Below are 144,179 nucleotides of genomic sequence, written 5' to 3' on the forward strand. Positions count from 1 at the left end.
TATAGAATATTTGGTGAGGATAATGCTGAAGATGAGATACAGAATGATAGTCAACATGTATTGGAAGAGGAGGAAATAGGTGTTGATGCCAATGATATTAATGAGATCTTAGAAGAAGGTTTAAATTATTTTATAATACATGTTAATCTAATCAATATTCTATAGGATCTTCAACTAACTCCACAATGTTACCCAGCCATCAGAGATGCTCCTGTCATAATTTAAATTTGATAGCAACAGTAGATGCTGAAGGAGCTTTAAATGATGAAGATTTTAAAACAGTGTCAAGATCGACATTTTATAAATGTCAAACTTTATGGAATAAGCAGAACAAATCACCTAAAAGTTCTGACATGTTTAAAAAAAAATTAGGGAGGTATTTATTAACCCCTAATCGTACAAGATGGAATTCTGTATACCAAGCAATAAAACTAATCGCTTATTTCTGGAGGAAAGAAGATTAGAGATTAATTATCTCTGTGATCTTGTTGAAATTGAATATATTAACGATGAAGAGCATACTTTTATAAAAGAGTATACAGAAGTAATTCTAATTAATAATTATTCATTTCCATATCAAATATTTATTTATATTGCTTATTTTTTTATATTTATAAATGTTGATTTTTATATATTATTTATTATACATTTACATTATAAGCAAAAAATTTTTTTTTTTATAAAAAGTAGCTTAAAAGTAGCTAATAGCGCGCTACTTTTTTTTGACAAATAGCTATAGCGGTAGCGCGCTACTTCTAAAAATAGCGTTTAACAACTCTGACCGTATGTTTTACCTTCATGAGACTCGAGCCAGATTATAGCTTCATGAACTATGTTTTGTCTGAAGTTTCTGATGGTGTGACCAAAGAGTTGGATGTGCCTTTTTTTGAGAGTAGTCTCGATCGGGACGTTTTTTGAGATTCGTCATAGGCTGGCATTTGAAATTATTCTTGGATAGAAAATACCGTTGAGCTGGCGCAGACAGCGGTTTACGAAAACCTGTATTTTCTTTATCTGGGATTTATTTATTTCCCAAGTGTCTCTACCGTAGAGGAGGACTGGAATGACTGTAGCGTTAAATATTCGGAGTCTCGTTTTGACTGAGATCTCTCTGGCTGTCCATAGTTTGTAATAAGCATAAAATAATAATTACGGGATATGTGATTATTAAACGCCAAAAGAAAAACCCATCAGATTGGGTATCGAAAATTTAAGGATGATGTAAATCCAAAAATAATTTTTAAGTTATTTAGTACTAATCTCCAAATAGCTTTGTTAACATATAAATAGGACTTAAAACTTTGCGCATTTAAATTATATTTCTCAATTAACCGATTTGCATTTTAAAATATATTTTAATATTATGCCATTGTATATTTTAACAAAATGGCGGATTTTTTTCGCATTTAAAAATATTTGCACCTAAGCGATATGATATTTAACGGTTTGACGGTGTTTTTAAGTTGATGTAATAGATTGACTATATATATCAAGAGATCAAGTCATTCTGTGCTCAATTTATATATTTTATACATAGGCGTAGACAGGGGGGGGGGAAGGGGAAATCCCCCCCTTCAGAAATTTAACACTTTTTGTGACTATCATTTTAAGCTAATAAAAAATATCCCCCTTAGTCCTCTTCCTTCCCTACTCCCTGACCCTCAAAAACGTATGCATATATCTTAAACAATAATTTGAAAGAAAAAATGTAAAAGTTGATATTTTTTTATAAAACTATTCATCATAATTTATACATTTTTGGAAAAAAGCATTTTTATATATAAAAAGTGAACCAAAAATGTTTTTTAAGAAATGGAATATAGCCAAAGATAAGTCTTAAGACAAAAATGAAATATATTATAATTATAATAATAGATCCATAAAATTACTAGATAATATAATATATCAAATATAATTTTTTATAAAGTGAGTAATTTTAATTTATTTATCCTAATAAAAGTAAAATATAATTATAAAACCATTAATAAAATTAAATCATAAATGAAATAAAATAATTAAAGCACAATACAAACAGTGGAATATTATATGTCGTAGATTTACAGTATATCTAATTTTATCAATTATCATATGACAATTTACAAATATAGCGAATTATATATTTTACAGAAAACTATAAAATATTGATAAGGACATCAGAAAATATCTTTTAAAAACATTGTGGGATGAATAATATAAAGATTAATTTTTAATATAATTTTTTATTTAAAATAAATAGATGGCGTTAATAATTGGATGCAAATTGTTGCTATATTTATTATTAAGAGCATTGATTAGTAAAATTTGTTAAAATATTAACTGTAATATATACCCTAACCAGAGTTGTTAAAAGATCGCAAAAGATCGACGATCCTGGATTCGATCGCAAATTTGTCAATTTTACGAGATTTATGATTCTGCCTTAAAGTGAGGATCGAGATCGAGATCATTTTGTTTAAAATTCGATCCCGATCTTTTTAAAAATTAATTTTTTACTTAAAAAGCAATAAATAAAATAAAAATTTTGAAAATTAAATTAAAATATTATTTTTAAAAAAAATATCTATCTTCATATTTTATCAACTTCCATTCCACCATTTATTTTATAGATATATTTATTCATTTCCTAAATTTTACGAGATTTAGAGCTCTTACAAGTTATTTAATATAAATTTATAATAATATATTAATATTTATTTTAATAGGTAAATGTAAATGTCCATTATAGATTTAGAAGATTCTATTGCTTCTACTATTGATGTAACAGCAGATATAAGTGAGAATGAGAATCTTTTACCATTTTTGAAATTACGTAAGTATTTTAATTTATGTATGGAGGAAAGCAACTCTTATAATATGATCAGCACCAAATGCCGTCTCTGTAAAAAGATAATATCATCTTCCAAAATATCATCCTCGAACTTAAAGAGACATTTACAAATAATTCTTTTAAAATTTTTTTATTTGATAATCTTAATGTCAACATGTTTAAATTTAATTTATTACATTCCTGAGTTGAGCAAGTCCTACAGAAATAGAATCTAGATACAGATTCTTTATAAAAAAATATTTTTTTATGCAATTATTTTATATTATCAGATATCTGCAAAATATATTAAAAAACTGCAAAGATCTGGCAAATTTAGTAAAATATTTTTAATAGGCCAGTTCTACTAAACCTCTGATATCTAGTAAAATATTAATGGGCCTATGAAGACATTAAAAATTTATTAGATTATTAGAATTTTAAGCTAATATTTTGATTAATATTTTTTGTAAATAAATTACAAATGTTAATTTCTTTGTATACTAAGTATTAAGTTTACATTTAATCAATATTTATGATATGACCCAAATATAAATAAATACCATACAGATGATGTGCCAGACTTGACTGTAAAATTTAAAAGGGTTAAGTTTTGCAGATACTTGATTTGATTTATATGAATAAAATGAACACTTATTTAATAAAAAATTAATTATCATTTCATAATATAGATTTCCTTCACTGTATGAAGACAGTAACATTTTGGCAGCCATGATTCACTCTAAATTTAAACTTAATTGGCCTTATATTAATCTGCCACAAAATATGATGGTAAAAGAAAGATGAGTTGCCCATTTGGAAAATATGCAGGAACAACCATATGCGGATATCTCAAATGAATGTATGGATGACATTGATGCTTTTTTTGGGAAAAATACTGTACAAAATGTTTGTTCCGTTGAAAAATTTTTCTGTTCAAATGATGATTCCATGAATATTTTTAATACTTATATTAATTTAAAAAAAATATTTATTGAATATAATACACCTTTGCCATCAAGCGCTCCTGTGGAGCGCTTGTTTAGTAAAGCTAAACATGTTCTAAATGAAAGACGCGGATGTTTAAATGATGATAATTTAGAAAAATTTTTATTATTAAAAGGTAATTTTAATTATAAATAAATATATTATATTTGTTAGATTTATTATTCAATTACAATAAATTTCTACCATATTTAATTTATTTTTATATTAGTTAATTTTACATCGGTTATATTATATTATTATTCAATTACAATAAATTTATAACATATATTAGTTAATTTTGCATCGGTCAGAAATTTCCTTCAGAAATTTAAATAGAAAAAAAGGTCGATCCTGGATTTCGATCCTCTTTTTTTGAAAAGATCGTGATTCGATCGTTTGAAAAAGATCGGTTAACAAGCCTGACCCTAACTGTCAAATATGTCTGTAAAAGGGGAATTTTACCTAGTATTTTGTAACCAATTCTATATAATAGAGGAATATCAACTTATGTTTACTTACTTTTTATAAATAAAATTTTTATATTTGTTTGGAATAAATTATTACCTTGCTTTTATAAATGTATATACCTATAATTTATTATATTTTATATAAACTAATAAAAATATATTTCATATTTGTTCCAGGTTTATTTTTATTATTAAAATTAACCTCCTATCTTGTAAAAATATTTAATGACTATATATAGACTAAGGTAACCCCGGAGAAGGCCTGCTCAAAATGGGGTCTCGCTCTGGGGGCGAAGCCCCCAGTAATTTTTTAATCCCCCCCCCCCCCTTAGGAAAATCCTGGCTACGCCTATGCTCTATATGAATATTATATAAAGAATCAAATGATGAATCTTATAAAAGATACCATACTTCTCACCAATTCTTCAAAACTATATTACTTATTTTTATTTTATTTGGTCCTATATAATTTTATTAATCAAACCTTTTATTTCATCAATTTTCTTTTTTTAGTCTTTTCAAATAATAGGATATATTAGTAATAAATATACAAAGATTGGCGATTATCATTTGAATTCATAAAGAGAGTCAGTAGTAAGACTATTTTGGGGTTTGTACTTCGACTAATTGTCTTTATTTATTATATAAATGCACATTGATAACATTTAATCGCCGTGTAAACCATAGATAATTTCAATTGCATTTAATGAATGAAGCACCAATCTAGTAGTGTATATATATCTATTTATATATCAATGGATATTTTACAATGAAATGAATGACAAATTTTTTTTTATCTATATTATATATATATATACGCCTAAGCAGATTACTATCTTGTAGAGCATAAATTTTTAATGCTTTAAATGAATATTTTTATCAATGTTAAAATTAAAACATATCAGCTTTTCTATCTTTTTATACTATTCCCCCAAAACCTATATATTTTTTGAAAGGTATAAAAGTTTTGATTCTTACTAATATTAGTAGCAGTAATATTAAAATGAAAGTCTTTAATATATAAGATTTTATATAATCTGAATTTTATTCCGTAATTTGATAAAATCTCTAGGATTATAAATTTCAATAATCAACAAGCGGTTTATTTTCTTTATCATCGACAATTGTTGCGTCTCTGAAAACAAAGTTTGTATCTAATATAACTGCAAAAAAAATAAAATTCCCTAATTCTATCAATTCTTTATTATTTTAATTTAAATTGTAAGTTGTATTTTTGAACTCAAATATCTTCTTTGTTTAGTTACAAGATTTTGGAGCATTGAATCATAATTGCTTATTAACTTTATTAAAGTGATACAATTCTAATTTCTTGTTTTTTATATAATAAACATTCATTGTGTGCTCGGCAAGCAAGATCACAGCATGATAATGTTAATATCCTAAAACCCTATATAGCAGAGTTGTTTGGAAATACGATTAAAATGCATCTATATATAATGCCTAAAAATGTGTTTAGTTAGATACATATAATTGACATTTTATCCAGATAAATTGTCCTAAAGATAAATTTAAGATATAATTAAGATCAAGTCTGAGCCGATCCACAATTTTTAATCGATCTGATTGGATATTTGCTGATATTTATTTTAAAAGGCACAGATACCGATTCGATACCTATATATACATTGGATTTTTGTCATTATTTTATATAATATAAGATAATTGAATAATAATCTGTATATAAATTATTTTAATTTGGTTAATCTTCTTTTATAATAGGTTATTCATATAATTTACTTCTTCTCTCGTCAAAATATGTAAGAAATACTTTTATAAGACACTTTTTTATATGAAAATTTCTTATGAGAAAGGAAAATTAGTTCAAAAATAAATAAAAAGTGTGGTAAATAAAATAAAAAATGTATATAAAAATAAAAATATTCGATATTTTTCTAAAAGTACAATATCGGTACAGCCCTAATTAAGATTTTTTATTATTATCTTGTAAAGTATTCATAATGCCAAAACTAAAAATTTATTCGCTGTGAATTGAGCTACCTTATCCATTTCCTCTTATGGGTTTTAAAAAATATGATATTTAAATATTAAATCTGTCAATTTTATTTTTTGCGATTAGTATCATTTGGAAACTTTGAAAGTTCATATTAATTGCTTGGAAATTAATTTTTTCTTTAAAATTTCTGGAATTTGAAGCTAGTCTATTCAAGTTTGAAAATTCCACTTCAGTGTTGATTATTTCTTCTTCGTCAGTATCACTAATATTGATCATCTAAAAATTTATAATATTTAAATTTATAAAGATTATTATTAATATCAAATTTACCATATTTTCGTCATCCATTGTGTAAAATAAAACATGTCAAAGAAATAAACTAGGGTAGATTTTTAATAAGTAAAATATAATGGTATTAAAATGTATTTATAAATAGATACAGATATAACTAAAATTTATCTAGATATAGACACTTTTATTATTTTTATTGCAAAATTAGTCCGGAGAAAGTGACACTCATTCTATGGTGTAATGGAATCACTGTAGCTATGTGTTGATTGTTATACGCCTTCCTTTAGCTCCAACTTTATGGTTAGGATAAAAATTTAAAAAAAACTAATAAATATTGAAATACACCTAATATCACATTAATTCTCTCGATATTTTTGGAATAAGCCCAGTCGCCTTATTTTAAGTGATCCTCAAGAAGTATTTACTTCTACCAAAAGATATTAATCGAGTTTGTAGGTCATAATGAGTATCACTTCATGTCATCAGCTAAGAGGTACACTTTACGTTTTTTAAATATTGTTATATTAATTTAGATAGTATCTAATATAGTGTTTAGTATGAATTTATTATATAATCTGAATATAAATTATTTTATAAATAGTATGCATGTAATTTCTTAAAATAAATATCATAAAAAATAGCGTACAAGAACCAAAATTGCACCCGTTTTCAAGGTCCTGTTATGCAGCTAAAAAAATATAATTTGTAAAATATCAAATTTTTGTAATTAAATTAATTTGATAATATATTATTTATTTTAAGCTCATCAAAAAATAGGATAGGTCTATAATTATGTAAATAATCACGTTTACGTGTTTATTAATAAAAATTGAAACATTTATAATATATGTAAAACATTTCTATTCTAATTATTACATTTAGATTATTAATTATAAACTAGCTCAAATCCTTAACATTAATGTAAAAGTTATAAATGATGACGGTAATAATTAAGAATATTTTATTTTTTCGCATATATCTAGTATATTTGTAGGATGATATAATTGTAAAGGATACTTTAACATTAGACGATGAAGAAATTTTGAAGGTAATTAAATTTAATGCTCTAATATTTGTATTTATATTAGATTACTAGATATATAACGACAATTAAAAAGGATTTATCAGATATTCCAGTAAATTGGGGTTTACTCCATCAAAAAATTAGTAATTAATCATTTCTTTCTTTAAATTTTATTTTCAAATTATCAATTATGAATATTTTTATAATCCTTGCTCGCAGTAAAAATGTTTTTTATGGTATTTTTTATTACGTTTTATACATTGTTTTCACCTATATTTCATATTATTTTTTGATAAAAATATTTTAAAATCCTTTTCGTGCTGTTTAAAATGCTGAAAAATAATACCCAATGACTTTCCTTCTGTTGGGTTAGTTGTTTTCCGATTCTGCTAAAATATGTATACACGTCGATAAATATTTTATTGGAATAAAAGTATAAACCAATTTTTATATTAATTATTTATAATAAACCTTAATCCATATTTCTCTAACCTTTTTATCTATCACTTTGCCTGAGCTACTATTTGACACTTCGAAGAAGTTAGCATCAGAGAAAATAGATTCCCGGGGATCGAAATAGCTAGTTATACTTCTTCAGCTTTACCTTTAACCCTTTGAGCTACAGCTATCCTTCAATAATAATAATTTTTTGTATATAATGATAATTTCCCGACGTGTTTCATTATATGGAAAACATTTAATAATTGTCATAGTCATACGGAGAGTTACTAGTCCATTTAATATTTTTCTTTCCATTATAGTAAACGCGAGGCCATGCGATTTAACAGCTGAACCATTTATAAAATTTTTATAAGAGATTATACTTTTTTATTAATATTTGTAATTCTTAGAATCATGATTTGTTAAAAATACAATTTATATAAATAAATCATATTGATCCAGTGGCGTATCCAGGATTTTCTTATAGGGGGGGGGGAAATTTTTTTTATTTAGCTATTCTATTAAATTATGAATAATTTAATAATAATTATATTTCTATTTTTAACTATTATTTACTAATTCGTGCTTATGGATAGGATATTACAAGCCTCTTTTTTATTATTTCAAGTTAGGTATATTATATTTAATAAAGTTTTTTTAAATGTAAAGGTTTATTTATATGTAAAGTTGAAATAAAGTGTAATGTCATTTTTTTTATAAAATTTGCTTTAAAAACTAGCCTCAGCTTAAATTCTTATACAATATAAGTAGAATATAATTTTTTTTATTGACAATACTAATAGTAGTTTAAAATATTGACTAGAAAATAATTAAATTAACAAGTTTTTTTTAACTTCTTATCAAATACAAGATTTTTAATTATTTCGTTTGTCTTTGGAACCAAATCTCTGTGTATATTTAACAGAGCTAACCCATTTAGCCGAGATTCAGTACTTCGTAAATATGTTTTCAACCTTCTCAAGTTGGAAAAAGTCCTTTCATTCGTACATGTTGTAATAGGCAAACATGCAAGAATATAAAACAACTTAGAAATATTAGGAAATTGAGCCAAGGTTTCTTTACACCGATTGAGCGCATCAATAGCATGCTCAGGTAAAATAGCTAAACGTATAAATATTTATACCACAATTCGAATTCACTGATTAAATTTATTTCAGTATCAATCTCATAGGAATAAAATTTTTCTAAATATTTAATTTTACCAATAGTGGCATTAGAAAATGAAGAAGGATCTTTGGGTAATAAAACTTGAAGATTGCCAAAGACTTGTTTTTTATCTAAAACCCGTACTTTTATTTGCTATAAAAAAGTATCTAAGAATGGGATGAAAATGGATATTTTAGAATATTCTTCAGTTGAGCCTTTTCATCTCAAAAATGGCCTAGGTGCTAGACGAGGTTTAATTAGTATTATATCATAAAATTTAGCCTTCGATTCAACGTCTAGATAAATATTATGAAAATATTTATCTACATTCATTCTTATTGATCTACCTGTTCATGTATATTTTCCGCCAAATCAATAACTTGAACCAAATCTAAATATGGTTTTTGTAAATTTCTACAAAGTAGTGAGCTAAAAATAATTTATTGATGCAACTAGCAGCAATGATAAACTCTGATTGATCAATTGAATTCAATAATGCTATCGCTGCTAACGACACATTACTTTTTTTCATGCTCAGCCTTATTTATAAATTATCGTTTGATTTCAATCTCTTTGACTAAATATTTTTACATTTTATTAATATTTTTGAATAATATGTTGGAAAATTGATATTCAAATATTTGTAAAATTTTGATTTGTGGGGGGGGGGGGTCTGGGGGGTGGGGGTAAAATTTTTATTAGCTTAAAATGATATTTATGAAAATAGTCAAATTTGCTATGGGGGGGGAAATTTCCCCCTTTCCCCCCCATTGGTTACACGCCTGTATTGATCTCACTAAAAAAATTATTAATTCTAGCTATTTACCATTAGATCGTGTCCAATTAAAATACAACAGCTTAAGAACTAATAATTATAACAATGTTTTAAAAACTCTTTTCTTATGAAGCATTATAATTTCTTTATAATACGATCATATATTTATATTTACTTAAAAGATTTTAAAAAGAGGTTTCAACATACGACGCAAGGCTATATGGTATTAAATATTTTGCAATAATAAATTTCTTGAATCAGTTATTTTTTTGATATTTATTGCTTCGCTAAATAAGGTAGAATTGTAATTTTATGAACCACAATATTAGTTTAAATTTGTACAAAATTATAGAGAATTTAAATCCCCTTTTTAAAAACTTAGCTGTCGACTTAATTATTTATAAATATAATTCAGAAAAATATTAAGTGTAACTTAAACTTGATATGACTTTTTTAAATTTATTTTTTGAATTTATACCATTAATTAATATATGAACAATTTAGTGGATAAAGATTGGAGTTTTTGTAGTGGTCGATACTGTCCTAATTAGTTATTTGATATGGGGTAAGTATTGTTGTATACATAAAATTCTAATAATTGATATTATATAATATTAATTTTTTAATATATTATACAGACATATTTTTTTAGATTTGAATAAAAGAATAAAAAGGTATCAAATTCGATTGTGATATGTAATATTTTAGAATATAAAATTTAAATTTAACCAATTAAATTTATTACAATTTTATTAAAAAAAACTAGCTGATAGATAGCCCGCCAATAATGAAGGGGAATCAGAATTTTCTCCCAAGGATAAATAATAAATTTTACCTTTATTTGACGATGGATGAATCAGAATTGTCAATTGAGAGGAATAGATTATCCGTATTGATTCTTCCAAGAATTTTATAAATTTTTAGAGAATAGGCCAAATATATATGGAATAAAAAAAAATATGATTTGTGATTTATGATAATTATCAATTCTTTTAACAAATTTTCCACATCCAGACACAATGGTTTTTGCCCTCTCACTTCGTATAAAATCTACATTCATCTCAAAGAATCATGTAAATGCTTTTAAAACCTTCCTAAATACTCTTTTTAAAAAAGACCTGCCATCATAGATTTAAATCAATTATAGGAGCAAACCTGATTGTCTCACAAACACTGTGGTGGTATCCACTCTATTGCAATGGGCTTTTTAGAAGATTATTAGCTAAAGTAATTCATTGGACAGGCAAGTTAAACAAAATTTTAAAATAAATGAGCATAGGTGCACTAAAACTTGTTAATTGCTAACCTCTAGTCAGGATGACATCTAAAACAGCAGATCATAATGGATTTTACCTCTGCCAAATAAGCCATTTATAAATGATATGCGTCTGCCACTTTTATTATCCCATGCATTTACCACCATAGGACTGCAAATGATAACATTTTCAGGCCCAATGGGTAGTTAATGCCCATCCCAAGTTTTGCGCCCAATTTCAATTTTTTTAAAGATTGTAAAAAAGATATATAATTGTATAAATTGCAAATATTCATTAGATTGTGGGAATATTTATTAGGGAAGGTACAAAGCACTACTTGTAACAATGTTCTCCAGAGTTCTGAGATTTTATTTATTTAAATAAAATTTGTTAAAAATTATACATTTGAACACCTGCACCTACCTTGTCATTTTTTGCAATAGCAATAGGAAGAAATATTGGCAAATTTATGAATAACAAAATCATTATTTTCATAATTCATATTTTGTAAAATAATTAAGAAGAAAATTCTAATTCCCTATCATATAAAAGCAAATATTTATGTATATAAAAAAATTCATGATAAAATAATGTATTGTTCAAAAATTTAAAGATTGTAAGTAAGATATATATAATTATATGATGCAAATATTTATTAGATTATGGGAGTATTTATAATGGAAGGTGTTAATATGGTGCCAAAAGGTTAACAAAAAGTAAAAGTAAGAAATTGCTATTGAGATTATTATATTTTTACATTAATCTAAAAAAAACTAACTCACTAAAACAAAAAATAAATATCAAAATATATTACAAAAATATTTTAAACAAAAGCAAGGTTACAAGCTAAAATAATCGTAAGTTTTCATCAACATATTAAGGTTATATTCAAATAATACCAATTAAAGTTATATAAAATATTAATGCAAATTTAAATATAAAAAATCAATTCCATTATTTAACAGAAGGCACAAAGCAATCCTTGTTCAATGTTCTCCAGAGTTTTGATATTCTATTTATCTAAATAAAATTAGTAAAAAATTATACTTTAAAAAAATGAATATTTCACCTATAAGAATTCAGTTAATGATAAATATTACCAAATCAAACGTGTATAAATTTTCTTAATACCAACCTATTTTTCTAAATACCGACCAAAATATATTAAAATGTAATAAGACCCTTATTATTTAGCATATATTAAAATGGAATCACGTGGTCGAGTCTGGTTCCTATATATCATCCTCCCGAGAATCACCAAGTTGGATTAAGAAAAAAATGATCTTTGCTGGGGATTAGAACCCAAAGCCATCGGATTTGTAGGAGACGCTCTTGCCGATTAAATTATCGACGCTTTTCAAATTTAACGATTTTTTAAATATATATTATAAATAAATTTTTCCAAATGAAAAATAAACAAAATACAAATTTGATAGGTACTCTTAAGGCAATACCTATCATTAACCTAAGAATTATATTTGTTATGGTAGCTTAAATAAATGAATGTTTGATATGGTAGGATATAATCATTAGACCGATTAAGCTATGGTAATTTTTATTGGAGGAATTTTTTAAAGAATACTATTGGCTATTACGTTGTGACACTGTGACTGTGACACGGCTTTTATATATATTATAGATGCCTTTATGAGGAAAAAAATTTGGGGATAAAATAAAATCTATAAATATTTTTCTTGTTAATTAATAGAATCTTTAAAAAAACATATACTATCATTTATTTTGAACGCAATATATTGGTAAAAATATAATTTTCTTTTCAAAATAATCATCTCAACTGACAGCTCAATTAAATTCACAATGAAAAATATCAATTATGACAATAATGATATTGAATAAATGATGTAATAATTTTGGCTGAAATTAATGAAATATAGTTTAAGTCGATAAATTACCATCTTTAATATTCAATATATTTTAAACTAAAAAAGAGAAAATGGATTTTATTTTTTATTATTTTAACCGATATTCTCCAATACCCAATATTATTTTCACAAATATTTGTATACTTTATTTGCTTTTCATGATAAATATTTTATCCTATTTTTGGCTTTATGACGATAGATTCGCTGAGGATGTATAATAACGTGTCTGGCACGCCATATAAATTTTGACATGCTTAAATTTTCTGTTTGTAAACCTGTATTTTCTATTTCGATAAGACTAAAGCTTTGTTTTCTGCTCCAAAAAAAAAACCACGTCACGCAAAAACTATTAATCAAGAACGCCTTCGTTTATTCCCGCTGATTAGTATTGCGAACAGTATGATGTTGATTTATTTGTGATTAATATAAGAAATAAAATTAAGTATTAATTCTAATTTCATATTGTTATTTCTTGATTAATTCTGATTCCCCAAAATAAATTTTGAATCCCCAAAAATGTTATATCTTAGAAAAGCCTAAGTGAAAAGGGCTGCCGACGCCACTGTATAAGAAATTATCTTTTATTAGACAAAATTCCATAAATTAAAATCTTTTTAGTTTTTTATTAAGCGATAAGTAGTGGAACTACGGGACGCAAAGAAATTCAATTCTATAATAGATAATTAAGATGAAATATACACAGTTCCTTAAAATTATATCAAAAATATTTTTTATGACGAAAATGTAAAAAATTTACGTTCTCTTTATTTAATATAGAGTTTTATATATAAGATTAGGCACCATATATAATATATCAAACATAAACTCTCCTCAAATATAATATAATATCATGATTTTTAAATTATAATACTTTTTTAGGATGAAATTTAAAATAATTTTATTCACTTGCAGTGATTTTGCAACGAAGACCAACCACTTATTTTCTGTCATCAAAAAAGCAGAAATCCTTAAAAGAACACGCTAATCTCACAAACATAGTTTTTATTCTAATAGTTACTAACACCTGAGTGATGTTTCAGCTAGGGGATCTCAATTGTATTTAAACCATGGGTAAAACAAGGAGACACATAATAAGTGACCCCAACTAAGAATTCTACCTTCGTCGATTTCTTTCGAAATCTACCAATTCAATTTCCTAAGCATTTACTTCTCTCTAAAGTGGCATATTCCTTTTTAATGTTTTTTTTATAAAACTAATCATTTTTTTTTCATATAATTTTTAATATATTCGTATCCGTTTTTTAAAAATTTATTATATATTGTATCTTATTTTTAAATAAAATAAAGTCGCTAAAAAAATAAAGTTCATATTATTAATATTTAGAATTTCAATAGATTATTATTTTCTACCAAGTTAGTGGTGAGAGCAGTAGCGTCATTTGTGAGAGGGGAGTGCTCGAGCCCCCTTAAATATTGGAAGAGTCCCTAAATTTATAGTAGAAAATATTTATAAATTTTTTAAAATATATTTTCTAAAAAAGGTTAATTTTGGAAATACTTCCTTAAAAAAATAAGTTAATTTCTAAAAAAAAATTGCCCCATGAGATTACAAAGGCTAGTAATACCATTGATTGATGAGTGTCTTTTGACACTCATTGTTATATTACCATCGCTCAAATTAAAATGATAATCTCTTAGAGAAGAAATAATACTCAGATCTAATAATTGATCTATATTATAAGGATTAATAAATATAAATTGCGTATTGATAAAAGAGTAATAAAATTAGATATCTTCTTAGGAATGCATTTCAGAATGCTAGGAAACGTGTAAGAAACACAAATTATTAGCCGGAGAGAGGAAAGCAGGAATGCAAAAATGCCTTTTTGAATTTATATTAAATTTTGTTTTAGAAATTAGTTAAAATGTAGAATAAATATGGTAAAATAGGTTTTCACCATCAAATTTAAATAAGGTGGAAAGGGGAACATTAAAAATTCTAAAATATAATGATAATATTAAGTTGATATTACATGGTAAAAGCAAAACAACTGTTAGAATTGATTAGGTTACTGTTAAAAAGACACAGTGGCAGGCCAAGATGAAAGCTAAAGTTTATTAATAAATTAAATTAACATTATGTTGAACATGCCTAAATTTTAAAGTTTATATAGTCATAAAATAATATAAAATTGAATATGAAATAAAATGAAATAAGTTAGTATAATTCGCGATATATTTTTTAAAAGGTTTATCTAGAAATCGTGATATATTTATAAAAGGTCATATGTAGAAATCGCTATATATTTTCTATAAGGTCATTCATAATTATTTTAATTTTATTTTAATTAGTATTTTAATTTAATTTAAATTTTATTTTATTTTAATTAATCATCTCTAACAGTTACTTATAAAATAAAAAATCTTAGAGAAACATAATTAATTTCACTGAAATTATTTTAAAAAAATTTTTTATTTTTGTAAATTTTAAAAAGAATAAGAACATTTTTTTCTTTTTCATTTATTTATTTATAAAAAAATTTATAGTAATCATCACATAATATTTATTTGAACCAATCATACTTCAAAAATGACAATTTAGAACACAAAAAATAAAATAATTAAAAATACAAAAAATTTAATAGCGAATATAACATTGTTAAAATAAATATTATAGCTCTATAAAATGATATGTATATCCAGTGTAGAAACGTCTATAAAAGCAAGGGTAGCATACCTCACCTTCAGATTTTATAATTTTGTCTAATAAAATAAATATAAACTTTATGTTACATTAAAAAAATTAATATTATTCATGCTCAGGGTTGCCATATCTCCCCCCATCAGCGGGAGACTCCCGCAATTTTTTAGTTTACACGCAGACATCTCTCTCCCGTAAAACTACCACAATTGGAAATCTCCTGCAAAAATTTACCACAATTTTTTTAATTTCTCCCCCAATTTAAAAAAAAAGAAGTAATTTAAAGTATTTTAACGTTTTTATTATATAAATTATAATTTTGAAAGACATTAATTGATTATTTTTATATTTTTAAAATAAATTTTAAATATTTATTCGAAAAACATGTCTAGTTTGTAAATTTCTTTCTATCCTGTTATTTTTATCCAATAATAAATCAACATCATTTCATTCATATAAGTCAGTACAGTAGAATATATCAACATGATTGCAATACAAAAATATTCTCAAAAATAATAAATAATACAGATGCAACTACATTTGCGGAAATCGTATACATCTATCATGTAGTTCAACATTCACAGAGTTATACCATCTCAATGTGGGTCGAATTTTTTTCTCATGATATTTAACGACTCCAGTATAAGTGCGAACCTTACTTGTGGCAGAACAAAAATGAGCAAGGCTTTCACAAGTGTTTTAGTACTTGAATCCTAGAGGTGGCATCCATATGCAATTCTAACAGATGCATCTAATAAGGGAAATATTAACATTTCCCTCGATCTTTCGCTATTTCAACAAGAATAAGAACATTTCAATAAAACTGTTAAAATTATTTCCTCGGATAGTGAAAAATCCAACGATGTAGCTAGCCACATAATGGTACATATAGCTGATTCAGGGTTATCAATGATTTGCATGTCAGCCATATACTACATAATTCTTGCAAGAAGGCAATGAATGTACTATCTGTGGATGTCGAAATAATTGTGATGAAATGTTTTAACGAATTTAGTTCATCAACTAAAAGAGTTAATGAATTAAAAGAGTTGATGAAGTGGTCTGACTTGGAATGGTGTGAGTTGTTGCGATATATACCTATCAGATGGTTGTCATTAATACCTGCCATCGATAGAATTGTAAAATTTTACAAACCCTTAAAAAAATTCTTTTTAAATAAAGATTTTAAAAGCTGTCCTAAAATTAAAAATTTTTTCGAGTATGAAATGGCAGAAGCATATTTGGGATTCATTTCACATGTAGGAAATCTACCTCATACAATTAATATTCAGTTGCAATCAGAATTTTCTTTATTAAAAAATATTCACAAAATCATGCTACGCTCTGTTCATCTCTACAGTTAAAATTGATAATAAATTTTATGGCGCAATTGCTAAAAATTAAAATTTTCAAATAATACTCTAATTAATACATTTTTAAATGAGGCAGATATTTTTATTAAGACAATTTTAGAATATTTACAATCAAAATTTGATTTTAATAACTCTATTTACAAATGAATAAATATTATTACCTTGGAACAGAAACCATCAATTGATGGTTTTTATAACTTAATAAATATATTAAAAATACCGAAAGACATTGATGCCTTGTTTGAGGAGATTGTAATTCTCTCTATTTTTTATGATTCACCAAAATACTTAAAGTAGTCTAAAAGCAGAGGAGAAATGGGAAGAATTTAATCGTAATAACGATAAATTCCCATACTTGGAAAAAATACGCGAGTATGTCTTATCCTTACCTCATTCTAATGCCTCACCCGAGCGCATTTTTTGCCTGATGAGGACTGCCTGGAAAAAGGAGAGAAATCGGATTGCTTTAACAACATTAGAGGCCCAGCTAATGGTTAAACAAATATATAATATGTCATGCCAGGAATTTTATAAATATATCAATAACGACGGTATTTAGTTCTATTTAAAGTTCAAATAAAATATAAAATAAGTTTTAGCAATGGCGCCATAAAATTTATTGTCAATTTTTAATTGTAAAGATGAACACATCTGCAGCATAAATTTGTGAATCTTTGTTTTAAGATTCTTCTGATTGCAACTACACATTAACAGCATGTAGTAGATTTCCTACATGTGAAATCATTCCTAAATATACCTCTGCCATTCATTATTGAAAAAATTTTCAAAATGTTAGGACAGCTTTAATATCCTTTATTTAAGAAATTTTTTTTAATGGTTTATAAAATTTAAAAATTCTATCGGTGACGGATATTAGGAACATATCGCAATCAACATTGTGCTGACTCAATTCTGTAAATACACTCTGTTTCTACCAAAATAAATTAATATATTTTAATAAATCAAGATGTTTTTATTTTGAAAATTAGTTACCGACTTTGTATTTATATAAACTAATTATAAAAAATAATAGGCGGATAATTAAGTCAATTCAAAATCCCTTTTTTTTAGCAATTTTTATATACCGCAATTTTCATATTTCTCCCGCATAATACCAAATTTCTCCCGTAATTTGAAAATTTTGACCTGGCAACCCTGTTCATGCTATGTTAAAAAAAATAATAATTTACTACGTTATTATTTCACTACTTTAAAAAATTGAATTTTATTTTTATTACTATGTTAATATAATCAATAATATTTTTACTACGTTAAAAAAATTAATAATATTTCTAAGTTAAAAAAATTAATATTATTTATATTAGGTTAAAAATTAATAATATTTTTCTATGTTAAAAAAAAATATTATTTTTACTACGTTAATAAAAATAAATATTATTTTTACTACGTTAATAAAAATAAATATTATTTTTACTACGTTAAAAAAAAAATATTATTAAAACTACGTTAAAAAAAATAAATATTATTTTATCTAAGTTAAAAAGAATTAATATACTTTTTAAATTAATATTATTTTTATTATGCTAAAAAAAAATTAATATTTTTGACGTGCATTGTCACTAGTCTCAGTATAGTTGCCAAAATATACAGTAATTTTAATATATTTGGAAAAACCTTAAAATATTTTTTAAAGGTTGCAATGCTCATAGCGTTTTTTGGTGGACTATCTATTAATATTTCACACCAATTAAATTCTAAAATTAAATAAAGGGTTAAATATGTAATTTTTATTACCAAGATTTATGGGAATTTTAAATTGAGTTCCCGTTAAGATTAGAACGATTTTTTCGTCTAGGTACAAGTCGAGGCTTGAAATTTCAATAATATCTTTCGCCTCAACAATCACATACATTTCTTGTATTATCTTTTAGTTTTCTAAGTTGTATAATAATATTGGCGAAGGCGATTCTCATAATCTTTAACAGTGTTAACATGAGAATGTTGATTATAAATGTGATGTCTTTTATACAGTGGGCGGTATTTTAATTTACAATTACAAACATTCCATCATTTATTATTTGACATCATATGTCATTATTTATTAAATGTAATCTGTTACGCAATATATGTCAATCATCTGATTTATGCCATCCAATATATTCGCAATTTCGTAAGAAAAATGAATAATCTTGTAAAAAAGAAATTTAACCGTAAAAAGCTTAAAAAGATGATAGATAAGAAGGATAATCGTAAGAATGTTATTCCTGCTATTAACCCATTTGATCGTCATTTTATTCGCAAAAAATCTAACGTTTCCAAGTCTAAACATGTGTCAACCATTCCAAAAGCTGAAGAGAAAGTATTTCATATTATATCTTAGAGCAATATATAAAGAATATTAAGAGAAAGAAAACACTTTTACAAGAATACAAAAAAAGAAACAACACTAATAAGTTGATAGATTATAGGATAGGAGAAAAAGTTGACATTTCACAAGATGAAAAAACTTTACAAAGGCTCATACGTGAAAAACAGGTTTAAAATATTTATAATATACATTTAACTTTATTATAGAAACAATCTAAAAAACGATTATACAATTTGAATGATGAAGAATTAACTCATACTGGTATTAAACTATCTGAAATGAAATCTTATAAAAATGTAACAGACCTGGACATGGAAAATGATGGAGATCACAACTGTATATTTATATATCAATCAATAAAAAATTATATAAATTTTAGCTAAAATTGTATCATCATTACATTTTGGAGGATTTGAAAATAGTAGTAAAGAACTTAATCATTTAAACAAAAGTAAACACAAAACATTTTTGGAAGAGATGATATCATTTAGCAAAAAAGAGAAAGTGAAAAACTGAATTTAATACTTACTTTATATTTAAATAGCATGAAAAGCAAAGAGAAAAGGAGAATATAGATACATTTAGGGAAAAATTAGACCAGACATGGAAAGAATTAAGGATGTTAATTAAATCTGACAGCAAAATAAATCATATTGATAGCACTAAAAATAACCAACTTGATACTAAAAAAAGTATTGGCAAAATTTCAAATGATTACTCATATGGTGTTGAATCATATGATCTTATATATCATGATTTGCAATTTCAATCATCAAATAACTCTGAAGTTATTCAAAGAGAAGTAATCTTTTATTATATTATATATTAAGTTTAATAAAAATTAACCTAAATATAATAAACACTTATGAAATATGTTTTACTTTGTCAAATTTGATGGTATGATTTTTTGAGCTGATATTTTTATATTTATAAGTAAAAATATCAGAGATGTGTAGTGTTGTTAAAACGCTGCAAGTCGCGACCCCGACCAAAAGTTTGGGTTGTTTTTTTTGACCTCGACCCGAGTTCAAGCCAAAAAAAACAACCTCGACCCAAAATATGTCGAGGTCGTTTTTTTTGACTCAGACTTGAAGTTTAAGTCGTTTTTTATGACTGAGACTTGAAGTTTGGTCGTTTTTTTCGACTAATATTTGAAGTTTATTTTTTAAGGCAAATATGCTAAAATATATTTTACAAACATGTTAAATTAAAATTTCATTGAAGATGTACCATAGGAAATTGACAATTGTCATAATCGTCATTTTTGAACTTTTTTAAATTTTTTTTAGACAAATGGGTAAAAATATATTTTGTAAACATGTTAAATTAAAATTTCATTGAAGATGTACCTTAGGAAAGTGACAATTGTCATAATCATCATTTTTGAACTTTTTTGAATTTTTTTTAGACCAATGGGTAAAAAAATATATTGTAAACATGTTAAATTAAAATTTCATTGAGGATGTACCATAGGAAAGTGACAATTGTCATAATCGTCATTTTTGAACTTTTTTCAATTTTTTTAAGGCAAAAATATATTTTATAAACATGTTAAACTTAAATTTCAGTGAAGATGTACCATAGGAAAGTGACAATTGTCATAATCGTTTATTTTGAACTTTTTTCAGTTTTTTTTAGACCAATGGGTAAAAAAATATATTGTAAACTTGTTAAATTAAAATTTCATTGAGGATGTACCATAGGAAAGTGACAATTGTCATAATCGTCATTTTTGAACTTTTTTCAATTTTTTTAAGGCAAATGGGTAAAAATATATTTTATAAACATGTTAAATTTAAATTTCAGTGAAGATGTACCAGGGTAATTCCATACCAAATCGATAACTTTTCGGCCCGACCTTTTTAATTTCGATAAAATTTTGTATGCTGATAGAATATCATTTGAAAGCATCGAATCCAAAATTTTAGCTTCCTAGTACTCATAGTTCCAGAGATATCAATAGTCAAAAGTGCCAAAAATGACCTTTTTTCGAAAAATACGATTTTTGAAATTGAGATAAGTTAAAAAATAATGATTTAAAAAATATAAGTTATATGTCATTTTGTAACTCTATTAAAGGCCTTTTATTAAATATTAAGGATTTTTTTGAAATAATATTGTTGCAGTTTTTATTTACGTTATAAATTTTAAACATAAAAATTCCTGTTGTTTCGCTTTCCAAATTTTTTTGAATTTAATATTTTCTAATTCTCTAACCTTATATCTATTCATAAAAAAAAATTTAAACTTGGGACAGCCATGGGTTTTTTAGTTATTACGATTTAAAAAATCAAAAAATAAATATTTTTTTCAAAAATAGATGGCGCTCCTTTATAAAATAATGTATTTTGTTATAATAATTATTTTTTTAAACTTTTTTTCACTTTTAAACATAAATAATAAGATTTTCCAGCATTACTATCAGGAAAAAATATTATATAGATCGTTTGATAGGCTTACTTATTATTAGAGATCTGCAAAGTTAGGCACGGCCCGGACGGGCTTTGGGCTTAATTCTATTTAAAATAAACGGGTTCGGGCCGGGCCTAATATTTTGAAAAAAAATTCGGGCCGGGCCTAATATTTTGAAAAAAAATTCGGGCCGGGTCGGGTCGGACCTTGGAAACTTCTTTAAATATATATAAATTTATCAATTTTATATTGAATTTTTTATGTAAAATATAAACATTTGATTTTATTTATTGAAACTAAACAACATATAACATATATCTTTTATTTTAAGTAATTATAATAATTAATTCCTGTATTTAAATAAATTCGGGCCGGGTCGGTAAATTTTTTTAAAAAAATTTTCGGGTTCGGGTCGAGCCGGCAAAACTTTTTTAAAAAGATTTAGGGCTGGGCTTGAAAAATTAGGCTCGATGCAGATCACTAATTATTATTATTGCTATATTGATAACTTGTAAAAATTAGTTTTTATAATAAATGATTAAATTACCTAAAAAGATAGTTAAGATTCCGATATCTCATACAAGAAAATATAATTGTTGAAAGATAAAAGCTAGTTTTCATGTACCTGCCCTAATATTAATTAATTTTTATTTTGCAAATATTTTGATATTAATTATTTTTCTTCTTAAAATTATTTATAATTTAAAAATATAAATGCATAAATCCTTTTAAAGAATCTAAACACTTTAATTATAAAAAGAACCTGCGCAAAGTCATGACGTGGATGACACAATATCCAAACATTGAGGCGGAACATTATATTTGTGATAAATGCCGTAAAAAGTTATCACAAAAAAATATCGAAAATATAAATTCTGATAGTGAATATGTAAATAACAGCATCAACATCAATAGATAAAATCAATATAACTTTAAATGAATAGGAATATCTCCTATTAAGATAAAAAAAAACTAACCGAAAAAAATTATCAAAAAAAAGGCAGCAAAAATAACAAAAGCGATTACAGATATAATAATTAACAATCCAGATTCGGATAAGAACGATAATAATGATATACTCAATAACATGAAATTACAATATCCCAATTTATCTAAAAATAAAAAATATCAATTGCTGACCATTCTGCCTCCTAATTTAAGCGCAAATAAAATAAAAACGACATTCAACGCTACATATCATATGGCTTATAATTCCAAAATCATTTTAGAAGAAAAGGGGATTCTTTCTACTCCAAATCGAAAGCCTGCAAAATATTTCAATCAAAAACAGTTGATATTGTTAAAAAAATTTTTTTGCAGTGATGAAGTTAGTAGGGTATTACCAGGAAAAAAAGATTGCTATCTATCATTGAAAAGGGGGAACGAGTGAACGCTCAAAAAAGGTTAGTTCTTAATAATTTGAAAGAATTATATAATCATTTTAAGGCGAGTAATTCAAACTTAATAATTGGATTTTCGAAATTTGCTAGCTTAAGACCAAAAAATTGTATATTAGCAGAGGCTAGCGGAACACATAGTGTATGCGTTTGTTACATACACCAGAATATTATAAACTTATGATTTTAGGCTGTGAATTAGCAACATTAACTAAAAATGGTGAGGATACATTAACAACTTATAGAGATGTTATAGGCGGAATGATTTGCAATCCCCCGTTACCCACCTGTTATTTTGGTGACTGCAACGAAATCAATATATCCACGTGAAGATCCTTTGATTGAGGATCTGATAATCTATGAGATTAGAGGATATGTAACATGTGCATATGAAAACGATTGGTGGTTAGGATTTGTACAAGAAGTGAACGTAATTAGAGATAAAGTAAAAATTAATTTTCTTCCCCCTAAAGGACCAGCAAATTCTTTTGTTTATCCAGCTGCACTAAATATCGTTTTCATACCAAAAAATAATATTTTAACAATAGTTAGCCCATCAACGGCTACTGGGCGTACATATAATTTATCGCAAAACGAAATTTTCATGGCGTCAAAAAACTAAATTTAATGAAAAACCGAAAATAGGTAATATCTTTCATGAATTTTAATTTATCTATTATATCTTTAAAATTTATAAAATAATTTTTCGAAAATTAAAATATTTTATAAAAAAAAATGATTATAACCGCAGCTAAATAATCTCATTTCATGATATTAATGCTGAAAAATCTTATTATTTATGTTTAAAAGTGAAAAAAAGTTTAAAAGAATAATTATTATAACAAAACACGTTATTTTACAAAGGAGCGCCATCTATTTTTGAAAAAAATATTTATTTTTTGATTTTTTAAATCGTAATAACTAAAAAACCCATGGCTGTCCCAAGTTTAAAAATTAGAAAATATTAAATTCAAAAAAATTTGGAAAGCGAAACACCTGGAATTTTTATGTTTAAAATTTATAACGTAAATAAAAACCGCAACAATATTATTTCAAAAAAATCCTTAATATTTAATAAAAGGCCTTAAATAGAGTTACAAAATGACATATAACATATATTTTTAAAATTATTATTTTTTAACTTATCTCAGTTTCAAAAAATCGTATTTTTCGAAAAAAGGTCATTTTTGGCACTTTTGACCATTGATATCTCTGGAACTATGAATACTAGGAAGCTAAAATTTTGGATTCGATGCTTTCAAATGATATTCTCTCAGCATACAAAATTTTATCGAAATTAAAAAGGTTGGGCCGAAAAGTTATCGATTTGGCATGGAATTACCCACCATAGGAAAATGTCAATTGTCATAATCGTTATTTTTGAACTTTTTTCAATTTTTTTTAAGGCAAATGGGTAAAAATATATTTTGTAAACATGTTAAATTAAAATTTCAGTGAAGATGTACCATAGAAAAGTGACAATTGTCATAATCATCATTTTTGAACTTTTTTCAATTTAATTGAAGCAGATAGATAAAAATATATTTTGTAAACTTGTTAAATTAAAATTTCAGTGAAGATGTACAATAGGAAAGTGACAATTGTCATAATCGTCATTTTTGAACTTTTTTCAATTTAATTGAAGCAGATAGATAAAAATATAGACTGTAAACATGTTAAATCAATTTTTCAGTGATGTCACTTTCCTATGGTACAAAATTTTAATTTAACATGTTTACAAAATATATTTTTACCCATTTGACTAAAATAAATTCAAAAAAGTTCAAAAATGACGATTATGACAATTGTCACTTTCCTAAGGTACATCTTCAAAGAAATTTTAATTTAACATGTTTATAAAATATATTTTTACCCATTTGCCTTAAAAAAATTCAAAAAAGTTCAAAAATGACGATTATGACAATTGTCACTTTCCTATGGTACATTCTTAATGAAATTTTAATTTAACATGTTTACAAAATATATTTTTACCCATTTGTCTAAAAAATATTCAAAAAAGTTCATAAATGACGATTATTACAATTGTCACTTTCCTAAGGTACATCTTCACTGAAATTTAAATTTAACATGTTTACAAAATATATTTTTACCCATTTGCCTTAAAAAAATTGAAAAAAGTTCAAAAATGACGATTATGACAATTGTCACTTTCTTAAGGTACATCTTCAATGAAATTTTAATTTAACATGTTTACAAAATATATTTTTACCCATTTGCCTTAAAAAAATTCAAAAATGACGATTATGACAATTGTCACTTTCCTATGGTACATCTTCAATGAAATTTTATTTTAACATGTTTGCTGCTATATTTGTCTAAAAAAAATTGAAAATTGTTCAAAAATGACGATTAAGACAAATGTCACTTTCCTATGGTACATCTTCACTGAAATTTTAATTTAACATGTTTGCAAAATATATTTTTATACATTGGCTTTAAAAAAATAAACTTCAAGTCTGAGTCGAAAAAAACAACCAAGCTTCAAGTCTGAGTCGAAAAAAACAACCAAGCTTCAAGTCTGAGTCGAAAAATAGAACCCATATTTTGGGTCGAAGTCGTTATTTTCGGCTTGGACTCGGGTCGAGGTCGAATTTTTGGAGTTAGTAACACATTTTATTTTTATACTTAATTAAAAAAATAAAGAAATCTTCGCTTTATAAATTAAATCCTTATATTTAAATTGAGCTAAATCCCTACTAATTCTTCATAAGATGTTTAATATTATTTTAGACAAGATCTCCCCGCATGTCTTTAATAATAATAATTAATTATTAAACATTCTGCCATATTGTTATTTTTTGGCGCATTCTGTTTATAAAAGTGTGCTATAATATCTTCAGAATCTGTTTTTAGTGGAGCTGGTTATATGATAGTTACCATCGCCGCCTCTGATAAATTTGAAATTTTGGCATTTCTAAAAAGAAATCTTCGATATATTAATATTAAATATTATTTAAAATATTTATTTCAAATTTCATAATATATTTGTTTATTACTTATTATGTATATAAATTAATGTTATTACTTATACTTATTAAATAAAAGTAATTTAATAATAAAAATATTTTATATACTTTCAGAATTGCAATTGAATATAAACTATAACTGATCATTATAATATATTTAAATAATATAAGTTATGGTATAGTTAGATTACAGATGTTATACTAATAAAAAGTATATTAAAAATTAAAATCATTGGTAACTTTACAGAATACAAAATTAGATATGATATCGAATCGGTAATCTACCGATATCAATTTAATATCGGGAATATTGGATCGGCCTCCAAAAAGTGGTATCGGTACACCCCTAGCAATTAGGTGCTGAAACTCACTAGAAATGATTACCTTTATATTTAACTCTTTAATTTAATGATTCGTTTTATAATTTTTATTATTAAAATTATATCTAATACGGTAGTGTTATGTTAAAAATTAACTATAATGCAAATTTTTTTGGTAAATTATGCACATGTACATGATTATAATAAAAATGTCTATTTAAAGGAATAATATATTTATAATTTCTTTAGGATAATTCTAAACCAGTTGATAGCAACATCAAAAAAACGGTGTCGAAAGATGAAAATAAAAATAGTTATAAGAAAACTCAAATACGAACTTATTCGGCGGATGCATTAACATATGACGAGTAATAACGATTATAAAACTTTATATTTAAATGTTTTAAATTGATGCCACAAATGTATAGCTCTAATTTAGGCGTGCTAAAAGGTATATTTTGTCCTTTTGCTCAACTAGAAAATATATGTTTTCAAATTAAATTTAGGCTTGCTGATTCCACTTTTGCACTTCCATAGTGATGTTACCAGTATTTGGATATAATTAGTTCCCTTATCTAAAATTTAGAACTTTTAATAATTTAGGTGACTTACCAAACCATTTAAAATAAATAAAGTCAGGTTTCAATGGCTCATAAATTAGACAAATTAAAATTATATAATGGAATGCCATTAAATAATTAAAAGGTCTAAAATAAAAATATTTCAATTTAATATGACAAAATAATCTTCATATTTATAATATACTATTTAAAAATTATTTTCAAGATGCCTAAACATTCAGCCGAAATTAACTAATCAATTTCCCATAAGTGATGGGCGTGAAGAACCATTTATTTTAGCCTATGACGAAAGTGGAAAGATGGTAAATGAAAACAAAATATTCGCCTCATATAAGTTCGAGAATGAAAATCAAAATATCGAGCCCTATCCTCAAAATGTAATAGATTTTGATTTTCTGTACCGTTTTGAAGGGAGTAGCCTGTTTGGTATTTATAACAAAAACGACCCATCTGATATTAAATTAAAATCTTTAAAGCTGAAAGTTTTAGAGAGCTTCGAGCATTTTTCACTTGTACTCAATAAAACCTTGTTTAATGATAGCAACCCAATTTTGGATTGCGAAGAAAGAAAAAACGAACTCTGTCATGCTTTTAAGAAATTTATTTTGAATGCTTCTACATTGGAATCACTTAGAGGGGAAGATAAGGCTGGCATGGTTATAGGCTTGCGAAATTGCATAATTTTTACCATTAGATATTTGGCCGATCTTATCATGGGAGCTATGCTTAATGTAGAGTTTAAATCAGATAATGAAGGTAAGGTAAAATAAATGTATTTCCAATATTTTTTAAATGATTATATTATTATCTCTTATACATTATGTCCTAATTAAACATATGTCCTAATTAAACATACATAGAAATGCCATTTGGATTAGAACGTTTGGCAAAGATTAACACTTAGAAAATATTATAATAAGAAAGACTATGGTAGAAAAGAATTATATTAATCACTTATAAATCATTTCCAAATAACATTTTTAATCGTTAATTATTTTATACAAGAATTTAGAAAATGTGTTAGACTTGTATCAGAAAAGTCCATAAGTTTAATATACAGAGAATTCTACCAAACTATATTTGCCGTTTACCCTAACCTTGTGAGAGAAATACTAGAGGAAATTTCGGAAAGTCTTTTTAAGACTTTCTCTGCTCAATATATAAATCGCAAATATGTCAAACGGCTATCTAAGGATATTAGGAAATATAATAGCGGCATTAGAGATGTTAACGAGGAAAATTTGAAGGACGATATTAAGGATGAGGAATCATTGATTAGATTATATTTACTTGGACCCTCAATATTCGCGGTTTAATTTAAATTATATAAATCCCCTATATTCGGAGTGCACTAGGTTAATGCTCTACTACTATACATAATTTTTATTTTAAATAACGCCTTTTTAATTTTAACACTATTATCATTTAATGGATATAAAATAAATATACACATACTATTTTTTATAAATTATTCCTAATCAAAATGTGAAAATGTTATAATTCATTGCAAAATTTCACCATCTTTTTTTTATATCTGAAAAAATGATTATTGCAAAAGCGCACTCTAATTTTAAAGCCACAATTGTTTACATTTATTTATAACTGATTAATTACAATTTAAAAAATATATTAAATGAATTATTTTAATTTAATATATAAAATTAGTGGCTATTATATAGATTGGTCACCAATAGTTCTCTCCTCTCACCAAAATCTAATCACCCACAAACTCTCAATTACATAATAACGAATCTTTTGGACATTTTACTTAAAATTACAAACACGCAGCTGTCCTTTTATGCCAATTCCGCAATCAAATATCCCAAACAAAACTACGTACAATATATTACGAATCTTTTAGGCTTATCTTTATGCAAAAGCCTTATGTATAATTTTAATCAAGTTGATATTCATAGTGGTATCACTGATAAGTCTGACAATTTCCATTGCCGGGCAATGTATTTTCCAGTGTTAAGCGAATACCTCTCTGGGTCTCAAAATTATTACATTCGTAGTTTACCTTTCTGTTTGGGCGCAAAAAATAACGATACAAAAATAAAGGACGACTATAATGATATATTGTTATTGGATATATTATATATGCCTTTATATGAAAAAACGTTCAAACTTAGTTTGTGTAATTACTTCAAAATTTTGCTTAAATTTGTGAGCTTGTACGATTATAAAGAAGTAGAATTATCAAATGCAATATCTACAACGAATTCTGGTCTGCTGAGCAGCTTCCCCGAAATTATAAAACCATTAATCGATACTTTGCAAAATAAGCTAGTGCCTTTACTTGATGAAGACTATGAAATCAAGGTTTTACAAACTGTTTTTTTAAATAAATTATTTAATAAGTAGTCATTCAGATTTTGCTCTATGAAATAGTGGCGGGTTTAAGATAAAAATAAGTTTTTATTTAAATTTTTAAAATTAACCATCACAAAAACATATATTATAGCAAACTACCGAAAAAATTATTGTAAAATCATCGGATATTTCTCAAAAAATATCGCATAAAAGATCTTCCCTTCTTTCCATTTCACCTGAACATCTGGTACAATACTTTAATCCTCTTCATAAAACCGATCCCATAAATAATAAATGTAAGCCCAAAGTTCCTAACTTATTAGAACCTCTTATAATACCCGCAAATAATAAATTTAATACTAAAAAGGGAGGTAAAATGAAAAATTTAGCCAAGGAGTTGATAATGAATGATGAGGCTCTTAAGAAACAAGGCTTGAATAACAACGAAAAAGATAAAATTCATCGCACGAGGGCGAAGCACTTGTTGGATCAAAGGCAAATGTTGAAACACGTCTACAAACGAGATATGAAAACGGCTAAAAAAGAACTTAGAAAGGACGCAACTTTCCTTTCTAATCAAAAATTGAACGAGCAGATAGAAAGGTTCATTTTATATTATTGGAAATTCTACATTTTAAATAAATAAATAATGAAAACATTATATTTAATGTATTTCTATAATAATTATTATTTCTTTAGGGATATGATAAGGAAAACAAAGGTCAAAAAATTGTATTCATTCTTAGCTAATCAAGAAGGAGAAGTTCGTGCTTTGAAAAGGAAAAAGAAATAAATATAAGCCATGGGATATACATAATTAACAATATTGTATAACCGTTTTATTAAATAAACGCAATTATAAAATACAACATCACAATCATTTGTATATACAAGGAATACAGATAAATTAAATCACAATTGTTTTATAGTATTAAAGCGTATTAATTTTGTTGTTGTTTAGAAGTTCTCTTATCTTTTAGCATTTCGTAATCGTGGATTAAGTTATCCTTATAGATTCTAATAGTATTTAATATAATCGATTAAATTAAATATATAATTAATAGAATATAAAATGCAAGCTCTTAATAATAAATATGAAAAAATCACAGGTCTTGCACGTCCCTCCAAATTTTAGGAATATCATAATAAAAAATATCAAACTGTAATCCTTAAGGATAGTGTCGTTAAACGTCTCGATTTTTAAAAACGGCTAACCGAATATTTTAGCCAAAAGTATAACGCAAACCTGGAAATTTTACTTGATAGATGGCAGAAAGGTTTGGACATCTAACGAATCTTGAGGCTTGCAGAACATTTTTTGGCTAAAATATTGGGTTAGTCCTTTTTATAAATCGAGTCTTTTAACATTACTTAAGGATAATTAATGGTTACGTCAATTACTGCCTAGAGTCATTAATACTAGGAGAGCCGTATTTTTTTCCATTTTCAGAATTTAAATTTATTAAGATATACTTATTTTATAACCTAAAAGATAATATTTTTAGTTATAATATTTAATAATTATAATCAGACATTTGTATAATGCTCGGTCATCTTTAATTTTTTCCTGTTCTTGTAAATTATATTATTGCCTGCCTTTTTATTTAGCCATTATTTTAAAATGAATTTTGCCTTTAATGGTCTCCAGTAAAGCTACATCTTATTTTTATACTTCAAGATCACGAATAGAATACCTGGATGAAAATATTGCTTTTTAAAATTTTAATTCATTTTTGAAAATATTCGAATGTTGGATGAATCAAATCGAATAATGTTTTTATTATTTGTACGAATATGAATTAAATAAAAATTGAATCTGAATATGATTTGTATTTTTATATCACACCCAAATCTATAAAAAATGAATAACAAATTAAGACTTATTATACAACAAGCACATTATGATTCCATTTTAAGAACAAGAATGCCATATTTTTTCAGGGAAATTCTACACAAGATACTAAATTTTTGGAGAGAAAAGAGGATCGAACTTTCAAAATTAACCAAAAGCATTCCTTGTGTTCCGGCAACTAGCACACTTTGAAAGGGTTTTCTCTACCGCTGGGTTGACTTCAGAGATCTTTATTTCTAGAAAATTTAAATAACATGATACCTATAATATAAAATTAAAAAATTGAATTTGAAATCTAAAAATTATATTTTATTTTTAGTTTAGCTTTTCTTAAAAAATTCAATTAGCCATTTACAAAATATATATTGTAAAAAATGTTGGCGTGCCGATTTAACCCGTCTATGAATGACTAAAAGGCGGCGATTAATTGTTTAAACTCATGCCGTCCCCCGATAGTTTCGCCAGAGCCCAGATCCTCACATAAGCATATGGGGTACAGTCTTAAAAAAAGCTAAGAAAGTAATATCCAAAAATTATTTCAAAAGGATTGAATTGAAACTATTAATCATTAACAACCTTAATTAAATACAAAGGTGACGCAACTCAATTTTAAAACGAGTATTAGGAATTTTTAGTGCTAGAATTTAATAGCTAATTCTACCCCGTTTTTATTTTATTTTATTTCTTTTTCATAATATCGATATTTAATAATTTTTTATTAATTATGCTAAAAAAATATTTATTTAAATTTTCAATTTAAAATATTCAAAGCGTTTAAATATATTCAAAGCGTTTAAATATATTCAAAGCGTTTAAATATATTCAAAGCGTTTAAATATATTCAAAATTTTATTATATAAACCAAAATATTAATAAAATGGGTTAAAAAATTATTTTGTCAGGCAGAGAGCAGAGGATTGAGATAAAATTAGATCTATATATATTCTTTGTGTAAATTCTTTAGGATCTTCAGTGATTGTTAACTTTTTACCTAAAGTTTTTAAAAATAGAATTGCATCTTCACCGAAGTTCTCTAATATGGTAATAATAAAGGGTATAAAGGTACATTCTAAAATTGCGAATATTTGTTATGTTTGGATGATTCGGCGGCCGCAATGGATGCGTATTGTGCGTTTGATTTATCAAATGCAACTTTACAGGTAAAATCTCATACCAATAATTGCCCTTTCAACCAAGGCGTAAGAGTGACATTGTCTTGTTATTTATTGTCAGAAGACATTTATATTTAAAGGGTTTTCCATTTAAAAAAGGGAACGGTCAGATCATAGAAAAAAAAATCCGATAAAAAAAGGAAAGTCCCACGAGGAAAGAATTCAACTAAAAATTTGTTTATTGAGACATTTCCTTTTTTGAGTGAGAAACTTAATAAAATTAAAATAATTTAATATCGATTTTAAAAAAATTAGAACTTAAAGGTTAAAAAATTTAGGTGGCCGAGCATAGAATGTCTATTTGAATTTTTTAAAAATATTTCTTTTAATTTATTATTATATTTTCTTCGCATGTTATTTTTATTTTGTTAACTGATACTAAATAATATTTTTTTAATGTCTGATTGTTTTATAATTTTAACCTAATAACAAAATATGTATTATATAAACATTTTAGTTAAAATTAATCACCTTTGAGTATCGCTTAATGAGATATTTTTGGTACTTAAACCCGATTCATTAGATTCAGAGAAATATTGTTGACATATTTTTACAGTTTCAGGATACGCATTTTTGACGTAAATTTTGAGGCAGACCTATACAATAGCAGTTTAATTTCAAATTATAATATAAAATAATATTATATAAAGATTTAAATACCAATAATTTATAATATAGTATCCTCTTCACCCCTAAGAATAATCAGGCGATGCTATATTTCTTGCATATAGCAGTTAGAATATGAATAAAAAACATAATTTTCAAAAATGAAAAATTGTATTTTCTATTTTATTTATATAAAACATGTTGTATAAAGGATACATATTATCATATTAATCATTTTTTATGAAAATAATAAAAACAATTTTACGATGATATTATACTAATATAAAATATAATCCTTTACACTTCTCATATCGGCATCTTGACCTCGAACGATTGGCTAGTATTGGTAAATGCAACGCCTCATAATCTGCGTTCTACACGAAAATTCACTGGAGGCAAACCTCCCTCTAAAACCCATATCTACCCCACTATAAAAAAATTGCTACTTTCGGCAGCGATATATATTAATTACGAGTTTTTAATTATAAGGATGAGGGGGTTGCGTACGAACCTTTAGTTTATTTGGCGGCATGAATTTACATTTAAAAAATATAACAAAAAATTATCAGAAATAAGTTTTTTTTAAATAAATTATTCAATGACTATTGTATTGCATGCAATATATTAGATTTTGGATGCTTAGCAATAAATGTATTATGTATAATAGGTCTATAATAAATTTTAACTAAAAATTTAATTTGTAACCGCCCAATAAATTTTGGAGTGAAGAGGGTATATAAAAAATAGAATATTTTATAAATTACCAAAGAGTTATCAGAATCATTGCAATTCACTGTCTTCTTTATTAATTTTTCAAGAGTTTCAGGGCTTAAAAAATGTATTAGTATTAATATAAATATTTTACAATATTCTAATAAAAGTTAATATGTGATTTTTTTTAAAATGAATAAAGATTTGACCCCCTAGTTTATTTTATATTCCATTGAAAAATATATACACAAATTATCTCTCTTAGCCATGACATCTCTAGATTTTTCAAACTAACGATGCAATTATTCTAGATGACAATATATATACGCCCGGAAATAATTTTATATAATACCAGACTTGTAAAATGTATTAAACTACCGATAAAATTTTACATGAGTAAGAAAAAGACATTTGATATAAAAAATTAAAACAGTTTGGAACCCTGACAAAATGGATTGTTTCCGGTTCTAAATATTTTTTTAAAAGGAGGTGCTAGTTATAGTTTTTATAATTTTGTAAAGTGGGGTATAGTTCTTAAATTTGACAAGGTTCTGATTAGATTCCAGCTTCTGGTTCCAAACTTTGAAAACGATCAAAAAAACTAAACATATATAAACTTTCTAAAATGAATCAAGCAACATTATAAATGTGTATATAAATTATTTCATTTTGGTTTGAACGAGTTCCTCGAAATTTTAAAATAAGTTTCATAGATCCAGATTTTAGTTCCAAACTCTGATTATAACCATTTTATTATTTGATATAGTTTAAATGTTTGTGAAAAATTTGCAAAGGATAGAATTTGTATTTGAGATATTTATAATATTTTCGATGTATATAGGGAAGAGGTCTGCAAATGACAAAATTTAAGGCCCCGTCTTTGTTAAGATTTAATTTTCGCCCGGCGCGTCCTAATTTGAACCCGGCCTAGGTTTCTTTAAAATACAGAAATATATCCTATGGAAAATATAACCAATAAACACAAAATATAGAAAAGTGAAATCGTATTTATGAATAAATGATCATAGTAGCAGGTCACTCAATCATTAAAATTATAAGCAAAATTGATAATATTATTAAAACAAAATTATGCTTTAGAATAATATTTTTTCAATTGTTTATTAAGCACGTTGGGCATCTTTACTTTTTGACCGCTTGGCCTGGCCCGTTTATTTTTTTGTCAGGCCTAGCCTAGATAAATTTTTTAGATGGGCCAGGTCGGGCACTGCAGATTTTACCAGAAACCAGTTTTAAATGACAACCATAATATTTTAATATTTAGATAACTATATATTTCTTTAATACCTGATTTCTTGAGTGAGTCGTGATTGACTAAATTTCTTCAACAATTTCCTGTTATTTCAAATATGATACATCAATGTATAGTATAATTTTTAAGAATTCCTACCAATAAATAATTTTTATATAAAAAACATTTTTCGATATAGTTGACTGAATTTTTGTAACACTGCCTGTCTTATATATATATTTATTCAATTATTTATCATTGAATAAAATGTTATAACTATTTATACTATATAATTAGTGTATCGTATATTAAAAAAATATATATAACATTCATAATACATAAAAAAAATATTTACCACAATTCCTTATCAAGATCAGTCTCGGCAAATATGATTAGCAAATCTTCTAGCATTCCATTATATCTAAATCATTCCATGTTTATAAAGTCAAACAATATTGCAATATTATGTTATGAATAATATATTAGTACTACAGCCCCACAACGTTAATGGAGCTATGAATTTAAAAAATTGAATGTTTAAAATCAAAAACAATAATTAGAAGACCATAAATCAAAGTTTATCAATGCGGGAAAATATTTTTAAAAGATTACTCTAGCAAATATATAAATAAGTTAAAAGATTCCAACCTTCCTTCTAATTTGGCGAGAACACGTTTTTCCTCGGCTAAAATATTATCAGAACCCTTAATAACATCAGATTTTAGATTCGCTTCGAGTCTAGCTACAATATCTAAAGCAACCTTACCAAAACTTTTGCATATCTTCACCAAAATAAAATTTTGAAATATTTGATACCTGTATATAATGAGGATGTGTAATAATTACTAGTGATCTGCATCGGGCCTAATTTTTGAAGCCTGGCCCGAATTTTTTTAAAAAAATTTTGCCAGCCCGACCCTAATTATTGTTTAAAATTTTTTGCCAGTGTAAGATTGTGAAATCACCCATTGTAGCTTCAATACCGTATTGATATTATTATTGTAGAATTCAATACCGTAGTGATATTTTGGTATTGTAGAATCAATATCGTATTGATTTTTAAGAGATGTTTTCATCGCTTCAAATATATTGGCGGTCATTAAAATTGTAAAATATTTATTCATCATATTTTTCATCGTTTTAAATATATTGGCGGCCATCAAAATTGTAAAATATTTATTAATATATATATATTTATTCATCCCTTCAAATATATTAGCGGCCATTAAAATTGTAAAATATTTATTATTATATATTTTTTCATCGCTTCAAAAATATTGGCGACCATTTTCGATTTGTAAAAAATTTATTTATAATAGATTTAATGGTTTTATTAAATATAGTGAAGGTCAACGGTCCGGTCCTATCGGTCTTAGACCGGGACCGGTCTTTTTTGAGGACCGTGAACCGGACCGGTCTTTTATTATTATTTAAATTTGCTTTACTATTCAATTAATATTATTTTTTTGTATATATTATTTTATGATATTTTTCTAGAGGAGTTATTTTAAATTTTGTTAATTTTTATTTTATAATATGAAAACAACCATAAGTTTGTCCAAGAAACATTTTACTTATAGTCCCAATAAAAAACATAGAGTATGTGTTCACTGCAGTACCAAATTTAATGTATCGTCAGCAACAAGTAACAAAATAATTGTTTATAATTTTTTAAGCAATAAATTAATCAAAATAAGCAGTATTATTATTAAAATATTTTGGTTATTTTTTTATATAGTTCTATTTTTTCTTAGGAAACTGTCTGAATAATTCATTGTCAATAATAACTTAACCTTATTCTTAATAAAATAATTAGGTACCATAAGCAGACATCTGATAAAACATAAAATATATACTTCTAATGATGAAAATGAAAATATCTCAAAAACACAATCTACTCTTAATTTTAATATGCTCTCCACAATCACAAAATCACTTTCTTCAATATCATTGGATAAATTTTATTGTTTATATAATACTCTTATATTTAATAAAATGATAAAACAAATTAAATTAGGTTATAAAAATATGTTTTTTAAACAAAAAAAAAGACCGGTCCTGGACAGGTTTTTATATTTAGGACCACGGTCTGGATCGATCTTTTTCTTAAAGACCGTGGTCCGGTCCGAGGGTATCGGTCCAGTCCAGACCAAAGACCGGACCGTGACCTTCACTATTTAAATGATTATAAAAATGGATTTTCTACTCTTTTATATAATTATTTCAGGGAATTTATTTATTTTACAATTCTCAATATCCTATATAATTTTTTTTGTTTACTCATTATTTGTAATAATTTTCTAAATTATATTTTAGATATTATTCGTAAAAATTGAGGTTAGGTCAATTATTATCAATACGGTATTGATTTTACAATACTACACTTTTGCAGATCTCTAATAACTACTACTATGCAATTTTTCATAATTATTTATTATATTTAGCTGTAACTTATATTTTATTAATTTTTTCGATCAATAAATATATAAAATAAATTCAGAGATGAAATTTTATAATCAACTAGAAATTAAAAAAAATTATATAACCTACATTTTTCTGAATTGATAGGAATGTCATTTAAAAAAAATAGATCAAACTAACTTCTCCTAGTTTTTCGTTTTGCAAATCATCGATCTGGTTAGGAGGAGTGTAAGTATCGTTTGGTTTATCAACAAGAACATGATCATCGAGTTTAGACTTCTTATTACTAGTTTTTTAAATATCGTATGTATATTATTGAGGCTATTATGTTTAATACTTCATCTCAAACAAAATCGTTGAAATTGTTAGCCCCCAAAAACTGAAGGACTATATAAAATGATCATTGATTTTTTAATTCTTAAAATAATCTTCTTTAAGACGATTACTTTTACGTAATGACAATAAATCTATAAGCATCGACATATTCATTATTCCTAAATGTCCTATACATATGAGCCCGTCTTAATTATCAGACTCTATCTTTTCAAACCATTCATGGCCTACATACAAAGCCAAGGAAACAATATTGTACTTCTCAATTCTCCTCGGTATTATTGATAATTTTAAGTCATCAAAAATTGATTCAATAATCTGCTTATATCCATTTACCAACGTTGAAGTTTCATTTCTTTTTAATTTACTAATTTATTACTCAAAAGTTAATAAATTGTTTTTTATTAAACCACTCACTTTTCAAGCCATTTTCTGATAATAGTAGTAAACATTTTGTAAATATTCGTGCTATTTTCGATAACTTTATCATCACCCAAAGGTCGTAAAATACCATAAAGTTGCGAATCGGTCCAGAGCCGAATAATGAAATGAGGTTCGTAATTATCAAACGATTTTGAAACGAGGGCGGGAATGGCAAGGATATCCTTGATAAAGATCGGATCTGCACAGTATTCCTTAATTATTATTTATACAAAATAAGAATGATTGAAGAAAATACAATCATAGCAAAATAATTAATAAGGATTAAATGGATAATAAAATATGATTTAAAAAATGATGGAAATACTGAACCAGACGGAGATGATAGAAAAAAGGAAAATTTAATGATAAATAAAAAAATCCCTGACGGATCTATCCAAGTATGAACCAACTCAGGGATTACTTTTTACAGATTCGTTGAGGTCAGACATTGATTTTAATTTCTTTTAATTGCAGTTAAACAAAGGTTTTCTTAGGCTTTAACAGAAAAAAATTTAAATCATATTCTTAATGCTTTTATAAATCTTTTTTATTCAGAGCTTAATTTTTCCACTTTTTCAAAAAATGGACATTTTCTAATCTAATACCTTTTTAACCTTTAAACTTACTTAAGGTATCTATATTTCTAAAATCGGATATCACAAATTAAAATGAGTTATAAATTTAAGTCTTAACTTCAACTAAAAAGTTATATGTATCAAAAAAAAATTAAGATCAAATTTAAATTTAAATCAATGTTCACAAGTTGAAACCTTCGTTAGAATTATTGGGTAACTTATAGTCTCATTCTAGATATTACATTAATAATACTAACCTAGGTAACATGTTTAAATCAAAAATCTCAGGAAGTAATATTATTTTACACTGGGAATAAGTTTATCGTAAATCGCAATGATATTTTCTAATGATTCGTTCTTGAAAAGGATTTTGAAATAATGAAAGCTTTTGGTTTTATAAATAAAAATATATCATTATTAAAATATAAATATTTTAAAAAATAGTTGATTCGAAATATCCACAAGAGGTTTAAAATGTTATAGTGCATAAAACTAACATTTGTCAAAACTTCCTGCGATTGTTTCAAAAATTTATTAGAAATCTACCGATCGACACCTTAAATTTTAGCGAATACCAGTGGCCGATGCTCAAAAATAATAAACATGGATTTTTAAAAAAATTCTAGCGAACAAACACTATGTTATAAATTCCTAATCCTTGAAAATTTTAAACTGATGAAAGGAGGTGCTGTTAATCTTTATTTCCTATGAAATTTCATAAATTAATTATAAAAAGATAAATAAATAATCACATCTTTATTTTTTTCAATAAATAATAAATATACAACAGTTATTTTTGATATCAGTATTGGGTATCAATAGTGCTGTAAAGTAACGTCGTTACTTTTTTTGAAGAAAAGGAACGCCATTTGTTACTTGCTTCAAAGAGTAACGCGTTTCTTTATATTTTTCTAAAAAATATAGAAAAAAAAATTCTATTATGTTTTTTAAATATTATAAATAATTTAAGCCGAGTTTTTAATTCAGATCAACGACCAAAATTTTTTATTTTTATTTTATTTATTGCTTTAAAATTTCTGAGTTAGGAGCAGAGTTGTTAAACGCTACTTTTAAAAGTAGCGCGCTACCGCTATCGCTATTTGTTAAAACAAGTAGCGCGCTACCGCTATCGCTATTTGCAAAAAAAGTAGCTTTAGCTACTTTTTATAAAAAAAATTTACAAACAAATTTTTTATTTTTTGCTTATAATGTTATTGTAAAGTAAATATATAAAAATCAACATTTATTATAAAAAAATTTATGTAATAAAAATAAATATATATTGTAATTTGTCGCATTTTAATAATTAAATCATTTCAATATTATCATCCCCAAGTCTAGAGCGACGATCAGAAAGTATAAGTTTTGCCTTATTAAATAATCTCTCGACACTAGTACTTGAGGGTAAGGGCGTATTTAAGCTTATATACATATTTTTAATATAAGATAGATTATAATAATTTTATTTGCAAGCGTATGTCTGGCATCCCATTATCATTTTGAGGGCTAATGCCACAGATCTTCTTTTATAAGTTCTAGGGTATAGCCAATGGCCTGTGATTCCCAAATAAGCTTAAAAATATTTAATCAGATCAATTTATAAATATAAATAAGTTTTTACCTTCTGTTATGCGTTTAACTATCTCCCGTGGTACATATATATGATAGATAACTCTACTATAAGAGCATCTTTCATCATTTTAAAGTTATCTGCTATTTTATTCATTAGTGTCTGGCGGCATAAAATTGTTGTACCAAGAGATAGAGTTTTAATCATCATGGTAAATGATGGATTATCAACTAAGGACATTGGCTGAATTGTATAAATTATAAAATCAACAATAACTTTTCAGCCAATTCTTAGAAATATTGTCATTTGCATTATTAATTAATTTGGTTTGAATTGAATTAGTCTTTTTGGATGTAGAGTTGCCTATACCAAAATTATTTAGATGTTTCTCCATTTCCTTAAAACTCATGAACAGTCTTTAAAATAAATATTATTAGAATGTAAAAATGACAATTTACCTTTAAATATTTCTTGAGGTTATAGCTACTGGATTGATTCGAGGAAATATTTTTTTTTACATTTTAAACAAATAAATTTGAAACCAGTTTTGGTTATATATTTATTTAAAAAAATTTTCAAATCTAGGGAATGGCAAATTTGTATTATAGCTATTAAGAACATTTTCTTCCCTGGTATCTTCCATTTCATTAATATCATTGTCTGAATCACTTTCAACGATTTGGATATCCATAGGCGATGACATTTTAAATTATTAACACGTGATTTAGGTTTATAATACAAATGAAAAATATAAATTGCTACTTTCAAAAAAAGTAGCGCGCTAAAAAATTACATAATTACAAAAAAAGTAGCCGCTATTAGCTATAGCTACCAAAAAATTTAGCGCGCTACTTTAACAACTCTGGTTAAGAGTTGGGTTTAATTGCTCAATTTCCAATAAATATATAAATAAAAACTAGACTCAAAATATTAATTTTTTAGCCAAGTTAGAGCACTGCCATTTTTGGTTTATTTTCGTAATTTTTGATATATGTGCATTATAGTTAAAATTTTTAACTAATAATTGTGCCTTCGAATTCTAAAAGCAACGCTTCGAGATACAGCAGCTCAAATCTAAAAAAACACATGAAGGTAAAAGGAATAAGATTAAATTCTGATAATGATAATAAAAAAAATTATAATGCGTGTCTGAAATAAAGATTCCTGTGAAGATGATCTAATAAGTTTTATTGAAAATAAAGACTTCTTTAAATATTTTTAATCTTTATTTATTAAATATAATGCAACTATCCCATTCTCAACGCCAGTTGAACGTGTGCTTAACACAGTTAAAGCTTGAGCTTAAGCCCCCTTGTTTATCTGATCAAAATTTTGATCAATTGTTGTTAAAAATAAATATAAAATTATTACAAAAAGAACTTATCATATAATATATTTTTTTATTTTTATTATATTGAGCTTATTATTAAAAAACGAATTTAAAACAAAGTCATATAAAAAATAATTATCGTTTATAAAAATATAGCGCATTTATATAAATTTTAAAAAAAATCAAGAGATCGGTTTACAGCATTTCTATATGGGACCATGAATAGCGATGCAATTACTTTGATGAATAGCAATCGTAAGGGTTTATTTGAAATAGAAGGCTTCATTATGATCGCCACTTATTTGGCTTAATTTTCTTCCTAATAATGTGATAAATTTAAGGAATTTCTCACCAAAAATACCAAAAGTTTTGATGAGCAGTGAGAAATTATGTAAGCGATGTGTGAATATTTGTTTATTTTCAAATTTTTGCCGAATTGACTTCTGTTGGATCGCGCCAAAACAGGAAAATCGATGCATGTGAAATTCCAAATTTTATTTTTATTATCTATGGGGAAATATATTAAAAAAATTTTAACATAATATACAGTATTTTTTAAGTAACGCGTTACTTTTATTTGAATAGCGAGTAAAGGCAACCGTTCTTTTTATCAAATATAACAAGTATATTTTTTAAAGTATTTACAATAGATATCAGTAATGCCGATACCGTTGTTAGTGTATGGATATCGAAGATTGTATCGGTTGTCTGATACCGATAGTATATATGTATTCTGACAAAATTTAACTAATAACATTTTCCGTTATTCGACTAAAGAATACTAATATTTTATTATAAGAGGTCTAATTCCACCAGATTATATAATACATATTACTTTTTCCATATCACAGAGGTTAATATATTTTATATGTATTTTTAAAATAAAAAATCGCACTATTTTAAAAATAATAATTATAGATTTTATCGTCATAAAAAGACAGTTATTTTAAATTTAATAGAAAATTGATGAATAATGATTAAACTCACAAAAATGATCGGTGATTTGAGTCGTTCCCTATCATTATTTTATTTTTGCCAAAATGATATAAATCCATAATTTGGTGAGCCAAATTTTTATCTTGAAGGTTGAAGCGACACTATGAGTTAAGAAAGTAAAATAAAATAATATTTTACAAATTATGAACAAATAAAAATCCATGAGATGTAGCTATAAAAATTTATAATGAAAAGGTATATGCTAAATCGAAACTAATAAATATGAAATAATAATATATAACTAAAATCCCTACTAGAATTAAAAAATTACGAATGTATATATAGTGACTAGTCATCATGAAATCCTAATAAATTATAGAAAGGTAACGTATGAACATAAATTAATTCAATTAAATAATTTAAAAACTTACTATACTCATGGCTGTCGTAAAAAAGTCAACTAAGTGGTGTTCGTTTTTATTTTTTATTTTAAAAAAGGATAAAATATTAGACATAATATAATGCTACAGAAAAACTAGATTAAAAACGTGCTTAAATTTAATTCTGACACGTCTAAAGCGCCTTATAATTTGAATGCGAAAGAACGAATTTTTCTACATCAACTTAAACATTATGTTAAGTCTAAAAATTACAATAAATATTCAGTGTTTCACTAGGTCGGCCTTAAATCCCAGTACTCCCAAATGATAAGAGCTTCCGATGCCAGTTTTATAAAGAATTTCAAAATGTTATATAAAATAAAAACATAAATATTTTTAAAAAACAGATTATAAAAAACTATCTTGAGGATGCCTGATTGAATATTCTCTGCCTTGCATGTTATCCACCACGTCATATATTATCGTGCTATAAGAACGCTCTATAACATTATATTAACATGTTTTAAAAATATTTTTTATCGAATAAAATATTGATCAATTCATCCTTAGATCTTTAAGAACGTTTATTGATTTTTGAATAGGGTCAAAACCGTTTAAAAAATACCTTAAGACCATTCTCTTAAAAATTGAGAAATTTTACTTTTCTTTGAGGAGATATATTTATTTTTATAAACTAGTAAAATCATATATTCAATAATTTTAACCTATTATTAATTTATAGCAATATTTTATCATTGTGAAAAATTTAAAACTCGAGCGAATTTTTAAATATTTTTCAAACAAATAATCTTCTTAATTTTATCTTCCTAAGCTGTAATTATAGGTATAGTTAGGATTTTGCAAAGAGGGAAAATCACTATTAGCTGGGGTTTTTCCATAGAAATTTTATTGGAGAGCTTTAATAATTATTGCAGATTATTATTAAAATGTCTTTTTTTTTCTGAACTTATTTTTATTTTAAATTTATATATCGTGACATATTGTATATTTTTTGACAAAAGGAAGGTGGAGTAAGTGGAAATTTTATTAGCTTACTATGATATTCACAACAGTAGAATATAGGAAGGAGGAAATGTGCCCACCCAACATTCTAAAATACGCCTAGCCGTAACTTTATAATAAAATCATAACTTTAATAGATAAATGTTCGGCTCCCTATAGAGCCCTGACTGGAAAATAGAGCCAGATCGACTCAGACATTTTAGAAAAATATCCCTAATTGGTTAACAAAGAAGTTTATTATTTTTTTGTATAATGTGTTAAACGTAGTTTTTATTTATTTGTAAGATCATAGCTTGTAGATTGTATAATGTTATATTTTATAACGTAGTTTTTAACTAACTTATTTTGGCCTTGAAAGAAATGTTGATAATCAAAAATAATATTATATTTTTTTACTTAAGTTATTTGTATTTGTATTAGTTTTATTTATTTTTTAAAAAAATAAAGATTTTAAAAAGAAATATCTGAAACGAAAAAAATATATTTATTTAAGGAATCTTAGAAAATATAATTAACAAGAAAAATAAAGGGAAACTACATAAAGAAAAAGAGTTGTAAGAAATAATTAGTTTATAATTTAAACATTGACGAAAATACATTTAAAAAATTTTAGAAAAGATAATAAAGAGTTGCCATGTATATATTAAGGTGCGAATTAAAACATTAAGAAATATAAACATTGATGTAGACAGGTAAATAAAATAATAACCCAGACATACAACGATGATTTAGTTATTAAATCCATCCCGTATTCCTCCTTAGTTACAATCTCCTTCTCCATCATCCAATGTAAATTAATCCTTAATTTATTTATCATTTATAAACACCATAAATTTTAGCATTAATATAAAATCAAAACTAGATTATAGTAGAACCCTAAGGGGATTATAAATTTAAAACGCAGATATAAGATTTTTGGATCGGAAACATTAAAAGAGGGAAAACTTTATACTATAATAGTTTTAATTTTTATAATATCATAAATAATATAAATGCTCAATTTTTATCTTCGAAAATATGCATATATACCATATGTCGTATGTATTAAGGAATATCGTATAATCCGGTATTGCAATCGTGAACTCTTGAGTATTGTGGTTAATTAGTTGGTTTTACACGACCATGACCCTGGTTTTAGGTCGAAAAATTGAACCAAAACTAAAAGGTCGACCAAATCCATCGACCCGAGCACCAACATATTATTTTATTGTGAACTGAATGTTAATATTTTGCTCAATTATATTTTTATGCATAGAGGACGAATATTTCAATATTAACAGAAATATTCATATATATTTTTTAATATTAGATTCCTTTTTTAAAAATGGTTCCTTTATATTACATTATTGTGAATGTTAATATTTCGCTCAATTATATTTTTATGCATAGAGGACGAATATTTCAATATTAACATAAAAATATTTATATTTATTATTAGATTCCTTTTTTAAAAATGGTTCCTTTCATTGACCTTAACATGGACCGGAGCACCTACTTCAAACCATATTATATTATTGTGAATATTTTGCCCAATCATATTTTTATGCATAGAGGACAAAATATTAACAGAAAAATAATCATATATTTACTGTTGTTAATTTGCTTGGTCGAAACAGCTTATTTAAAATAAATTAAAATATTTTCAGACTCAGAGGTAAAGGAGGTTGTTAGTAGTGCCTACAAATAGGTATAACGGAGATAGCGTTTTTAATAAATTGTAATGGGATCAGGCCAAAAAAAAATTGAATTTGCAGAGCTCCCTTGGGTAGAGTAAACATTTTTTTTATTCACAGTTAGTGCGTATTTGTGGCAAGTATACAAAAATGAAATTTTTATAATGAAAACTAAGAAAAAATAAATCTCATTTACTAATCTTATTATTATTATTATTCTAATTATAAATTAAAACTTTATTATAAATTCTACATAACAATTTAAATATTTGTTAAAATTGCGGTGCTTTGGTGGGAGTATATTTGACCTAACAATTTTTTCTCTTTCAGACTATGTTAAATTGTCATATATAATTATTAGTTTATAGTTACTTAACCATCTTCAAAACTATTGTGGGGTTTATACTTTATTGGATACCTATTTTAACTTTACAAAAAAAAATTTTCAGTTTTAATATTGAGCGTTTACAGCTTAAAATTCAAGCATTATAGATTTATAATACTTGACCAAGAAATTATGGTGTGAACTGTGAAGTGAAGTACGACGAGTATAAATATATTGAATTAAATAAATATATATTAATAGAAAATACAATAAAATAATTATTTAATATTTTCATTTTTCGCAATATCAGAAACTGGAATACAGTACCTATCACTACCAGTACCAAAAAAATTTTTGAAATGAAAATTAATACTTACTATTTTTATTGAGCAGCGTCACTATGGAGAGGGGGAGTATTTTTCGGAATAAAAAAAATTATTTTAGGGAAAAATAGTTAAGTTTATTAATTATTATTTTTTAGTTATTTATTTATATAGAAAATAAAAAAAATTTTTTTTCAAAACATTAATAACTTTATTATTATATAATATAAAGTATTTGAAAATTAATGGAGGGGGAGGGGTGCAGACGAATTATATAAATAAATATAATAATATTTATTTAAATATATATTTGTTATATTTTCATTACTGTCGTTGTTATATTTAAATAAATTTTATATTCAAGTTTATGGTGTGCATGAGATCTATTTTTATGGGGACTAGGAGTGGAATAACTAAGCTGAAGCTAATCTAATCATATAAAACCTAGATTGTTTCAATATAAAACAGGAGACCGGGGTTATTTAAAAAATAAACAGCAAATTTTTCAAAATATTTAAAAGTAGTTTTTTTTTTTACATATTTTATGGTTAATATTTAAGGAAAATGACGTGTGATAACACTACTCCGGTCTATTTTGAACCTGGACATATTAATATAAAAATACAATTTTGTTAGATAAGATATCTTTATTCTATAAGACAACACTATATTTTTTATGGTGAACAATTGAATATATATTATAATATAAATAAAATTTCAGAAAATCTAAATAGTATTTTGTACGTAGATCAGCCCAATTTTTTTAATATGTCAAATTATCTATATAAAAACTTTTTGGAAGCTGATCCGATATCCCCGATATTAAATTGATATCGGCCAATCCGATGCGATATCATATCTAATTTTGTCTTCTGCAAAGATACTAATGGTTTAAATTTTTACACTTTTTATTAGTATAACATCTAAAATTCAACTATACCATAACATATGTTATTTAAATATATAATAATGATCAGTTATAGTTTATATTCAATTTAATTGCAATTCTAAATTTATATAAAATATTTTTATTGATAAATCGCACAAATATATAAATTTGAAATAAATATATATTAAATTAATATTTAAAAGATTTCATTTAGAAAAATGATAAATTTTCAATTTATGATGTCAGCTTGCATCGATGGGGACAGCCATTTTAAAATATAGGTACATCCATAAGAAAAAGAAATAATTGTTTTGTTAAAAAAAAATATCGTGGTTTGTCAAGTGATTATGATTAGTCTATTTAATATCAAAACTCAAAAGATATCGTTATTTAACTGTCAACTACTGAGCCAACTCATCTAATCGTTTTAAGTCTTAGCCAATTTTTAAAATTTTAGAGATCCCAAAAATTATTAAAAAAGATATAATACCCTCATTTTTTGATGATATATGAATAATAAATATCTAAAAATCGATAAATTCCTATAATAAATTTTTCCCGGTCTTAGAAGATAATTATTTCTAATTCGATATCAATAATTAATAAGGAATTGAATTACTTGGTTTCTGATTTTTAATTTATAGATTATAAGAGAATAATTTTTTTAAAAAAGGAATATAATATTAAATAAATATTATTTTTCATGTTAATATTGAAATATTCGTCCTCTATATATAAAAATATGATTGCGCAACAATAAGCTAATGTAATAAGTTTGTTTGGAGTAAGTGCTCCGGTCCATGCTCGGGTCGATGAAAGGAACAATTTTTGAAAAAGGAATCTAATATTAAAAATGAATATTTCTGTTAATATTAAAATATTCGTCCTCTATGCAAAATATAAGTGAGCAAAATATTGACATTCAGTTCACAATAAAATATTATAAGTTGGTGCTCGGCTCGGTACTCTCAAAAAAATTTAAAAAAGATTATGACACTTGTCACTTATTTAGGGTATATCTTCCCTTAAATTTTATTTAAACATGCTTGCTACATTTATTTTTTCCAATTTGCGTCAAAAAAATTCCATTAACCTTAAAAATAACGATTATGACAATTGTTACTTATCCAGGGTACATATTAACTGAAGTTTTATATAAATATGTTTGCAATATTCATTTTTGAGAATTTGCGACAAAAACTTTAAAAATAACGATTATGACAATTCTCAATTTTCTAGGGTACATCTTACTGATTAAACATGTTTACAATTAATTTTGCCCATTAACGTCAAAAAAATCGAATATCTTAAAAATACAGATATAATTATCATTTATTCAAGGAACATCTTCATTTAATTTATAATTCATCATCTTTATAATATAAATTTTATTTTTATCCTCATGTGTCAAAAAATTTCAAAAATGTTAAAAAATAACGAATATTATGACAATTATTAAATTAAAATATTATCCTTAAAAAATAAATATTTAAAAATAAATTATTTAGAAATTACCACTTCTTTTAAACTTAAAAAATAATTTCAGAAAAATGATAAAAAAAAACTATAAAAGATTTTATTCACCTAAAAGATTGTTTATTTATATTAAAATTAACAAAAGATTTTCTCAAAAAAGATTTATTTACAAAAAGATTTAAAATTCTTATCAAATGAACTATGTTATAATTTGCTTAAAATTTTGGGCGTGAAAATCACAAATTTATTGTTTAAAATGATATTATAATTTAGCAGCATATCTTTGTTTTTTATTAAAAAACATCAAACCATTTTCATAATATAATATAAATTTTATTTCATAATATAATATTATATAAATAAAAAATATTAAATAATAATATCATGTTTTTTTGTTGATAATTGATGTGATAATAATAAATCATGTCAATGTAATTGGTCGACCAATTTGGTTGCTTTGGTTTAGGTTCATTTTTTCGACCAAAAACCCAAAAAATCATGCTAATTCGACCCAACCAAGCAATTTAATCACACTACTCTTGAGTTTAGATCATTTATATCGGACATATTTTAAATTTTAAGAATTGATATTTTTGATGGAATTGTGTATGGTAACTAACCTATCATATGAACCAGTTATTTTGAGGCGAAATTTTAATTATTTTAATTTTCCTCGATTTATAAATATTCTTTTTCATGATGAAATATGGTGTCATTCAGAATATAAAAAAACGAGTGCTAAACAGGATTTATATTTTGAAAATTCCTTTATAACAAATGACACTTCATTATTCAGACATATTTATATAAAAGGGGTGGATAGCTTCATTGCAAAAATGATTTTTATTAAAAAAGATCTTTAACAATTATTTAAATATAATTTGGAGGTATTTGAAAAAAAAATCTATAAAATGCATATAATCATTTTTTACTATCTCTGTAAAAGCAGTTAAGAACTAATAAGAAAGTGGCCAAGCTAGGTTCTGTTTATTTATTTATTTTTAAAAAAATATATATATTTAATATGTTGTATATTAGTATAGATAATAAATTAAAATATTGTAAAACTATATAGATAGTTACAATTATATTCAGTCATAGAATTAGAATATTTACATTTGATATAAAAAAAATTAGTTTCTTTAAAAAAAATTATATGGTTCATTTCCAATTCACTCTTAAAGATGAATAAATCGATGAGCAATTGAAGAGAAACGAATTAATAAATTTAAAATTTCCAAAATTCAATTGTTACATCTATTTTTTTTTAAATTTCAACCTATCTTAATGAAATCCTGAATAAAATAAATATATTTTATAGATTTACTACCTATCCTACATCTTTGCATCTCAGCTAGTAATTGAAAACATATGGAAGATGCGATTTTGTAATCCCTTATCTTAGTTACGACCCTCAGAGAATTGTTGAACGTGTACAAATCAGGAATAACGCAATTTAAGCTCATTTCCTCCATCAATTTCTTTAATTTACGTTAGAACACAATACCAATTGTAATATATTATATTTGTATAAATAATAAATCACATGCAACTTTCTATACTTCTTTTCCTTTTTATTTAGTTACATAAAAACGCGGTTGCTCTATTTATCGGACTGCATGCAGTGGAGTCAACAATTCAAGATGGCAGAATAAGTTAAACTTAAAAAATGGTTGCAAATAAAAAATAATAATATTTTTCTTACCAAAAAATGCACCAGAATAAGATTATATGATAAATTTAAATTAATATTAAATAATATAATAGGGTTAAGGTATGAAATATAATTGTAAGAAAAAATCTGCTAAAATCGTCTATTTTTCAGCAAATACATAAGAAAATAAATGGAAAAAAGTAGAATATTTTAATTATATAAAATGCGTAAAATTGTAACCATTCATTTGGAAAAAATAATTGAAAAATTATATTATAGTAGATTTACTAAAAAAATAAAAATATCTTTTAGTTATTTTGCTGAAATAATTTTGTATATTTTTTTTTACCTTTGTTTTTTTGGCGATTCATTTCAAGATCCTAATTGTGCTTATTGATTTGATTGAATCTCGTATTATAAAATTATTTTTGACTTTTAAATTTGTAAATTAACAATGTTTAGGTGGAAATGATTTTTAAAATCGTAAAAATTAGCATTAAATGTTTTTATATAAGAATAGAGCATTTTGTCATATTGAGGGGCAGATTTCGCAGCTCTTGGCACCTCTTTAGTTACACCATTTGGCTGCATGATTCGAAATGACAAAAAATAATGAAATGTTAATTACAAAAATGATTGTTATAATAATCTAAAAATAGAATTTAATCTTTACAAAATAAAAATTTTTACTTCATAAAATTTACTTAATTTATTCTTAAAGCTTTATAATTTAAATAAGTTTTATAATTTGATATCATGAATTTTTTTTTTATCACCAATTGTCTTTATATTCAAGTTAAAATATAATCTATATAATTAAATAATATTAAAAAAAACCTAGACATATTAATACAAAAAATAAATAAATATCAGTTAATAATTTTTTTTAATTAAGATTTCTTAGGAAGACTTCTATTAAAACGTAATTGGCTTTTAGAATTGCTATGATGGCCTGGACTATCTTCGACGGAAAAAAATCTTCTAGTGGTTCTTCTGTAAGTTAGAAAATTTTTGAAATGATAGGACGAGTTTACAAAAGTGGTAAGAGTTAATATGTCATAGTAGAGATCTGCAAAGTTAGGTAAATAATCTTGTTTTAAAAAATCGTAATAATTTCGCGATTTGAAACAAAGTGACAAAAAAAATTTAACCGTTGGCGCAAAAAAATACATCCAAGCACATTTTGATTCACCATCACATATTTTGGATTTCAATGATTAAATAACTTTTATAAAATAATTATGCAGCATTTAACAGAAAATTCACAGAAGGCTAACCTCCCCCTCCCCAAATCTATAACCCCCAATTTTTTATTTATTAATCATGAGTTTCTAATTATAAAGGAATAAATATCAAACTCCAAGCTACATTAAATGATTGGAAAATACTACTTATTAATATCGACATTTATAATAATGTATATAATTCGTTCAAAAATTTAATCGGTACCCCTCAAAAAATTTAATTTTAATTGATTACTACCCCCTTCAAAAAAATTGGAAGCAAAATGCTCCGCCCTTTATCCGCTCACCTAGACGCTGCCTACTCAAAAAAACCTTTTTAAAATATCATTCGTTATTTAATATTACTTTAGCCAAATTCCACTGTAGTTCAGCGTTATCTTGTTGCAAAGGAATCAAAGCGAGCAAGCTATTGTAAATTTTAACGTTCACTTTAAATAAAAAAATTTTTGGCTTATAAAATTTATGATTTAATGTATTATTAACCTAATCCTATTTAATATCTCTCACTACCTAATCTTTATTTTTCATTTAACATTGTCCTAATAAAATTGATCAAGTTAGAATTAGATAGAACCCTAAAATAATTATATATCGTCACTCTAGTAACGTCTTGCTTTAAGTGGCCTTTTTGAATTTTTTTTAAGACAACACAAATTCATTAAGAAAATCGTAATAACTTCCTATTATCCTATCTATAAAAGAAAATCAATTCGAAATTATGGGCCATAAAAGTGTCAACTGGTAAATTCAATTTAGTTTACCGCTAAATATTGCGATAATAATTTTGAACCTCTTAATACTATTTAGGAATGTGAATCTGGCTCAACTGTTAATGAAATCAATTATGATTATTTTAAAAAATTATGTGTTGTATAGAGGTTGGGCCGGTTATCTTTGACAAAATATTTTATCAGGCCGGACAACTTGTGGAAATATATTTTACGGGCCAGGAGTTTCACCATTTTTGTATGATTAATTAAGAAAATTTATGTCTTTTTCCTTCAAAAAAAATTATTACAGACTGGGCAAAATATAGCCAGTCTAGACAGAAAAACTTTTCCAAAGATCTTCATCATGTGCTGGTTCGAGCTACAGTATTTTTGGGTTGGTTAGATCAATCCAGATAATATGCGAAATATAAATTTAATTACAGGGAATCGATTTAGATTTCATCTCATCGTACAAAGCAAAGGATTTATCCGCATTCATATACTATAACAAAAAAATAATAATTAACCATTATATGATAAAAAAATTAAGGGGATTGGATTGCTATCTTAAGTTTTTCTTTTACTTAGACGTGTTCCAAAAAAAATGTTTTTCTCAAATAAATAGAAAGTATTTTAGGCTGCATTCAAAGTGGAGACGGATCCGTTTTTTACATCCGTTCCGTCAAAAGTCAATCTCATTAAAAATGATATATATGTTCATAGTGCGCCCGTTCCGATCCGTCTTAAAAAAGGATCCGGCAAATGGGCAAATTTTATAAAGCTTTATAACGTTACTTATAATTTTTTAAAAATGAAAATCAATATATATCATTTTTAATGAGATTGACTTTTGACGGAACGGATGTAAAAAACGGATGTCTCCACTTTGAATGCAGCCTTAGGATTGCTAATAGAAAATTAAAGAGTGCCTAACATGTTTTAGTTTGTCCTTAGTGACGAAAATTTTTAAAGTGTAAATATTATGGTGCAAAAATAGCTGAGAAAATGTAATTTGATACAGTGAAACCTACAAACAAGGTAATATCTCCTTATATTGACCTATTTGGGTCAGTTTAACTGCCAAAACTAAATCAAAAATGGGTATAGAAATGTTTTATTTGATCAAGAGTTTCTACTTCCTAACTAATGACGATATTACCGCTGGAAATAAAAGTTTTATAGTTAAAAAAAAGAATACTTTTGAAAGAGCACTAATAATGATGGTATAAGCTTCGGAAGTTTTGTATTTCATATCGCTCCAAATTTGATTGGCAATTCCTAAATTTCTTTAGGTTTTAATGAAATATCGATCGAATTTAATAATGAATAGAAATGTTTTTTGCTTAAATAACTATAAAATAAAAAAACTAAGGAAAGGAGGTAAAATGAAAGAACGCGAGAGTAATATTTATTTGTTATCAAAAAATTTTAGCACGCGGCACCAAGCTAAAAATTTTCCACAACATATCCCTCATAAATTTATACAATAACTATAAAGAAGCATTTGGAAAAAAAATTAGTAAAAATTAATAACTTTTTTAAATCACGACTATTCTTCATAATTTTTAGAAAAAAGCATTTTTATATATAAAAAAAGTGAGAAGATAAAATTATTTTTATAAAAATCTAAAATAGCCGAAGGCGTATAATTAGAACAAAAGACATCCAATATAATTCATAAGGAAACGCACCTAATAATGTTTTTTCCCCTTGCTGACAAAATCCTGGCTACGCCTATGCGCTTGCACAAGGAGTAACCATTTTAACATCGAGATTTTATCCCTTAAACAACATTTGATAAATATGGTTTAATTGAAACTTTTTAAATTTAAAGTGGGTTTTGGGGGTTATGATAATTTTGAAGAAAAACTGGGTTAGGGTTAATAATATATAATATTAATTGCGTTTTCTAATAGTAAATTTTTAATTGTAAAAACATAAGATGCAGATAGCCACAATAATTTATAATTTATTGATATTGTGTTTCCAATAATTACAGCCCAAATCAGGTTAGAAAGTCAGATTAAAAAAATTACACAAGCTAGCTTTATTAATAATTATCAACATGTGCATATGAGATATGATGCATCCAAAAAAGTAGTATTTAAATCAAAATGAACGCCATTAACTTTCGAGAAATTAAAATAGTCGCAATATTAGCTCCAATACTAGATACCTTCTTCTTTATCTTTAATTATGGCCTTAATTTTTTTAGCAGAATTCATCCAAATACTTGACATTAATTATCAAATCGTTGTTTTTAGGACTTAACATGTATACAATTTTCTCTGCCTTAAAAATGACATAATTAGAAAATATATTTTTTAAACACTTGAAAGGTAAGATGATATAATGCACATCGAGAGGTAAAATAGGGCTCATTTTTCTTCAACCTAATTCCACATAAATCTCAATAAGTCTTGCAAATTTCGAACTAAATTTTGCATAGATATTCTCACGATATATCTATTCATATCTATTTTATTCAGATTAAATTTTGCGATATATTGGTTTGACTTTATGGGCCTATTGGAGTTTTGGTTTATTACTCTTTCGTTTACCCATCATTACTCTTGGTTATATTGATGTACATTATGTAAAAATAATAATTGGGAAACATATAAAAAATGTGGCACGAATCTCCATGAAACTTTTATTTAAATATATCACATTAGACGTTATATATAATTTACATTTCAGTTTATCTCTGGGTTCCGATAAAGGACAACAATTTTCTAGAGAAATAATATTTTTTAAATTGAGATTACCTTTTATTATTTCCAAACAATTTGTAAAATTCTTTAAAAAAATGAACTTGGAAAATTTTAAAAAATTCTTAGCTTTAATTATTTTGTATATTGATTGGAAAAAATTCTAAGCATTTCAGAATATTTGTTAAAATATACTTTCAATGGCGTAATGCACATTTTTAAAATTCATGTAGGGGTAGGGGTAAAAACTTACTAAAATGTCGCCTTCGTATACAACCATGAGTGAGAAGAGACCAGGAAAGTGGCTAATTTATTTTTTATCACATCAGATAAAGGTTACAGATTACTTAATGTTAAAAAATAAGTGAAAAAAGATCCTTAAACATTTAATCTTTATGAATTACGGAATTTTGGAGGGTATACTAATATTGATTATGTTGTTTTCCTTTAAATAAATGCATTCACAATATATATATTGTTTAGCGATAACTCGCGATAATAATTCGCGCAAATACATTCTCGGTAGAAAATTCGCTAGAAAGAGTTCGCGACAAAAGTTTAGATTATTTTCTTCGTTATAAATTTTTTGCGGAAAAAAAAATTCGCGGAATTGGCTCCCCGATATTACCTTCGCTATAAAGTTTTTTAGCGAAAAGGTGTTACACGATAAAAGTTTCGCTGAATTGACCTGATAAGTAAGAGGTAACTCGATACGAGGCCCCAACCCAAAACAAATATTAAATACTAGAATTTGGATTTAAGAATCTGGGAATATGACAATTATATTTCAGGATAGCCATGAAGTTGATGAGTTCCAAAAATACATGTATGCAAAATTCTCTAATGAAGATGACAACATTAATTTTTGGAAAATTCAACAAATCGAATTTCCCATTCTAAGTGTTTTGACTCTGAAATTCCTGGCTGTTACCAGCTTCCTTGGTTAGCAGCAAAAGGGCGTTACCATGGCTGGTCGGGCTCTTTAAATTGAATATGAGTAATTTGATTAGATATTATTTATATATCATTACTATTCATAGATTCTAATAATGTCTATTTAATATCTTCATTATATATGAGAGGCCTGCAGAGGCACCATTTGCACGGCCCGGTTTTAAATTTTTTAGGCCCGGCCTGGATATTTTTAAAAAAAATTTTTTACGGCCCGGCCAGGATTTAAAAATTGAAGGCCCGGCCCGTATATTTTTTAAAAATTTTTTTTACGGCCCGGCCCGGATATTTTAAAAAAAAAATTTCAGGCCCGGCTCGGAATTTTTTAAAATTATATTCGACCTGGTATATACAAAAATTCACCCATAAGGTATTTTACCATATTTTTCAGCGAGTATTATCGCTTATTATTTAAAAAATACATGTAAAAAGCTAATATTTTGAGAATATTATATTGAATTTATAAAAATTATAAAACTGTTATTTATAAAAATGGATATTTTGAGCATATACTATTTTATATTGCATTTATAAAAATAAAACTAATATTCATAAAAATGGTAATAATATTTTGAGCATATACTATATTTTATATTGCATTTAAAAAAAATAAAACTAATATTTAATTTATAAAAATGGAAAATATTTTGAGAATATAATATATTGTATTTAATTTACTATTTAATTTATTAAATAAAAATAAATCGCTATTTAAAAAAATGCATGTATAATAAATAGTATTTTGAAAATATAATCTAATTGCACAATATATTTTAATTTATTTTATAATATAAATTTTTAACAAAAGAAGATAATTGTATTATATAATATTGTAAAAAAAAAATAATGAAAAATGTTGAATTAAAAACTTCCATGACTCAAGGTAAATATAATAAATGCAATAAATATTTGACAGTTTGCAAAGTAAAAAATTAGCATGATTGACGAAACCCTATACTCAAGAAAGATATTAAAAATTCACAAATTATCATGAAGAAAGAGAAGCATATCTACCTTTTCAGGTTGAAGATTACTTCTTCTTTCTTCAAGAATTCTCCCAGTAGTGGAAAAATTCGGCTCACAGCTTGCACTTGAAGCAGGAATTGCCAATACCCGTTTTGCCAATTTTGCTAAAAAATTCGCTTTGATGAGCCGCCCACCACTCTAACAAATTATCCACCTTAAATGTTTCATCTATTTTTTTATTTATGTAATTATAATATTCATCATCGGGTATTGACATATTATAAGAATTACCATCGCCCCATTTGTAATAAAACGATTCAGTTTGTTTAACAACGTAATTTGACTGGTCGATGGTATTTCATTTACTTCCTGAGCCTCTTGTAATTTAATATAATCTTTTATATAGTTTTCCGTCATCCTGCGATCTGTCCCTGACAACATACGTAATTGCTTGAATTTGGGACAGAGAAAAAGAGAAATAAAATGATACTTGTGTAAAACAAATTTTTCAATTAAAAAATGCTTTATATTAAGTAAAATTAATTTTATTTCTCCTTTTTCGCTTTGAAAGGTATTACAAACTTCAAGAAGTGATATTCCTTTATTTGATTGTTTTGGTAAAATATATTCTAAAAATTTAGATATGAATTATAAAAAAATATATTAATAATACTTGAATATTGGGGCTTATTTAAGATATTCCTTTATTTGATTGTTTTGGTAAAATATGTTGTAAAAATTTAGATATGAATTATAAAAAAATATATTAATACTTTGAATAAATTTGCAGAAAATTAATAATTAGATCTATCTGTGGGTGTTAGGTAGTGTTAACCATCACCCAATATTATATTAATCATAACTATAATATAATATAATCTTATAACCATTAACTCATAATGTAAAAATTTTTATAAAAAATATTAAGGGCCGGCCCAAATATATTTAAAAAAAAAATTTTTAGGCCCGGCCCGGATATGTTTAAAAAAATTTTTTTTAGTCTAGGCCTAAAAAATTTAAAATACGGCCCAGCCCAGGCCGGGCCTGCAGGTCTATGAATAAATTTTAAAAAATGTTATACTTGGTTTTGATACTTTATTTGACAAATGATAAAAACCTATTTATGGGGGTTAAATATAATTTTATTTAAGGTGGCAATCTGTGAATAAATTTTTAATTTTTCCTTAGATATTATATTTAAACTCTAATTCTAAAATAATATTAATCGAGTCGGGTTGGAACAAAAAATTTGCACTCGCGCTGAGGTCCAGCTTGGGCAGAATTTTTTTTCAAATTGGACTCAGATTGTAAAAAAATTATTTTGCAGGACCTTAATATCCATCTGACCATTCTCATCTTCATTCTTTGGCTTCTGGTGATGTTTTCATTACTCAGGTTTTGCCCCGTAGACTTTACGGCATAAACTTCTCCCTCTAGTAAGAGATATGTTCTTACCTGTTAGAAAAGATGGCATTTCTCATAACTTCTTCATGCATATCCTACCCTTGCAACAACAGCAGAATCCCATGTCACTTAAATAAGAAAACTTTCCAACTTTTTCCAGAGAAGTTTCTTTACTGATATTTAAACTACCCTTTTCTACATTATCATAAACCTCTATCACACATGTGTTCCACAGGTAAAATAACATGTTTTTATCAAATTTCCATTCTCACAACTACACATTTTATGGACCCATTCAGATGATATTTTTCAATGAAATATATAAAAAAATCTTTTAATAGGATTTTACCTTGCCGCTATGTGCCATGCATTACTAATCAAATATGTTTTGAAGTTTCACAATCAGTTGTTTTTTTTATATTTTGGGCATAATAGACAAAATGAAATAGCAGAAATATGATAATATATATTTTTCTAAAAAATAACTTGAAATTATGTTTTCTCTTATTTTATCAAAATATAATTAGTATTGTAAAATAGCTCAATTTTCAAAAACAGCTAATCCAATATTCTAGCCAAAAATATTAGGCAAGCCTGGAGACTTTGCTCAGAGATGGTAAAAAGGCTTGGACATCTATTAACGAAATTTTGAAGCTTGTATTTTTTTTGGCTATAATCCAGCATCTGCATTTTTTGGCTATGGGGGGGGGGGGGTTGGATTAGCCATTTTTAAAAATTAATTTAGTATAATAAATTTTATATATCTTGTTATAATTTTTGAACCTGGCAGGCTTTAGCCTAAAATAAAATTATGTGCTTAGCCAGATTTAAAAAAAAGTAAGCAATATTATTTTATATATAAAATTAGCCTTGCATAATCTGCTAGAAACTATGCCGAAGCCTAATTAGGCTTAGCCAAAAACTTAATTAGTCAAAAATTCTGCATCAGCTAATTGTCCATCAGCGTTCTGTTATATATGTCTAGCATTAATTATTATTCATTTATTTTTAGTAAAATAATTTAGGAAATTATGCCAGGCTCTAAAGGAAGGGGAGCTAGAAAAATAATTTAAATACCCCCTTTTATTTAAACATTTTATTATTATCAACAACAAAAACATATAATATGAAATAATTATATTATGAAAATGGAATTATTTATTTGATATTTATTAAATAAAAAAATTAGTGATTTTCACTTCCAAAATTTTAAACAAAAAAGATTTTTAGACGTTCAAAAAGATTTTTGAACATATTTTGATTAGGCAAAAATTTTAAATCTTTATAAATAAATCGTTTTAATGAAATCTTTTATAGTTTAATTTTATCATTTTTGTAAAATTATTTATTTTTTAAACTATATTAAAAGAGGTGGTTTTTTCAAAAAACTACTTATATTAAAAAATTTTATGTTATTTTATATGATCTTTTTAAGGATAACATTTTAATGTGACAATTGTGATATTCTTTATTTTTTAACATTTGTTGAAAGAAGAGTAAAAATATAACTTATATTGTAAAGATGTGAAATTATATATTCAATGAAAAATAACAACTATCATGCAATATTTTTAAACATATTAGATTTTTTTATGCTAATGGGGAAAATATGTATTTTTTTTACCATGTTAAATTATAATTTTAATTAAGATGTACCATATAAAAGTGATAATTGTCATAATCGTTATTTTTGAACTTTTTAGCCAACGTTTTCGCCTAAAATCTTGACTAAGACATTTTGTAGTCAGCTAAAATTAGCAGATTATGCAATACAATATGAAATGATTTAGAAAATTAGCATAGATTTATTACTTCCATCTTTGAGTATATGGTTGAATTCCAGTATAATGTTTATACCAATACATCTAAATAATATTCATGTATTAATATACAATTATCATTAAATATTTTCTGATCCTATATCAGATATTCATTCAAAGCCAATCTTTTTCAACAAGCATTGAAGATTATTGGATAGGGTGATCAACACAGTAAAAATTAATGGTAATTATAAATAATTTATAGCCTAATGAGAATTTGAATGCCAAAATTTTTCAAAAACAAAAGGAACAAATATTATATTGTAATCATTCATTCTTACATCATCTCCTGGTTCAGATATTATATTGTCATCTTGACTGGTCAATGATTTAATCTCATCACTAGATGCATTTCCTTCAAAATAGTCATCATGGTTATGATAATTAGGATCAGAACTATTGAAAAATGCAAAATATTGTAGGATCAAAAGTTGGCATTCAAAGTTGATTTCTATATCTTTAATTTTATTGTATTTTTTATAAAATTTTTACATATTTTTAATATATAAAGATTATATAAAAAAAACATACTATTTGATTTTAAATCATTATATACAGACATTATATCTTCAAATGGTGCATCAACATAAACTAGCTGTATTAATTTATCTTCAGAAGATTTTTGAGACAATATATTATTTAATTTAGAGTTTGTAGAATAAAATTTCTAATTTTATATGAAAACTTATAGTAGATAGATATAAAATATAGAAACCTTAACATTTGGATGATCAATATAATCTTCAAATAATTGTGGATATTTATTTAAAAAATACCTTGCAGCCAACCTACCAGATTCCTGTGAGAGTGAATAATTTCTCTATATAAAATATTGTTACAAAACAATTAAGAAAATGAACTAAACCTTTTCAGGATTGCTAAGAGGAATCAAATAAGGATCATCATGGTATTTAAATGATGGTGATGTAAAATCCTATAATTATCTTAAAAATTATAAAATAAAATTTAATACAATTTTAATAGTGGAGGACAACATTTTTAAAATATCTGTATGTGATCTAAATCATTGGATGCTTTAACTGATATTAAAATTATAAAACCTAGTAATTTTTGTAGGGATATCAATTTCTAGGTTTGTAGAATATTTATAATTATTTATATATCTAGGAAAAATTTTAATTAAAAATGGACTATAAAAATTATACAAGTATAATAGATTTTCAGTCCTAAAAAATTTTCGAAAATTTTGTAAATACATGTTACTGTCGGATAATGATATATAGCGTTAAACGTTATTGAATTTTTTTATATCTGTTTTATTAAAATATTGATCATAAAAATTTTTGCCCTTGAATAGTGTCTGTGGGCCAATTGATATAGACATTGTTGATGAATTCTATAAACCGCGATTAGTGCTTAAATTGAGAAAGGATAAGTATTTTTCTTAAGTTAACTAAGTGGTTCCATCGTGTGACGGGCGTACGACTATCATCTCCCATAGGATATAGTATAAATACTAATGGTAGAGGGAGAGGGAAGTCTTCTCCAACCATCTTGCCTTATAACTAGTATTATAAACTAGTTTAATGCATAAATTCTATAGTTGAGGGCTTGCTAACTACGGAGTAGACTATAGAATGGGATATAAAAATGAGATAGAAAGGAGAACTTATAATTTTTCTTGATGAAAAGGATCAGAAATATTACTTACTAACTAAGTTGATTATTTCTTGTTAAATTTTTTACACTGGTAATATCAATTTTTTATAAATTTACCATATGACATACAAACTGTTATAAGTAACGCCATTCATTCATAAATTTACTTTAAAAAAATTGTAACAAAGAAATTTATTGTTTTCAACTATGGGATCTATTTTATCAATGTTCCTATACAAAAATGGAAAAGTAGAATTAGAAAAATCAAAATCTCCTTTCAAAGCAACTAGAACAAATGTAATATACTATAAATAAACTATTTTAAATATATGTATTTTTGAGATGCTATTTAATTTTGATATTTACCCAATTTATAGATGAATAGTGTTTACGGAACAGAAGATTCAATCGTAAGCCAAAATAATTCTGACCATAAAACTCCCTTTAAATATTTATCTTCTCTTGATCCACGTTCACCCACAGAAGGTATACCTAGGACACCTATTTTTAAAGTAATACTTGATAAAGTTGTAATGATAGTTATCATAGTAATTTAGATTACTATATTATATATGAAAATAATCTTATGTTATTATACCTCATAATACATGGGTGTAACCAGGATTATTCTAAGATGGGGAGGGGGCAATAATATGTGGGTTTTCCCAATAAATTTTATTGGATATCTATTGGTCCACTTATATGTTAAATTTAAAAAAAAAATTGGATGGACCAAATTTTGATGTGAGGATTTCCACTCTTTGTTATGCTTATATACCAAAATTTAGTGCGACTTAACTAAATATTTATACAAATGAGCTCTAAAAAATATGAAATGGATATTGGTTTATCAAGTTTTACAGTTAACATGATGACATATGCTTTAAATTCCACTCCCTCAAATTCTAACCAACATTTATTGTCATATTATAACATAGTTATGCCATATTTTAACTAAATAATTATAATTTTTATACTTTAATTATTGTATATTGCTCAAATTTCTTATATTTTCAAGGTTTTTTGTAAATTAATTTACTTATATAGTTTTCTTATCTTTTTTTGGATTGGCTTGATATATTACCTCTCTATTTTTTTGACTTACTTTTGCATTTTCTAGACCAGTTTGAGATGCTTAACATGAATTTTTGTTTTGAATAGTTTATATAAATCAGACCTATCAAAAAATTTCAAAATTTTACTTGTTGATAATAATAAAAAAAATTTTTTGGCAAATAATAAGTCTAAATTATTCATATTAATATTAAAATTATAAATTATAGAAAATATTTGAATTATTTATTTAAGAAATATATGCAAATATTTCATTAAACTTTTAAAATTAACACCACTATCAAATGTTTTATTTTTTTCTAGCATTTGCATTAATTATTTGACTGTGATAATGACTTTCTGCTTAAAATTTCTTAAAATAAATATTTATAATTGGTAAGATTTTGCAATTAAAATGAGAAGAAAATAGGGTTCTTATACATCTTGTGAGCATATTTTCTTAGCTGGAATTATGATTATAATCCTATGATTTTAAAGAATAAACAGTTAGGAAAGCTTTATGTCTAAAAGAATAACTTTCTTATAATAAATTTATTATAAAATTTTTATTTCAATTGTATGATACATACAAATTTCAATTATATACAATAAAATTTTTGAATATTATCTTTTCTATTATATTATAAAAAATTGAATGAATACAATTAGCATAAATATTTGATTGGTACAAATTGAAGCCTAATATATTTTATTAGAAATTTACAGATCAATTACCAACATTTTATTATTTGATTTTCTATAAGCCTAATATTAATGTAGTTTTGATTTTAACAAACCCATATTTTTCAAAAATTTCTTATATTAAATCATGTATTATATTAATTATATTAGACACCACCCTCTCTATGACAGCTTTCTACCATCTGAATTATGTAATAATTGAATTGTGATATGATGACCTTTTTTACAAATTATTCATATTGTAATATTTAATATTGACTTTGTACAACTATTTACCATATCCAATTAATATAATATTATATTTAATATATGTTTTTATAATGTATAAAGTTATTTGTATTTTATGAACTGGCAAATCTTTCTTTAAAGTTAAACATAATTATTAACCCTATGTTTAAAAAAGAGTTTTAAATGACGTAAATCAATAATTATTAGAAGTGTTAGTAATTTTTTATATATTTTGAACATCCTTTTATGGAACTAACGGTCTCTCCTTCCACTTTAATGAGGACTTATTTTTTTTAGGGATATTTATTAAAATTCTCTGAGACCTTTTTTTAAAAAAGTTTTGGTTTGTTTATACAAAAAGTTTCCCTTATTTTTGTGATTAGTTCAAAGCTCTGATAAATACATACATTTTTATTTATTTTAAAATGAGATTCTTGAAATTTATTAGAAAACTATCTTCCTCATGGCATTTTTACATTTTATTTTTGAAATTAAATATTCTACTTATTCCGATAGTGATCTGATATACTAGCCTTCAGCAACGGTTCCTTTTTACCAAATAAGATTTTCATAATTTTTTTAGAAAAAAACGACGACTCTAATAGAGGCTAATATTTTAGACGGCATATATTGCTTGTGGCCTTCATATTAAATAATATTAGAATTCATGATGCTCTCATTGATCTCTTTTTAAAAAAATATATAAATTTATATATTTTTTAAAACAAAAATACCTTTTTTATATTTTTTTTTATAAATTGTGTTTTTTATATTAAAGATTATTATTTTTTCAAATTTATATTAGACTTAATATCATATAAGATTTATGTTATGTGCTGAACTTGAGATATTTTTTTATTTGTGATTTTTTAACCTAGATTCTAAACAAATATCGAAATATTCTATTCATATTTGATGTATTCATATTCGAAGAATACAAATAAATTGAAAATTCATTTCAAAAATAATTTGTAAGTTTTTGTAGATGCTTTTTTATCAATAAACACAGAATTTTCTTGTTTTAAATTGAAATTTGAAACACAATTCATAGCATATTTTCTTTTTATAATTATAAAAACAAGACAAATTATTTATGTAAAATATTTTATACACCAAATTTATTGATCTATTATTTCAGAATAAAATATATAACTACCAGTCAATCTTATTGTAATATAACGTTATTTTTCTAATATTTTCCATTGTAGTGGTAATTTTCAAAAAGTAAATTATTGATATTTGAACTTTTTTAGTGACATGGCCTCCTTTTCTCAAATAATATTATTTTTTTCCAATATAGTTAGCTCGTTAAGAAGTCACTTTGTTTTTGTAAAAAAGAACACAATGTTACTAAATAGAGTTATATAATATATAGAATACTTTAGACATCTAAATCCAATAAACTACCTTTTAAAATTAAAAATATTTTCAGTAAATTAAATATTTATCTTTGAATATTATTCGTTTCTTTGAAAATCGAATCTAAGAGGTTTAACCATCCCCCATTAATATAGTAATCCAGGGTTATGTACTGACTCATCAATTGACGTATATTCTTGCCATATATGGGCAGATTTAAATTAATATTCTTTAAGACTATTAACTAGGGCTGTGAACCCTCTATTTAAAGAAAAATGGTCTGTGTTCTTGTTCAGTTAAAAATTCCATAAACCAGGTTAAGTGTTTGGAGTGGCTTAGCTGTTTAAATCTTGTAAAAACTCATAAAATCTGTAAATATTAACGAAAAAATATTTTCAACTTCTTCAAGCATTAAATAACTAAATGATACATCTAATATATATATTTTTTAAAGAAATTAAATTAAACTTTTTAATTTATTTTTTTAAGTTAAAAAATCCATACATATTGGGCCATACATGATAGATGTATAATTTCCACAAATGTAGTTGCATCTGTATTATTTATTTATTTTGAGAATATTTTTATATTGCAATTGATGTAGATATACTCCCCTGTACTGACTTATATGAATGAAATTGGATAAAAATAAAACAGGATAGAAAGAAATTTACAAACTAGACATGTTTTTCGAATAAATATTTAAAATTTATTTTTAAAATATAAAAATAATCAATTAATGTCTCTCAAAATTATTATTTATATATTAAAAAAGTTAAAATACTAAAAAAAAAATTGTGGGAGAAATTTAAAAATTGCGGTAGATTTTTACGTGAGATTTCTAATTGCGATAGTTTTGCGGGAGAGAGATTGTGCTTGTAAACTAAAAAATTGCGGGAGTCTCCCGCTGATGGGGGTAGACATGTCAACCCCGTGTAGCACGCAGAAAAAAAATGAATCTTTCCTGGATTTTCCAGATAACTACCATAGATATTATAACCATCATCGAAGGCCACAAAGATTAATCAAAAACAGCGTCACAACGTTATCTAATATTTAAAAAAAGGGGCTAAGATCTTTTAATTAAAGTTAACTGAAAATAAGTAGGGCAAAAAAACAAACTAATATTGTTCAAAGCCATCCATTATTCAATGATGTATCGCTCAATGGCGTCACTAGGGAAGGGCGCGCAGGGGCTCGAGCCCCCTGAAATATTTGAATAACCCCCTGAAGAAAAAAGATTTTTTTTAATGGCTCCTTAATAGCCCCTAGAGCTAAAAATAAATTTTTTGATTGCTCCCTGAACGATTTCTTTTATAATTCTATTACGTAATATATAGATTTAATTTTATTATCTAAAAGACTATCTTAATTTTTATTAAATGAATATTATTTTAATTATTAGATTAGATTAATACATATAAATTATATTTTTCTATGTCAGCTTGCAATCAAATTCTGTGTTAACAATAGAATATCAATATCACTCACTAAATATTTATTTAGCATAAACAGTTAAAGCTTAATTGACTTTTATTATTTAAATTATTATATAACCCTATTTAAATAAATATAATCATTTATTAATTGAAAATTAATAAGTTTAATATTGTAATTAGCCGAGTCAAAATCACTAATATTTATTATTCATTTTAAAATTTAATTACATGCCTCTTTATAAAAATATTTTCAAGGTTCAAATAAGTTTAAGAGATTTCTTTATAAAAAGTAAGTAATATAGTTTATAATCCTCTATTATATATAATTGGTTATAAAATATTAAGTAAAATGCCACTTTTACAGACGTATTTGACAGGTTTTACTAATAAATGCTTTTGATAATAAATATAAGCAACAATTTGCATTTAATTATTTAACGCCATCTATTTATTTAAAAATATTATTTAAAATTAAACATCTTATTATTCATCCCACAATGGATATAATAAATTAGATATCTTTTCTTCTCTTTTTTTACTCGTTTTTAGGAAAGTTATTTTTTTTTTCTTTGAAAAACAGTTTTGAGTTAAATTTTTAATACGAGTATATTTTTGATATTATTACAAACTACTATTATTTTAAGATCTAATATACCAACTAGAGATAGTGCGATAATAATATATAAAATCTTAATCGTTTTCATCATATTACTCTGGTTCTTATTTGATAGTTACAAAATGTTTCATTTATTATATGGAATCCTAAGCCGTGTAAATAACTTATGGCTTCAATATATTTGCATAATTTCTTCTAAAGATTTCTAGTGTTTTTGCTTTAACAATTTATCTAACATAATAAATTCTGATATGAGTTAACATCGTGTGTGTCAATGACTGCCAATTAACCAGCATCTATTATTTGTGTAGCTATGTAAGTTTAGATTATTACTACAGCTGAAACTTAAAGTATGGGATTGCATATTTTAGATAAGCAATAATGATCAAATGTGTAGTTGTTTATATAACATTAAAAATGAAAGATAATCTTTTAGAAATATTTCTCACAATAATTCTCTCTATTACTTATCTAGCTTCCATCATGTTATCTAAAAGTAAGCTCTAACCATTATATAGTTTTATGATTTGGATTGGTGGTTTATATTCTCTTCTTCAAGAATTGTTAATTTGGTTAGGCCTATAAATTTTTTCTATTAAACATTGTCTAAAATGGTAACAGGGAGTTATATTAGCTTCATGACCTTTTGTCAATGTAAGTTGTTAAGAATTATATTATATTATGTGGTTTTTAGAAACTATTATTGATTGAGGCATATGTATGAAATAATTAACCTTTTTTATCACTTGTAATTCTTTAGACGCAAAATCTTTTTATACCAATAATCGAAAATACAATATTATTCTTATGTCTTGCATTGTTTTAAATATTTATATGCTAGTTTATTTTTTATTAATATAATTTTTTTTTTCTCTTTAGCTTTCACCTTTTCTGGTGGTAAGCTCCTTCAACATCTCTCTCCACTTTATGTTATTCATCAATCTCTTTTATCTAATTTATACTTCTTTATATTGGCTCTAACTTTATGGCACCATTGAAGTTTTGGTCTTACTCTTTTACGTTTGCCCATCACTTCCAAACTCTCAACTTTATTTCCTATGTAGTTCATAGGCCTTCTCATTGTGTGCCAATACTACCTAAGTCTGTTTACCATTAACTTAGTCTTAATGGGCACTATCTTTAAACTACTTAGTATTCTTGTACTGCGCACTTTATCATTTCTTGTTACCACAGAAATCATCTTCAGCATTCTGATCTCCATAGTTTGTAGACTTTTCTAGTCTGTTGGTTTTACTATGGAACTGTAAATTTTTCCCTTTAATTTGTGTGGGATTCTTTTGTCAAATAGCACTTCAGATAAAGATCTCCACTTTAACCATCCTTGATTAATCTTACTCTTTATCTCTTTTTCTATTGTGACGTTTGTTTGTATAGTGGAGCCCAAATATTTGCAGCTTTCAATTGCCGATATCTGCCATTCATTTATATCAATACTCTCTGTTTCATCTCCTCCTATCACCATATACTCCGTCTTTTCTCTAATTACTTTTAATCCGTGCGTTTCTAGGATATTTATCCAACTCACTAATCTTTCTTTTATTTCATCCTTAGATTCGGCAAGTATCACAATATCATCTGCAAATATCATATTCCACGGGACTGTTTGAGGTATAGACTGTGCTAATACATCTATTACAGTAATGAAGAGAAGTGGGCTGAGAGCCGACCCTTGATGAACTCCTTCGGCTATTGTGAAGCCTGCTGAAGTACCTATTGTGCTGCGGACCATTGTTGTATGGCCCATATACATATCCTATATTATTCTTATATATTTTTCAGGAACCTTTTTGTGGCGTAGCGCCCACCAAATAAGTTTTCTTGGGATTCTATCGAAGGCCTTTTCTAGATCGAGAAGCCCAGGCAAAAGCGGACTGAAGGCCCACAAATAAAAAAGTTTGGGGGCTTCGCCCCCCGTAAATTTCTTTTTAGGTGAGCCCCCTGGGTTTGTAAAGGCTAGCGACGCCCCTGGTATCGCTATATTATGGTTTGCATTTGCACGTCGATTAAATGCATTAATAATGTGCATACATACATTGATAAATTTAGTCGATATACAAACCACAAAAAGGAGCTATTTGACTCCTTTTTTTGTAAACATTTTAATTGATCAATCTCAAATCTAATATATACCTTTAATATGATTACTCATTTAATGCACAAATCCTTGCTGGACTTCAGTAAATCTTTTAGGCAATGGTTTCAATTCCAAAATTGATATAATTTTATATATAAAAATAATTAGTGAATGTGTTCCTTTTTTATATAAATTTATAAAAAATATAATATATATGGTTAATCACGTGACCAATCAATCTGACAGGGACATCAAATAATTTCTTGCCAAAGGAAAATATATCAAGTTTAATATTTTTTTTATAAGATAGGGTGGTGGAGTGCCCACTTAATTGTGGGATGTCTCCCCAGTATATAATATGATATGATATGATTTTATAAGATAAGAGATATTTTATACTGGATTTTTTCTTTTCTTTATAATTTTTTCATATAAGATATCTATTGATTTAATATTTTTAAAATTCGATATCAAATATTTATTAACACAAGCTCTTTAGCATATGATAGAAATATTAAAAATATGATATTAGAGCTTGCAGTGTATCTTATAATATACTATAATTACAGTCATAGTTAATCATATAGTAATTACAATGGACTTTTTTAGATATTCATAAATTTATAACTAATTGCAAATATTTCACCCAAATCTACCCGTACCCAATTGATGTGGCATTTAATTTAAAGAGGTAATGTTTAAAAAAAAAACTATAATAAATATTTTAATAAATTGTTTATACTTTGAGGATTCAGAATGTGTTTTAAGATTTAAATAATATTTAGGATTTAATCTAATCAGGCTTGAACCAAAAGTGCCCCCAACATACATCTATCTCCCCTACATGTTTAAATGAACGTGGCCCAGTATGAAAAAGGAATATGAACTTATTTTTTATAAACTAGGGAAAATCATCATCCAATATGTTGTATATTGGTAAGAATGAAAAAGAGTTAAAGATAATGTTAAACAGATTATATAAATGAAATTGATATAAAAGAGTTATGCTAATTAAAAAAATCATAAAAAAGTTTAAACATGTATATTTTACTTAGGGACCCATGTTATCCCCGAATCCCATCCCTTAAATATGCCACACCAAAAATTTGTGCTAAAATAAGATCTGAAGTTAGAGATATCTTTAATAGAATTGATACTTATGCTATTAGTAAATCAATTATAATATTTTTTAATAATTAAACTTATTAAATTTTTTTATAATTTTGCACAAAACTTGATAAGTGTCATTTATATAGTCAATTATTTTTTTCAGAAAATATCAATACAAACTTATTTTAGTTTACAATTATAATAATCATTGCTAGAGATCTTCAAAGTCTGGGCTGAGATTTTTATAAAAAAAGTTATAATGGGCAGGTCCTGGCAAAAAAATACAACAGGCAGGGCTGGGCAATTTGTGCAAAACATATTTTTGGGCCATTAAAATTTTAACATATTTTTTTGATTTTTAAGTAGGTGAAAAAAATTGATATTGATATTAAAAATCTGATGGCTGGAAAATTTATATGAAGAAATTTAATAAGCCGGGGGGGGGGGGGGTTGTAAAACACTATCAGACGCCTAACCATAAAATTTTTACAGGCTATGCAAATATTTAAAAAAAATTATAATGGGCCAGCTGGTTTAACTTAAAAAAAACTATAGCCAGGACTGGCGAAAATTTATTTGGACCAGGCCAGACAACTTGTGTAAAAATTCTATACAAACTGGACCTGGCTTTGCTGACCTCTAGTCATCATATCAGTAAATTTTACTTAAAAATCTTGTAAAAAATTCTCTTATTTATTTGCATAATTTATAACAATGATTTATTAATCAAACCAATAATTTATTTAAATCCTAAATTCTCTAAATTTTTAACACTGAATTCTTTATGGCAGAGACGCAATTGCTCTTCTTTGAACCCTTTATTCCTCATTCATGTTTTTATTTTAATTTTTGGAACATTATCTGGCCAATATAATATATTAAAAAAATTTTATTAAAAAAAATTTGTAAAAAACGAAAATATCGATTTTTTTAAATTAAAATTTTTTTCTTTACGAAATCCTTTTTTTTGCACAAAATAATTTTGACAGGGATATAATGACTTTAAAGGAATTTACATTATATCTAACGAAAATGATTATTAACAAAATAAATTAAACAGCGTCATTTCATATAAATTGTATATTATTAACAGTATTCTAATGATGTTAGGTTAAGTAATATATTTTTTATTTGAGCGGCAAACGTTTATGAGATGTTTGCTCATTATTATTAAAATAAATATCAAGATAATAATTTGATATTAGTCATATTATACACATTAAGGATCATGGGTGATAAGAAAACCGATAATTTATTCCCCGAAAGTGGTTACAAGCGTCACCCTCCTTTAGGACAAACAATGTCTTGGAATTTCAATCCTACCTTTTCCGAGAATAAAATAAGTGATTTTAAGAACACGATCAAAAGATCGATCGAAACGATTGACCCTATCAATGTAGTCGACCCTGATCATCTGCATTACATCGACTCAAACGATACATTTAGTCATAATCTCGATATCTGCGACATTCCTAGCGATAATCTTTGCAGGAATATGATAGAAAATGACGCCGATATTACCAGCTTTAATTATTACAATGGTTTTGAACCTAAGGACCTTCTACCGAACGAAAAAGACACTTTTAAAAATGTTTCCATTAACGAGTTAAACTCCAATAAAAAAATATATAGCCGCGACCATATGAGATGTATATTTTGCGTCCCCAACTCTCCCCATAAACAATTAAATAATAACTCTACGAATATCAATTTTAGTATTAATGATGTTCCCTGGACGTTGAAAGAAGTGGACTCCATACTTTATTCATCAGAATCCCGATTTTCAGCCTATTTTGATACATCATTCGACAGTCAACCACACCGCAAAGAGATGGACAGGAAAAGTGATCCTAAAGCTCACTATAAATTGACAGATAGCGTTGATAAACTAGTTTTCGCTTCGAAATTGTCTCATCTGATGGCCCACCTTTGGTTAAATTTTGCCAAGCTCGTGAAAAGAATGAGTTCCCGGTTTAACAAATGCACAAAATTAGAACTTTTTTACAGTATAAAATTGATATTACCGATTTCTAGTTTAAGAGAAACATGTGTTTTAGCTTGCAGCAAAGCTCTATCTTTATACTCTCTTAGCAACGATAATTTCAAGATGAGCAAAAGTCAGAGAGCTGGTATCAAAATGGATGTGGGGAAATTTCATAGATGGATGGTTGAACATAAGGTAAATTTGCTATGAAAAATTATTAATATAATTAAGTTGTTAAAATATGCTCAATGTTTAACCTTTAAATTTTTTTAAAATTATATACCAGGTGAACGACGCATTTTGAAATCTTTATATATCGTATATATCGAATGAGCATCACTCATTTTTTATGAAAGTTTATATTAAATTGAGAGTATAATGAGTTTAATATGGTAAAAGATCAAGTCATATTTTTGAAAATTGAGATGGAACATGATAAAATTTGACAAAAAAGAACTCAAGACTGTCAATTATTTATTCAAAAATGGGCATAATGGGTATCCATTATGTTGGACTATAACCAAACACTCTAAAAAAATTTTCCTAAAATTATGCAAAACACAAGCATACTTTGAGATCTTTATTTAAATCACAGATTCAAACCAAACAGTTAAACCATTTTTATTTGCCGCTGAACCGTTAAAAAATTTATCACCCTACCTTAAACTGAACCTTTAGGAAAGTCGACAGTTTGAACCTTTATTCTAACTATTTAGGTGATTAATAATCAATTTAAATTAGTGGGATATTAATCTTTTGAGATCAATGTAAGAAAATGGATATGTTAGATCCTTATTATTATATTAAACCTTAATTTTTTAATAATCAAATTTGTTGGATGGCTTAAATATTTTGTGCTAAAATAGGAAAAATTTTTGAGAAAAGGGCGTATATCCGCCATAATCCAACATAATAGGTATCTAGTCCGATTATGAAAAAAAATTTATGGTCTTGACTTGAGTTATATTTGTCAAATTGTAGCATTTATATCTCAATTTTCTAAAAAACGAAGATTAAATTTTTTAAGTAAGTTTTTAATATATTCTTTAATAAAATATAACATTTCATGGAAAAAGAGTGCTTCGTTTTAAAGTTATGAAGATTACAAAATGCGACATTTTTTCGCCACTTGTTATATAAGTGCATTTTTCCAAATTTTTAAGCAGATTATGTAGGTTTGGAGGGTAAACAACATTATAAAATATATGCGCAGTTTTGGTTTTGAATTAAGTAACTTTAAATAAAATAATATATTTTGCAAGGTTATATCACTATGAAACATGAAATTATATAATCTTTACTCGTATTTTTTAGTTAGCAGCTTTTATCAAGGAATACGCCTCGGTCTACGCCGCGTCATTCATGGAAATTATGTGCGAAGAACTTTGTCTCCTAATGCTTATGAACGAGAGCTCTTTTGATCAGTTTTTCTCGATATCAAAAATAACTAACAAAATCATATCCCTTTATTCCGATAACGAAAATAGCGTTAATTATGATAATAATACTCCCAATTCAGAGGAGACTGCTTTCTGTAATCAAAATGAATCAGCCGCGAGTGATAATGTAACATGCTCTTTAGAGTCAAATTTTCAAAATATCGGTTCTTTTAACGTAACCGGGTTGAGAATTATGAATTTGTTCTTTTCTAAGACTCCTGATTCTACACAGTCTGACGTACAATCAAAAACATTTTCTCTCTTTAAAACTAATAATTTATATCCCAATGATAATTGTACAAACTTACTCAAACCTACCATTTACGAAATAACACTTGATATTATCGTGGCTCTGATTATGGGTAGGCCCGTTATACCCTACTTCTGTGAAGCCTATATCTATTCATACATTCATCACGGTATATTAATGAAAGAAACCATAATACAATTTATTAGTTGTAATGTTTAAAATAATAGTTAAAAATTTTACACTATTTTTTGTTATATTATCTGCAACAAGAAAAGAATTTTAAGTGTAGCTCGATTTAGACAATTTTTAAAAATGGTTAACTCAAGATTTTGGCCAAAGGTAAATTATTCAAGCGTATTTATTTTGTCCACATATGGCAGGAAGGTTTGGACTTCTATTGGCTTCGAGGGTTATATAATAATATAGCCCTTTTTAAAAATCGGCCTAATATAGCTTGCAACTATTTAACATTACATTCACCTAGTGTTGTTAATCGGCTTAGCCGAGTCGGCTCGAACAGAGCTCACTCAAATTTTGGGTCGTTTTTTTCGACTCCAACTCAAAGTTTTGGTCGTTTTTTACGACTTCGACCAGAGTTCAAGCCGAAAAAAACGACTTCGACCCAAAATATGGGTCGTTTTTTTCGACTCCGACCCAAGTCCAAGCCGAAAAAAACGACCTCGACCCAAAATATGGGTCGTTTTTTACGACTCCGACTCAAAATTTGGGTCGTATTTTTCGACTTAAACTTGAAGTTTGGGTCATATTTTTCGACTCAAACTTGAAGTTTGGGTTGTTTTTTTCGACTAAAACATGAAGTTTGGGTCGTATTTTTTGACTCAAACTTGAAGTTTGGGTCGTATTTTTCGACTCCAACTCAAAGTTTGGGTCGTTTTTCTGACTCAGACTCAAACATCGGGTCGTTTTATTCAATCCGACCCAAAATATGGATCTTTTTTTTTAAAGACGACTTAAAGTTAGGGTTGCTTTTTTTCACCCCTAACCCAATTATCTAGATCATTTTTTTCGACCAAAAGTCAAATAACATTTAGTATATATTAATATTATAGGCGGGAAAGTTACTTAAAGCTTCTTTAAATTATAATGCTCTGATTAACTATTCATCATAGTTATATTTTAAAATTTTTAATTGATGTACCATAGAAAAGTGCCATTTGTCATGATAATTATTTTTGAACTTTTTTAAATGAAATAGATAAAAATATATATTCTAAACATGTTAAATTAAAAATTCAGTGAGGATGTATCATATATAGGTGACAAATGTCATAATCGCTGATTTTGAACTTTTTCAAATTTTTTTAAAGGAAATAGCTAAAAATATATATTCTAAACATGTTAAATTAAAATTCAGTGAGGATGTATCATAGATAGGTGACAATTGTCATAATCACTATTTTTCAACTTTTTTCAATTTTTTTAAAGCAAATAGCTAAAAATATATATTCTAAACATGTTAAATTAAAAATTCAGTGAGGATGTATCATATATAGGTGACAATTGTCATAATCGCTATTTTTGAACTTTTTCAAATTTTTTTAAAGGAAATATCTAAAAATATATATTCCAAACATGTTAAATTAAAAATTCAGTGAGGATGTATCATAGATAGGTGACAATTGTCATAATCGCTATTTTTGAACTTTTTCAAATTTTTTTAAGGAAATATCTAAAAATATATATTCTAAACATGTTAAATTAAAAATTCAGTGAGGATGTATCATAGATAGGTGACAATTGTCATAATCGCTATTTTTGAACTTTTTCAAATTTTTTTAAAGGAAATAGCTAAAAATATATATTCTAAACATGTTAAATTAAAATTTCAGTGAGGATGTATCATAGATAGGTGACAATTGTCATAATCGCTATTTTTAAACTTTTTCAAATTTTTTAAAGGAAATATCTAAAAATATATATTCTAAACATGTTAAATTAAAAATTCAGTGAGGATGTATCATAGATAGGTGACAATTGTCATAATCGCTATTTTTGAACTTTTTCAAATTTTTTTAAAGGAAATATCTAAAAATATATATTCTAAACATGTTAAATTAAAAATTCAGTGAGGATGTATCATAGATAGGTGACAATTGTCATAATCGCTATTTTTGAACTTTTTCAAATTTTTTTAAAGGAAATAGCTAAAAATATATATTCTAAACATGTTAAATTAAAATTTCAGTGAGGATGTATCATAGATAGGTGACAATTGTCATAATCGCTATTTTTGAACTTTTTCAAATTTTTTTAAAGGAGATAGCTAAAAATATATATTCTAAACATGTTAAAGTCATTTATCTATGATACATCCTCACTGAATTTTTAATTTAACATGTTTAGAATATATATTTTTAGATATTTCCTTTAAAAAAATTTGAAAAAGTTCAAAAATAGTGATTATGACAATTGTCATCTATATATGATACATCCTCACTGAATTTTAAATTTAATATGTTTAGAATATATATTTTAAGATGTTTCCTTTAAAAAAATTTGAAAAAACTTTTCTATGGTACATCTTCACTGAAATTTTATTTTAACATCTTTACAATATATATTTTTAGCTATTTCCTTTAAAAAAATTTGAAAAAGTTCAAAAATATCGATTATGACAATTGTCTTCTATCTATGATACATCCTCACTGAATTTTTAATTTAACATGTTTAGAATATATATTTTTAGATATTTCCTTTAAAAAAATTTGAAAAAGTTTAAAAATAGCGATTATGACAATTGTCACCTATCTATGATACATCCTCACTGAAATTTTAATTTAACATGTTTAGAATATATATTTTTAGCTATTTCCTTTAAAAAAATTTGAAAAAGTTCAAAAATAGCAATTATGACAATTGTCACTTTTCTATGGTACATCTTCACTGAAATTTTATTTTAACATCTTTACAATATATATTTTTAGCTATTTCCTTTAAAAAAATTTGAAAAAGTTCAAAAATAGCGATTATGACAATTGTCACCTATCTATGATACATCCTCACTGAATTTTTAATTTAACATGTTTAGAATATATATTTTTAGATATTTCCTTTAAAAAAATTTGAAAAAGTTCAAAAATAGCGATTATGACAATTGTCACCTATATATGATACATCCTCACTGAATTTTAAATTTAACATGTTTAGAATATATATTTTAAGATGTTTCCTTTAAAAAAATTTGAAAAAGTTTAAAAATAGCGATTATGACAATTGTCACCTATCTATGATACATCCTCACTGAAATTTTAATTTAACATGTTTAGAATATATATTTTTAGCTATTTCCTTTAAAAAAATTTGAAAAAGTTCAAAAATAGCGATTATGACAATTGTCACCTATCTATGATACATCCTCACTGAATTTTTAATTTAACATGTTTAGAATATATATTTTTAGATATTTCCTTTAAAAAAATTTGAAAAAGTTCAAAAATAGCGATTATGACAATTGTCACATATCTATCATACATCCTCACTGAATTTTTAATTTAACATGGTTAGAATATATATTTTTTGCTATTTCCTTTAAAAAAATTGAAAAAAGTTCAAAAATAGCGATTATGACAATTGTCACCTATCTATGATACATCCTCACTGAATTTTTAATTTAACATGTTTAGAATATATATTTTTAGCAATTTGCTTTAAAGAAACTCAAAAAAGTTCAAAAATAGCGATTATGACAATTACCACTTATCTATGGTACATCATCACTGAAATTTTGATTTAACATGTCTACAATATATATTTTTCTATTTCATTTAAAAAAGTTCAAAAATAATTATCATGACAAATGGCACTTTTCTATGGTACATCACTTAAAAATTTTTAAATATAACTATGATGAATAGTTAATCAGAGCATTATAATTTAAAGAAGCTTTAAGTAACTTTCCCGCCTATAATATTAATATATACTAAATGTTATTTGACTTTTGGTCGAAAAAAATGATCTAGATATTGGGTTAGGGGTGAAAAAAAGCAACCCTAACTTTAAGTCGTCTTTAAAAAGATACATTCACCCATAAACATTGCAAATATTATAAATGAGATTATAAATTTTTAGACAAAATATTAATATTTTTATGACATTAATATATAGATAGATGGTAAATAAAAATCAATTTGATATGGGAATCGGATCGGTGTTTTAGTGATATCGGAAAATATCGGATCGGTGAAATTTTTTTGGATTGGCATAGTTCCATTCAGCACCGATACTTGTATGAGAACATTAATAAAGCATTACAATGATTCTTGCAAAGATTTTTCCATAAATTTTAAAAGATTGGAGAAGCATAATATTAAAAAAATGAAACTTAGGAAAAATGTAACAAAGGAAGTAGTCCAATACTGAATATGTGAGATTTTTTATTAAATTTATGCCATAGACCTGCAGGCTCGGCCTTAAGCCCGACCCGGGTATCCGAGGCAGGTCGTATTTAATTTTTTTTATAATACCCAGCCCAGGTCTAAATTTTTTTTTAAAAAATACCCCGCCTAAAACCATATATTTTTGCCATTATTGGCTATAAAAATTAAATAATATATATTTAAAAAAAATTTGGGCCGAGCCTGAAATTTTTTTTAAAAAAAAAATCCGGGTCGAGCCGTAGGTACTCTGCAGGTCTCTGATTTACGATTAAATCCTCTTAGAAAAGATGCTAGCTCTGCGAAAAACGAAAAATATAATAAAAAGTTGTTTAATTGGGAGGCGAAAATTATTACCTCTCAAATTATCTCTGGGAAATATAGCTCAACAAATTTACTCCCTCCATAGGGCATAGATTTCTGCGCGCGCCTGTAAAAGATCATTTAAGAAAATTTAAATATCTATCGGAAAAAGTAAGGCAGCACGAGAACGGCAACTTTTTTTTATTATCTTACTAAATAACGAATAAGAATGGTTTAAAACAAACTATTTAAGAATAAAAAAATTTACGATAGATTATTTAAAATATAATTTTTTTGTGCAAAATTTATCGAAAAATTATTGAACTAACCTTTAGAAGGTTGGATAATTTGGTATTGGCCCATGGTATCGACTAAGAATAAAAAGTAGGGGTTCGATATCTATACTCCGTATCCGTATATTTCTGTTAAATACTATACAAATTATCTTATTTATTTATATTTTCTATTTATCAATTTTTTTTTTCCATCAGTTAATAAAATTTTGAACGGCCAGTTAAAACTATGCCATTTTGATGAAGTGAGTGAGAAACAATTCTCTTTGTCTTCAACCTCATCCAATCTACACAAATCGGGACCTTTCATTTTCAAATCTTTTCAGAGACAAAGTTCCCCACCCAAACGTAAAAATAAATGTCTAACCAACGCCGATCAGAATAACAACCTCATGATGAATAATATTGATAATAAATTCTTTGATAATAAGGAACACAAATCCAAATCTTTTAACATGAAGGGTTCTTTCAAAAATATCCTTAAAACGAATGGCTCATTGCTGATGCCTTTGGACAAAGTTCTTAGCTCTAAAGAGTGTAGTACCTTTAATCAAACAGGTCAATACTTTGTATATATATATTATTATTTAATTAATATTTATTTAGGAAATGTTCTCTCCACTTGTCAGGATGAATTTATTAGGGCATTATGTTGTTAGGCGGGAATTGGTTTTTAAAACTAATATTGACATGAATTTCTATAGATAGTTTTAATTTGTTCGAATACTTTCTGAGCCATCAATGGGATGAGATAATATAACCCTCAATAATTATAAATATATATTTTTAAATTACTGTTTGCTCGAATGGACTAATTTGGCTTTACTTAAAGAAAGATGTAAACCAGCCTATGCTAGAAAAAATCTGAAAATTTGGGCTAGAGCTGACAAATTTGAATTTTAGAATTTAAAAATATTTTTACCCAAATAAAACCACCATTATCTTATAATTTTTTGCTAAATAATATAAAATTTTCATTTGAGAAAGTTTTTTAAAAATTCTTTTACTAGTAGAGCTAACGAAGTCCCACTGTTCCCTACTTTTACAAATCAAGTCATAATGTTAATTAATAAATTTTATTTTCATTTACCTAAATACCTTACATAGTCGATAACGTGACCGAAGCGACTTCCTTCCTTTGGTTAAACCCAAACTTTCACGGCTTCCCCAGGCATTACTATCACTATCAAGCTTTCAGCAATTTCAATATCCTAAACAATAAAAGTTTAAACAGCCGAACTTTTGATTTCAATCATTCGTTAAATCTTACCGGAGTTAAGCATCAACACACTTTATCTAGCCTTCATGTGTTTAGTAGATGCCCTCACAGAATACCCGTATGGACCAGGGAGGCTATCAGGGATTTTCATTTTATCTTCAATTCTAACTCCGTTATAAATTACGCTTACACTAGGTTTATAACATGTTTCATTATGTTTTTATTCATAAACTTTTTACCGAAATGCGTGGAATTTTTACAACTTATAATCTTGTAAATTTTTCCCCCAGGAACCTTATTAGCTTTATTATGTGAAAAAACGCTTACTTGGAAATGATCATAATTTAACGATATATATATAGTTTAACGTATCTACTGATTACCATATCTAGGCTATTTTTTCTAGTTTATTACATTTGAAACTAAAATGGTTAGAATTGTAGTAGCGTATATTTTAAGTTAATATTTAATATTGTTGCTTGTTACATTTTTATAGTATAGAGAAGGTAAAAAAGATTATATCAATTTTTATGGTTTTTTTTTTAAAAAAAATTTTAAATTATAATACGCTAAAAAACTCAATATGCTGGCGCACAAACCTTCCAATTTATCATGTTTTAGCGCTTTGATATAGGATACTAAAAAAATTTTTAAATATATTTACATCGCTTCTCATTATCGGTGTGTCAACATAATGATTTAAAATTAATAATGCTCAATCGACCATAATGGTTATTAAGAAAGGGATAAAAAAAAGTATTGTTTAATATATATAAAAAAAATGATTAAAAAACTTGTAATTATAATGTAATTTATATTCAAGAAACCCTTTGAAAAATTTATATAGGATCGGAGTTTTTGAAATAAATGGGCGATATTTGTGCCCAACCCGGCTCGTTTCCGATTTTTTTTTACTAAGGTTTCCCCGCCAAATACAAGACCTAACCCGCAATATATGTAGCTGGGCACCAAAATAAACAACTGTTATAATATTTGGGAGTGGTTAAATTAAAAAGACTAGACTTTATTGATTATCACTTCTATCATATATCAGGATTCATCAATAATCCAGACAAATAATTTGTATGTCCGTACCGGCCTGTTAATTTTTTGCCCAGCCCTGACCAAATAAACTTTTTTAGACATTGCCCAGGCCGTGCATTAAAGACTTCTAGATCACATTGCTATATATATTTTTTTAAAGGGAATACGAATTACTGAGCAATATATTTGGAGTGGATAGACCTTTGATACCAGAACTATACGATTGGCTGAGGGTTATTTTAACGTTGGTGGAACATAGAGACGGCAGTCACATTATACCTGAGGATGTTCAACAAGCCAGTTCTATCTTATTGCCTCATTCATATCATTCAGTTAAGCCCTCTACCCTTTTACAGTAATTTAAAATTAATATAGGAAAATAATTCCCGGTAAAAAAATCCCCAGAAAAATTATTCCCTGGATAGAAATTTCACGGATGTAAAATCCCCGTTTTTTATTATATTTTTCAAAAATTTTTTCCCTGATATTTAAAAAAAACAATCAGGCCCAGTCCAGTTTTAAAAAATATTTTTTTTAGTCCCGGCTTATATATTTAAAATAATTAAAATACGACGGCCGGGCCTGCTGGTCTTGAAATATATCCAAGAAATAAAATATTTAAAAATTTTGAGTAAATCCTAAAAATAAAAAAATTCCCTGGAAAATATATTTCAAAGATTTCCCCAATATAATTGTTGACCTAAATTATAAACATAAAAAGTAGTTAATGTTAAACTAAACTTAACCTAATTTTCAAAATATTATCGAATAACCCTAAATCTTATAATGTTTAACTTAACGTTATGGTTTTATCCCGAACCCAATTTTAGTGAAATTTTAACAAAAAATTATAAAATAAACTAATGCATACTATGTCAAAACCCTGAGCTTAATTACCTCGTAAATACCTAGTTTTTGTGATATTTAGCAAAATATTTTCATCAGTTAACATTTAATTGTAATGGTCTGGCCCAAATTTTCAATTTAAAAATTTTTTTAAGATCGATCTTTTGGCCCTGACCGTCAGGTTTCATCTTTAAATAAATCTAAAGTTGTTTTTTAAACTTCAACTCTCGAAGTTTCGAGGCTTCAATTAATTATAAGATTATTAAATAAAATTTTTTTTGCCTTTAAACATTTTCCCCAACTTTTAGATATTAATGAGAAAGAATTTTAAAGATTTATAATGACTGAAAGAAATTTGTATAAAAAGTACTTTCATATTATTTTTTTTCTTTTAAAAAATATTCTTTTTTACAAATTTTTTGAACATAGTTTTTTTTAAAAAAAATTATGAAATTATTTATCATTTTCAAAAAGTTTTTCTAAATATCCAATTGAGAAATTTTAATTGAGGATCTTCATAATTACCTTTAAAAATAATTGGTCATACGATTTTTTTTTCAATTAGCTGAAAAATAATAAGGATTCGTTTGACATAAATTAACATCATATTATCAATTCCCTTTTATATAATAGTTATCCCCATAATTTTTTATTTAAGCATTGTAAAATAATCTATTGTAATCTTTTCATTTTCATCGTAGCCACTCTATCTTAACTTTGTATCATATTTTGATTTAATGTCAAAAATCTATTTGAATACTTTTTATGCTATCGCTGCGAAATTATAAAGTATAAAAAATACCACCAGATTTATCGAGTTTTATATTTTGAAATTAACCTATTTAATCGCTCAGAATTAAAACTGAAACACCCCTTGAACGTTGAAAATACTCAAAGCTCAGAAAAAATACTGAATATCCAGAATTATTTTTTAATGCTCAGATATAACGGAATTGCCCATAAAAGGATATTCAGTTTAAAAGATAATTGCTCAGAGGAATATATGAATGAATGAAATACTTTTTTTCTATTGATTTAAAAAAAATAGTCACTATTAGCAATTATCGCGGTATTGCTTTCACGCTTTTCCTCGATATTTATTTTGCATTAATAAGTTTTCGCTCAATTGTCTTTTCGATTTGATTTCGCTTTCTCCAAATGATTTTCGCTCACCATTATAAATTGGCGATAAAAGTTTCGCTGTTATATATTAGCTCATCTCGGTAAAAGTTCTGCTAGAAAAAATTCTCTATATGGTCTTCGCTGATTAGCATGCGAATGTGGATTTGCGATATTTATCTATAAAATCAATTTACTTTAATAAACATTCGCGATAAAAATTTCGCGAAAATGTGTTTTGTGATAAAAATTTTTTGTCTTATTGGTTTGTTAAAAATTTATTGATTTTGAAAAAAATCTTCAGAAAATGAGGATTAAGTTTTAATATAAATTGTTTTTCAACTTAGAGATTTTTTTAAAAGAAATTGCAAAATATTTAATTATATATAAAGGAACTTTTATAAAAGATCAAAATTTTTATTAAAATTTGATCAATTTATTTTTGATACTTAAAAAGGGAATTATTTTTCACTTTATATTATTTTAAAATCGAAAAAAATTGGGAATTTATTTACGGAGAAATTTTTTCCAGGGAATTTTTTTCTGTTTATTTTCCAGGGATTTTTTTTCCGGGGATTATTTTCCGCTTACTATTTAAATTTAATTTTACTAACCTAAACATTATTAAAAAAACGCGATAAAAGATATATTTATAATAATTAGGGCTGTGCCGATCCGCCAATTTTTTTTAAAATCTATACCTATCCGATATTTACATAGATTTCATTATTCTATATTTTTAAAAATATTTTCTATAAATAATAACTATAGGACTAAATAGGAAACTCTTTGAAATTTTTCGTTTCTCATGGCCAAGACAATATCGGATGCATTATCACACATGATTGAGTGTATTTTGTTTTTTTTTATTTCTCCAAAACTTAATCGTTATATTTAAAATATGGGGAATATTTATGGACCCGTTTTTCGTTAAAATTCTTTGTTTATATACAATGATATGTCAAAGAGATATGCAAATTCCAACCTCTATTACAAGTTCATATAGCTAAGATTTCTTGAAAAACTTTTTTAAATATTGTAAGTGTAGTGATTAGCCTTCCAATATCAGATGATACACATGACATAAGAAAATTATTATTACGCCATTGTTTATTGTCTGATTTGAAATATTCAATAGATTATTGCGGTTGTAAATAAAGAATTATTGAATATCTTTGATAATAAAAAGTTTGTCCAGAGTGTATTATTAATTTTTTGCATAAAATATTGTTTTTTTTTATTATAATGGTTTAAAGCATGGATGCACCGATTTTTATCGGATCGGGCCGATATTTCACCCATTTTAAAATATCGGTTATCGGCCAATATTATAATTTTCCGATCCAATTCGATATAAAATGGCACAACAAAAATAAAATTTTAAAAAAAAAGTTATCTAAAATTATTTATTTTTATAAATAAAATCGAAATCTATTTTTATGTATATTTTTTTAAATAATAATAAATTAATAAACATTCTGCCATATTGTTATTTTTTTTGCGCATTCCGTTTATAAAAGTGTGCGATAATCTCTTCAGAATCTGTTTTTAGTGAAGCTGGTGATATTGACAATTACCATCGCCGCTGGCTGACCTCTGATATATCGAAAATTTTGGTATTTCTAAAAAGAAATTTTCCTTATATTATTGTTAAATATTATTTTAAATATTTATTTCAAATTTCATAGTATATTTGTTTATTACTTATTATATATAGATTAATGTTATTACTTATTATATAAAAGTAATTTAACAATAACAATATTTTATATACTTATAGAATTGCAAATGAATTGAATATAAACTATAACTGAATATTATAATATATTTAAATGACATAAGTTATGGTATATTTAGATTATAGATGTTATACTAATAAAAGGTATATTAAAAATTAAAACCATTGGTATCTTTACAGAATACAAAATTATATATGATATCGGATCGGTAATCGGCCGATATCAATTTAATATCGGATCGGATCGGCCTCCAAAAAGTGGTATCGGTACACCCCTAGTTTAAAGATAGGATAAGTTTATAATTTGTGAATCGACTGATAGTAATAAAATTTCATTAGAAATAAATTACATAAACAAATATTAAAGATAATTTCTTTATACCAGTCAGAGATCTGCAATCCCGAAACCGGCACAAAAACTAATCGAATTATTATTTAAAAATATTCAAATTATATCAATTAATCAGTTTGAAAATATGGTAAATCATATAGCCTTTAATATACATTTATTGCTCATATTTTCAATTTCTTTTTGAAACAATATGCAAAATACAACCCAAATGATAATAAGAATGCCGAGCCGCGCTGAAAAAATTATCAAATAATAAATTAGAACCTAGTTAAATTTTTAAAAAGTAATCCCGGGCCGGATCTGAAAATGAAATTTGCATAAATTCAGATTGGATCTTAAATTTTGACCAATCCTCTATGTCTCTGATATCCATTATCAGTATTTATAAAAAAATCGTATTTGCAATTAGGTACTAATTAATCTCTGAAAACACGAGGGGTTCATACAGATCCTAGACTTAAAAAAAACTATTACAAAATCCTATAATTATGTTGATCTGGATTTTTCAGTAGCTTAATGACTCTTTTGATGAGTGCCTTTTAAGATATCAAAGATTTTTAATCAATTTACAACTCTTTTTTGGCTAACTATGATAACTTCTATAAAAAATTTTAATGGATCAAGTTTTAAAAATATTATATTAGATAGAATGTTTAAGTATATTCTATAAATCACGACGAAAAACAAATTAATGATCGAGATATAATAGTTTGAAATTTAGATTCGTGCTCACCCCATGAATGCTCTCGTGTTATTTTTTTAAACGAATATTCTCAAAGGTTAAGACAATTATAAATATTTTTCTTCTACATTTAACTTCTTTTTTCCCCATGAAGATTCCACCAAGAACTCCTGCTATCTAATTTTAACGCCTACAATACCTATAATTGCTATAATAATACATGCCCCCAATCGTTGGCCAACAATTTAAACAATAATACTGATAAAAGACAATCCATGCTCATAGATTTGAGATGTAGGCAAGCCTTGGCCTTTCAAATGCTGAGTAGTGGTAATCCTGACCTGGTGCCTAATGTCTTAAAATTGCTTTCTCAATCTCAAACGTTCAGCTCTAGTACGAATGTAGATAAAAACTCTTGTGGGTTATTGAATTTCAGCGTTAATAATAGCATTAGCTCAATTGGAAATGGCGGAAACCCGAGAAACAATATCAATAATTTGACCATTAATATAATTGACGAGGACGCTTATTTTGAACAACAGGTAAATTGTTTTATTTTTTCATTTTGAGAAACAATATCAATAATTTGACCATTAATATAATTGACGAGGACGCTTATTTTGAACAACAGGTAAATTGTTTTATTTTTTCATTTTTATATTGTATTGCCGATCATTATAGTGTTTTTAGTCATATGGTGTTAATGTTAAATTATTTAACTTTGGCCAACTCCAATTCAGCTAAACCAAGGTTTTGCCTAAAAATTGACTAAAACCTTTAAGTTGAGTCTCAACTAAAGATCGAGAACACTGAGGTTAATAACTTGGCCAAAGTAGTGACTTTTTCAAAAATATAGTGCGTCTAGAATTTTGAAAAAGGACACATTAGTCTAAAAAAGGTTATTAAAAATTTATACTTTGATATTATTCATCCACAGATATTGTCAATTGGGAAATTATAACTCTTAGTTCATTTCTAGTTGGTATTAACTCAATATACAAAATAATTTAATACCTAAAATTAAATTATAAATTGCCCATATTCGTCTTCTACCTTATTCGTGTATAATGTTTCCTTCATTTTATCTAATTACCAGTTTTTTAATCCAATTTTTTAGACCTTTTGTTTATTTAAATTTTAAATCTATTATATAATATATATGTGATTTTATTTTTCATTTAATTCACATAGAATAAATGGTGAGGTTAAATATCATATTAGTTAAGGAAAGATTATGATTTGATTTTAGGAAAAACAGTCCCTTCAAACCCGACAATAGATTTTAAACATCAATATTTGGACATTGCCTATTTTATTCTCAAATGAAGTTTTATTTTATTTCTGTCAAATATTATAAATATAAAAACTACACTGTTAGCAAAGATCGGATCGGACCATTGATTTTCAATACACCTATCAAGAAATAATAAATTAAAAGAGTGTGCTTTATTTTTTAAATATTTATTAATTAATTATCAGACTCTCATAACACCTTTAATGTACTGCAGCGTTGACGACAATTACACGATGGTTAAAACCTTATTGGCCTTTGTTTTGGATATCGATAAAGATGTAAAATATATTTCAAATTAAAATTATAATAATACTTTCAAAATTTTACACGTTATGAATATCTCTCTTTTAATCTATATATGTCATTTTTCAAGTGTATAAATGAAATAATTAATTATTCTTTTATTAATCTTATTATTATAATTTATTAAAATTTACACAAAGCTACTAGAACGCAGAATAAGCATTTATCAAGATAACCTCACATAAAATATAATTATTCTATTCTAAAATGTTTTACCAAATTGATATCTTATTTTAATAAATATTAAATAAATTTAAAAGGTTATTATGACGAATGCTTCTTGCTGTAGCCATTTGCCTTCATATTATAGTGAGATATGCCATTGGACTGCTTTATCCTTTTCAGTTATATTCGGACATCTTAACATAGTTGAGGTAATAGCATTTTTTTCAAAAAATGACCCATCGTATATTACTTTCTTTATTTTAAAAATTAATTATAATTTCAATTTACCATTTTGATATGATTGGTCAGTGTAAAAATATCGGCAGATACCATTATTTAAATAAAAGGGATTATTGGGCCGATGCATTATTAAATAACATTGTGCATTCATTTTTACAAGCCTTTTAAAAAAATACACTGAAGGTATTGCTAGAAAATGGAGCAAATGTTGAAGGCGGTATTAAATGCGGGGAGGAATTATGTTTTTCTGAAACTCCCCTTCAATTAGCGTGCGCATCGGGTATTCATAATATCAATAATTCAAATTATGATCTTTTTATCGTAAAAGTATTTTTAATTAAGTATAATTATTTATTTTGAAATATTAAAATCAATAGGCCATGGAAAATGTAATTTTTCCATTTAAGTTCTCATCATCTCTTTTTAGAAACGCCATTTTATTTAATTAATCTTTACTTAATACTCATGTAATAATTTTATAACATAAAATATTTTATTTTTATTGAATATGTTTAAATTTCACATACTTTTCTCTTTTAATTTCCTTTATATATAATTTTTATTTTTTTATGTTTTTTTTGGAAATTATAAACCCCGTAAAAAATTTTTCCTCTTTTTCAGAAAAATTTGTTATAGGTAGAGTTTTTTTTTCGCTGCGCTTTCCTAGTTCCCTTTAAAGTAATGTTTTAATTTATTTAAGAATCAAAATAAGTCATCTTTATCAAAATGGGCTCAACTCAATAATCATAATCATGGTAGATGATATGAGCACTGGCCACCTACTCCAAATTGTCTCATAATATCTTATTTATTATGTAGGCAACCTTCGTATAGTTACTTCGCTTCTAAACAAAGGAGGGGATCCTTACTTATGTACTGCTTATAACCATCGCAGCAGCTGTTGCTTGCCTCCTTCTCCTTCACCGAACGCTGCTAATCAACGTCACTATTATGGCTTGAATGTTAATCATAATCGGTTCCAAGGGAATTCTGTCGAATACGGTGACGCTCTTTATAGTGAGACCTCCCGAAGACTTTACGGTTTTTTGTTTTTATATTATAGTCACTTTTTCTTTTTTTAATTATATTAATATAGGCAAAAGTAAGAAAAATGGGGTTTGTGCAAAGTTTTGGCGAAAAATAAAGAAGGTATATTGAGGAAATCAATTCTAATCCAAATTTCATCTACCCTTTTTTTGTTTGGGTCACCGGTTACTTAATTCGATTGTTTAATTGAAATGGTTTTTGTAATTTACATAATAATTATCATTAACAACTTAAAATTTAAATTTATTTTTTGTTGTAGTCATATATCGAAAGCCAATTGTTTATCACGATATATTGAATATTAAGGGTCAAAATTTTTGTAAAATTGAAAAATATAATTATCAAATTGAGCCTGCCACACATTACCGTTACAATTTTTTCCCCATTTTATTTAATTTTAATGCAATTCAATAATTATTCCATTACTCCTTCATTTTTTTCAGAAACACTTGACCTAAACCATCACCCTAGTGCTCATATAACTCCTTTGAGCTCAACTTGCGGGGTCAGAGCAGGAAGCCATGCCCCATTTGTTCTAGCGGCATCCCATGGAAGACTGGACATTGTGAGGGCGATGCTCGCTCAGCCCCTTATTCCAAAACCCAGAGATATTCTTTCTCTCGAGGAGATACTCGCTGAAGGTTGTTCCATGTTTACCCATAACAGGAGTAATAACTCCAAATGCCCCAGTCCGAGCCCTTCTAGCACATCGAACAAAGGAACAGGAGAATTTACCATCACAAGTTTACCACTCATTTAGAATAAAATTATTCCGTCGAAGATGAAAAAATAGAGGTCTTGATTGAGGGTTGGATAGTTTTAAAATCATAAGAAAAAAAACGATGATTTGTCAGAGGTCCATAGCCCAACCCTTTATAACGAATAAATATTTTCTCCAAAGTGAATGAGTAACAACTAAATGGTTCAAGGTAGTTTTCAGCAAAGGAATATGGGATATTATAAATAGGGTTCCGGACCTAACCTGTACATCCGGATTCGGGTTCGAGACTTGTTTTTCTGAACCTGGACACATAAAAATATTAAGATTTTTGAACCTAAACCCGATTTTTTATCTCAGAACCCCATCCAAACTTGATATTTTGTTTTTACTCTTAATGCATTTAGGATAAAATTTCCCAAACTTTATTACCGTTTTCAATTTTCTACCAAATTTTAAAAATAGTTATTGAAACCTTTTTTTACTCTTATTCTTACAAAATAAGTTTACATACCATATATATTCTATTGATAGTGGGTAATTTCTCCTTATACTCGAAACTCACCCCGGATTATGTCGAACCTCAGGAATTGAAATCAATTTTTTTTTAAAATATGAACCTAAACCCATACCACATTTTTTAAAGATAAATTTTGAGCCTTGGTCAGAGATCTTAATGGGCCTTAATTTTTTAATCTGGCCCGCAGTCAAAATTTAAGCCCAGACCCTGCTCAGCCCATATTTAATATTAGAAAAAATTCCCAAGCCCAAAATAAATTTTAATAATTTTTCCCTAGTCCTCCAAAAATTGAATTTATTGTATTTAATGAAAATAAACAATATTTAAGTGTATTTAAGCAATCATTTTGTTTATAATACTGAAATTTATATTTAAAAAAATAAATGAGCTAAATTTAAATTTTAAAATTTTGAAAACCTATCGCCGGCCCAGACCTACTAGAATTTAATATTAGTCTCCTGGGCCGCGGGTCGGATAGGCCCAGATAGTTTTTGACTTGAATCCTTACTAAACCCTTAAACATTTTATCGGGTCCAGACTGATTATAAGTTAAAAAAATTTTTTAACTTATTTTAGATATGCATAATTGGAAGTCATTTGAGTAATCAAGGAGGAAAAATTAAAGGGTAATTATGTAATCAAAATATGGGTAGTGCCTCATTATGATTAAATTTACATGCCTTCTCTTGATTTGGGCTCAATGTTAATTTATTTTATTTCTAGTAGTAACTCTAATATAACCTGATTTTTAAAATAGGTGATATGTCATTAAAGTAATTAAAAAATTTAAATAAGGCAATTTTAATATATTACCAAGATCATTATTATAGCTGAACCAAATTGATTAAAACTATCACTTTTGAGCTTTTGGAAACAAATAATTAGGACTATATAATTTTTTAAAAATTTTCTTTAATTTTATTTTTCCGAAAATCACAACAATTTTACAATATCCAAATTTTATATAAAAAAAATATATCAATTTCTACATCAAAATAAAATAATAATAATATTTTTTTTACATTAATACAACTATAATAATTCATCCATTTTTTGAATTTATAGCTCATAACTTGGAAAAAATTAGTCTCGAAGAGGATTCTACCCAATCGAAAAATTCCCAAAATTCTCAAGCAACGATATTTACTTTTTCTACTTCATGTATTAACCCCATAAATACGCCAACGGACTTGAATTCTATCGTATTTAGCCCCAATTTTAGTAACATGGAAGAAATCAATCAATATTCTAATATTAATCACGTAGCTCTGACTCATTCGACATCTTTGAACGTTTCATCTAGTGTTACAACTTTTCCCGTCCTGAACTCTGAACTCAAAGGTCTCGATCACTCAAATCTCAACTTGGAAGGGCCAAACACAGCAGTTGCTAATAGAAATAATGTTATGAACGTTACGAACAGCGGGGGAACCCTGAACGCCATGAGTAACTATAATAATAATAGTGGCACTACGGGCAAAAGCAAGGATAAAAGCAGGAGGCATTCTCAGCCAAAACTAAATTATTCAGTAAGTCTTTAAAAAATATATATTTTATTGTTATTTTTTAAAATATAATATAAACTTTTTGGATTGTATATGTGAATAATGCTTTGAATTTTGTTCTTAAATATTATTTAATTTTTTTCTATTTGTTACTATTGGCTATTGTCAAATTTTGAGATTCTTAGCTAATCCACAAAATTTTATAAAAATTCAAGTCAAGGCTCGTTTTAAACTAAGGCATAATTGGAGTGGTTGGATCTTAATTTTCAAATATTTTTAAAATTAGCATGGAAACGCTCCTATCAGAACCAAGCCTTAAAGTTTGAAAGTGATTAAGCATTTCAATGTTAATTTCTACTCAATTTGGAAATCTAAATGATTATATTGATATTGGTACGTAGGGTAAAAGCAATAAATTTGATTTTCGAAGAAAAATGATAAATTATTAGTTGATTGACCAAACTTGATTAAGATAAAAAAACAAAAAAAGCGATAATAATTTTTTGAAATGATTTTATAACAAAAATAATTCTATAGAAACGTATATTGTCGCCAAACATAACTAGTTTTATCAATAGCGTAAACAACATAACTAACAGCATAAATAAATCTGCCAACGATTATTTAACATTGCAGGAAATATTGGCCGAAGGATATATAATGCCCTCAACATCTGATACTATAGGTACATATTTAAAAATTATTAAAACATAATTTGACGTATTTTATTTTTATTGACGTGTTAACATGCCTATAATTCTATTTATAAACCTATCCATAAATAGTGTTACATTAGTGTTGTTAATTTGCTTGGTCGTAAAATATACGACCCAATTTTGTGCTCAGGCCGGCTCTGAACACTAACCCTGAACACATACCCGGAGTTCAAACCCGTCACAAAAACCCATTTATTTTTAGTTGTTTTTTGTTGAACTTAGGAAAGTATATATAAGATTTATTCTTTAGAAAAAGCGTTCCCTCTCGATAGGCAATATGGGTATCAATAAAGGTGTTTTAATCATAACTTGACTGTAATCATTATCATTTTCTAAATGGGTGGGTTTAGGTCTTGAGGGATCAGGAATATTTTAAACAACACAAAATATTGATATGGGGGTCAAATAAAAGGTGTTTTAATTATATCTTGACTGTAATCATAATTATTATTCTGTGAGCGGATATGGCCCTTAATTTCTCAAGAAATAATAAAATTGGCGTTTATCGTTAGGGGTTACACAAGAAAAAAAAGGATAGATTAATTATATTTATTATTTTAATAATTTTATGGATCTCAAAGTATACTTTGTGTTTTGCATTATAATTTATAATTACGGAAAAAAATTTAAAAAAAGGCGAGCATCCTGCTATAAACCAACATAATGGGAACACATCTAGCTCATTTTTAAATAAATAAAAATAAATGAGGGTCTTAAGTTATTTTTTGTCAAATATTAGTATTTCAAATTTCTAAAAAACGACTTGATCTAATTAATAAAAAAAATTGAGGATACTAAATTTCATATATTTTTTAATAAAATACAAAATTTCATAAATAGCGAGTGACGTGTTTTAGAGTTATAAAAATTTAAAAACACTACGTTAAATAAATATAGAAAGGTCAATTAGGCTGGTTTTCTGGTTTTTTGAAAAATGTCTGAACTTGTTAAATGAATTACAATATAATTAGAGAGTCTAAAGGTTTCCTTAGAGAAATAGAGATCCAGCGGAAAAATATTATTCGCCAGGAACTTCCAAAAGGTAACAAATTATGTTTTCCGATATATTTAAAAATAAAAACATATTAATAATGAACTCCTTATTAGAAAGTAAGTGGATAAGTAGCAAAGAATTTTAATACTTTATATTAATTATATCAATCATTTCTATCAAGCACTATTGCATACGTGAATGCATTCGCCATATTACATTCGCGATAATACATTTTTATGCATTCGCGATAATATTTCGTGGTAATGCATTCGCGCTAATACATTCGCTATGATGCATTCATAGTAATGTCTTCGCTATGATGCATTCGCGGTAATACATTCGTTGTAATGCATTCGCGATACTGTTTTTGCTATGATGCATTCGCGTTGATGCATTTCGCGGAAAAAGTTTCGCGGTATTGAAGTGATACGAAACAAAACTACTTACGAATAAATTGTGATAATTTAAAAAAATATAAATTTTTAATGCATATAAGATACTAAGAATTCCTGAAGAGGAAAAGATTTGTCTTGACCTTTAAAGAGAACTGGGTAAGTATGATCAATTGCGGGAGAAATTTGGCCAAAATTTTTATTTTGCGGGAAGTTATCCCCTCCCCCCACCCCCATTATTTCTTAAATACTTCATATATAATAAAAAATGTTAGTAATGTTTTGTAATATTTTTCAAAGAAAAATGTTCTCATATTTTTAAGCGTGGGGATTAATATTACGAAAAAATTATACCCACTCGAATGCTTTTAGACCTTATATTTTTGAGAATCATAAAAAATGGAGAGCATAATAATCTGCTCGAACAAGATATCAATATCTAGCGGTATTTTTAATATATTTATCTAATTACAACATCTATCAATTTATGGTTTTTGTTCCAAGATCTTACTCTTAACTGTCGTATTGGGATAGAGAATCATGTGGGATTCGGAATCCCAACGTGGAGATTCGTTTTATTCGGGATCTTTTTTTAAAAATATTTAAAAAATATTCCGAATCCCCATGAAAAATAAAATAAAATAATTACTTTTTCTTTTCTTTTTTTGCGGCTGGCATCATATAATTAAAAGGCCAAAATAAGGGATTTAAAAAGAGAATTTAAAAAAAAAGTAAATAGTATAAAATTAAGGCATATAATAAATGAAAAGGGATGAGGTTAAGACTTTATTTAAAAAAATATTAAAATATATTACTTTTTCTTCTCTTTTTTTGCGGCTGGCACCATATAATTAAAAGGCCAAAATAAGGGATTTAAAAAGATAATTTAAAAAAAAGTAAATACTATAAAATTAAAGCTTATAATGAATAAAAAGGGATGAGGTTAAGACTATTTTGTTTTAAAAAATATTAATAAATATATTTATAAAAAATCCGAATTATTGCAACAATTTTCGTTGAACATTTAAGCAGGAATGGTTACGTTTTGGTTACGGTTCTTGAGAAGAAATTTATATAAAGGTTCTGTTCGGTTCAGCTAATTATAAAGGTTTATAAAGTTTCATTACGGTTAGAAATTTTTTTTTTATTGAAGCAACACCATCTTCTAATTTATTTTTATTATAAGCATTTATGAATTATATATAAAAAAAATATATAAAATTGAAAATAACTCATTTTTAAATATATTATTTGAACTTATAAGTAATATATTTTCAAGTATAAATGGATTCCTTTTTGTTCGTTGTGACGATAACACATAGCCCCGAAAAAGCCCTTTCTACAGAAACTTGTGTTGCGGGAACCGCCAGTACTATAAGAGCACGTTTATACAATTCAGGATATTCAAATTATTTCCATTTCTAATATATAAAAACTGAACCGGTTTAACCGTTTTTTATAAAGGTTCTTTTTACTCCTTCAAAAAATAATTATATCGGTTCGGTTACAGTTATGGTTCAGATATTTATAACAAAAATAAATTTTATAAAAAAAATATTTAAGGGGATTTTTTAAAAAAACAATTAAATTATATTTTTTTCCGCCTGGCTCAGAAAATTTTATTTTTTAGAGATATTTAATATGTATTACTTTTATGCTTTTCATTAAATACTCGAAAAAATGATTTTAATATAAATTAAATGTAAAAAAATAAATGTGCCAATGAAAATATTCACGCCCATTCACGCTTACCACTAAAAAAATTTCGACCCGACCCGCCCTCTCACGAAAGGCAATATTTTGTTTAACGCCCGAAAATTCACGGTGTTTTTAAATTTTTCAAAACTTTAATGCTATAATTTTTTACACTTTTTTGAATTTATTCTATTTATTTCTTTAATTCCATAATCCATAATAACAAAAAATAAATACATATTATAAATCCAAATTTTTACTTAGAAAAAGAAGAATGTCTATTTTTTTTATTTCAATTGTGTACGCCTTTCCTCTAATAGGCGATATTTACTGAAAATACCCTTTCACTAGAAACCGAATTTGCCAGGGCGGACAAAATTTTACTCTCTAATTTTATCAAAACAAGAAATAAATTTTCCTGCTTCCAAAACTTCAAAATATTGCCATTGTTATTTGTTTTATTTTTTAAAATTTTATTTTGATAATATTGATAGTATAATTTTTAAAAAAATGATAAAACACTAAAATATTAAAACTATATAAAAATATGTAAAAATATATAAAATTATTAAATAAAAATATATATTGGTCCTTAGCCTTTTTGAAAAAAAAACATTTTGATAATCTCAACTTAAAATTTGTTTGTTGTTATAAATAATTTAGTTTTAACAATCTCTAAATGTGTCTTACCTTATTTGGCTCAACCTAAAGATACATAGTATTTTTCCTTATTCATAATTGATTTTTAAAAACGGCTAACTCAATATTACATCCAGAAAAATAAACCATTATAATTTTTTATATACTGAACCGTTATAAATAACGAACGAAATGCCATATTGCATTGAATAATTGTTGCAATAATTCGGATTTTTTATAAATATTTTTTAATATTTTTTTTAAAACAAAAAAGTCTTAACCTCATCCCTTTTTATTCATTATATGCCTTAATTTTATACTATTTACTTTTTTTAAAATTCTCTTTTTAAATCTCTTATTTTGGCCTTTTAATTATATGGTGCCAGCTGCAAAAAAAAGAGAAGAAAAAGTAATTATTATTTTTTTTTCATGGGGGATTCGGAATATTTTTTAAATATTTTTAAAAAAAGATCCCGAATAAAACGTGCCCCACGTTTGGATTCCGAATCCCACATGATTCCATATCCTATTACGACAGCGAAATCCAAATTAAAATATTTTTTAATAACTATTAGTTAGTCGATTAACATCACTGCCTATATTGATAAATTGTGATGATAAAAATATTCCAGCCCCCAAAAGACCTAGACCCGTTTACTTGGAATATTAATTTAGTTACAATTAAAACATAATAAAATTACCTTTTATTTGATTCATATCAATATTTTCAGTTGATTAAAATATTCTTGACCCTCAAAACCTAGATTCACCCACTTAGAATAATAATTATGATTACAATCAAAATATAATTAAATTTACTTTTATTTGGCGCTGTTAAAAATATTCCTGACCCCTTAAGATCTAGGACCGCCCACTTAAAATAATAATTATGATTACAGTCAAGATATAATTAAAACACCTTTTATTTGATGCCCAATTATTATTTTGTGTTAATAGAAATATTCCTGACCCTCGAGTCTTAAATTAGCTCATCGAGAGGAAACGTTTGTCCTCCTAATGAATAGATCTTTCGATTAGCTCTCGATTGATATATATATTGAATATATATATACTTTCCTAAGTTCAACAAAAATACAACTATTAATTGATTTTTGCTCCGGGTCTGAACACCACATCTGGACCCCAGGTCTGTGCTCAGAGCTGGCTTAGTCGACCTTTAGACCCAAACCCTAGGTCTGGGTTTTACACAACCAACCAATTAACAACACAGTTACAATTGACCTGTTAAAAGAATGGGACAAGTAAGGAAACAAGCTTTAATATAATGAATTTACTGTAATTTATCCTTCGTATTTTAAAAATTTTGGTGTTTATAATAATAAATACCAGAAATTAAGGAGACCAGTTCCAATAGCCTTCAATTACCTTCTTTCCCCGTGCTCCCAGAAAATTTGAAATCCAACAACAAATTTACTAGTAACAATTCATGTGTAGCTTCTACAAGTTTAAAACTGAAAAATACCAACAATATAAATTCGTTAATCGTGCAACAACCTAAAAATTTAACAGCGTGTAATTTAACCAAAGCCCAAGGAAGAGTCCTTATGGAAGCAATGTATCATGCAGCAGAGAGTGGTCATATTATAATATGTATGGAGCTCCGAAATTTAGGTATTTTTTACATTAATATATGAATCAACATTTATAATTTTATATCTATATAGGTATAGTTTGGAATCTCCACATCTGGATAACTTGCTTGACTCACGTAGCTTCCCAACCTCAACCATTGTATACTCGAACTAGCCCAAATTTAGCTAACAACTTTAATACTAACAATTTACTCTTTCCTCAAAATATCTTACATTACCTGCTAACCGATTTTCCTAACGTCAAGTTCGACGAAGTTAATATACCGGAGTTTCTGGAGGCTGCCTTTCCCATCTTACTCAACCTATTCCGTTCCTATTTATCTAATAACTCAACGTCAGAACAACATTTGGATGTAACTGATAATCTGGAGGATCAAAATCGCCACAATGATGATAATTTCAAAACTAGCTCAGAAATCTTTAAACCTGTTTGCAAAATATTGAGCGATTGTTATAGGGTTGGGGTTAGAACAGTTATCGAGGATGCAATGTTACCCCCTCCGATTCCGAATTCACCTCAATCGGTTCGATCTACTCTTATAGGTAAGTATATCACTTAATGTTAGGCCCACCCACCTTTTTTAAAAAAACGCACGATACCTATCACATAAACGCCTTGGAATGATAATTTAAGTTTAAATAATTTATGTGTAGTAAAGGTGTTATGAAAAGAAATCGGTATACTCATGATATTAATTTCATTGTTGGATCAACATAAAAAGCAGGAATTATAAAATCGCCTGTTCTGTATATTATTATTTCATGTGGATCTCATACATTTCTACATACCTATTCTCTATTAGTAATGTTATACTTTTGAAAAGTCTTCTTACAAGTTACATTTTTAAAAAGTAAGAAGTTATATAAAATAACTAGTTACATTCTTTACTATATAAATTGTTTATATAATTCATCATTTTTAACACTTGAGTGTTTTGGGAATATAATCAGATATTTTTTTAATTGATACAAAAAAAAGCCTATCGATATTATGGCTTGGATTTTTAGTAGCCTCCTATTTTTTAACATAATTGCAAAATTTTGTACATTTTCATTGAGTAAATTTTAAGATATTAATATTTCTTACAGGCCATGACACCAATTTTAATTCTTATAATTTTATTAGTTTGTGATTTTTACAAAAATGTAACTAGTTACCTTACACCGAAACCTGCAATGGTCGAAATATTAGGCTCGACCCGGTATTTATTTTGGATCGGGATCACTAGCATCTACAAATTCTTTCTTTTTTTGTCATGTAACTTATTGTCCACTTAATTATTTCAAGATTTTTATTCATCAGGTATCGGCTGCCATCCTAGCAAAATTATTCAATTCGAATACGAATAATAAAAATTTACAATTTATTCAAAAAAATTATTTGCAACATATTCATTTTGAAACTTATTATTTTGTAAATTTAATAATTCATTTTTTTACTTTAATAATATCTCAAAAATTTTAATTGAATAATGTTTTTATTTCGAATATTTGATTCTCACAAATATGAATAATACCAATATTCCAATCGAATACGAATAATATAATTATTTGGTAAAGATTTAAATTAAAAATAAAAATTTTTCTAACTTATAATTTTAAAATGCAAAATATGGATATAGGTTAGTCGATATTCAAATGAATAATTTAAGAAGCATAATATGCTTATATATTTAAAAATAATTGAAATCAAATTTTTAAAATTATTTTCTTTAATTATATGATTTACTCGACAATAATAATGCGATGTATTGATTTACAAAACTAAAAACACAAGATCCTTGCTATGTAAATAGCCCGGAGCTATCTGATATATCGTTTTTGGTCGAAGGGAAAATATTTTTTGGTCATAAAATCATATTGGTAAACTCTTCGCCCCGATTTAAAGCCATGCTATGCGATAAATTCGCCGAATCTAATCAGGATGTTATACCCATACCAGACATACGTTACGATATTTTTAAGGTATAAATTAGAGCTCTTTGTGGACCTGTCCAGCCTGAGTTCGAAGCCGGATTTGGTTAAGCCGGACCTATTTATTATTTTCGAACTCGGAGAAAATTTATAATATTAAAATTAATAAATATTATACCTATTTTATGTTTTTTATACCTTTATTTTTATTAAAAAAAAGATATTCATATATTATAAAAGTTATAGCTTAAATTCGGGATGTGTCTATATTTTTTATCAGATTGGTTCTGGTCGACTATTCGTCTTTTTTCGGTTTGTTCATTTGTACTTTATCTGAGTATATTATTAAGCAATCCATTATTCTAATTTAACTAATATTTTTATATAAACTAGAATTAAAATTTTTATGCAATCTAAATATCAAAATTATTTCTGGATTAATATTAAGTAAAATTATTTTTATATAAACTAGAATTAAAATTTTTATGCAACCTAAATATCAAAATTATTTCTGGATTAATATTAAGTAAAATTATTATTTAATTAGAACTTATATACAAAATATAGTAAAATGAGGTATAATAAAATATTTTCATTTAAAAAATTAAGCAAATAATTATTTAAATTTTCGGGCCGGACTAGACGAACTCGAATCTAGAAAGATTTTTTTGAACTGGGCGGACCTCCCCCCCCCCTCTTTCCCAGTCTATGCAAAGCTCTAGTATTTACTCATGCTTTTTATAAAATATATTCATAAATATATTATACCATTTGATCCATACATTCATAATATACATTATAATTTATATCCAAAAGGTTATAATGGAATTTTTGTATAGCGGTAAAGTGGACAGCATCAAAAACCGGGATTCGGCATTTGTTTTGGAACTAATGGCCGCTTCCAATTTTTTCTTACTCGACGGATTGCAAAGGGAATGTGAAATATTTTCTTCTAATATACTGGACCTTACGAATTGCGTTTCCATATACAAAACCGCTCGGGTTGGTAATTATTTACATTTAACATAGTAAATTCAGCCACTTTTATAATTTTTTATAAACTAAACATCAGTTAAGTTGTTATCTTATAGGCATTTCACTTCACTTAGCTTGTAAATATATATTAATAACTTATATCTTCGGAAGTGACACATATCTATGGAATGGGTCTTCAAGCCAATCAAAAGGATTGAAAATAGGTGTTTTGCCATTTAATAAAAAAAAATTTATCACAAAAACTTCTTTTATTTTTAATGTCTTAAATTTTTTTATTGATAAAGTTGTACTGCTGTGAGGAATTGTCCAATTATTGCGTCGGATTTTTTCTCAAAAACTTACCACACTTGGTTCAAAACCTGGATTCTTGTACAGCTCCATCGGATTCATTCTTAAAACTTTTTACCACATCCGATTTTTCCTCAGAAATTTATACTAGAATAAAAAAAATACTTATTGAAAGACTTTTAAGTCGATTAAACAAATAGGAAAAATATAGCATAAAATGTTAATATTATTTAATTTAATCGCTTCTAAAATATTATTCTATCTGATTTACAATCTTAACAGGAGAATTGTAAATTGATGTTTTGCAATTGTATTATATATATATATTCAAATGAATATATTGTGTAATATTATTTATTATAAAACTTTTATAGGTTTTATAGGTTTTTTTGTTCAATATTAATATATTTAAAAAAAAAATTTATTTATAAAATAATATTATGTATATAGTTGTATAGTTTATTAAAATTTATTAGTGCAACTTTTATAGATTATTATACCTATAATTATATCAAACTCACGAGTCAAGTTATTTTATATTATAATTACATATATCTAATTTAAAAAATTAATTTATAATAATTATTTTGAAAAAACCAAAAAAATAGTACATATTATTATTTATATAATTTTTCTAATAAATTACAACTTTATATTTTTTTACAAATTATTTATATTATACCATGTCTCGTCTTGCAAAAATAAAATTATTCAAATTTTATATATAAAGGATTTCAATCTATTGAGCAGAATGGTATACATTTTTACAGGAATATTTGCAACATTAGGATGTAATATAAAATTGACAAACAAGAATATTCATCGGGTTTTTTCAGAAACACTGACTTCTTCAAACACATAATATAGGGGTTTTTTAAAACTTATTTTTTTACAAACAGTAAAAAAAAAATTCTTATAAAACATGATATTGCTATAAAAAAGGATATTATTTTTGAAAAAGACCCTTTATTTGAAGAAAATCACTTGCTTCTGAAAAATAGGACTATGCGACATAAACAAGCGATATATCAGAGTTGTTAAGACTCCTTTTTAAAAACTCAATTTTACAGTAGAACCGGCTCTCGCTCTAAAGACTTTCATTTTAATTAACTTTCATTTTTCTATACAAAGTGTAGACGTAAATAAAAATTTAATATATTTATCCTTATATTATTTCAAATTAAATTAATTTTTATATATATTTTATTTTTAAAAGCATGAATTTTTCTAAATTAATTGGATACACATCGTTTCTTTCCTAAAACCTGTTTAGAAATATTAAACAAACGCAGAAGGAGCACTAAAGAAAAGTAGAACATAGATGTTTCAAGTTTTGCATATGAATTGTTTTCTATAAACCAGAAATAAAATGTTTGAAAGTATTGTATTTGGAATTTTCCCGAACGATCTGGGCTCATGCAGGTGTTATACCACCTCGGGAAATGATTCATTATGTAATATTTAAATTGCAAATAATTATTAATATATTTGGATGCTTTGCCCAGCCTCCTAAAAGCATAAATATATGTTTAAAAATATATTTATTCATCTTATTTTAATTTCCTTGAAATTTTAGTAAATCTTAAATAACAATTGTATATATTTTATCTTCGATTTTTTTTTGCATTTAATATAAATTTATCTTTACCTAATTTAGTTTATGATGATGATGGTTAATTATTTGAAAGATAAAATTTTTGGGCAGTTAAGGTTTTCAATTAATTGGAAATTTAGCAAATTTTAACTAGGAATGCACCAATACTTGGTGTCAATATCAGCTGATACTTTGAATTTTAAACGATACCGTGGCCAATACCCAGAAATGATAATTTACCTTCACACAAATTGAGCGCTTTAATCGTAAATAATGCATTTCAATATAGTGAAATTGGTCACATTACCGTTTAAAACCATAAACCATTTTAAAAAACGCAAGTTTGTTTATTTTTATAAAATAAAAACCTCAATTTTAATAAGGGATGCGCACTATAAGTTAAAAAAAATTTTTAGTCAACATTATGCTCTGAAATTATAAAAAAAAAGAATTTAAACCGTAAAGAATGTGTTGTGAATCTTTATTTTTTATTTAATTTTACCAATTTCATAAATTTATTAATAAATAAATAAAAAAAATGATTTCAATAAATATACCATTATTATCATTGGTATTAGTATTTAGTATCAGCTGATGTTGTATTAGTGGTATGAGTATCAGTGGTATCGGTGAATTTATGACCTTAACCTTTATCATCTTTTTATTTAGGTAGGGTTGGCAAAAATTATGGTTTATATTTATAAAAATCAATTTCTTTGATCAAATCACGATTTTAAAAATCAAATTTTATATAAAATTTTTTATTTTAACTATATTCCCCGGGGAAAATATTTCTAGGAGCCTATTTATTGAATGTATATGCATTATGCAATATTCAAATACGAATCGATATTAAAACGAATTAATTCATATGAAATAATAAAATTTACTATTCTATTCGTTTTTTTAAAAAATATATAAAATTATTCATACGAAAATATAATGGCAATTTAATTTTAATTGTACATGCTCTTTAAAAAGCCAACATTAATCAGTTCTTTATCTGTAAAATCCTCGGTAATATTCACGGCATAGATTTCTAAAGCAATCGACTTATAAATGTAGCCTGAATTTTGCTGGGGTTGGGGAGGGGGGTGGTTTACTTTTACTTTTTTTTATAATTACTTTTTTCATAAAAATTTTGAATAATAGTCATATCAATAATTATTACACTTACTTATTTTATTTTCAAATTATTATTTATAGTAATATATTGTATACATTTTGGGAGAAGAGAGCTGTTGGGGATGTCTAGCGGAAAATATTTTATTAGCTTAAAATGGTATTCAAGAGAAATAAATTTCCGAAGGGGGAATTTCTTACCACCCCCTAAGCTACGCCTATGAATCAACTCATTTCATAGACTCAGCTAAAGAGATAGATGGCAATAGCAGATCTTGGCAACCTCTAAGTTAATTGAGGGTACAATACAATTTTTTAGTCTTTGGTACACAACTAATGGCCCATAAACCAAATCGAGGCATTCGGCCTATTGCTATAGGAGATTTATTTTCAGAAGGATTATCTCTAAAATAATTTTACATTTTATCATATACCAATTAGTACTTAGAATTAAAGGAGGATGCCAAACTTCAAGCCAGGCAACTAGGATCATCCTTGAGAACCTGTCTTCAAATCATTTATTTATCAAACTTTCAGAGTTTTTCCGAAAAAAAATTCAGAATTTAAATATATAATCAAGATATGGAGCCTCATCAAACTTTAAAAAAACGGACAATTTTTTCAGCGCAAATACTTAGCAGGGCGCTCTATACCATCGTCTGTTTAGTAATAAATAAAATAATTCATGAAATAGAGAGAATTATAATCTTAACCTGATCGTTTGTTTGAATCTTTTTTAACAGTTCAAGTTCGTTTTAGATAATATTGAAAAAAAATTCAAAAACATAGCAAAGGATAATGTAAATTTAAAGAATTTTTTAGTGAAAATAAATTATACGCTTTTCATTTTCAAAACAATTACATAAATATAAAATATTGATAACGAAAAGCAGTGTGTTTCTTTAATGCTGATAAATTAATAAGCTGGCTTTATATATAAAAAAATATTAATTCTAGATAAATCCAATCTTTTTTCTCCAACAATTTAATGTGTGAAAATGATTTGTATAACACGCATTAGCTATAATGATTATATTTATTGCAGCGATGACAACTTCTAAAGCATATATTTCATGTTCCAGGCCTATGTTTTTATCGAGATTTGAGTTCGTTTTAGTTTTTGCTAAGTGAGACGTATAAGTTATTGAAAAAACGTGTCCAATGGCTAAAATTGTCTATTAATTAATATAAATAAATGTGTCATCAGAAATATTTATTTACAACTATAATAGGAATATATGAACGCATTATTAAATTTTAAACATTGATTTATGGTTACAATATGTTAATGTTGTCAATACTATGAAATTTATTTTTAGGAAATAGTTATAATTTAAAGTTATTGTTATATTAAAAAATTTGTTGAGTTAAACATGACCGAAAAGAGAAATTATTATTTATATTTAAGGATCATCTATTTTTTTAACGAATATTAATTAATTATAAATTTTTTATTTATAGGTTACATATGATAATATAATATTTATTTAAAATGAGTTTCAATAGTTATTCTTATCCATCAACGGAGAATGTACTGATGTAGTTAGATGCAATTATTTTTTATTCTTTATTTGGTAAAAACGCGCACTTGTACTACTGTTTTCTATGTAATGCAATACCCTAGATCCTTAAAGAAGGCTACGATGTGAGTGTCAAAAGAAGTTAGCGTTGTGGCAATTATTGGTATGAATAAATGGTTGGAAGGTAAAACAGAAGTATATTTGGCAGATTTACCTTTAGAGAGTACGAGTGGATCTACACATAAAATCTGCTATGTAAGAACTTATCATTCTTTTATGTATTCTTGGATAAACCCTCAGGACGTTTACCAGCTACTTTATAAAGTCAAATCTGGCTCAAGGCTTGAAGAAATTCAGCATCAAGGCCCGAGATATAGTGAGATTACATTTTGTATAGAAATCTATCTCTACATAGTTTCCGATGGGAGTCTGAGTCAGACAAAGTGAATATGAATATGTTATAGCCATATCGCAATTAAGTCTGAGTCCGATGGCATGACGTAGCTCATCATTTGTAAGTAGGAAATCTAGATTACTCGAAGGAATGGAGAAATTTATAACCGTTTTCTGATGAAGTTGAAAAGAAAGGAATCTTCCACAAGTTGACTTTTTACTTCAAGAAATGCAACGGAGTTGCCAACCAAGAGTAAATCACAATCACTGCAATGAAGTTGTAGGAGAATCGACTAGATAAGAGGACTTACAAAAATCGATGACCTGAAAGAGTAGAATATCTTGAGTCATTAATTTCTTGATGATTAGAAGTAAGGAGGGTAATCGTAGTATTCCTTTTCCACCTGCTTTGGTGGGTAGTAAGCTTGTAGCCAAGATAATTATCTAAACTTAATATTGACTAATTGTTCGGACAAAATTTTGATCTCTCTTTTGTAGGTATCAGCAGGTAATTGAAAAATCATATTGATCTTAGGGTGTAAAGAATCTTTGAAATTACAAGTTAATTCTTAGCAGAAAAAAAGGCTCATGTTCCGGGAGATGTAGTAAATTCTCATGCATTTTAAGATCCTTTTGAAGCATCTGCAAAAATTTTATTGAGGGAGTCTTTATTGCCCAAGGGTAACCATATATATGTGGGGTACTCTTTCTCAGTATGTTTAAACCTTAAATCAAACATTGTTTATGAGTATTTACTCTTTAAATTTATTTTTAGACCTCTGTTTTCGTAGGATTTTATTATGACTATTGCCATGTTGACTTAGTCGGATGAGCTGGCTTATTCCATCATCAATTACCAAGAGTGCAAATTAAGCTTGCATTGGTTATTGATTTCTTCTCTCATTTTATCTATTCCAAGACAAAAGTGGATCATGCTATTGGATACCTTCTAATTATGGAATTAGGTTATTTCTAAATTCCAGGTATCTTGGTCTGGAGTAACAGTTCTTAAGGAACTAAGAATTCTGTATAAAAAAAGTGAGCAGATTTCAAGAATTCACTCCTTCTAGGGCATTGAATGTATTGATAAAGTAGATTTTAACAAGTATGTCATCAAAACTTTAATTCCTAATTGATTGGAGCTTATATGGGTGATTTTTAAAATTACATCTGACTCATTAATAATTTGCTAAAGATGCCAATGGAGGTCTAACGTCCTTATTCGGTTTATGAAAAGCTATAAACTTGACTCTATGGACACTCTTGGAAATAGCTGAGGAAATTTTCCCTAAAAGCAATGGTAGATGAACTGGAGTATATTTTTGAAAGGATATGAGTTTTGAGTAATAGCAGGAATAGTGAGATCTTGAAGGAAGATAGGACGGATTCCTTTAATTCCAGGTGAAGAATCGCATCCAAAAGATAGGATCACTTTCCTAACATCTTCGTGATAAAGGTGGTAGTGCAAATACTAGGTACAGAATAAATTGGATTATCGCTATCTATATTATTCGATTGTGTTTTTGAAGCAGGGCCAAGTATGTATCATTCGTCAGGAGATTGTCTTTGGATGTGGCAAGGCGTATGGCAGATTGAATTATTTTTTGCAAGATTTAAGCTTTACTCTTGTTTTAAGAACGTTATGGTTTTCCTTTTTGTTGCAATTTTTGTCAAAAGGAAGTAAGGGGATTTTCGGATGCATTTTATATCTTTTGAATAAGTGGTATTTAACTAAATGGGTCAGTTGTTTGTAAGGTTTGAAAAGATTATGATAAAAAGTCAAGCCAGTGGCTAACTGATAAAAATTTATTAAGAAAAGATGTTAGATTCTTTGAATATGATCACGTTAATTGATCACCTTTGGGTATGCGAAATAAAATAAGATGTGAGGTTTTAAGGCAATGAGAAATAACTCTTCAGCATTAGAGTCAGGATATGCGTTGTTTCTAGAGTTATCATAAGGAATATTTGTAGCGGGTATTAATGGTGCACATGAAGGCTGTAAAGTAGTGGTGGAGTCATACGATGTGAGAGCTATGAACAAAATGGGTATAAATGGAATAGATACATTTACGATTGGAGGAATTTAATTTTTCTAGTACTGTAGAATGGCAGGAGGCTGACTTTCATTATTTGAACACGGTTGCTGGTTTCACAATCAACTATTCCGGGTGACATATTTAGGTGACATCAAATTGTTTATTTTTTTTACATAAAATCCTATAATGGGAAATTATATCGATATTTGTATTGTTCAGTTAATATTTATATGTTTGTATTTGAGACTTTTTAGAGATTAGAATATCTAGAATGACCTTAATTATTATATATAATCAACATTTTACACGATGCTTAACAATTTTAAAGCATATTTATAATATAAATTTTAGTTTTTATTGAAATAAATATTTGGAAATATTTAAAAATAATGTAATTTTAATTTGCTATTATCATGGATAAAAGGAAAGAATTTACTATTCGCGGGTCATTTTCAGCACGAATTATGTAAATTATAAAGAGAAAAGCCATAATAGCATAACTCCCGAGGACTCTGTATGCATATTCAGTTAGTATATCCTTAATTTATAACAAAATAATTATACACAATATCAAAAAATATTAACTTTATCGTTACTGATATCAAATTTAGTCAATATAACAGACATTAATAAGACAATCATCATAATAAATATCTTGTTATATTGCCCCCCAAAATTATTTTTGCCTAATAATATGAAATATTTTTCCTTATTAGTTTCTATAAATTTGATTTCATTAATATCATCATAATTTAGATCCATAAGGTTCACGTAACATCAAACATAGGGATATAAGATTGCCAATCAAGTATAGAATGGTAGATAAAACGTTGAAATATACAAACTTTATTAATATTGAAAATTGATTAATATAATTTAAATATTATAAATGTTAGCAACCTCTAAAAATTATCAACAAATTATATAAAAAAGGTTCTATTTTCAATTTTTTAAAAACAATTTTAATAAATGATAGAAAATCTCTTATAATATCATTTTGCCTCGTAAAGTATCATTTTAAACTTGGAAAATATCATTTCAAACTTAAAATTATTATTTTAGACCTGTAAAATATAATTTTAAACTTAAAATGTATTATTTTAGACCTGTGAAATATCATTTTCAATTTATACATATTTGAAATGATTGAGATGATATTTTACAGGATAAGATGTTATATATTACCCTGCTAATCAAAAATTGTGAAATTAAAAACGTGTTTTTTTAGGTTGTTTAAGAGGTTTTTTTAAATCATTTTTTTAAAAATAGTTATTCATAGCGTTTTTGGGCTATATTGTCAACTATATTTTTTATTTTTTTTTAGAAATTTATAAAATATGTTATCAAAATTTATATACTTGACTATTTAATCTCTTGATATTTTGAGAATTTGATTGGGATTTCAGAGTGTTTAATTGAAAAATGACAATAATGCAGCTTAACTTATTTATTAAAAATATAAATGAAGTTAAAGGTTTATAACTAACAAAGAATAAAAATAATAAATAAAAATAGCTATATTAATTATTATAACCAGACTCCTTTGAATTAAAGAGGTTCGTATAAAAACAGATTCTTTAACATTTCTGAGATTAAATAAGATCCATGGTAGTGAATAAAATCCTATCATAATCACTCCAATAATTTTGGCTAAGCAGTGATGTTTGAGTTTAATTTGACCAAGAGTCTATGTTTTTATAGGAATATTTTAGACTTTCATTATTTTTTTTCATAAGAATAATTCTATAATGGACAAAATTTGTTCTATGATTTTTAAAATAATTAGTAACATTTGGATGGCTAGGGTAAAAATAAATAAAATTAACAAAGTGATAAAATAAAATATAATAAATGCGATATAAATTTGTAAGTAATATTTTTTATATGTAAAATTATAAACTTGTGGTATTTGAGCAAATATATGAGCATTATGAAATATTACAAGAATATATTTTCAAAATCATATAATTTGCAATTTAATCATTATGTAGCATTGAGATATGGAATCCATATGAATTTGGAATCTCTCGATTTTAAATAATTTCCAAAAGGGTACAATTTTTAAAATCCCTACAGGAATTGTATTTCTGCACGTATACAATTAATGATCTGCCTAGGGCCTAATTTTTCAAGTCAGGCCCAATTTTTTTTTTTAAATTGTCCTGCCCGGCTCGAACCCAATTAATCTTTTTTTATTTGTCACTAAAAGCTCGACCCAAAATAAAAATAAAAATTATTTGTCAGCCCGGCCTGGCCCAAATTTATTTAAATATAGAAAAATGAAATTTTTTTTTATATTGTAAAAAAAATATCAGCGCCTTGTTTCTAGCAAGAATATTAAAATATATACATTTTCACAAAATTTAATAATATATTATGACCCAAATTTTTTTAAAAAAATATTTGCCCGACCTAGCCTGTACTAAAAAATTTTTTAAAAATTGGCGCGACCCGGCTCAAAACCCGCCGGGGCGTGATTTTTAATCTCTGTGTATAACAATACCTAATCAATTTCAGAAATTTTTGTAATTAAAAATCCGTTTTTGAATCGCAATATAAAATTCGGTATTTTTAACTTAGCCTAGGGCATAATCAGGCAAATTAGATCACACAGATATCCCGTATTTATCATTTTCCTTCTTATGTAATGCCAATCTTGCCAATTTTGTTTTTGTCAATAACGCGTTTTAAACTATCTATCAACGGGTTGAAGCGGTAATATGCATTAAATACGCACTAGTTATTGATATAAAATTTGAAGTTAATGTTTCCAGAAGTTTGGCTGACTTCACTCTTAAGGAGTTATCTTAGTTTTTATTTAGATTGCAATTCGGTTACTTTTTTTGTGGCTGGCAAAATTGATTAAAGAATTAATAAGTAAGCACTAAATGTGCCAAAATAAAATATTAAGATCTTCTATATTCTCCATTCAGATATGATGCTTTTACCAATATTTTGCCCCTTCAAATTATCTAACAAACATAAAACAATAATATGGACTAATAAAATACTACTTAATGATTTGATATAAGTTTCAAAATTAGTAATTCCACGAGCTTGGCTAATTTCAAGCTTAAAGCGTGACCAAATAGTTTTAATTTTGTTTAAAACTCTTTCTTTTTTGTTTTCATAATCGATTGAGGAATTAACAAGTATACTAATCAAGCGCTATATATTAGCGCAAAAAAATATTTACTTTTTATATATTTTCCATTCTATTGGCATTTCCTATTTTTCTAATAACGTTTTCTTTATACTGCCTACTATTTAAATAATAAACAATTAATCATTAAACATTGATAAAATTTCAGAATAAATGCTTTCAGCGTAAGCTTGGCCAAAATTTTGTTACTAATAATTTTTTCCTTTATTCTGGCTACTATACTGGTTTAAGACCTTACAAGCACTAATAAAGAACGAGACACTAGCAAAATCTTAATATTAGTATATTTCCATTTGTTCAGCCAACTTGAACGGAGATTATTACATTTATTAAAAACAAAACAATAATACTAATCATATGTGGGATCGCCTAAGGGTGGGCAAATAAGGGTTATGAACCAAAAAAAGTACACCCACTCCCTTCCTAAATAAATCTTGGCTGCCTCACATTTAATAAATTAATATAATGTTAAAATAATATTAATATTTATTTTTTCTCCAGTCATCCAAACGCTACCACAATTTAACAGGCAATATTTTAATAAATTTCGCCATTATATATTGAAACTCTTGATTTAAAATGCTTACCATAGGTCCAAAGTTTTTTAAAAAAGAGATTATTTGGAAAGTGAAAATGTTTTAGGATATAATATCCTTTTTAAAATTATAATAGTAATAAAATTAACTTTGGAAGTATGGGTTAAGTGAAAAGAAAATATATGAAATTATGTTACCCAAAAACTTAAGGAACCTTCGGTATACATTATTAGACAGCTCCCGAATTAAATGTACTATAGCATCAGAGTCCATCCACCAATGACTATGTTTCATATATAGTTCTCTATCAAGCAATAATTGGGTCCACCTCGCCTTTTTTCGATAAATAAGATACAAATAGTTGATACCGTATATGGAAATGAAAAAAGATACGACTAACAAGAATGTCCTAAGTTTTATTAGCGATGTTTGATAATTACTCCACAGTGTTGAGTTCATATCTAGATGCTTTAAAAATTTTACTACTTGATAAAACATAATATTTGAATTCCTTCAAATGTTCGTGTTAAGTGAATTTAATAAAAAAAAATATTTTGAAATAATTATCGCAAAAAAATGATGAAAATGAAACTAATTTTTAGAATGTAGAAGAAAGAAGATATTAAAAATTCCATAAACCCCTCTGTCTAGCTTTTTAATAATTTATGAAATTGATACCTGTTTAATTTAATTTATATTTTATCGATTTTTCATAATTATATATGGGATTTTTAGATGTCTGGTTTGAACCTTTATAAACCTGTCCAAACTGTTTCTCATACAAGCATATTAGAATTATGTAAAGAAAAGCGCATTTTTTCAAAATTTTATTACCATTCTCTAAAAAATAATATTGATCCCTATAAAATTAAAATATTCTTAAGATTTTCTTTTGTAAAACTATATCTATAAAGAGTCAAAATAAATTTTATGGCTGAGAGCCATTTTATGCCCCAGCTTAGTTAGCTGACACTTTCTAGTAGCAATATGTAAAAATATTTAAAAAAATACCAAAACTTACCAATCATAACTAGTATGTAATATTTCAATAAAGAAACGCTTTACATGTTAAGTTTGAATTTTTTTTTTATTTAATTCTCTTTTAATTACCTAAAAATTACCAAAATGTGCTAAATCTCAATTTAGAACAAATTTGTTTATCCAAAATTTATTTATAATAAATAATTGTGTGATAGATCTCAGACAATGTTTATTTAAATGTGAATTATGCAAATAACACTAATATCTTGACATCAATTTCCAAGGATGGAAAAATAATTTTCCTATACCACCTGCAACTATAACTTTAGGGAGTGTAACAAACTCACTTTCAATTGAAAGAATTTACAAACCTCATCTTGTAAAGATTATGATGATAATAATAGTAGAGATATAGAGGAAATTTTTTTTATAACAAAATGCACAAAGACATAAAAGGTTCTGTTCAACATTAAACGAATAATTTTTTAAAAGTAATATATGACTAACCACCAACCTTATACACATTTTACTACAATGAAAAAAATTACTAATAATTTAGAGATTATTGTATTATCTGATGATAATAATAACTTCATAACTTAAAAAATTGCCATGAATCAATTCCAAAATTTATAACTAATAGTCCCTATATTTTTAGGAAAAAACAACATTTAAATGCACTGAATATAATTACTAATTCTGAACCCATTTACAACAAACCCCTTATATACTAACCCACGAGCAAATAACCCTACTCCAGTGTTTTTGTCTTAGACTCAAATTAATAATCTTCTCTAGGCAATATAACACCTTTTCACCATAAGCATGAAAGGAATCTGCCCATCCTGTCACAAACTAATTATTATAAAAAAAGATAACCATCTATACAAACATGGCCCTCAAGCCCTCCTTTGCTCAGGTTCTAATACTCTTTGCACAAAACTAATAGAACCCCAGTTAATACCAAACACACAGGTAAATAACGAATCTCTAGAAGAATTTATTTTTATTAAAAAAATACCAACAATTAAACACATCCCATCTAGTGTTAATTACCAGATCGCTGACCACCTTACTAAATTATTTGATAATATTAACAAAAATTTATCAAATTTAAATCATTGGAATAATCTCTTTACATTCCTTTCAAACGCCTCTCAATCCCAGAAGGTAACAAATCTATATAACTTTCTAACCTAATAAAAGACAGAATTATAATACGTTAAAAATCCCAATAATCCTTATGAAAGTTTCAGCAACCTGCAATAAAATATCCCCAAAAATATATGAAGGCGAGATATGCGGCGCATATAAATTAATCGCTTTGCAAACAAAACCAGCTCCATTTAACGACGAGACCCTTGACATCCTAAAATCCCTTACTAACGGCAATTTTTCCCAGTTAACATATCTTTTCTTAAATTTTATCGCGTAAAATTTTTAAATAACATATGAATACCGCGAATCTATATTTCTCAAACAAACACTTCAACTAGAAACTTTTAAACATAATTATACTGTTTTTTAGGAACATACTCATTACTAAATTAAGCTCTTTTTAGATCCTTTGATTCTTATATATACATATACATATATTTATTTTTATTTAATATATTTATATATTTTTATAAATAGTTAGTTATTATAAAATTTATATGATGTGTAATTTAGTTTAAATAGTTTTAAACCTCAAAACTTCGATGGGTTAATTTAAAAACAAATTACAGGTTTAGATTTATTAAAAGCAGAGTTTTGCCGGTCACGGCCAAAAAATGGTATGACTTAAAAATCCGAGCCTATCCTTGATATTTAAAAAAATGAAAAATCCGGGCCAGGCCATTACAATTAAATGTTATTATGATAATATTTTGCTTAATATCACAGAAATTAAGTTAGCAGGTAATTTAGGTTAGGGATATATAGTTAAGCTTTAGTTTTTTATAATGACTTTCACTAACAATGGATTCAGAATAAGGCCATACGTTACAGATTATAAAAAAAATGGAAAATTTTTTTCCGTTGAATTATTTTCTGTGGAAATTTTTTTCCGGGGAGTATTATCCAGAGAAAAATTATTTTCCTGGGATTTTTTTTTCCTATTTTCTTTCCGTTAAATTTTTTTCCAGGGATTTATTTTCCTAGATTCGTTTTGTATATGGTTTTGATTTTTGTATCAATTTTAAATTGGCTATTTTTTATTAGACTGCTCAATTTGTAAATCTTTATTTGATACTTCAACCTGAGGGTCAGTGCAAGATTCATTCTTATTAGATTCATTGGAACATTTTCAAAAATTTTCATCCGCGTAAAGGTTTTATGAGGTTGTTATTCAAAACAAATAAACCAAACTCTTTGCCTCCTGCCTACAGCTTCCTCAAAATTTAGATACCCTGAAAGTTTTAAAATCTGTTGGCCAAACTAGAGAACTGACTCCTGATTTCAGTTGCGTTCGTTAAATTCTAGCAAATAAAAAAATTTAATATTTATCATTTTAAATATACTTATTAACATTTTTTTGTCTTTGATGATATCCCATGAAGCTACCATGAGAAAGAAATTTATATTTGCATAAACATAAATATAATAATTTATGCCAAATACCACAAATAGATATAATATTATTTTTTACATTTTGTAAAATAAGTTGATACACATTTACTATATAAAACAATCATTATATTTTAAACAAAGTAATTAGTAATTAATATGAGAAAACTGGAAAATAAGAATTTATTTAAAAAAAATATAAATGATCAGTAATTTTGGAGGAAGAGGACCACGAATCATTAATTATTTAAAATGCTTTGACAAAAATACTCTAATTGTGTATTATGGACACTTTTCTAATTAGTTCAAAAAAGAATATCAACTTCTTTTCCTACAGAACAAGATATTGAACTACAATTGATAAAAAAAGATTATTTATTAATTAATAAATGCGCACTACCTTCCTTTTCTTTTCTTTTTTTAGCTCTGGCGAATCATGATTGTTAAGTTTTAGAATAAATGAGTATACCAATTTTGACTATATAAGATTCGGTTATAATTGCGCCTAACCTGGTCACTACAGTACATCGAAATCGAAATTCGTCATTTGTTAAAAGAATAGTTTGATTTAGTAGGATCTACTTACAACTATATGTGGCCAGTTTTATCTAATATCAAAGGTTGATAAGCTGCTGGGTGATATTGCTCAAGAGATTAAATCGACGCAGAGACACGATAGTGCATTTTTAATTTTTTTTCAAGTTGAAAAATCCAAGCCTTCTGCTATGTTTGTGGTTCAGCTAGATAACGCGACATTGGGTAATAAATCTTAGGTGGTTCTGATTAAAAGGTGAGTTCTCGGTTAGTAAAAGAGGACGATATAAATGATATAATTGATATGGATAATAGAGAGTGTGGGCTTAGTCCTGACTTTACTGGAGAAGTAGAATTTGCAAATGTTTTGGTAAAATTTATTGTTCTAGTTTCGTAATTTAGGAGAACTGAGGAGTATAAAAAGGTTTTATGACCGAAAGCAAAATTTTATTTCAGGAATATTTAAAAAATATTGATTAAGTAAAAACGGAGTTTCTTAACTCTATAAACCAAAATATATCATTATACAATTATAGAAAAATTGACGGAAATTAAATAATAATAAAATATTGTTTTTGAATTGTTTATTTATATATAAAATAATTTCGACCTTCCTATCATTTGCCCTTTTTTAGGGTTGGGTGGGGCCCAAACCCCGAAATTACTCACTTTATTACGCCCATTGCGCAATCTGGCTTAGTTAATAACTTTTGTTTAAAATAGTGATTGAACCGTTTTTTGGTTTCGACGACAACCTACAAGTTAATGTTTTATAAAATTGTCATTAATTATTTAGTATAATAATTTTACACCTAAATCTATGCGTAATGCAAAAAGATAACTTTATATAGATTTATTTGTATAATATAAATTTGAGTAGATCCTCACAAAAAAATGAAAATAAAATATTTTTACCTAAATTTATTCACTAAAGGTTTACAAAAAAATCTTCTGATTTTGATTAAAAATATTTTGAGAGCATAAGTTTAATTTGCTTAAAAAATTCCTTTTCTGAGAGGAGGTAATGTTTTCCTAAAATTTTCAATGGGGGCAGTCTATTACTTTAAAGTAGGTTGCATATCTAATGGGGAATATTTTTTAAAATAAATTTGAAAGGAATTTTTTTTTAAATAATTTTTTAAATTTATTATCATAATTAAATAAGTAGACTTATACAACTATTTTAGTTGCAAAAATATCTTAAGAAATAGGAAAAACAATTTTTCATAAAGCTTTTACAATTCATTCATTTTTTAACACATAAAATAATCAATCTCAATGCCGGTGCATCAGTATTATTCAAACTCATTTATTATTGATAACTTTTATTTTGATCCTTACTTCATATTACCTATCCAAAATCACCTATCTTTGAAATCAAATAATATTGATTTTTTCTGAAAAAGTTTATTCAATTCATCAAAAATATTGAATTTATTTTATTCGAAAAAAATTTGTATAATTTAATTCACGATTATATAATATTATGCCAAGTAATATAAATATAGACTGTAACAATAAAATTATTATTATAAATATGTGCGTTTAAATATTCATTTGGAATACACCTTCCTCTTCCACTTCTAAATGAGCAACAAATTCATCATCCTCATAACACTGCGGCTTAAATTTGTAACTGACATTTTCGTTAATTTGAGATTTATAAATCTTATTCCAGTTACCAGTTATATCCTTAACCAAGGGAGTATTTATTATCAGGCTGGATTTGCAACGTTTATTTCCCCGTTTATTATCATTTTCAATTCCATCTTTAGGCAAATGACATTTTCCTACATTGCTTGAATTTTCGTTTGATTTAGAATCTAAGGAAGTTAGGGTATTTGTTTGTGACTCTTTGACAGAAACCTGATCAACTGCATCGTGATTATCTTTCAGATGTTTATCTATTTTGAATTCTTTTAATTTTCTGATGTAATTATTTGGTACAAATCCTTCCCCATAATCGCCCAGCACCCACATCCAACCGCCCATTCCACCTGATCTTAAAGGTAGATTTTTATGTTTATCCGTGTTTGAATTTAAATCTAAGGAGCACATCTCATTTACGGTTGAATCTGAAGCCGATGGCGCTTCCACTATATCACCCCTTCTTAAAGTTAAATCATTCGCATCTCGAGCTACAAAATCATATAAAACAACATATTTTACTAAGTTGTGTCTTAGCAATTTATGACCATTTGTTGTAATGTCTTGATTAAAATAATTATTGTTATTTGATAAACTGATGATTGAGTTTTCGTGTGAAAGATCTCTTTCGTCCAAGCTTTGATATTGTGATTCCCGAAGACTTATAACTTTATCGTTTTCCAAATTTTTGTTATTTAATTGATATTCTAATGATATATTCTCCTTTGTAGGCTTGCACTTTTCTCTTTTTATCCACGATGTTAGAGGCTCCACCCAATCTGGTATAGGTGGTGGTGGTAAATTTTCCACACAATGCCTTTGAGGTATAAAACTCCTCTTACCATTGTTTTTGAATTTTTTAGCACATTTTTGCTTCAAAGTCGTAATCTTTAAATGATTATTTCCGTTCTCATTTATAGTAACAGGCTCTAGTTTAATCTTTTCTTCATCAGCATCTTTACATACATCGTACTCACCTGCATTAACATTTTCATCCTCTCGTCTCTTATCAAAATTGTCAGTGTCGCACTTCTTGTTATTCTCATCATTATTAAGGTTTCCGATGCCGCTAGTTTCTTGATACAAGCTTTCAGTGGATATTATACTTCCAATCATTTCATTATTCGAATCCTCTGTTGAACCTCTATCATTCCTTGAAGAAAGTTTAACAAAAAATCTGAACATTAATCCTTTCTTGATTTTACTTAGACCTCTTAAAAATAAAGTAACACTTTTGTTGGAATTAAAAATTGTTTCTGCATTCGTTCCAGTAGCTTGGACGTGATGCATTTTATTGATAAAATCCGATCCTTTCATATAAGTTATATGATTTGATACATATGCTTGATAATGATTGGAATCGGTAGATGGCTCGCAATTGCTGGTATCTAAAGCACTTTCAACGCCTAATACGTCTTCTTTTTTTAAACATATTTTAGGCATTTGAATCGTGATTTCTTTGTTAACTACTCGAATCTTGGTCAAGGTTTTTGGTATGAGTATCTTAAAAGATCGGTTACTTGAGATTTTGTTATGTGTTAGTGGCTTCATCGTTTTAGAGTTGATCACCAGTTTTTTAATAACACTTTGAAAAAAACTTGTTGTGCTTGGACCAGTAATAAAACTGAACAAAGATTTATTATTCTTTAGGTTATCACACTTATCCAAGCCTTTAGTAGTATTCATTGGAACATTATATATGTTTTTATAGTTTATCAAGTCAATATCGTCAAACTTTTTTTTGTCTCTATTAATGGATATATTTTTTATGGTCATACGATCAACCATTTTCATATCAATATCACTAACTCGTAGATTGTTAATATATTCACCAGATAATTTTTTATTGAGTTTTTCGTTTACTTGGGTCGGTACATTATATATACTCGGTATAGAATATTCATCATCAGGTGACAGATTATCGTCGGAGTCTAAGTCGCTTTTTATATATTTTCCAATTTTATCTCTTTTTAAGCTGCTAAAGCCTTGGTAAATCTTATTCTCGACAATGGCATAATTTGCCAAATTATTTTTCCGAAAGCTTGATGATTTCTTAGTTTTTTTATCAAATGATTCACTTTTAACATAATTATTCATTTTATGTATCATTTGAGCTTTGTGATTTCTTTTCTTGGCATTATCATTCGGTGATGACCAAGTTGTATATTTAAGGGTAGCAGGCTCATACACCTTTGTACCCAAACCTCTTTTACAACTTCTATAATATCGCGGGTTGGAATAATGTTTAAAACTGTTTTTTCTAAAACTTTTTGAGTTTCCCGTATATCCTCCTTTGATTTGAAAATTTTTTGTTACCTCTATATCCGTCACATTTTGGTTTGGCTCTACATAATATTCACAATCTGAATCCCTTTTAATCGATATTTTGGCGTTTTGTTTAGACATGTTTATTTCGTTTTTATCTCCCTCTCTTTTAATTTTAACCGATTGAACTGATTCCATTCTGTTAGATTCACCCTTATTTATAGATTGTTCATAGTTATTTGTAAGTTTCTCGAAGGCAATCAGCTCAGAACAATTTTTACGTTTAGTTTGAGCTTTGGGTTGATTTTTATTGTTTAATTTTGGTGGGACCTCGTTACATTTATTTACTTTATTGTAATTCTGTGCTTTAGAAGAACGGTTAGATTCCTCTGAAACTGAATGCTCTTCTTGGCTGTTTATATAACCAAATCCACTATCTATGTCTTCGTGGGTTTTGTATTTTACAGGCATTTTTTTATGAAAATCCTTATTCTCGGGTATTACTTTATCTACAACAGATTGGGATTTTGATGTAGCATTAGTAAAAATTGTACGGTTCAAAGTGGAAGACAGATTATTCGGAAAGCATTGACTGTAATCGTAATTAGTTATAAATCGACAACATTCCATAGGCACAAAACCCATCAATTTTTGTTTATTAACTATGAACAAAAAATTATCCCTTTTATAGAGAGCGTAGACTAATTCTCCTTTTTGTAAAAAGGTTTTATCTTTAGTAAGCCAACCATATTCGTGACCAGTATTTTTAGTCATTTTAAGCGGAACTTTAAGTGGATTAAATTCATCCCCATTTTCCAGCATTTTTAATAACGAAGTTACAAAAGTAAATATATCTTGGTCTATAGTCATGGGGTTAGACTTTTCAAAATCTGAATAGCTCTTAGCCTTTTTAAGCTGATTGTTAGTTTTAGATGTTTCATAAATTACGTCTTCTTTGTCAACGCACCCATATATATTGTCATTGTCCTCCTCTTTATTATTGGTCTCAGGCAAGTTTTTATCGACTTTATGTTTCATAATGCTAAAAATTGTAATAAAATTTTATAAAATATGTTTTGTATAAATAAATTTAGTTTAAATTTATAAATATGAAATTTTTTATTTTTTATTTGTGGGCAAAATTTTAAAATTGAAACACTGCAGTATATTTTTTCAACAATATTCAAATTATCGATCACATACATATCTTATCAACAGAGACCAATGTTACTTGGGAAATGATATAAATTTTAAAAATTCAATACTGGCAAATCTATCATGGTACCAAAGAAAAGGATGAGGCCGAGTTACTATATAGAAGTCTAGGACAAAAAAGATACTAAATTTTTGCTTTCCATAGATGATTTCATGGTAGTAAAAGTCCCCATATGATTTCAATTTGATGAATACTATATTTCAGTGTTCGAATATAAATATATTAGTGAACTTCTAAGAAATAACTTAACATAAATATTCCCAAGATTCGGCAAAAATTTTATTTAAAAAAATAAAATAAAATAAGTGAAACAAATTGTAAACTCTAGAGAAGAAATTATAACAAGTAATTGATATCTAACACCAAATTCTTTTATCTGAAAAAAAAATAGAGTATACTAAATAAACTAAAATAGTGATAAACTAGAGGATAAATATGAGAAACACGACTTACTAGAAATTTATTAAAAACATCTAAAGCAAAACTAAAAAACTTGACGCCATAGTAAAATATCTCCTTGTAGATTTATATATAAAAGTTTAAAATAAACCAAAACAGAGTCAAATTTATAAAATTTTATTTGAACATTCTGTGAATTTTAAAAAACATTCAGAAGTGTCATTTGTTATATTATAACTTTCTTATCGAGATACACATTTTCATATAAATTAACAAGTTTCTCTTATCGATTCACTCAAATATCTCTGTTATAATAATTTTGCGAAATTAAATATATTACATAACTTTATCTTCGCTAACTAATTTTAATTTTACAATGGGCAAAATAATTAGATTTTTAATTTTTAAAAAACCTATGTTTAATTGTCATAAATTTCTCCTATAAAAAAAGATAAGCTTCAAGGATTGAAAAATTTTTACAGACGAAATTTTATTTTCAAATTTAATTTATGCATATGTTATAGGCAATGCGTTTTTTCCAGCAATGTGTTATTTTTTCAACCTTAAATGATTTTTTGAGCGCGTTTATTTAAATTTAAAAATCTGATTTTACCAAAATAGTATTCCATCATGTTTGAAATACTTACCCTATGAATTTGGGAATATTTTATCATGAACTTTAACTTATTACAATTTATATTCGTTTTTCCATTGATTTTTCATATAAATTATAAATGACTCAAAAGTTAACAGCAAAATTGTCTGAAATTTATGAGAGTATTCTTAAACATGCCAGAATACTTTCCGATATAATCAGATTTTTAAATTTTAAAAAACTGCTCAAATATTGATTTAAGGTTGAAAAAATAACACATTGCCGGAAAAAAACATTGACGCTAACACATACAAACAATTAAAAAGAAAATTTTAAAATAATAGGCTTGTGAGAAATCTAATAAATTTTAAGAAGTTAATTTTAAATTACAATTTTACTTTTAACATATTACATTATTAAATTTCATTTTGAATCTAATTTACTTGTCTTAATAGCATAATCGAAATTTATTACAGTAATGACAATAAATCTTTTAATTATAATATTTATAATGCCTTGTATCTAAAAATGTCAGACACTAAATTTAACAATCTTAATAATTTTACATTATATGAGAAACTCATGTGCGCTATTTTGAAAATGAAATTTAACGGAATCTTAACAAAAATATTTAAAAGTAAATAAGTAAAAATGTAATAAGATTTACTTTTCTGACGTCTAAAATAGGTAATACAAACATTTAGATAAGAAATCATTGCCAGGACAAATGGATATCAATATTTTGTATTTATACAATAATATATACAAATGCAATAATATTTATCAACGAACAAAAATCCTCGTAAAAACTTAATACGAGGATAATCAACACATTAAAATATAAAAAAAAAACATTTATTAACTTCACAAAAAATCTTTTATTAGTTCTCATACCATTTTTTGAAAATAAAATTTTATGAATTCAATTAACCTATATGTCAAAAATGTATAGTTGATTAAATCGAATTCATATCCAATCGTGATCCTAAGATTTTTGTTCTGGAGTTCATTTAAAAAATAAATAAAATGATTGAAAAATGAATATATATATAATTTATGCATAAATCACTTTAAAGATGAGTTATTAATTTACAAGTTTAGTCAAGTGGCCTAATATTTTTATTTTTTATTTAATATTTTGCATAAGCTGTTTTTAGAGTTAAGAGAAAAAAATACAATTCACTTTCATAATTTATGAATAGTTTTTAAAAAAATGCAACCAGGATATAAAGGATCAATTATGTTACACATATTTTCTATTATTAAATTCCATCTATTATTTATTAGGTGATCCACCTTGTCTAATGAAGCATAATATATATATTAAAACAGAAGAAAGTTTGCGAAGTGTTTTGGAATATGCGATGAATTAAATAAAAATTTAAATAATAATATGTTATAATATACTTTCTTTAGTCAGGCTTACGTTTATATTTTTAATTAATATTTATTTATCCTGTACGAGATTGAAAAAAATTCCCATTGTGGAATAACAACAATGTACTAGTAAAAAAAATTCAGCTTCGGCTGTATCTTTCGAAAATTCTCACATTGTATTACTATTTTTCCCAATATATAATGAAAGTTGATATTCATTTGAATTTTTAAAATTAGGGATGGGATGGTTTTAGCATTGCAAACACTTCATTTTACAAGATATTTATAAAATTCAAATTACAAAATCTCTACACAAACATTAAAAACCTAAATAAGGTAAGTCTAATAAATAAAGGGACCAAGCAATAAACTCCGAGATAGACTATCTAATTTTCAAAATTTCTCTGATACTACTCATGCTTAGAGAGGTCACCAGTTTATTGACACTTAATGGCAAGATGAGAGAATTGGCAGCCTTGTTGGTTAAAGATAGATTGAAGTAGTATGTGAGAAAAAATAGAAAGGTAAAAATACGTTAATAAAATATAATAGCTACTAACTGTTATATTTAACAAACAATAAAAATCGGAAACATCCTTAGCATTGTACCATCGACTATGAATTCAAAGAAATTACCGGCAGACTGATGATAGTAAAACTCTTTAATCAATCATTGCTATTTTCTCAGTATATTTTCTAAAAAAGAGGATGTAATAAAGGGAAATAAAACTTTAGATAGACAAAGCTACGATAGATATTTTTTTTATTAGGGTGACATAGTGATAATAGGCGTAAATTTAAATCACCTCATGAAAAGACTAAAAATGACTTCGAGGATTTTGAATTTAGCAACTTAAATGGATTCGCGCAACCGTCCACCTAGCATCATAAATACCGTAATCAAGAAGAGAAACAACCATACTCAATAAGTTAAACATACTCAGGGCCGTAGCCAGGAATTTCCAGATGAGGACAACTGTTTACTTGGGGGGGGGCAATATTTTTTTGAAATAAAACAAATAAGGCACTCACATAAATTTTTTGCTATTTTCATTAAAAATTTGTAAACGACGATGTTTAAATTTTAACGTGAATTAATCAAAAGCTAAATGTTGGAAAATTTTTTTCCCATAAGTTATTGACTACAAATATCAATTCTCTAGTGATCGATAGAACTCTCTCAGTGTAAAGAATGAGGCCTAAAAAACGTTGTTGATACATTATAAAGGCGGTTGAAGTAGCATTTATACAATTCTTTAAATGCAAGATTATATTTTTTATATATAATATTTTCGATATTTTCAAAATTATGTCTCTTTAACTTCTGCAGCTAATAATCCTTTTACTATTTTTACTTTATGATGTTACATTTCCATATTTAAGTTTGTTAATGATTCTAATGGGGTCATTTTATCTGATATTAAATAATTAGGGTCAAGAGAGGGGGCAATAATTAAAACATGATAGAAAACTATTATCATCTTGTGCAAATCTATCTAAAAAACGAACTACAAAGTAATCAATAATTTTATAATTACTTTTTTAATGAACTCCAATTGAAGTCCTTTTCATAATCAAATAGCAATTTTGAATCAACTGGAAAATCTTGAAGATTTGTAGGCGTTTGACGTACCTCGATGATTTTTGAGGGATGAGATTAAATTTTGATATAAGTTTCTCAGCAGATATTATAAAAGAATTATCGCCCTTTTCATCATAAAATATTCGTCTTTTTTATAAAAATCTCCGCCCTCTTTAAATTCTCTATATATTATTTTAATATTTGATATGTATTAATCTATAATTAACGTTTAAGTATGATCTCATGATAAGCAGGACGTAGTTTGCCATTTATAGTATCTTTAATTTGACTAGTAAAATAGGTATTTTAAATTCATCCTCTTCATGTAAGAATATTCATCCTCTTCATGTAAGAATATTCATCCTCTTCATGTAAGAATATTCATCCTCTTCAATGTAAGAATATTCTTCCTCTTTCAATTTTTTTTTAAAAATTCTACAAATAGTTTACATGTATTGGTCTAATTAAGGTTTAGGTATCACCCATGATAATCACGAGTTCAATATCTATAATTTACCCTAATTGCTTAATTAATTAAATCTCGCTAACATTGACTGACTTACTATGTTCAAAGTCGTTGAGAAAAATCATCACGGGAACTGACTACATCAACACTCGGGATATTGTTTGTTGTTTTTCATATAAAATAGTTAATAAGGGAATGTAACTAATATTTTCATAAGTATTTTTTTTATCCAATTAATTTGGATAAATAAAATTTTAATAACAAATTTTTTCTAAGAATTTTGTTTTTTTCATTTTTAATTGTTAATGGCTAATTAAAATTCAATAAATATATTTTTTAAATTTGTGAGCCAGAAAATTTTTTGAGGGGCATTTGTGGGGACAAAAATTTTATAGGGGCCAGGTTTAGGTGCCAAAAATTTTTTTCACACCCCCTTCTTCGTGGCTATTAGTCTAGAGAAACTAAGAAAAGAACTATTTCGATAATTTATGACAATGTAAATGTAAGAATAAGTGTAAGTAATGCAATAATTACTAATTCGGAATCCTCCATGGTTATTAAGAACCTCTAAATTTAAAACTATTTATACTGAGTAGATATTTTAATTTTGAAAAATAAGAATTTACCAAAAATAATTTTCGAAATTAATTACATATTTTTCTGTATTTTTAAATTTATTCTGAAATTTGACCAATAGTAAAAGGTAATTAATATTTTATAAATAATAAATATAATTTACTATATAGATTTCCAGTCCAAGCAATTTAAGAAGTATCTGTCCCCTGAGAAAATATTTTTTAAAGTAGGATATCTTGTCACAAGTAAAAGTTGTCACAAATAAAAGCTACAGGCTTTCTAACAAAACAAAAAAAGGTTAGATGTGTGAAAATCTTTTATATTTAATAAAATGATAAAACAAGAATTAAATTATGAAAAACAAAAATATTTCTAAAATAATTAAAATTAAAATATCGTTCCTTGACCAAATTTTTAATCCATGTCTAAACAGGTTTCTTTTAAAAATCATGGTTCAGTTTTGTTCGTGCGTTTTAGTCCTGTCAGGACCAAAGAAAGAACTATGACATTCAATACTATTTAAATAATTTGGAACTAAAAAAACTTAAAGCATTGTGCTCATTTTTATAAATCATTTAATTATAAAAATCGTTTTTCAATAATCAATACTCAATAATATAGAAAAAAATTAATTTAAATTCAAAATATATGCATACAAAAGGGAGATTTAATTAGTTGTATCTTTTATTTATTAAAATTATTTAATTTTTCAAGATATTTTTAAATATTTTTGATAATTAGTTTATAAAATATATTTATTTTTAGATGAATCCTTTTTACCTAGCTTTTTGTCAATAAAAAATCAAAAATCAAATATCATTATTAAATAATAATATAAAACCGAAAAAAAATCTTAATTTTTTTGAAAATTCAATAATTAAACAAAAATATAAGATCAAAATAAAATAATTGCATAAAATTGGTTAAATTTTTAATTAGCTAAAATGTACAAATAAATAAATTGAAAGTATTCATATATGAACTTTATTGGATGAAAAAATAAATATTGTGCAAGAATAGTCTTAAAAATTTTTTAAAATTTATATTATATTTAATTTAAAGAAGCAATAAATTGTCCATACCCTTTTATTAGTATTCAATCCACTTCAAATGCATTACGTGGAATTCAGCAAAAATTACGTTTATAACTACAGTTTTCTAGCTGAATATTATAAGGATTATGATTCATTAGTAGAACGTAGAGGCTTGGTTATTGGTCTTCTAACACTTATATCAATATATATTTTGATCGGACCTTTGGGAAATATCGCGGTAAATTATTTTTTTAAATATTTGTAGAGATTTTTGAGGATAGAAAACTACAAATGATATAATAAGTAAAGCATAGTAGGTCAAACGTACGTCTGGTCTCATTATAACTTGGAATGGGCCATCAAAGAAGATAGAAAAGACCTAAAGGCGAAATATTTTTTTATAAGGAAGATTTTACTAACGGCAAAGGATATCCATCGAAATTTTCCTATCCAGCTGTATTTCCATACATGGATCATTACAGTGGCCCTTACAACAGGAAAGGGGGAGGGTCAGCAACTGCTTCTAAAAATTTGAGTGGGGGAAAGGGTATTTTAAAAAAAAAAATTTTTTTTAAATTTAATTCTTTTATTGTCATATTACATCCATTCATAGCAAAGTGATTTCTGGTTTACGATATCGGATCGACCTCGTGATTCCGTTAATACATATTAAATTATATAATAAGTAGGGGGGGGGGGGGTTTGATTATTACATTTTAATTTTGGTCGATGTTTAGCAATTAGGTTGTTATCCGAGATTTTTTTATTTTCTTGACAAAAGATAACAGATAATTTTCATGTTTAAAAAATTTCCATATCTAAGTATATAAGCTTATTTTCTTCGTGGAATCTTGTATTAATTTCTTTATTTTCTTTCCACCATATTTTAAATATTTTGACAACCAAAATTAGATGGTAAATTTACATCTCACTTTAAGATAGATCGATAAATATAAAGGTTTGGGCAAAGGTTTTGGGAAAAATTTTTCCTGAATATAATGAGGCTTTTTTGGCACAATTATCACATCCATATTTTAAGAACTTATGGATTGAGTAGGATGATAAAAAAAATATTTCGAAATATATCATTAAAAGAAGCAATTTAGTACTCTAGTATATAATCAAGCTCAACCTATAACACCAATAGATTTAACATTTAATGAAAAGATCATGCTTATTTTCCTTTTGATACAAATATTGCTCAGTTCAAACAGATTACATTAAGCTGGAAGTTTTAATATTAAAGACTGTTGAAATACATTAGTTTAGCTTAATATTATCTTTCCATTAAGAAATCTTTTTAAAATATATTACTGCATACCTATCAATTCCAGTTAAAAGGTTAATCAGTTTTGACACAATGTTAAATAAGTTGAAACGGCAAAGGGATGAAAAATTATTTCAAAAATTGATTTTCTTAAAAAATTATGATTTAAACTATTTTAAATACTCTTTTGCAAACTTAGCTATTTTTATAAGTGGATCTAGTGTTGTTAAAGTGCCATATTTGGGTCGATTTTAAAAAACTGTAGAATTAAGATTTTAGCCAAAAAATATTATGTAAGCCTCTAGATTTGGTAAATAGAGATCAATAGCTCTCTGCCATCTATGAGCCAAATCTCCAAGCTTGCTTAATATTATTTAAGCCTAATATAGATAATTACGTCGTGCGTCATTGACTAATAAAGATTTGGAAAAAATATTTGTATTTTAATTTTTACAGAGAAAAATGCTTAATTAGAATATACCAAAATTAACAAAAAATAATTGTACACTTTATCGTTTAGATTTAATAAAGCTTTTAGAATCTTAATAAATAAATTCTAAGAAAGTTTAAGCCCTATTTTTTTAATCTGATTATTTTTCAGAATCATAAAATATGAATTAATATGATTCTGAATGATTTATATAAAGTAAGTAGGCTTGATTATGGTTGGCCATATGATGGTTTATTCATCGCCATTTTAATTTAACCATTTACGCATTTAATTTTATGCGGATTAACAATTAAAACAAGGATAGTGAAATCTATTGTGTAGAAAGAGTATGCCTACAAAAATAAGAATAGAATCGAATATTTGCATTATTCATATTCGATTCAAAGGTTCGAATCAAATAATTGTATTATTCGGTACGAGTAGAATAATGCCTTATTGTATTCATGCGAAGAATAAAAACATAATTAGATTTGATTTGTCGAATATTCAATTCGAAAATTAAATTCTTTAATTTTATTTTAAAAAAATGAAAAAATCATAGTATGAAAAAATATCTTCAAAATATTTTTTAGAAAAAAATGCATGAAAATTGCTTATAAAATATTTTTACTATACACATTTAGAATTTTAGATAAAATTTGATCAAAAATTTTTTCAAGGGGCTCGAGCCCCTGTGCCCCCCTTCAGTGACGCTACTGCTTTTGTATTATTTCCTTCTGTTGACATATGGCGTATGTATCAGTAAGAAGGCCCATTTTATAATTACTGTTTCTCTTGCCTTAAAGTCGGTGATCGTTTTTTGCGGCAAAGCAATCTTAATAGATTGATCGGCAAATATTTTATCTTAGCATGGAGATAAAAGGTTAGTATGGGATGTGCACCTTATTCCCTTCTAATTAGAATTCTGACCTCTTGTAAATTTAATATAATATTTAGTTATCCACTTAACTATTGCTTTCTTCTACAATCTCATATATTAGTATATCATGAGTTCGCTAGTACTAGAAATACTTGTATCTAAGGTACTTGGATCTTGTTGTACTTTGTATATTATTTACATTTATAATAAGATACTTTTTTTCAAATGAATTTTTTATCTTTTTCATTTTCTTGACAAGATATAGATATTAGATATATTTTTATATTTTATTTAAAAATTTAATATTCATTTTAATCCTTTTCCACATGGATTCTTGCATTAATTTTGTTGTTTTTTTTCTTTCCTTACTTTATATTATAAATTAATATTCATTATTTTATTTTTTGGAATTCTAAGTTTATTATTGTATGCAAATTAGACATCAATTTTATGATTTTATAGTGGAATAAATATCAGAGAACTGCAGACCCTGGTATTTTAATTTTTTTTAACTATACTCTGGCCGGGCCTGTAGTCAGAAAATATTGACTACTCGAGATTTCGCCAATGGAGGTTCAAAACTTTGATGACCAAAATCTTCAGTCTTGGGTAATATTATTTTAGAGTAAATATTAGTTAGTCGTTTTTAAAAATTGGCTCAAAAGAGCCGTTTAACAACACTAGTTAAAATAGAGATAATTATTTTACATAATATTTCAGAAATATCATAAACGTTTCATAGAATTCGCTATTATTTTTATAATCGTATCTCATATTGTTTGTCAACGCATAGCAACAACTTATGTTTTTGAATATTATCATAGTGCTGCATCATAACACTCCATATTTATAAATCATACCTATTTATTGGTTTTGATTTTATAAATAACGCACCGTTGAACATAACGCTTTTACTATAAATTCGCTCTTAGAATCTATTAATATTTTTTTTTCGTAAAAATATAAGAATAAATAGATATAAATAAACCATAACTTGCATTTATAGCAGAAACCTACAGAGGTAAAGTTTTTTAAGCTCAGCCCGGATTTTTAAAATTTTGTCTATATTTCATAAATAGTTTCAAAGGCAAATTGAAAGTATGAGCAGCAAATTAAACCGATTAATTATATAATTTTTTAGTAAAATAAATTGATAGAAGCCTTCAATTTTTTAAAAGAATCTTTAACATCGTTAAGTAGAAGGGTGAAGTTCCATATATGACGAATAAGTTTATTTTAGTTCTTAGTTCAACATTTAAAAGTTAAGTTTCATTCTGGTTATTTTTGAACAAATTTATATCTGTGCAGTTTAAGAGTTTGTTTCTGTTTTTATAAAAGTTTTGAATTTTAGAAATTAGCATATCTTTTAATTGACCCCTAATTATCTAATGAAAATATTTTAAAAATTAAAAATAAAACGAAACAAAATATAACGAGTTCTCTTTTCTTTTAAAGTTTTTAAAATAGTTCCGTTCTCTCCTAATGAGATTTTCTTATAACGGTTCCGTTACTATTGCGGTTATGGAAATTAAATTTTAATATTTCGGTTTCGAGGTTTCTTCCATTCCAATATTCTGATAAAGATGTTTTTTAGAGAAAAATTTAAATATATATAATAGATGAGTTAGTAATTTATAAATGTACTGAATGGCAAGGGATTAGCTATAATAAATTCATTTCATTCAATCATAAAAAATCCCCAGAAGAAACTTCATGAAAAAAACTTCTGGAGAATGACCCCGAAAAAACTACTAGAAAAAACCCCTTGGAAACAGACCCACGTGAAAAAACTCCTTAAATTATAAACCTCCGAAAAGGCACCTTGAAAAAAATCTCGGATTTTTTTTCGCAAAATATTATGTAAACCAAACTGGACTAATTACCGACGCTTAGATTACATTTTGTCAAATCTTGAATTTTTCCTATTTTTGATTTCTTTATAAAATATTAAACGAAGACTAAAAGTTTATTTTGAAATGAATTTCTCAAATCTTCTAATATCATTTGGCCATTCTTTTTTATTTTATTATCTTTAGATAATTTTTAAAGATTTACAGTTAGGAAATTTCAAAAGGCTCACAATAAATTTAATCCTCAAAATAGTATATAATAATTTTAATTAGAGATAATATCGATATCCACACTGTAAATATTAGTGTTGTTAAAAGTTACTTTGGAACGTTACTATTACAGTTACTAGTTACATTCATAATATGGTAACTAGTTACAATTATTAGTTATATTTTTTTTAGATGACACTTATATTTCAAGAGTAAGTATACATTATAAGTTACTTTATAAGTCATAATTTATATAACGCATCATTTTTTTATTTAATATAAAAAAATATACAATTTATTTATATACAAAAATATAATTACACTGAAATAAAATTTAAAAGTAAAATTAATTATTTGAATATATTTATAATAATATATATGAATTTTTTAAAGTTACTTTTAGCAGTTACATTCCAAAAATATAGTTAGTTACGTTACAGGTTACAATTTTTCAAAAGTAGTTAGTTACAGTTATCTTTGCAAAAATATAACTAGTTACTTTAGCAACACTGATAAACAGGCGCGTACGCAGCGGGGGGGGGGGGGGGTAGGGGGACAAATCCCCCTCTAAAGCCAAAAAATGCAGATGCCGGATAAATTTTCAAAAATATTATTGTTTATATTAAGTTGTATTTTATAATATTTATTCCGTTCATCTTTCTTTTTAAGTATATATTTATTTAATTACATTTATTTATCACATTCATTTACTAAGTTATTTTATAAATTAATTTCGATTTCAAGTTTTTCTTGGCGTAATATTTATCTATTATTTCAAATTTCTAGTCAAATAATAATTATGGACATAATAAATTTTTTTAAACATATTGATGATGATGAAAATCCTAGTCATCTTACAAAAAAGCAAAAAAGGACAAATAATTTTATAACATTTTATAATTAGCTTAGAAGTAAGACATAAGCTTCTTAAAAAGGTATTAAAGATACCTATGATAAATATTTTATTTAATAATAGATTTATATTCCACCCCTCAAATTTCAATATCCACAAACTTTATGTGCTAATTGAAAGTTAAAATTTTAAAACAGCCATTTTACTAGATGGTTATGGCTAGAATTCTTTATCCGAGACAATGGAGCTTATTGCAAGATATGAGTAGGGTTGCCATGTCCCCCCCCCATCAGCGGGAGACTCCCGCTATTTTTAACTCACGCAGACATCTCACTCCCGCAAAACTACAATTAGAAATCTCCCACAAAAATCTACCGCAATTTTTTAATTTCTCCCACACAATTTTGTTTTAGCATTTTAATATTTTTAATATATAAATAATAATTTTGAAAGAAAGTAATTGATTATTTTTAAAATAAATTTTAAATATAAAAACATATCAAGTTTGAAATTTCTTTCTATCCTGTTTTATTCTTATCCAATAATAAATCAACATCATACATATTTTATCATTTTCAGTGTGTTATAACATTATAGGACTTGTCGCTTAATTATAACGTTCAGGTTAAATAATAAAAATAATATTATAATTTCAATGATACTGATAATTATTTTATTTATTATAGTTCAATTACTTTATTAATAATACAGATGCAACTACAGAAGAAATCTTTTAAAAATCCAACGATATAGATAACCACATAATAGTAGATATAGCTGATTCAGGGTTATCAATGAGTTGCATGTCAGCTTTTTGCGCTGATAATGCCTCTGCGAATTTTGCAAAAACCAAAGTTTATTTACCGAATTGAGGCAGCACAATAATGACTTAATACCAATTTGTCCCAAAATAATTTTTGGTTACTATAAAAAATTACTACATAATTCTTGCAAGAAGGCAATTAATGTATTATCTGTGGATGTCGAAATAATTGTGATGAAATGTTTTAACGAATTTATTTTATCAACTAAAAGAATGAATTAAGAGAGTTGGTGGAGTGGTCTGACTTGGAATGGTTTGAGCTGTGCATGTCCCTATCGCAGAGGAGAAATGGGTGAAATTTTTTCGTAATAATGATAAATCTCCATGTTTGAAAAAATATGCGATGTTTTCTCCTTACCTCATTCTAATGCCTCATCGAAGCGTATTTTTAGCCCGATGAGGACTGCCTGAAGGAAGGAGAGAAATCGGATTGCTTTAACATCATTAGAGGCCGAGCTAATTGTTAAACAAATAAATATATTTTTTTACATTGTAAAATTAATATTTTGAATATTGTGGCGAATCAAAAATAGAGAGCGTTGCAATCTCCTCAAACAAGTCATCAATATCTATCGGTATTTTGAAAATATTTGAACATTAATAAAATTTTGGTAATGGCGCCATAAAATTTATTGTCAATTTTTAGCTGTAAATTATAAACACATCTGCAGCATAATTTTGTTAATCTTTGTTAAAAAAGATTCTTCTGATTTCAACTTCATATTAACAGCATGTAGTAGATTTCCTACATGGGAAATCATTCCTAAATATGCCTCTGCCATTCATTCTTGAAAATTTTTTTAAAATGTCCTGACACCTTTTATAATTTATTTAAGAAATATTTTTTTAAAGGTTTGTAAAATTTTAAAATTCCATCGAGCGGGTATTAGGAACAAGTCGCAACCAACATTGGGCTGCCTCAATTCTGTAAATACACTGGTTTTGCCAAATTCACCGAGGCATTATCATATCAGAAAGCTGACATGCAATTCATTGTTAATCCCGAATCTGCTACATTTACCATTATATGGTTAGTTATATCTTTGGATTATTCACTATTTGAGGGAAAAAAATTTAATAGTTTTATTGAAACGAACTTAATTTTGTTGGAATAGCGGAGGATCAAGGGAAATGTTTTAATATTTCCCTTATTAGATGCATCTGTTATGCCGATCTTTCAGATGGTCAAGAATTGACTTCCTCAAGTTCTAAAACATTGATGATAGCCTTGCTAGTTTTCATTTATCTCGGAGGCCTTAAATATTATGCGGAAAAGATTCTACCCATATTGTGATGATAAGTAGCTCTGTGAATGTTGTACTACATGATAACCATTGCCGCAACTGTAGTTGAATCTGTATTATTTCTTATTTTGGAGAATATTTTTGTATTGCAATAGATGAAGATACACTCCCCTGCGCTTAATCATTGAAATAAGTACAATATTATATTATGTATTTAAACGTAATACGTGATAATTAAGCGCCTATCCCTATAATGTTATATAACAAACACACGATAGATTTCCAATTGCGGCATAAAATATTTTTTTTACATTGTAAAATTAAAATCGTTTGTTTTTTTTATAAAATTATTATGTTTTAATATATCAAGATGTTATTTTAATAATAAAAATAGTATTTAAAAAATTTTGTCTCGTACTATAATCAACTATTTTATTTTGATTAATAGTTATTGACTTTGTATTATAAAAATTATTATAAAAAGAATAGGCGAATAACTAAGTCAATTCAAAATCCCGATCGAAGAAAAATTTTTTTTAGCAAGGTTTATATTTCTACCACAATTTATATATTTCTCCCGCAATTTTCATATTTTTCCCGCAAAATAACAAATTTTTCCCGCAATTTGAAAACTTTGACCTGGCAACCCTGAATATTAGTCCTGTTAAGTCAACAAATACAAATAGGCTGGAGAAATCTTTGACAATCATTAAAAAACAAATTATCACAAACGTGGTGAACCTATTATTTCTTCAAATTGATTGAGGGGATATGATTCCCATTTTATCACATATTGACAAAAATAGGATTAAAATAGCAAAAGAAAATAGATGTAAGATCAAACTATTGAGGCCATTCTATATTGTGGATTGAAGGGCCCAGAATTACGTGGCTATTTGGATTCAGGAAGAATTTCAATAATAATGATAATGAAGGTAATTTTCGTGGTCTTTTAAAATTTAAAGCATTAGGAGATTCTGTAAACAGAATTATTTCTGAAACTCCTTGTCCAACAAGAAGAAAGACATTGCAAAAAGCTTGTCCAACGAGATGGAGTCTTTGTCATCAAAAAGCTTTTATAGAGTTATAAGAGTCGATTATTAATGCTCTTACTGAAATATCACAATTGCCTGAAGGAGATATATCTTCAGAAGCAAGCAAATCATTGGATTCAATACTTATACTTTTTTTTCTCATTAGAATATATATTATACAACTATTTTATGTATTTTCAAAAACATAACATTGACTTGATTGAAACGATGAAAATAGTGGAGAGCATTTTATTAGAACTCAGGGAAATTAGGGCTAATGTTGCTGAAGAATTTCATATTTTATATGCTATTTTTGAGTCAAAAGCCGACTTGCAGCGAGGCAAGCTCATCGTCCTAACATTAATATAGGGTCAGTAGAAGAGTATTATAAAATAAATGTCTTTATTCCTCTCTTAAATACATTTATAACCCAAATAGAACGGGTTTTAATTCATCAGGCTGCACTTAGCAGTCTGCAGATATTACTTTCACAAAAGCCTTTCCAACCTTTTTCAGACAGTAATAGAAAAAAAATAAAATATTTATCAGATTTTTTTCATGAAGATGTTAAAGTATCTTATGATGCCTTATTAGCTGAGCCAAATATAGTATAAAAGTTTAACTATGGTTGATATAGTCCCAAAATATGCTACGGATGCTTTGCATCATTTCAAACATCTTTAAGATTATTTTCCCAATGTATTAAAATTATATATATTAGCAACTCTTCACATTAATACTGCAATCCCTTCTTTTAGAAGAATAAAAACATACCTAGGAGTACAACTTCTGACAATATATTGAATGGTTTGGCCCTTTTGAATATTCATAGGCATTTGACGCCAAGCACAGATGAGATAATTGAAAAATTAACCCAATCCCAATGAAGATTGGATTTTACATTATAAATTTTGCTGGTTATATTCACTTAATATTTTATAATTCACATTATTTTATAATTTTTCATATGGCGCCATTTATATCCGTTTAATATTTTTTTAATTCACATTTATTTTATAGTTTTCTATATGCCGGTTTATATATTTTTTTTATATAATTCACATTAATTTAAAATTCTGTTTTAGAAATAGTTATTAGTCCTAAAATATTTATGCTTGATATTTTCAAATAACAATGATTTTATTTTAAAAAAATTTTATTCCCACCCCCCTCCACACCAAATTCCTACGTACGCTCCTGCTGGTAAATATAGGCCTGTCTGTACATAAACTTCTATAATCATGTTAAAAAGTTTTATCAGTTATTAAATTATGAAAATGGAAGTATATTTTGAACCGATTTTATATAAAAAATATTTCCCAAAGCCCTATTTAAGTATTGGAAATATAAATTTTATAATATTTAAATAATGTTCGCTTATGAAAATCATAAGCACAAGTGGCATAAAAGAATAAATATTTCAAAGAACATTTTTTTATAAATTTTTATTAATAATAAAATGTGTATAGTATATTATGGTTAAGGCTTTAACTTTAAATTTTGAAGAATTGTTTTGCAAACTTCTTACATAAATTTTTATAATGCTAGAATGCTAAGATCCGAGGAATAGTTAATGGAAGAAAGCTAAATATAAAAGAAGATATTAAAGAAAGAAAATAACAAATAATTAAAATTGTGGCGATAATAACTACAAAATTTGGGTCCACTTACAGTTGGCAATAAATAATTTATATAAGCCTGATATGCTTAGGTAATTGTAAACGTTAAAAATCCTAACAAATGAACATATATGAAGAGCAAGTTATTAATATACCCATGTTGAGTTTGAAAAATTTGAGGCAAATTAATTTAATATATATATAAGGTTAAGGTAGTATGACCAGTCACCCCTTATGGCCACTCATCCCTAGTTTTTCTACTGAACCTGATTCTGTCAACAGAAATTATTTATTCCATAATAATTTCCTAATTTTTATATTAAATTTTCAGATAATCGGGGCCATATATACCAACAAAATTTTGTGGAAACCACTGAATTTATTCATAATAAATTTATCTCTGGCGGATCTAATAGAAGTTACCTTGATTAGTGCTACATCGATTACAGGTTTATAATTTAATTATTAAATAATAATACTGCTATCTGCACATGTAGGAATTTACATTTATCAGAGAATATAAGAGCTTATATTTCTAAAAATTTTAAAAAGAGTCAAAGTGCTAAATTCCCTTAATTACAAATATTCCCTGTTATATTTTTTTAATAAATAATTTGTCAATTCGTTTTGCTAAATGGCTAAACCATTTCATAGAAATAAAAATGTATTTTTACATTAATGATAATTTAATTTTATAATATTTTTTTTTATATCTATTTTATTCTATTTATTATAAAATACTATAAAAGACTGAAGCATTTATTAAATTAATGAAACTGATAAAATAATAAAATCCTATATGTTGTGTTGTTAAAGTACCTTTTAAAATTAATTAGTTACATTAATAAGTTACTTTGCACAAAGGTACCTCACTTAAATAACCTTTCTATAATATTGTTTTCAAAGCTTTTAGCCAAAGTAATAAGCGCATCCTTTTCCCTCCATATTTCTGCTTTCCAGTGCTGAATAAACGTTGTACTAGAAATACCGGATAGGGAAGGAACGTTATATTTACTAAATTAGCTTGAAGTGATAAAATCATTATAACAGTAATCTGGTTCTTGCAATTGTCCTTTATTTTCATAATATTTAAAAATCTACTACCCTCAGCCGCTGAATAAAATTAAGAACGCCAAATTTGAAAAAATAATTTTAGGATATTTTTTCAATTAACCTATTTTCCAATCCTTCACATTATAATATTACACCTGCAAGTAATACTAAAATAAAGAATAAAGATATTTCAATTTAAATTTTATAGTTCATTATTTTTTAAAATTCACAAATTTTAGTAATATAGCCTGTTTAAGTAGTGCAACGCGCTATCTTTTTTGGTAACTATAGCTAATATTGCGCTACTTTTTTTAAAAATGAGCATTGAGTTAATGCGCTATTTTTTAATATAACTTTAAACACGTAAAATATAATTTCATTTAGAATTATAATTTTAAATTTTATTATTTAATTTAGAAATTGAAATTTATATTTTCCAAATTTGTAAACCCAAATCAACTAGTATAAAATATTAAAATTGTCGAAGAAAATGGATATTGAGGTAATAACTAATAAGTCGTTTTTCATCTTTCTTAAATTTTCATTTTTCAAAATTTCATATTAATTAAAAATTAGAAGATTTTTAAATATTAATTACATTAAAATATTTTAGAAAATTTGCTTCATCTATTTTTTATAGCATTTCAATTTTTTATGGATATAACCACTATTTCCCCTCCTAACGATAATGTCAATTCGACGGAAGAACTCGAAAACAGGTTTATTGAAGAAATATATAGTATTGAGTTTTAAAATGACCTGGATCAAGCTATGACTATGATGTTATTACACGAGCGCTTTCTACAACTTAAATATTTAAGAATCATTTTAGTTCCCTTTTCTATATCAAACGCATCGAAAGCGAAATTACAGATTCATAGCATTATAAGGAATATTTATTAAGAGGAAGATTAACTGGAGAGTGAAATTAATTAATTTAAATCGAACCAAAAATTATATTTATATATTTTTTGTAATGTCATATAGTTTGTTTATTATTCATTTATCTTTAAAACATGTAAACAAAATATAAAAATAAAAAATGAATATATATATATATTAAAAGTGAATGTATATTTTAAAAATATCGATGACTCTAAAAAGAGCTTATAGTAAAAATGTTCCTAAGAAACAGATATAATTATGTTTAAAAATTTCTAATTGGAGTTTTTGTTTAAGAAAAATTGATTCGCGTTTTTCGTTTGTAATGTTAAAAATGTTACGTGCTAAAATTTTTTAAAAAAAAATATGTTGATTGTGAAAAATTGCCATTAGTTGAAATGACTATGGGTTGAAAAATAAAGTTATTTAGTATTGAGTATTTATTAATTTTATTATTTTCCTCGCTAGTAAGAAGGTTTGAATTAATTGATGAAAGAAAGGAAGAGACGCAGGTTTCGTCCCAAATTAGGGATTTCCCATTGGACCATGGAGTGCAGGTTAAACCGTCAGGTCTGAGACCATCTTGTAAAGAGAGGTTTGTTGGTTCTAGGATGTTAGGTATTTTAGCCTTATTAAGAGCGTTATGGATGATTTTATTTATAGCTTTATGCCGGAGGTGGCGACCTTGGCTGCGGGAGCAGTTTAGGCCGTGTCTTGCATTTGGTTGAACGGGTAGGTTGCAAAGGTGGCAAGTGTGTGAATGTGTAAGCGAGCATCCAAGTCTAAATCATATGGTAACTCTCAGTTGGTCATTGGTTAAGTTAATATCAAAGGTTAGGCTTGGAAGTGCCTCGAGCCATTCATGCTGCCGTATTTATCGTTTAGTTTAAGAAGTTGTATATCGCTGATATCGGAAGGGTTAAGACTATTTTGTAGTTTCTTTATAAGGGGTTCCAAGATTGATTTATTAGAAATTGCGGTTGGGAATGTTTGACCGTCTGGGGGTAGTAGATTCCATCTTTCGATTGCTACTGTTAAGAGATTGTCATTGAGGTTATGAAAATGAGATCGCGGAATTGAGCGAAAGGCGATTAGAGATAAAAAGATATAGGGAGAGTAATTCTAAGGGGATCAGGTCGATACCACCAAGTTTAGAGGGTAACTGAGCAGCCAATTAAAGTCTGATAATGGAAGATTAAGGATCCTTTCCATAAAGGTTTTTAAGCGAATATTATGTTGGGTGAAAAATCTTGAGGAGGTGAATGAGGAGGATGAGTGGAAGAGGTGCGAGATTGTAGGTAAATATAGGCACCCTTTTAATAGATAAAAATGTTGGCGCGGTGGGATATGATTGATGAACTTTTCCAAGTTTTGCAACTCGGAGAAGGTTTTATCGATAGTTTTCCCCGAAATTTTATTATTAAGTAGTGGGGAGCCCAAGAGTTGGATATCTTCGATATCGATAATCTTTAAATGCGTCTAGGGGAATCTCGGGGTTGAGTATGCAGATTTCTATTTTGGTTTTGTTTAATTCTAGGCCTATTTTGGGGCATTCTCTTTCAAAATGGTAGAGGGCTTTGCTTATTTGATGTTGGTTACCGCAGAGAGTGCCATCGTCTAGGTCCCATAGATAGTCTAGATCAAAATCAGATTTGAGATCTTTCATCATATTATGGATGGCTAAGCAGAAATGTATAGGGCCAAGGGGGTCGCCCTGTTGAACACCCTCTTCGGAGTATATAACGCAACCATTGAAAATGAGGGGAGTGCTATTATAGCAAATGTCAACGATGAGCGAGTATTGGAGGAAATTGTCGTAAAAAGAGTCGAGTGCCGAGGAACGAAAAACAGTATTGAAGGCGTTCTTAAAATCAATTTTGCAAAGAACGGAGTTTATAGGTGGATGTTGTAGGTGGACTCGAAGACAGTGAGATGCTATATCTACGCCTCCTTTTGTTACGCAGCCTAATTGGTAATTGAATGAGTATCGGTTTTTATTTTTTTTGCGATAATTTTAGTAATCAGACGTCTGAAGAAAGAACCGATAGCAATTGGGCGGATACCTCCTTTAGGTTTTTCAAATGCAATCAAGTTAGCTCCAAATATTATTTGATGAGCTAATGTGTATCTCTAGTGATTATATTATTGAGGAAGGTTGTAAGTGAGTTAAAAAAAACTATTTGAATTGTGAGATTTTAGGAATGTTTGGAAGTAGGAAGGTCTATAGCCATCAGGGCCTGTTGAAAATTTATTAAATTCGCTTATAGTGTCGCGTATATCTTGGTTTGATATTGTGAGAGGAGGGATATTGGGCGGAGGGTTTGGTAAGCTAGTATAAGAAGCTCGTGGATGAAGAGATTTTAGGGTTTCAAGGGTCGCATCATTAGATGGAGCTAGTTTTGTTTGTGAGGAGATTAATTTTTGGGCACCACATACGTTGCCTTCATTTATTTTTTTGGAGATTTTGTTACAGGTTTTATTGAAACTTTCATTAGGATTATTGGGATATTTGATGTGTTCTAGAAGTGTTAAGTTATCCATATTTTTAAGTCTGTCTTTTATAAGGTTAGGTAGTGAAATAGATTTTTTATCTTTTGGGATTGAGAGACATTTAAAAGGGAAAGTGAAGAGATTATTCCAATGATTTGTGTTTGACAAATCTAAGTTAATATTATCAAATAATTTGGTGAGATGGTCTGTGTTATGGTAGTTAACACTAGTTGGGATGTGCTTAAATGTTGGTGTTTTATTAATAAAGATAAATCCTTCTAGTGATTTGTTATTTACTTGTATGTGTTTGGTATTGATTGGGGGTTCTATAAGTTTTGTGCAAAGTGTGTTAGAGCCTGAGCAAGGGAGGGTTGTAGGGCCATGTTTGAAAAGATGGTCATCTTTTTTTATATTTGTTAGTTTGTGACAAGTAAGACAGATTCCTTTCATGGTAATGATGATAGGAAGGTTTGATATTTAAGATATTTGTTTATTTAAGTCAGCAACAGAATTTTGCCTTTAAATATGTGGCCTTCTCTTTAAAGTCATAATTTTATAACTCCTTCTTGTGTTGTTAAATATATAGGGTGATTGTATTAAGCATATCATGAGATAAGATTTCTATCAGGCGAAGTATTCAGTTAATATATTGCTTACATTATAACTAAAAAGAATATTAGATTTTTAAGCAATATTTCTTTCTTTGAGAGTCTTATTATTGCCATGTTCTGGTTTATAAATCTAAATTGGTACTTTAAGTCATTTCAGAGTTTTTGTATTTTGCATAATTATTTTGTACTCAGATATTGAATATTTGAATGTTTATTAATCAGATGTATCAAATTAGTTTTTAAGGGTTTTTTAATTGATTGAAATATAATTTGAGCATAATTGCTTATTAGCTTTAAGTCCGTTTTCAAACAAACATTCCTAACCATTTTAAGCTTTATTCATCGTAATAAAATAGCGGAAGCAATTTTTAAAATTTCGATTTTTTAAAAATTTTACCAACACCATAGTTTTGGGTGCCAAAGTTTAAATTAGTCAAGCCTACCTGGAGTTCAGCATCATTCAGGATTAGCTCAGATTTTAATGGAAATTTTGTTTTCTGTATTTTTGTAATAATAGAATGTCGGGAAAAATATTTATATAAACCTAGGCAACCTGAATTTTAAATTGAACACAAAATAATTTTGCCCTGCGCTCCTGCACGACCCTGTCAACTTCTAACAGTTCATTCATCATTTTTTTAGAGGTCTATGGAAGATATTTTTATGAGCTGGGCAGAGTAGGGTCAAAGTCTTGAAATTATTTTTAAAGTATATTATAAAGTTTTCCATATATTTCGCATATTTGTACAATTTTTAATTTTGTTGGATGTCACAAGTCTATGATCATACATCTATTATTAACATGGCACAGTATTCCATATAGAGCATGGTTTAAGAAATGTCATAAAGTTAGAAATATGATAAACCGATAAGCAATTTCTATCCCATGCAACTTCTACCCCATGCAATTTTTATCATTAAGGTGGAACCCCGACTGCTTTCTACATTGCCAATGCAAATTGTATTTCTATTTATTTTTGCCCTTTGAACAGTTTTAGGGAGTGGGCTTTCCTTTTGACTTGACAAATTTTTTTTTTATTAAAATGTTTCAAATATACATATTTATAATTTGAATTAAATTTCAATTTAAAAACGTTTACAAATTACAATAAAAAGTATAAGCTAAATAAAAATATTTTTTAAAAAAGAGAAGGAAAATGAGGAGGTGTATTTAGCTTATGGTACCACATGGAATGATATACTATGCGATTACAAAATAATCTAAAAAATTATTCACATTAATATCATATTTAATAGTTTAATAACATTTCTAATTTTTCCTCACCTTCTTCAAAGAAGATGACACTTCTTCGATTGGTCAAAATGTTGACTCTAATAGCTTGAGTAGTTTATAAATAAATTTTATTTTCTGATTGATTTTTGCTAAAATTTAAGTGTTTGATAGTTAAGAGTCTTAGCCATGTTCTCAATAATCTTTTCTAACAATTTATTTCGAGGTAAAGTTAAAACCTCTTTTTAGAATCAAATGGAATAGACATATATTATTTATTTCTAATTATATTTAGCACCTCAGGGCACAAAGGGAGCAATTGAAAATTATAATTTTATTAGGTTATTGCGAACACAACAATATTTATTTTTACCAATAATACATGATACAGGGGAGGATTTTAAAAATTATACTCTCATATTCTCAATAGGAAAAGACGTAGAATTATTTATCAGTAATTAAACTTTTTAATTAAAGCCTCTCTAACCCTACATTTTTCTTCTGGCACTTGCAGTTGCAATATTAAATTTTTATTATTATGATAATGGCTTTTTGTTTAAAAATTTATAAAACCAAATTTTAAAAAAATGTAACTTCGAAGATTATGCAATCAGAAGGAGATGAAATAATAGTAAACATTTTGTAAGCTTCAATTTTTATAGACATTGATTACCAAAAATAGCATGTCTCTATAAAAAAAACAATTAGGAAAGCCATGTCTTTTTTTTATAACTTTCTTTTAAAATTTAAAAAAGTTATTCTTATTATTACATGAATTTTGCAATAAAATGTAAAAATAATTTGCATATATATTTAAATAAAATCGAATTATTCGTATACGAATAACCTATTATTCTTTGTATAAAACAATGCAAAATTATTTTCGTATGGATACATATACTAAATTATTCGACTCTTAATTTATAAATCGCATTCAAATATTTCATTATAATATACTCAAAAAATATTTTCAATTATAACTTAATATTTATGAATAAGAGTCAAGTTGAGAATAACTATAT

The 144,179-nt window shown here is 26.3% G+C and overlaps 3 protein-coding genes and 1 long non-coding RNA gene across 5 annotated transcripts; 3 read left to right on the forward strand and 1 right to left on the reverse strand.

Annotated features, from left to right (window-relative positions):
* Positions 1-19,231: 19,231 nt before the first annotated feature.
* Positions 19,232-30,370, forward strand: LOC135926145 (uncharacterized). 2 transcript variants are annotated; one of them, XM_065461872.1, is made up of 11 exons: positions 19,232-19,424; positions 19,469-19,600; positions 19,640-19,769; positions 19,813-19,937; positions 19,978-20,235; positions 26,799-26,917; positions 27,336-27,886; positions 28,136-28,440; positions 28,796-29,452; positions 29,595-30,046; positions 30,143-30,370. In XM_065461872.1, the coding sequence occupies exons 1-11, from the start codon at positions 19,245-19,247 to the stop codon at positions 30,234-30,236; spliced, it is 3,003 nt and encodes a 1,000-aa protein (XP_065317944.1). In that variant the 5' UTR covers positions 19,232-19,244; the 3' UTR covers positions 30,237-30,370. The 2 variants fall into 2 exon arrangements, with proteins under 2 accessions (XP_065317944.1, XP_065317945.1); XM_065461873.1 differs by lacking the exon at positions 28,136-28,440 and having other exon boundaries at positions 27,336-27,432.
* Positions 30,286-61,347, reverse strand: LOC135926146 (small ribosomal subunit protein mS39-like). The gene is made up of 25 exons (XM_065461874.1): positions 61,337-61,347; positions 61,232-61,294; positions 61,144-61,189; positions 61,036-61,104; positions 60,886-60,990; positions 60,702-60,837; positions 60,452-60,627; positions 60,163-60,215; positions 53,517-53,604; positions 52,760-52,820; positions 51,954-52,036; positions 50,041-50,191; positions 49,643-49,693; positions 43,421-43,501; positions 43,053-43,081; positions 42,673-42,782; positions 39,092-39,170; positions 38,205-38,422; positions 37,635-37,740; positions 35,682-35,815; positions 35,389-35,454; positions 35,090-35,137; positions 33,838-33,901; positions 32,939-33,063; positions 30,286-30,460 (listed from the first exon to the last, which is right to left on the reverse strand). Exons 3-25 carry the CDS (start codon positions 61,165-61,167, stop codon positions 30,385-30,387), a joined length of 2,133 nt encoding a protein of 710 aa, XP_065317946.1. The 5' UTR covers positions 61,168-61,189; positions 61,232-61,294; positions 61,337-61,347; the 3' UTR covers positions 30,286-30,384.
* Positions 61,348-61,946: 599 nt separating this feature from the next.
* On the forward strand, positions 61,947-64,936 carry LOC135926573 (uncharacterized). The gene is made up of 3 exons (XR_010571917.1): positions 61,947-62,087; positions 62,168-62,302; positions 63,696-64,936. It is a non-coding gene; the product is annotated as an uncharacterized LOC135926573 (long non-coding RNA).
* Positions 64,937-69,544: 4,608 nt separating this feature from the next.
* On the forward strand, positions 69,545-101,394 carry LOC135927514 (uncharacterized). The gene is made up of 19 exons (XM_065463540.1): positions 69,545-69,567; positions 71,617-72,571; positions 73,691-74,234; positions 79,254-79,613; positions 80,163-80,469; positions 81,479-81,673; positions 86,210-86,597; positions 87,535-87,627; positions 87,913-88,026; positions 88,241-88,337; positions 88,877-89,098; positions 89,548-89,847; positions 91,408-91,871; positions 92,385-92,532; positions 97,634-97,915; positions 97,969-98,439; positions 99,674-99,861; positions 100,627-100,812; positions 101,091-101,394. The coding sequence occupies exons 2-19, from the start codon at positions 71,621-71,623 to the stop codon at positions 101,292-101,294; spliced, it is 5,514 nt and encodes a 1,837-aa protein (XP_065319612.1). The 5' UTR covers positions 69,545-69,567; positions 71,617-71,620; the 3' UTR covers positions 101,295-101,394.
* Positions 101,395-144,179: the final 42,785 nt, after the last annotated feature.

Source organism: Gordionus sp. m RMFG-2023, chromosome 3, assembly GCF_954871325.1.
Source record: "Gordionus sp. m RMFG-2023 chromosome 3, tfGorSpeb1-WG-v2, whole genome shotgun sequence".
Lineage (NCBI taxonomy): Eukaryota > Metazoa > Nematomorpha > Gordioida > Chordodea > Parachordodidae > Gordionus > Gordionus sp. m RMFG-2023.

Excerpts from the sequence above, each read along its gene's own strand:
- LOC135926145 (XM_065461872.1), top strand. The coding sequence starts at position 19,245 with ATGAATAATCTTGTAAAAAAGAAATTTAACCGTAAAAAGCTTAAAAAG. Across the intron at positions 19,601-19,639 it reads GGCTCATACGTGAAAAACAG|AAACAATCTAAAAAACGATT; the intron begins GTTTAAAATATT and ends ACTTTATTATAG. Across the intron at positions 19,938-19,977 it reads CATTTAGCAAAAAAGAGAAA|CATGAAAAGCAAAGAGAAAA; the intron begins GTGAAAAACTGA and ends ATATTTAAATAG.
- LOC135926146 (XM_065461874.1), bottom strand. The coding sequence starts at position 61,167 with ATGTTGTCCTCCACTATTAAAATT. Across the intron at positions 49,694-50,040 it reads GATGCAAAGATGTAGGATAG|AACCTAGCTTGGCCACTTTC; the intron begins GTAGTAAATCTA and ends ATAAATAAACAG. Across the intron at positions 39,171-42,672 it reads TCAAATCACCGATCATTTTT|CTTTCATTATTTCAAAATCC; the intron begins GTGAGTTTAATC and ends TAAAACCAAAAG.
- LOC135927514 (XM_065463540.1), top strand. The coding sequence starts at position 71,621 with ATGGGTGATAAGAAAACCGATAATTTATTCCCCGAAAGTGGTTACAAG. Across the intron at positions 92,533-97,633 it reads CTCAACATCTGATACTATAG|AAATTAAGGAGACCAGTTCC; the intron begins GTACATATTTAA and ends AATAAATACCAG. Across the intron at positions 99,862-100,626 it reads TACGTTACGATATTTTTAAG|GTTATAATGGAATTTTTGTA; the intron begins GTATAAATTAGA and ends TATATCCAAAAG.